The 144,179-nt window shown below is 40.2% G+C and overlaps 4 protein-coding genes across 4 annotated transcripts; 3 read left to right on the forward strand and 1 right to left on the reverse strand.

The window, feature by feature from the left end:
- The first annotated feature begins 20,279 nt into the window (after nt 1-20,279).
- SYTL2 (synaptotagmin like 2) lies at nt 20,280-75,441 on the forward strand. Its single transcript, XM_065882658.1, is given in 22 exon segments — nt 20,280-20,380; nt 30,678-30,829; nt 33,343-33,478; nt 40,600-40,681; nt 41,927-42,041; nt 43,156-43,959; nt 47,172-49,790; nt 49,793-49,894; nt 49,897-50,659; nt 50,661-51,058; nt 53,855-53,953; nt 55,918-55,971; nt 57,212-57,259; nt 60,704-60,798; nt 63,679-63,798; nt 65,102-65,271; nt 66,382-66,484; nt 68,491-68,661; nt 70,654-70,732; nt 72,465-72,564; nt 74,253-74,458; nt 75,296-75,441. Coding segments are annotated over 22 exon segments (6,663 nt in total).
- Nucleotides 75,442-82,789: 7,348 nt separating this feature from the next.
- CCDC89 (coiled-coil domain containing 89) lies at nt 82,790-84,184 on the forward strand. Its single transcript, XM_065882931.1, has one exon. The coding sequence runs from the start codon at nt 82,890-82,892 to the stop codon at nt 83,976-83,978; it is 1,089 nt and encodes a 362-aa protein (XP_065739003.1). The 5' UTR covers nt 82,790-82,889; the 3' UTR covers nt 83,979-84,184.
- Nucleotides 84,185-98,734: 14,550 nt separating this feature from the next.
- CREBZF (CREB/ATF bZIP transcription factor) lies at nt 98,735-100,226 on the forward strand. Its single transcript, XM_065882992.1, has one exon. The coding sequence runs from the start codon at nt 99,055-99,057 to the stop codon at nt 100,114-100,116; it is 1,062 nt and encodes a 353-aa protein (XP_065739064.1). The 5' UTR covers nt 98,735-99,054; the 3' UTR covers nt 100,117-100,226.
- An 8,298-nt stretch (nt 100,227-108,524) lies between these two features.
- TMEM126A (transmembrane protein 126A) lies at nt 108,525-114,300 on the reverse strand. The gene is made up of 4 exons (XM_065882765.1): nt 114,170-114,300; nt 110,657-110,850; nt 109,379-109,493; nt 108,525-108,757 (listed from the first exon to the last, which is right to left on the reverse strand). The coding sequence occupies exons 1-4, from the start codon at nt 114,256-114,258 to the stop codon at nt 108,565-108,567; spliced, it is 591 nt and encodes a 196-aa protein (XP_065738837.1). The 5' UTR covers nt 114,259-114,300; the 3' UTR covers nt 108,525-108,564.
- Nucleotides 114,301-144,179: the final 29,879 nt, after the last annotated feature.

Here is a 144,179-nt window from a genome sequence, read left to right on the forward strand (position 1 = left end):
TAATAAGAATTTATAAGTATTACCTGACCCATATGTTTGTAGGGTTTTTTTTTGTTTGTTTTTTTTTTTTTTTGCGGTACGCGGGCCTCTCACTGCCGTGGCCTCTCCCGTTGCGGAGCACAGGCTCCGGACGCGCAGGCTCAGCGGCCATGGCTCACGGGCCCAGCTGCTCCACGGCATGTGGGATCTTCCCGGACCGAGGCACGAACCCGCGTCCCCTGCATCGGCAGGTGGACTCTCAACCACTGCGCCACCAGGGAAGCCCCGTTTGTAGTTTTTGAAATGAAAACTTGAAATTCTATTATCAGTTTGTAGAAGGTAACTGTTATCTATAAAATACACACATATACCCATATCTGTGTGTGAATTAGTATTTAAGAAGACAGACGGGGATGAAGTTTCTCCACTCCTCTGAGCCCAGTTCCTTTTCTGTAAAATAGGAATGATAATGATACTTTCCTTACAGTGTATGTACGTCTTCTAACATGGTGGGTCTTCATAGTTACTTACAACAGCAGTAAGTAACTTCACATATAATCCTGCTAATCTCCCCGAAAACAAAACAAAAAAAACCCAACTACATCTGAACCAAAATAAACCTTGTTAGGACGTTGTTTTACTGGGGAGAGGTGCCTGATTTTACCCCCTACCTGGGCATCCTGGCTTTATAGTCACTTAGCAACAGTTTTCTTTATATAACAATAGGATGAGGAGTTCTCAGAATTTCATAAATTGGTTGCAAATGATTGAGAAGTAAATATATATATGTGTATATATATATTTATAGCATATATTCATGTATACAAATGCTGTTATATTCAAATGTGTATATATATTTGAAAATATCTGTATATATACACACTATATTTTAGATAGGTGGATAGGTAGGTAGATAGAGTATATGTGTGTCTATTCTTGTTCCTCCTCACTAAGCTTAGTCATTACTCGGCATTTGCTCAAGGACAGGTCTTCAAGACTCCACTGGTAGATGTCTGTGGAAGGCTCTGCTGCCTTCTGATGAGCTCCTCAAGATGCCAGAAAGGCTGAAAAGATGCTGGCACTGGTTCTGCTGTCCAGTTTGGAGCTCTGTTTGTCTTTGGTCATTGTATCCACTCTGCAAATAGTACGGGGTTCATGTGATGGAAGAAAAGGTTTAAATTCCCTCTGATTGGAGAAGAGTCACTTTCAGCTTCAAGTCAAAACTCCAAAACCGTTTCCTGGGTACCATCATCATATAGTCCCAGCCTCCATCCCATCCCCACTGCTTTCCAGTTGCTTAGGGCTGGAGATGAGGGGGGATTTGTTTAATATCCTCTATTGTGTGAATTACACCTGTGAATTCCATCTCAGAGCCCTTGATGAAATAGGTATTGTTTGAAATGTTACCTGATGAAATAAAATTGGAATCAGAATTCTGGAGGATTGACTAAAGTCTTACTAGTAAGAAATAAGATCTATAATTCTACAAAGAGTAAACTGTAGAATTCCTGTCCCCTAAATCCCTACCCCAAATAGGTCTGTGGTTTAACTTTAATCTCACTCTTCTTTGTGTCCAAAGTCTCCCTTCTCAAGGACCTTTATCCTGAATCCACAATCTCCCCAATTCCTGTTTTTTGACTTAAATCCCACTCTTTCTGATATACCGAGCCTGGGCCTGTGTTATTACACACTTAGGTAATTTTGAGGCTCTATCATCACCTTGAAATCTTTCTCAGACATTCTCCTCCTCTTGCTTCCCACTTCAGGACCAGGTCCAGGTTGCTCATTAATTACATTCTTGAGCCTAGGTAGCAATGAATGCAGTTTGGGAAGGTAGGCTGGTTGTACAAGCAAGCATGTGACTAGTCTCACTCACAGAGAAGAATACCTGACCGAGAAGGCCAGTTCGCTCAGGTAGTTATTGTAATGGTCAAGAGTGCCAAGTTCAAGGATTTTCACCCTAGCTCATTGGGTACAGATCCCATGCCCCTAACGCCACATGGCCCTTTCCCTGATGCCCACTGCGAGTGCCAAGGGAAAAGGCTCGGAGCCACCCATTTCTGCTCCTGAGAAAATACTCAGAGCACACACACGCTGATTACTGATGGTGGCTAAAGAATGTCCACTTCTTAAATGAAAGACAGTGTGCTTCTGTGTGTGTATAAATATAGACATCCTTTTGTTTTTCTGCACTCCACCCTCTCTAAAGTAGTGTTATGCTGTCTTCTGCATTGAATTCAGTGAGTGTAGGTTGTGAATTGTCTAAATCTTATCCCATAGTCAAGGCTCCACTCAAGTTTCACCACTTCCCAGTTCTTGCCCTCATCTCTTCACTTCCCCACTCGTCACACAGTTGTCACAAATATACCCCTTTGTCGGTAGCCCTTTTCCTCCTCTGCAGATGTGTTGTCTGCCCGGCTCTGTCACTTAGCAGCTGTGTGACCTTGGACAAGCCGCTTGACCTTGCTGAACCTCAGCTTTCACATCAATGAAAGAAGGATTATGATGATACTTGTTCCTACCTGCCCTCCTGCCCTCCCAAGGTTGTTGTGAAGAGTGCATATGCCAGAGTATAGTGTAAACCCCCAACCTTGTACAAAAGGGAGCTGTTATTATTGCTGGGAGCCAAATCTTCTTGACAACAGGAACCAGGTCTTACTACTTAATAGTTGTATCTGTAGTGCCTCACTCAGTCCCAAACAGGGGACACTCTGAATGAGAGAGGAAAGGAGGACGGAGGGGCAGAAAGAAGGGAAGGATGACTTTTGTCAGTTTTTATACCCTATTTTACTAGTTATCGTTCTCTCCTTCAATATAGCTATATCTTATGAAAGATTTTTTTTTTTCCTAAAAAGACATTTTGCACTGGGCAGAAGGATGACTTTTTTTTTTTCCTTCCAATATTCTTCCTCTACATCTCTTGCTCCCTCAGCTAGCTGGGTAGTGGTGTTGGAATTTACTCTGATCATTTGATTTTACGCTCATGAGAAAAAAACTTATACAATTGGAAGACATCTGAGAGATCAGAGATCAAATGCCTCATTTTATAGGTGAGATCACCCAGGGAGGTAAGTGAAACCACCAAAAGTTTCAGTCATTAGCAGCAGAGAAAGAACTGGTTTTTAGCTGTTCCTTCAGGCTGACTCTGAATAATGAAGTATCAGTGATCATTTTTGCCTGCCTTTGGAGGGTATCTTAAGTGTTGACTGACACTATAAAGCTCTTTCTCGGATCAGTGCAAGGATTTTTTTTTTTTTTTTTTTTTTTTTTTTTTTTTTTTGCAGTACGCGGGCCTCTCACTGTTGTGGCCTCTCCCGTTGCAGAGCACAGGCCCAGCGGCCATGGCTCACGGGCCCAGCCGCTCCGCGGTATGTGGGATCTTCCCGGACCAGGGCACGAACCCGTGTCCCCTGCATGGGCAGGCAGACTGTCAACCACTGCGCCACCAGGGAAGCCCAGTGCAAGAATTTTTGTTGTTCAGGAGGGCTTAGGGAAAAAAAAGATTTGCTAATGCTGGATCATCATACTCCCTGCCTGCTGTCCACACTTTAGGAGTTTATTTATATATGCTGATAAACTGGATCACATAAAGCATAAAAATCCCTTTGTAACTAGTTGCATTACGCATCAGGCTTAACAACATTCTGTACTGCAAAGCTCAGTGTCTTGGGTGTGTGGGCATTGAGGGAAACGCAGCTCCTCTTTGCATCTTTGAGTTCCTTCATAGGTACCTGTGTGCCTGGCCCTTCCTTCCACTTTTACCACTTTCTTCCTGGTGTGTCGGACAGCACTTTAGAGCCAGGCAGACCTGGGTTCATATTCCAACTCTGTAGCTTAGAGGCAAGATATGTTTAGGCAAGTCCCTTAACCGCCATGAACTTCAATTTCCTCATCTGTGAAACACAGACAATACTGCCTGCTTTGCTGGTTCGCCTTATGGTGTAGAGGTAATGTGTGTAAAGATGGAAGAAGGTATTGAAGGAAGATAAAATGTCTGTTTCTTCTCCAACTTTTCTGTCAAATCCAAGTTCTACCTATTAATTTCATTAACTTAGTTTTTATCTTTTATAACACACATACATACCTTTCAATATTATTAATAAGGCATTTTGCTTTTCTATACAAAACATCCTTTCATCTGATTTTTCCAGGGTCTGGCTGAGAATTTTCAGAAGGCTTAGTGTATAATTTATCTCTTTTGGAGATTTTCCTTCCTCTTGCTAAAAAAAAAATTTTTTTAAACCCCACCCCAAACCAAAACCCACCAAGTTGGACATCATTTCTAAATTTGAATCTCCTTTTAAAAAAACGGGTTCAGTTAGTTTAAAGAGAGGTTTCTCAGAAACACATGTAGTGTATATTTTTCATCTCCACGAAGATTATGTCACAATTCCAAACCGCTATATATATTTTTTCCTAATAAGGCAAAGGCTTGCAGGTAGTTTACTTTCTTGCTTTTTGAATAGAGAAAACATTCCTTTAAAAAAATCAATTTCTGGTCCTTTGTAACAACGCTTTAAAATGCATGTGGTACTTCAGTGGAATTTGGTCCAGTGTCAGCAAACACTATATGGCAGGCACAGGGTCAAGTAGTGGGAATACAGAGGAGATGGACACGATGTCTCTACCTTCAGGGAGCACCCAGGGTCCTTGTAAGGGAGACTGACAAGTCAGCAGGCCGTTGCTATATCGTACAGTCCTGTGAGACCACAGAGGAGAAGACTGTAGCCAACTTGTGAGGAAAGGGCTAGACTCACCTTCTTGGAGGAGGTGACAATTGGACTGTGACTTGAAAGATGAAGAGGAGTCTAAGAAGCTGGGAAAGGGCATTGCAGGCAGAGGGAGTTGTGTGTTCTAAAAGCACGGAAGTGTCAGAGGTAAATTTAAGGACCATCAGGGTATGATGTTGGGGAAAATGGAGGGGAAGGCAGGGGCCAGATCTGGAGGGGCCCATGTAACACTGAGGGGTTTGACTTTTATCCTGAAAGCAATGAGGAGCCTTTGAATGGACCTCCCAGGGAGTCTTACACCAGAAGGAGACCTTAGAGGTCAGAGTCTAGCATTTCATTTGACAGATTTGGAAACTGAGGCCGACGAATGGAAATTGACGTACTCGTGGCCACACAGCTAGTCAGTGGCTGATAACGTACATCTTTGTATAGACCCAGTGGTGCCTGGGGAGTAGGGTAGAGGGGAGCCTTCACGATGAAATTCCAGTGTTGACCTTGTGAAGGCAGATTCTCATAGGAACATTTATCCCAAGATTTATCATGGGGACTGCATGATTTGGGCTAATGACCCCAGCATGCCTTTTTTGCATATCATGTCCTTTAAAGGAAAGGCCGTCACGAGCTAGAAATGCTCTTTGACTATTTTTAGGCTGTGTGGTAGGGGGAATTAGTGGAATTCTTAAGGTCAGCTCCAGCTGTTTTTCTCCAAAAGACCAACTGAATTTTTCATGAGATTTGCTCATTAGGGCTTTTACCCTTCAGTGAGGCATTGTACTGAGTCTGAGTCAGCCTGTCCTGGGAAATAAGGGACGAGAGTATGGGGAAGGCTAGACTGGAGTTGGGATGGCTGCTGCCCTTTTTTAAAAATGTTAAGCACTAACTAATATTAAGTGCTAATTAATGTTAAGCGCTGTCTTAGATGTGGTTGGTTATTTCTCATACCTTCTCAATCACAGTGAAGGTCCTTCTGGATTACAGCAAATACCTCAAAGGATTGTGGGGTTTTGAAGATTCAGGGATGCCATATATGTAGAGTCTGACACGATGCCTGGGTAGAGTTCTGACTAATTGCATCCTAGTACACTGAGTAGCACCTTTCATTCAGGACTGTCACCTTGGAACACTCTACAGATATCAAGTCAGATATTCCTTAAGAATCCTGTGAGAGGAACTTGCCTGTGGTTATTTGGCATCTACAGTTACAATACTACCTCCCTATTGTGGGTCAGGGACTATATGAAGGCAGGTGAAGTGAAAGTATTCTTCATTTCTTCTGGAGTGCTCTGTGAACCCTTACTCCTATCTAATCATATGGGTGTCTATTTGGAGCTCATGCTGTGTTAGAAGGTAAATGGATAAATATAGCTGTAAAGCATTTTTGCAGTTCACAAACTGTCTTTCCATGTGTGGTCTCATTGGCCCCCTGTAGTAATTCAGCAAGGGAGGTGGGCAGTGGTTAGAATCCATTTTAGAAAGGAGGAAATGGAGACTCAAGTAAGTGCTATGTTCGTGGTCACCAAGCTAGTCAGTGGGTGACTCGTTTTCAAACCAGATCGTATGACTTTAAATCTCATGTTCTTTCCTCTTCATGATGCTGCCAACTAGATTGAGAAATAAAGGGCCAAGTTTCTCCTCTAGCATAAAAGTGGTTTAAAGAATGCCTTTAAAGGAAGGTAACTGTTGCATACCCAACTGAGGAATGAAGGATCATGTCCAGCATGGGATTTCTAGACATGATGGAGTAAAAGTGAACTTTGTCCCGCTGGCTCCGGAATAACAGCTATTTTCTGATCTAGAACTCAGTGACATTAAAATAACAATGTATAACTTATGCTAATGAAAACAGTACTCATTTAAAATCGTTGGTAGGGTTGAAGAGTAGTTGAGAGGCATTAACCAAAGAGAGTAGGTCTTACAAAATTTCTATCTTAAGAATTCTGCCTAACACAGATGATCCGAAAGAGAACCAGAATACTTCTCCCCTTCTCTCTTAAATGGAGAAAAATGAGGCCATCCTTACTATTCACAGAACAGGAAGCCTGAGGAGATACTCCCAACTTAACTTCAGTGAGTTAACTTCAGTGAGTTACTTAATATTTAAGAGTTTTTTGTTTTGTTTTGTTTTTTTACTATTACTATGTGCAAGGTACTGTGTGGCTACAAAAATGAAGTGGACATAAATCTTTCCCTTAAAGAGCCTAGAAGTGGGAATTTGATATGTTTCTGTAATGTTTATGTAATTGTTGAAAGCTTATTGTGTTGGGCGCTTAGATATGAGCTTAAATCTTCTCAACAACCCAGGAAGACAGGTATGATGCCCATTTTACAGATGAGAAGCCTGAGGCTCAGAGAAGCTAAGTAACTTGCACAAGAGGGTCAAACTGTACCCAGGTCTGACTCTGGAGCCTGTGCTCTTTCCTACTTCAGATGACAGATGTACAGATAAGAGCCTAGGAGGGCTCAGTGAAAGAAGTAATTATTGCTAGCTTGTGGAAGGGATATTTTTGAGGGGCAGGGGGCTGCAGGAGCAGCTTCATGGAGGAGCTGGGGCTTGAGTGATTGGTAAGGTTTGGATGTGTGCAGAAATAAGGGAAAGACATTCTAGGCGATGAGAACAGCAAGAACAGAGGTCTGGTGATGATAGTGTAGAGCTGATATTGAGGAGTGATTTGGCTGGAATTCACGGGGTGAGAAAGGGTCCATGGAAAATAAGATTAGATAGGGAGCTTGGGATGAGAAGTATGTCAGTACTAGGAATTTGGATTTACTCTGCCATCAGGGAAGAGCTAGGGAAGGTTTTTAAATTGAGTATGGCATGCTCGAAGTGGGGCTTTGGAGTATGAGTCTAGCTGGACTGTATACGGTAGCCAGAAGTGAGGGTGAACCAGGAAGTAAAGAAGCCATGTTCAGTTCATGTTCCCTTCTAAATGAGTGGTAGAAAAGGAGAGAAGGGGTTGAATTGGAGGGAGAGTGCAGAGGTTCAGTCAACTGAACCTGGAAACTGATTGGCTATATGGCAAGGAGAGGAAAGCATCCACTCTCAGTGTTGCTTTTAAAGATGTATTTAGTCAACAGAGTTCCAGGCAACAAACTGGGGGTTCAGAGATGAATAAGGCACATTATCTATCCTCAGGCTGTATTAGTTTCCTATTACTGCAGGGCAAGTTACCACAAACTTAGTGGCTTGAAACAACACAAATTTATTATCTTATAGTTCTGGAGGTCAGAAATCCGAAATGAGTCTTACAGGATAAAGTCAAGAAGTTGGCATAGCTGAGTTCCTGCTGGAGGCTCTGGTGGGAGAATGTTTCCTTTCCCCTTCCAGCTGTTAGAGGCTGTCTGCATTCCTTGGTTCATGGTCCCTTACTCCATCTTCAAAGCTCGTCACTCCAACCTGTCTTCATCCTCACATCTCCTCTCTCTCTTTTAGACCATCTTGCATCCTTATGAGGACCTTGTGATTCCATTGGGTCTGCTGAAATAATCCGGGATAATTTCCCCATCACGATAGCCTTAATCACATATGTAACGTCCCTCTTACCGTTTACCATATTCACAAGTTCCAGGAATTAGGATGTGGACATCTTTGGAGGACCCTTATTCTGTCTACCAGGGAGTTAACAAACACATCTATGGAAGATAACTTGACAAAGCTTTTTGTCCCTGTAATCTCTTTTTTCTTCCCTTTATTCAATCAATGAGGCACCTGTTGTAAGTCAGGCACCATACTAGGTGCTGAGGACAGGGGGATGCCGAGGCACCTCGCTGCCCACCTCTAGAGGAAGAAGAATTAGAGAAGGGCTGTTAATGTAGAACCAGAGACCAAAATGTCAGGCTCTTGGCTCTTGATTTTCTAAAGTGGAGGTCCAGGCCTAAAATGAGAAGGTTTAGAAGAATTTTGGTAAAATTTCAAAATGGGATCCTCCCACCCAACCTCTCTACTGCCAAACCCCAAACCCCAATTTAGATTTTTTTTTTATCTACTCAAAGGCCTCTGGGGATGGGGGTGTTTGCAGAAACCAGGAATTTGACTCCTTACAATAGGGTGGGAGGTTAGAAGAGGGAGACAAGTCTAATGAAGAAAATAGAAAAAGCAGCAGCAGTAACATTCCAACCTCAAGGTAGCATAGAAAGGTGATTGAGTTGGTGACATGTTGAAGATTTATTGTCAGCTGGTGTTTATGAAGCCTTTACTACGTCCCAGACCATTTAACCTACAGCCCAGTGTCATCCTCACGGTAACCCTGTAAGGTAGGCCTAACTGGCTATGTAGCACAGACCAAGAAACAAACCCAGAGCCCGTAGGGGAACTGCCAAAGAACTAATGAAAGATCAGTCTCTTTCCAAGCATCTTTTGACCCTAAAACCAGAGTGTCCTACGCCATCGCAGCAGCCTCTTATGTCAAGGGGTACAGTTAATGCATGTGGTCAGCATTATTCACCTGTATCCATTTCAAAACAAGTGTCTCGGGCTTCCCTGGTGGCACAGTGGTTGAGAGTCTGCCTGCCGATGCAGGGGACACGGGTTCGTGCCCCGGTCTGGGAAGATCCCACATGCCGCGGAGTGGCTGGGCCTGTGAGCCATGGCCACTGAGCCTGCACGTCCGGAGACTGTGCTCCGCAACGGGAGAGGCCACAACAGTGAAAGGCCCGCGTACCGCAAAAAAAGAAAAAAAAAAAACAAGTGTCTCTCGGAGAGGAGCAAGAAAGACCTTGCACACAGTTAAGAACATGATATAGCTTACACTAGGTTGGTATTTCATAGAGGAAAGACTATGTGAGGACATCGTGGGAAGGTGGCCATCTTCAAGACAAGGAAAAAGACTCAGAAGAAATGAAACCCTCTGACACCTTGATCTTGGACTTGTAGCCTCCAGAACTATGAGAAAATAAATTTCTACTGTTGAAGTCGCCCTTTTTTTGGGCATTTTGTTATAGCAGCACTTTCAAACTAATATAATGTATGCAGAGTATATAGACATTCTTTGTGCCATTCTTGCAGTTTTTTATGAGCTTAAAATTAATTTTTTCATTTCAAAATAAAAAAAGGAAAAATTAAAGAAAAATGGCACACATCTATCTATTCTAACATAGAAGCAAAAATATTGAAAGAGTATCATTAAATTTTTAAAACCCAAGTCACAGAAACAATATCCACTTTTTTGTTGAGATATGTGATATGAGTATCTGAATAGAAAATGCCTGAATTGGCATATAATACAGTGTAAAACAATGATTACTTCTCTGAAATGAAGTTGGTAAGTGTGAGAGAAAAAGAGGTCATTTACTTTATATCTTGTATGATTTTGTGATTTTCAAACATTTTTTTAACAAAGAAAATATATGTTACTTAATGATAATAATAATAGTATTAGTAATACATTCCATGAAAAAAAAAAAAAAAAGAACCTGATGTATCTTTGATGGGATAATTAATGGCCTGACCAGAGAGATTTGAGCAGGTCTGGGCCAAGGGTGAGGCACATAAGGCACCCAGGGCACAAATCTATGGAGAAAAGGTCACACAAGCACTGGCACTGCACTTGCCATACCCTGCGAGTGAGCGTCTGCTTACATCGTGTGCCTGGGTGCCTGACTGGTAAGGAGGCCTCACTCTCAGGGTGCGGCTGTGCTCACACAACCTTGCCTCCTTGAATTTTGGGCCCTGGGCATCTTGCTTGCCTCACCCTAGGTCTTAAATCTGAGCAGGGGCCAGAAAGAGGAGAGGACCAGTGAGTTCAGTGACCTCAGTGCTGGCTGCACATTCAAACCCCCTGAGTAGCTTAAAAAAAAAAATCTCGGGTAAGGTCTGACCCCAGACCAGTTAAATCAGAATCACCGGCACAGGGTGGAAGGAAGGCAAAGAGGCCTAGGCACGGATATATTTTTTTAAGGTTTTTCAGGTGATGCTAATATACAGCCAGGTTTGGGAACCCCTGAGTTTGTACATTTGGAGAGAGTCCCTCACTGCCAGGCTGAGTAGGAATGTACATGATTGTACCAAAAGTGAGGGTTTATGTAGTCCTTTTAAAGTCAGAGCTGAGGATTGCTACAGTTCAGTTAACTTTATGATCCTGGGTTTAATTCCAGCCTGGTTAATAAATCAGCTGGTTCTTCCACTCCCTTCCTCTGAATTTGAAACCTAGAAAATAATTAAATCTAGAATTCATCTGCAATGCCTGTTGTTATCATCAATGTGCTGGTTTCAGGGGTGCTGGGAAATGTATCTCAACCCATTTTGTTAGCCCGTTTGCAAATCCTTATGTGGGTTGAATCTGTATCTGTCCCGGAAGATAAAGGACCTCTGAGTGTCCCAGCTCTCACATTAGGTAGCTGTGTGACGTTAAGCAGTTGGTCTAACCCCTCTGTGTCTCAGCTTCCTCATCTGCACAAAGAACTGGTTATGACTCCATGATTCAGCCATTACTTCATTTTTGCGTTTGCTCTTGTTACAGCTGGAAAACAATTGATGTACAAATGAACATGCTTAATTTTGCTGTACTCTTTAACCAGTTGTCAGCCATTTTTCTGACCTACTGGGAATCCTTTATAGCTGTGATTGCCAAACCTGGCCAAACATCTGCATCCTGTGGGAACATTTTAGAAAATGCAGATTCCCGGGCCTTGTCCCTGAAGATCTTGATTCAGTGGGTCTTAAGCAATGTCTGGGAATCTGCTGCTCATCAGCCATATTTTGATACAAGCAATGATAAGTTTGATTAAAGTGGTAGAACTCCCAATTTAGATATCACTATAGAGTTGACCGTTGACAGAGATCATAGTTCTTCAAGAAGCCTTCCCTGGCCCCCCGAAACTACATTATAAGCCTCCTGGTTAAAAGTTTTAAGGCACCCTGCTCTTCTGTTTTGTAGGACTTCTCAGGCTTGTTCAGTATCTGTCTTCCTTTCTGGAATATAAGTTCTCTAAGGGCAGAGACGGTGTACACTATTCCAACGTTTGGGACATACGACCTAATCTCTTCCAGAGTTGAGATCTGTGGTGTGTGCTGCCATGGCAAAGGGAGAGGAAGTTTCCGTCTGGCATTTTGAACTGAGGCAGGGCTCCAGGTGCTTCCCAAGCTGTGTAACCAATAAGAGCCCATAACTGTGTTGGCTTTTACAGCAGCTCCGTGCGATGTCCGATGAACCTTGTCATACTGTCTTAAAGCTTCTGGATGTGTTGTAAGTCATCCCTTTCGTAGGTTGTCGTCCCTTTTTTTAGATTTGAGATGTCAGCCCAGGTGTGAAGATTAATATGAATTTTCAGCCACCCATTTCCCCAGCTCCTTTCTCTTTACTGTTTTTATCTTTTGAAATCCTGATATTCCAAGACAATACAGATTAAAAGGGTAGTCCAGGCACATTTATCGAGACTGAAAAATGTAAAAAATTCCAGTTCCATTTCCCTCTCTTGGCATTTCAGGCCCCTCAGGGTCTGACCCCAGACACTGTTTCCCCACTTGTACTCTACACTCCAGTTACCAGCCTTCTTTTTGAACACCCTACCTTCATGGTTTCATGGCCAGTGCACTTGCCCAGAATGCCCGCTCCCTTCTTCTCAGCCTCCAAGGCTCTCATCATTTGATCTCCTTCCTAAATCCCTGTGGCCCCTGACACTTGGTCTGTGCCTCCTTTATTAGTACTTGACATAGTACGTGTACGAAGGTAGGTTATGTGTGATACTGTCTTCTTCACGTGGCCCATTATCTTACCCTTGACTGGGACTTGATTAAACTCTTTGATTCCTATGGGTACCATAAGTCTAAACTTGCCTAGGAATGGCAGAAGGTGAGCTTTTCTAGAAATTCAGAGACATTATCATTAGGTTTGAAGAGGAGATTAAGGTGTAGGGAGCATTGTCACATATGAGTAGTCTTTCCTTCTCTGCACTTTCTTCATCCTTAGTTTGATATCACCAAGTCAGTCTATGGGAAATGTTACCTGTCAGTTGCATCAGCCCCGGGGCTGAAGGCGGTGACTGAAGTAGAAAAATTTCTTCCACTTTTGGAAAAATCCTCACAAAAGTGAAAGCTTTGTATCTTGCGGTGCCTGTCAGTTTTGACTGTCAGTTGTTCCCCTGTGAAAAAATAAAACAGAAACTTATTGGATAAATTATTTTTTCTTATTCCATCTATATTTTTTCATTTGTTCACTTCTTCCTAGATTCATTTCATTTATTCATTCAACTCAGGTTGTTTTTGAGAAGCTGCTTTGAACCAGTCACAAGACAATTGTTCTTTCCTCTCAAGAAGCCCAATTTAGGCAACTTAGAGTAAATAATTTACATGTTTTTTAGTAGACTGATGAAAGCAGAGACCATGCAGAAACAAAATATTCACATAGCCTTGTTTCCTGACAGTGCTGTGGACAAAGTTTGCTGTTCACATAAACACATTTCTATTAAAAACAACAACAACAACATTCTGATTGAGTTTAAACACATCTGAAGAAACCTTTTTTTTTTTTTTTTTTTTTTGTGGTACGTGGGCCTCTCGCTGCTGTGGCCTCTCCCGTTGCGGAGCACAGGCTCCGGACGTGCAGGCTCAGCGGCCACAGCTCACAGGACCAGCCACTGCGCGGCATGTGGGATCTTCCCGGACTGGGGCACGAACCCGTGTCCCCTGCATTGGCAGGCGGACTCTCAACCACTGCGCCACCAGGGAAGCCCTGAAGAAACTTCTTTTAGTGATAGTTTCTGGTTCCTGGGATTGCTACCATTCTCAGAGTCTAGTGAGCACATATAAACACCCGCATATTGACACAGGTGCCTTTTTTCCTCTATCCATGCTTGTCTTCTTTTCCATGTCTATCCGTAAAACAAACCCAAAGGGCCCAATCATTTTCCTGTTGCTGACAAGTTCTGCAGAGCAGGCCGTGCTTTGAGGGCCAGTGCAATTCACTCATAGGAAATGACAAAGGAGAAAGTAGGGCGTCCAGAAGGAGGGACAGCTGGGTGAAAACAGGACTGGGCTGGGCATCAGGACACCTGGGGGTCTAGTTTCATCTTCGTGCCTAACTAGCTGTGTGACTTCTCAGAGAATAAGGGGGGGAGGGGTGTCATGAAAGATTAAAAGCGGCAGCTTTAGAATCCTACAGCCCTGGGTCCAAATCACATTCTGATTGAACGACTGTGGACAAGTTACTTAACTCCTGAAGCCCCATGTTATCTGCACGATGTGGAGAAGACCTGCCGTACTGGGTGGGCAGAGTGATTAACTGACCTCCTGTGTATGAAGGGTCTTAACACCACTTGCTCACTTTTCAGCCCAGAGAAAAATGACCAAGAGAGTGAGAGGCTTAGAAAACATCATGTGAGGAACCCCTGAGGGAAGGAGGCAGTTCATCTTTCTCTCAACAAAGCAGACTCAGGGAGAACATGAACGCTGTCTTGCTTTCAGACTGTTGGGATGTCATGGGGCTGTCAGAACAATTTGCTTCTCTTCTGAAAACCTCATCATGTGAGAGTCACTAAAGTTTTCCTTCCCTTCCTTGAGGCCCGCAGGCTTTGGTAGAGCAGCAGCCATCTGGGAAAGGAGAAGGTGCGGAGAGAGTTGGGGGAACGAATGCTGCTGTTAACCAGACTTTAACCTGGGTTTGGTTGGCAGAACGTTGGAGATTAGGCCTGCAAGCCTAGCTCTTCTCTTTGCTGCCGTCAAAAGCAAACACCAACTGTTTGAGGCCTTTTGGACAGCTGACAAAGAGAAGAGTATAGGCTTTTACAGATGTGGCATAGCAGGGCTGACACATGCAAAATATTTTGTTTGTTTTCTTCCAGTTTCAGTGAAATACAATTGACATACAGTACTGTATAAGTTGAAGGTGTACAGCATAACGATGTGACTTAAATACACCATGAAGTGATTATCACAGTAAGTTTAGTGAACATCCATCACCTCATGTAGATACAAAATTAAAGAAATAGAAAAAGTGTTCTTCCTTGTGATGAGAACTCTTAGGATTCACTCTCTTAACAACTTGCATATTTAACACCCAGCAGTGTTAATTATAATTGTCAGGTTGTACATGACCTCCTTAGTATTTATTTATCTTGTAACTGGAAGTTTGTACCTTTTGGCTGCCTTCCTCCAATTGCCCCTCTCCCAATCCCCACCTCTGGTAACCATACATCTCTTTTTCTGTGAGTTTGTTTGTTTTTGAAGTATAATTGGCCTATAATACTATGATAGTTCCTGTTATACAACATAGTCATTCGGAATTTCTATGCATTTCAAAATGAGGCAAGGGAAATTTGAATTAAGCACACTTTGCATTTGGAGCCCTCACATTTCCCTTTTAGCCGCTGTTCCTATTGCTGCCCATTCCTTACTTGTCCTCGACACTTTCTTCCTTCTCGCCAGAGCCTCACAGTATTTCCATAAAGAAGGGAAGGTAGGAGTGAAGAGACCCATCATACAGGTGAGGAAACTGAGGTTTGGAGAAGTCAGGTAATTTATTTAAACCAGACAGTCATGGTGAAGGACCTGGAGCTGGAACCCAGTGAATAGCATGGACCTGCTTTTTCAATGATGGACCCTAGAGCCAGGTTCACGTTAAGGCGGAAGTGGAAGCTCAGTCCCCTTACACCCGTGTTCACGTATGAAATACCTGACTGCCTCGTACGTAGATGGGTGCCACAGTGGCAGGTGATGGGTGGGCATACAAAGCACTTAGAGCCCCTGGCCTTGCGCATAAACTAGTGGAGGACAGATGTGAGTAGATGGGATTCGAGATGGTGTGGCGAGTATCCTGAGTGAGGAAGTTAGGTGCCCATGGAGCACCCCAGAGGGGCACCTAACCTGGCCTTGGGAGGATGGGGAAGGCTTCTGTGCAGTAAGTGACATCTCACCTGAGACCCGAGAGGTATTTTCTCAGGAAAGGGTATTCTAGGAGCCAGGACAAGCATATGAAAAGGCCTGAAGGCAAAAGGAGCTGAAAAAGTTCAGTGGGGCAGGAAAAGAGCTTGGAGAAGAAAGCAGGTGTGAGTTCACGGAGGGCCCTACAGGCCACAGTAAGGACTTTGAGCCTTAGCCAGTGGACAGTGGGAAGTTAGTGAAGGGTTTTAAGCCTGGGAATATGGCTTTGTCATATTCATATTCAGTAGCATGAGGAGGATGGGAGGGAGGGCTGAACCTAAGGAGAACTGTTTGCTCATCCTGGGAGTTACTCCTTCTGTAAACACGTCAGGCATCCCTGTTACCAAGATTCATCCCTCCCGAATTTTTGCACTGAGGTTGCCTCCATGCTGACAGTCAGCTCTGGGCCAGTGATTCTTTTATGCTGAAGCAGAGAATGAGGGTCCACAGCCAGACAGAAGAGCGTTTTTCTGCTTCCCCAGTTTGAGGATCTGTGTGCAGGGGAGAATTAAATGAGATGTCAATATTGGAGTGACCTATTCTAACAAAGCCACTGGCAAATGCCAGCCCCGCCACACACAAGCTTGGTGGCAAACACCTCCCTGGGCCTCATGGTCCTCATTTAAAAAACAAAGGTAACAAAATACCTCCCTCAGATCTTTGTGAGAATCCAATGAGATGATATATGTAAAGTGCCAGGCGTTAGGAGGTGCCCAGTAAATATTTATTACCTCCTTTTTTTTTTTTTTTGCGGTACGCGGGCCTCTCACTGCTGTGGCCTCTCCCGTTGCGAAGCACAGGCTCCAGACACGCAGGCTCAGTGGCCATGGCTCACGGGCCCAGCCGCTCCGCGGCATGTGGGATCCTCCCGGACCGGGGCACGAACCCGCGTCCCCTGCATCGGCAGGCAGACTCTCAACCACTGCGCCACCAGGGAAGCCCTATTACCTTCTTTTTTTTCAGCCCTCCCTTATTGCTGCTGCAGAAATCTTACAGTCCTTGCAAAGCCCGATACAGTCTGACCTATTTCCTTTCTGGCCCACTCCATCCTTTTCTCCTCCTGGCACACTGGCCTTCCAGCACTGGCTCCCTTGAAGTTTGTTGAACATGTCAAATACACTCCCACCTCAGGACCCTCTGATACCTGCGTGGCTCATTCCCTCATCTCTGGCAAGTTTTTGCTCAAATATCATCTTCTCAATGAGACCTACCCTAGCCACTCTCTGTAAAACTCCAGTGCCCCTCACCTTATTATTCCCTTCCCAGCTTTGTTTTCCTCCAGAGCTCTTATCACCTTCCCAAAAGTTACATAATTGTTTTTATTTTTTATTTATGTTTTTATTATTTAGTTTGATCATTATCCCCTCCAACTGACATATACACTCTACAAGGACAGGAAGTTTTTAATGTCTTATTCATTAATGTATCTCCAGTGCTTAGAACAGTGTCAGGCACATAATAGACTCTCTATAAATGTTTGTTGAATGAATGAGTGAAATTGACTAGCTCTCATGATAGATATCATCCAGAATATTGGGAGTTGGGGGTCACCTGGTACTGAAGAGGCTTGATTGCCATCTGAGGGCTTTCCCACGATCTGGCTGGGTAGTAACTCCCCACTACCCAATTAGGAGTCAAGGGTTCGAGCCCTTCACTTCTTTGTAAAATAAGGACATTGCCCTTTGCCTCACCAAATAGGCTATTTTTAGGAAAAACTTAACCCTAGAAGCTTTTACACAGAAGCACTGGTTAGCTTATAGTTCTATTTGAAGGTATGGAAACCAGCATTTCTCCCTTCCCGCCCCCCCCCGCCAATTACCACTGCTGGAAAATTTAAGTTGTTTTTCTCCTTTGTTCTCTTCCTGTCCTCGACTCACTGAACTTAAAAACAATCTCCCATTGAACCTGGGAGGCAGTGTGATGCCTCATGAAGGACATGGTTCCAAGAATGTGGCCTGAATCTATTTCCTTGCCAGCCTTTGAGATCTAAGGAAGTTACTGCACATGAAAGAAAGCTACTGTGCATGAAAGAATTGAGATAGCCATCCCGTGGTGAAGTTGTCTATTTGGATTAGCTTCACTAATTCATTTACTCATTCACTTATTTCTTTTCTTTTTTTTAATTAATTAATTAATATATTTATTTTTGGCTGCGTTGGGTCTTCATTGCTGAGCATGGGCTCTCTCTAGTTGCGGTGAGCAGGGACTACTCCGTTGCGGTCACAGGTTTCTCATTATAGTGGCTTCTCTTGTTGCGGAGCATGGGCTCTAGGCGCGCAGCCTTCAGTAGTTACGGCATCCGGGCTCAGTACTTGTGGCTTGTGAGCTCTAGAGTGCAGGCTCAGTAGTGTGGTGCACAGGCTTAGTGGCTCCATGGCATGTGGGATCTTTCCAGACCAGGGCTCGAACCCATGTACCCTGCATTGGCAGGCGGATTCTTAACCACTGCGCCACCAGGGAAGTCCCAACTCATCCACTTATTTCTTCACATTGAGAGACTCACAGTCAGATGGGAGAGATGGAGAGCTGACAGATAATTATAACAGTGGAGATACGTAGGTGGAGGAGAAAATTTTTGTGTTAGTCAAGTTCCTGCTACAAAAGTGTTTGTTGTATAACAACCCCAAACCTCAGTGGCTTCCAACAAAAAATATTTACTTCTTGCTTCAATACCTACAGACCAGCTAAGGTGGCCCTGCTTCAGGTGGATGAGGTTCTGGTCTGTTCTTGTATCTCTTTTTCTGAGACCCTGACTGAGGAGGCAGTGGCTACCTGGGGCAAGCTCTTCTTGTGATCTATGGCCAGAGTACAAGAAGCCAAGCCAAACCACACAGGCATATCCACAGACTATGCTTGCATCACATTTATAACGTTCCATTGACCAAAGTAAGTCACAGGCCAATCCCACCTCCAGAAAGATAGGGATGAATACTCTGCTTACTGTAGTGGCAGCATGATTGTATAGTTCTGTTTCAGGGAGGAAGTGAAGAGTTAGGAATAATTGAATCTACTACAGCATTTAACTCTGGCTATGGGAGTGAGGGAAGGCTTCCTGGAGGTGGTGACTTTCATCTTGAAGGATGAGTTATTTTTCAAGACAAACAGGCAGTAACATATGCAAGTGCGTGCAAATTAAAAAAAATAAGTGTGAAGTGTTGTCTTAATATTTATTTGAGTCGTCACTGTGGGCAATATGCAAAGAGCTACAGGAAGATAAAATAAAGGTCACCTGAGTACCTGCCTATGAAGTCCAAGCTTCATGGGGGAGATCAGAAAGATGCAAAAGAGAAAAGGAAATTATGTAACCAGTACACTCTGATTCAGCTGGATGGGACAAAAGTGTGAACTCAGAAAGGAAGCTAGAATATATTTTTAGCTATTTTTGGTACACGATGCAAGCTATGCGCTCTTTTATATTCATTATTTCATTTAATCCTGACAACCTGTGAAGGATGTCCTAATGAGAAACTGAGCCTCAGAGTGGTTAGGTAACTTGCCTAACGGTTTGTAGTTAGCAAGTAGTGGTGCGAGTACTTCTTAGTAATTCTGTTTTGCCAAAGAGCAAAGAATTTATTCATAAAAATTACTAGTGTACACACTGTATTTTCTTAAGTAGGGCTGCTTTAAAATTTACTAAACCCATGTTTTTTAGTGTCTACTGTATATGCAGTACTGTGCTTGTTAAAGGGCCCTGATCCTGGAGTATCTCTGAAGTTCCACCTGGCTGTGGCATTCTGTAGGTCTCATCTTCTCACTGCTCATGGATTTAAAATGCCTCAAAGAAAATAGGATTCTTGCCCATGGTTCTACGCAAAAATGCTCACTTTGAATGTTGAGGAGTTTTGAAATTCTGCCTCTTCCATTCCCCCAGATTATATACACAACACCAGTAAGCGTTCTTTCTCCTTGGAAATGAAGGGAGACAAGCTAGGTGAGTTGAGCAAAAGTTAGAGGTGTGCAGATTACCGCTCCCCAATACTAATTCTCTTGTCATTATGGAGCACAGATATACTCTAGTGGAATGTCCCTATGCAAGAAGTGAGCAGTTTTGCAACCATCTCTTCCCTCTGTGGATGGTTAAACACTGACAGGCGTTTTTGTGCACTCTCCATCTTGGCGGTCCGGAATTGAGTTGAAGCATGTTTCATGACCCATTTTCTATTTGCTCAAGAAGCTGGCAGAACTGGTTTCCCTGATCTCAGACACCATCTCACATGGTCAGTTTTCTATCCCCAGACATGTTTTAAATCTTAAAATAATGAGCAATGCTTATAGGAACTGCCTCTCACTGTGTGGTGTTTACTGTCTCACGATTCTGCAGGTAGGTGATGCTCAGATGCTGTTGCCTCTCATCAAGTTGACGTTGGACGGAAGGAGAATAAACTGTGCTCAGACTGGTCCAGGAGAGGGCGCGTGAGCAGGAATGCCGCTGTAGGTACAAGTGACCTGTCTGGCAAGGAATGCAGCATCCCGAGAGCCTCTTCTTGACATCATCCCACAGACCACTGCTTCCTTGAGGGAAAGGGCGCTGAGGATTTTGCTATCAGCCACCTAAAACTTTTGCCCAGCCAATAGAAGACTTTTGCTGAAGAACTGAACAAGATATCGTTTCATTTCATTTTTGCATCTTCTGATCATCTGGGCTACAGTAACTGTTGTTTAGCTTTGAGAATTTTAAGCCATATTTGTTTCTGTCATTTTTGTGTACACGTTTCAAAATGATCGACTTAAGCTTCCTGACAGAGGAAGAGCAAGAGGCCATCATGAAGGTTCTGCAGCGGGATGCTGCCCTGAAGAGGGCTGAAGAGGAGAGAGTCAGGTAAGAGGCCGGACAGGTCCTCGGGCATGGGAGGATGGGCAGTCTGTAAGAAGATGGGACACTTTTCTTTCCTCAACCTTAAGTGGTAGTTCTGACTTGGAGCCTGACTTAACGGATTCCAATTTTAAGTTTATTTCCTGGACAGAACTTTCTCCTCCGTATCTCTTTTTTTTTTTTTTTTTTTCCTCGGTACACGGGCCTCTCACTGTTGTGGCCTCTCCTGTTGTGGAGCACAGGCTCTGGACGCGCAGGCTCAGCGGCCATGGCTCACGGGCCCAGCTGCTCCGCGGCATGTGGGATCTTACCAGACCGAGGCTCGAACCCGCGTCCCCTGCATCGGCAGGCGGACTCTCAACCACTGCGCCACCAGGGAAGCCCCGTATCTCTTAATTTATCCCATAGGACTCCTGCCAGAAATAGTTTTGATTAAAAACCTAACTAAACTCCTTTAAATTGTTAAACACTGGATTAAAAATGAAATAATGTATACAAACACATACATACATCTACCTCTCTCTCTCTCTCTCTATATATATATATATATATATATATATAAACACACACATATATATCAACTTTTTAAACTGAATCTACTTAAAAAATGGATCATGTATGAAATTAGAAAATATTTTTAATTTCTAAAGTTTTCAGAAGAAAATAAATTGAGAAGTAGCTCACATTTTTGCACATCTTCAGAAATGTTTGAATTGGTTTCAACAGCAATTGAAATTAGTTCTGACTGAGCTAATTTTTCATTTGTGTTCCATAAGAAGGAGTGGCAACTTTGACACACTATTCACTTTGGGAGGAACCCAAATGTTCCACATCAGCATTTCCACCACTTTCACTCACTTGCGGGGCTGGAGGAGCGTGAGGTCAGAATGCTGAAGAAGTGGGCTTGAGTCCAAGCCCTGCCATTTATTGCCTTTGTAATCTGGGGCCTTGAAGGCAGCGAAAGGTTTCCTGAATGTGAGTCATATTAACTGCATGATCCCCAACCTAGGAGTTATCCAAAAGGAACATAAGCCCTGTTCTTACTTCTTAGGATAGCAGGATCATGAATAATGGAGTTATTTGTGCCCATATTTCGTTATCCATATTTTGACCCTAATTTGAACATGGGTGCTTTATGAAGGAACATGCTGAAATTCACTTCAAGCACTCCAGAGTGTCTAACTGTGGCTACTAACAATTCATATATCGACAGTGCTTAACAGATTGCAAGGAGCTTACATGACTTTTATTTCTTCTGAGCTCACAACACTCGTGCAGTTGGGGGTGCAGGGTGGGATGTAATTACACCCACTTGATGTGTGAGGAAATTGACCTTGAGACAGGTCAGGTGACTCACCCAAGCTCATGTAGTCCGTAGGTGTCAGAAGTGAGAACTAAATCCTGGCCCTCAGGTACTCATTCACTAACTCCACCTCCCCTCCCTAAGAAAACTATAGCAGACAGGACATCCTGGGAAGACCGTTAGACCCATTTTAGAAAGAAGGGGAGGGGGCAACACAGAGAAAATATTAGTTGATTTTCAAGCGTACTGGGAAATGGGAATTCCTTTAGTCTCTCGGAAGATAAGATGGAGAGGATGGGAAAGAAAGCAGTGGAGCTGGGATCGCACCGGGTCCTGTCCCTCTTCCTGCCTCAGGATGTGGGGACTCTGAATCCTGGCGAGCTGCGATCTTTGATTCCTCCCACTTACAAGACCTTACGTGTGGTCTGTAATTCTGTTTCCTCTATCTAGCCAGGTTATGAAGAGAGATTCATTCTCCCTCCCTTCTGTATTTACTTGACCCCAGAGATTCCAGGCTGCTGGGTCTTCCCTGTAGTTCTCTGATTTTGTATGAGATGAGTGGAGGTGTTTCTCAGGCATCTACAGTAATTGCTGAAAATATACTTAAAAATTCAAAGTTCTGGGCTTCCCTGGTGGCGCAGTGGTTGAGAGTCTGCCTGCCGATGCAGAGGACACGGGTTCGTGCCCCGGTCCGGGAAGATCCCACATGCTGCGGAGCGGCTGGGCCCGTGAGCCATGGCCGCTGAGCCTGCGCGTCCGGAGCCTGTGCTCCGCAACGCGAGAGGCCACGGCAGTGAGAGGCCCGCGTACCGCAAAAAAAAAAATCAAAGTTCTGCCTGGAACTGGGCCTTGTAAGGGGTGTGTATGTAGCCACTAGCACCAGCCAGTCTACAGCCACAGCAGGAATGCTGTGAGTCCGTTTGTAGCAGGGACTTTGCAGATTCTCCTTCCATGCACTGTTTCTGAGGATGCCTCGGAAGCTGCTGCTGGTGCTGCCCTTGTTTCTTGCTTTTGTAAACTGATAGGAAGAAGGCTTGGGGTGGTGAAAATCTGGTGTGAGTCAAGTCCTGTTTACTGCTACCATTCTGGGGGCCTTCCTAATTAGGCACCAAGCAGCTCATGTGGACTTGGCCACAGGCAGGTCCAGGACTGAGTGACTGTGTGCGGGGGGGCACAAGATGGGCATGAGGCCCATAGCCTATGGACACTGACAGAGGCCCAATCTGTAACCTGCTCCACACAAAAGGAATGGGGCTCTGGCACCCTTGGTTTTAGGACTGATGGAACCTGGGTTGGTTCTGAGGCTGTCTGCTCCTGGGCTGGTAGAACCATGACTAGGTTTCTGGTCTCTGAAAATGCTATTCTATGGGCTTTTGCTTTTCAGCCCCGTCACCATCCCGCAGCTGTTTGTCTCTAGCTCTTCCATCAGAGTGATAGCCTGACAGCTCTGGAAAGATTTTTGGGGTCCATATCAGTCACTTTACAGATAATGAAGGAAAAGCCCAGAGAGGGGAAGTGACTTTCCCAGGGTCACACAGCTAGTCAGTGCCAAATCCATGATAAGAAAAGCTCTTGGTCTACTGCTTTTCCTTCTTCCCCATGTTGCACACTGGTATTGCTTTTTCAGAAGAACAGTAAGGGCCCTAGTGTAGACCTTGAGTCAAAACTTAGTGAGTTTGAATCCTGTCCTCACCATTGATCAACTATGGTTCATTCAGCAAGTTACTTGACCTCTCTGAGCCTCAACTCAGAGACTGGGAATGACCCTAGTACCAAACTCAAAGAATTACAGTCAGGATTAAGTAAGATAATTCTTAATCTTCTTAGCACATAGTAGGTGATTGATACATTTTAATTCCCTTACTCACCACTCCACCTATGCCTCTAAAAAAGGACAGAGTTCTCTGGTCAGTGGTCTGATTCCTTAGAAGGAAATTACTCCTAAAACTCTCAACTATTTAATACAGTGAAATTTAATTGAGTACTCATTAAGTCTAGGGAACTTCTCTGAACAAATGGAAGGAATTTTAGGGTAATTGAAACATGGTCCCAGTGCTCAAGGAATTTACCATTTAACCATTTAATGGATTATCAATCGCAAATTTAAAATCTCAACCTTGTTTCCCTAACGTGATTTTACAATGCCCCAGTCCTCCTCCAAGTTAGTATATGGCTTTAGAAACATAAATTAGATAATTCTAATATTAGCCTAAGGAAAACATCATTAGAAAGGCAAATCTGCCACTAAAATTCAGACTGCTATTTCAAATGCTAATTCATTACGGGCTTTGGAGTATAACCCTCCTGTAGCCGTGAGGACATTACTAATGGATTATAGCACTGCTGCCCACTAAGACCAGACACTGCCTCAGAGTCCTTTACAATATGGCTGTTGGTGAGAGTTGGATTTAAACTGAAATCTGTTTGCCATTCCTGATTTATCCAGTGCTTTGACTTGTTCACATCCAAGCTCACTCAGGGCACTTTGGAGATGATTTATCCTTTATGCTACCTCCCAACCTGATTTCATGGATGAGAAAATGAGTGTCAAACAGGGGAAGCGTCCAGTTCCCAAATCACTCAACCTGTTAATAGTAGAATGTGGATTTGAACCCAAAGGAATATCTACTGTGGTATCTCGGGGGTTCTGTTAGAAGAAAGCAATTCCAGGTCACTGTCTTTCATGCTGCCTCCCTACCTGTACCACAGTGCTAGGCCCAGTTATTACCATGCCTCACTACCCAGCTTGCTTTCCTAACTACCAGCTGGAGACATTTCACAAACCAGCAGTGAAGCAGACATCAGGATGGATTCTTTTTCTTGCTCCCCGCTGCCTCCTCCCTCTCTGTCCCCCTTTTTTAAAGAAACACCACCATACATACATAGATGTAACTTTAGTCTCTTAGGGTTTGAAAGTGACACACTCTAGAGGTGGTATTTCCTGTGCTTTGTATCACACTGCCAGCAGGAAATCATTGCCGCTGTGTGTCTGTACACCGCCAGCACCACGTCCCCCATCCCATAAACACACAACCACATCTAGGGTGATGGGCGTTCTTGCAGTAGACACCATCTCAACCACGACTGCATTTTTTTTTTTTTTTTTTTTTTTTTTTTGCTGTACGCGGGCCTCTCACTGTTGTGGCCTCTCCCGTCGCGGAGCACAGGCTCCGGACGCGCAGGCTCAGCGGCCATGGCTCACGGGCCCAGCCGCTCCGTGGCATGTGGGATCTTCCCGGACTGGGCCACGAACCCGCGTCTCCTGCATCGGCAGGCGGACTCCCAACCACTGCGCCACCAGGGAAGCCCATGACCACATCTTATGATCCTCAGCTGCTGCCTTAAGACCTACTTTCTTTTAAACAAAGGCAGTTGTCATTGAAGAACTGCTTTCTAGGACCTCTGATGGCATTTTCGTGAAAGCAAAGGGGAAAGGAACCAACATTTGTCTAGGATTGACACTGTACACAGAGCTTCACGTTTTCCCCTTTCATCCGCACAGCAGTGTAGCTGAACCCACTCAACAAGGGGGAGGAAATAGAGTGGAGGAGGTTAAGTGCCCTGTAAGATTGAAACCTTGCTTATGCGACTGCAAAGCCTGTGCTTCCCACGCACTGTGCTGCCTCGCAGCAGACTGTGGGGATCTGTGGTGTGTCCACAGCACAAGTGATGCGTGTTTCTTCTTGTTTTCCGCTGTAAAGAACTTTTGCAATTTATTTCATTTTCACGTGTTTGTTTTCAGATTCTCTATCAAAGGTTGAATGCCTTTGTAGAAAGAGTGAAGTGTGATGGCCATCTTAGAAATCAAAATCATGTTTGGCTCTCTCAGGCAGGATGATGGGGCAGTGGAAAGAACGTCGGCTAGGAGTCAGGCTGGCTTCCGGTCCCCGCTCTGTGTGACCTTGGGCAAACCTCTTAAACTCTCTGGGCCTCATTTCATCTATAAAGTGAGGCCATTTGTAACTATCTAAGGTCCATTCAAAACAAACATTCTCTCATTCAAAACAGACATCTAAGAGTACTTTCAAATCTCGTAGTCTAACCATCTTGCCCAGAATATACTGAGAGGTTAAAAAAAAAAATCTGGGAATGGATCAATCAACCTCTCTGGCCAGTCTGCTGATTCTTATTATGCATAGCTGAGCAGATAATATCGACCAGGTCCTGTCTATGATGTTAGGCCTTTGCCTCATCATGATGAATAGCTAGAAGCTGGGGTGTGCTACGTGAGTACAAGCAGGAAAAATGTTGAACGCAGGATGAAGGGCACCACTGCTCTTTTGGCTTTCCTCTGAAAGTGTTCACACTCTCTCTGCACCGCAGGAGTTGATGTTAGCAGTTAGGGCTGTGGACTAACTTTTTTATGTACAATTCCAAGCATATGCCTGGTGTATGATAGGGAATTAATGAACTGTTGAACGAAAAAATGAACAGATATGGCCTTTACCATACAGAGAAAGCAAGATGGCCATCTTTTGCAGTTGACTGAATTCTTTGTACATCATGGTGAAATTGTAAGGATTAAATGAGATGATGCATGTTAAGTGCCACGCGTGAGGCCCAGTACCGAACACATGCTTTGTATGTATTAGCTGAAAGAATGGGGTGTGACCAGCATGTTCTGCCTGGAGGACCAACTGGACAGTGTCTTCTCTGGGTTGAGTGTTCTTCTGCCTTCACTTCTGCCCAGTGGCAGCCCATGGGTGTTTATTGAGCATCTTCTCTATCCTTAGCTCTCTACTAAGTACAACATGCACGTGTGGAGAGGATGGTAAGGTATAAAAAGTGTGAGTGTCAAGAAACTTACCTTTTTCCCACTTCAACTAAATGGTACAACAACGAGAGAATCAAGTGCTAATTTGGTTGGTACAATTAGAGTTCAAGAAAATTGAGAGATCAATATGGGCTGGTAGAGAAGATTTTATTTTATTTTAATTTTTTTATCAAAGTATAGTTGATTTACAATATTATGTTTCATATTATATTAGTACTGGATTGTGATTCAGTATTTTTATAGATTATACTCCATTCAAAGTTATTACAAGATAATGGCTATAATTCCCTTGCTGTACAATATATCCTTGTTGCTTATCTATTTTATACATAGTACTTTATATTTCTTAGTCCCGTACCCCTAATTTGCCCCTCCCCCATTCCCTCTCTCCTTTAGTAACCTCCGGTTGGTTTTCTATGCCTGTGAGTCTATTTGTGTTTTGCATGTACATTCATTTGTATTATTTTTTTAGATTCCACATGTAAGTGATATCATACAGAATTTATCTTTCTCTGTCTGACTTATTTCACTAAGCATAATATTCTCTAGGTACAGAGAAGATTTTTTTTTTTTTTTTTTTGCGGTACATGGGCCTCTCACCGTTGTGGCCTCTCCCGTTGGGGAGCACAGGCTCTGGACACGCAGGCTCAGCGGCCATGGCTCATGGGCCCAGCCACTCCGCGGCACGTGGGATCTTTCCGGACCGGGGCACGAACCCGCGTCCCCTGCATCGGCAGGCAGACCCTCAACCACTGTGCCACCAGGGAAGCCCCAGAGAAGATTTTGACAGCACCACCTACATGGTCGGATTTCTTTTTTTAATCTACACCTTTATAAAACTTGGGCTTTGATGTCATACATATGGGTTCATCTGTAAAATATTCCAAATGACTAAGCTAGAAAAAGAGATTGATTTACCCTAGTAGTGATTATCATGATAGGAGATCTATAAATAGCACTTACTGCATTTGAAAGAATTTCCTATTCTTTTGCCACTTTAAAAGAAATGAGCCAGAAACCCAACCTCAATTCTTTACTGTAACGGCTTTACTAGGAAGGGCCATGTGCTTCAATGAGCCCGACTCACATGGTGCGGGCTTACTGTGCACTGAGGGCTTAATGGGATCAGAGGCTTGCAGACAGTCAGTTAGGCAGAAGCAGATCAAGAGTTGCATAAGGACCCTTCCAAAGCGCCTTTCCGTTGAACAACAAAGATCAGTGAATAAATAATCTCATGGAGAGAAGTTGGGAGTTGTTATGCTATGAGGGTTTGTGGTCTTCTTCAACACGATGGTGGCTGATGCCGTATTTCATCATGCTTTTCCCTAATCCACCAAGAGATGAGGTGGCCTGCCTCATTAGGAGGAGGCACTGCCGTTGTGATGGAGCGTGGTTCACTTAACCCCAGCAGCGACAGGTTCTCTCTTATCTCTTGTCTTTACTCAGACTAGGTTGGCTGCTGAGCATTTATTTGTTAACTGATTTATTCACTCAACAGTTTCTGGGTATCAGCTCTGTGCCAGGCTCCGTGCTGGATGCTGCTGTTACAAAGGTGTTTATGAGGTAGGAGTTTGCAGAGTTCACAGATTAGTGTGTAAGACAGATATGCAAATAGATCATTGGAACGCAGTGTGGTGAGTGCTGTCGTGGAGGAGCTGTGGGAGCACAGAGAAGGGCAAGCCACATGGTGCCCTCAAGGATCAGGGAAGGCTTCCCTGGGGAGGTGCTACCTAGATCTGAGGGATGAGGGGCCACGTGCTGGACAGAGAAGTGAGGGAAGGACATCTGGAAAGAATTCACATTTATTGGTCTCTTACCAGGATCTGGGCACCGTTAGGTACTTTCAGGTAAATACCGCATTTAATCATCCCAGAAGTCCTGCAGAGTAGGTCTTATTTTCGCCTATCTTTATAAACAGGGAGACTGAAGCTTAGAGGGGTTCAGTAACCTGCCAAAGATCACATTTAGGAAAGGTCACAACGGGGAGTTGGACCTAATCTGGGGAGACATCAAAGCCCATAGTCTTTCTGCCACACCTTCCTGCCCTTAATGTCTACAGAGGTCATGTAAGAGCAGTGTGGAGATCAGTAAGAGGTCTAGTGTGCTGGCACTTGGGGGAGCATGGGAGCAAGTGCTGGGAAATGAATCTGAACAGGTATCCTGGAGCCAGGTGGTCAGGGACCTCATATGATATCCCTTCACTCCAAAAGCGCTGAATAAACACCCACTGTTTTCCAGACACCAAGAAAAGCTATATTGAGTACAGGCCCTGCCCCTAGGGGCTCACTGTCTAGTCAAGGAGAGCTGGAAGGACTTCTCTTTTCTGGAATTGAACTTGAATGTGGTCCTTTTGGGAAGAGAAGGCAAAAAGCTCCACCAGCAGCTCAGGGTGGATTTTTTGCTGTGCTGAAAAGCTAGGCAGTGGTTCCACATAGAAGCGATATCATATGATATTTGTTTATCTCTGTCTGACTTACTTCACTCAGTATGACAATCTCTAGGTCCATCCATGTTGCTGCAAATGACACTATTTCGTTCTTTTTATGGCTGAGTAATATTCCATTGCATGTATGTACCACATCTTCTTTATCCATTCCTCTGCTGATGGATATTTAGGTTGCTTCCATGTCCTGGCTATTGTAAATATACACACTACTGTATATAAAAGAGATAACTAACAAGGACCTACTGTATGGCACAGGGAACTCTACTCAATACTCTGTATAACCTATGTGGGATATATGTGTATCTATAACTGAATCACTTTGCTGTATAGTAGAAACTAACACAACATTTTAAATCAACTATACTACAGTAAAAATAAAAAAAAAATTTAGGCAATGGGAAACCATTAGAAACATTTTATAAGAACCATGACCTCTCTGGTGATTCAGAACCATGACGTGAAGACACTGTCCCTGTCTGGATTTGATGATGGGCTGTCACAACAAGGTGTGTCCAAGGGTTGTGATTGGACATGTTTGGCGTAGGGTCACTTCTTTCTAGGTAACTGGGGGAGGAGAGGAGTTTCCAGCAGAGAGTGGGACTCTGGCTGGAAAGATCTCTCCAGGCACACTTGGGAGAGAGAAAACGTACTTGCCAGAACCCAGGTAACTGCCCCTCCTGCCTTCCCCGTTCCCAGGTAGGCCTGCGTGCAACCCTCACACACAGCCCCGCCACCACCTTGGGTGTGGCTGCCATACACGTTCTCTGGCTAAAACACTTAGATTGGCTACTTTAGGAAGCATGCATATTGGCTCGAATGGCAATCATAAAACCCTCTTGGATTTTTGTGACACATTACCCTCCAAGAGTTCAAAGTCCCCTTAAGGCTTTTATTCCACTTTATTGTAAGTACAGCTCTATCAAAAAGAAAAGATAGGTTTTTTGATTCTCATTTTATTGACGTGGATAGAGAGATGCAGAGATTATAAGACTTGTCATGTAGAACAGTGTTTTCCCCTCACTGTGAATGAGGGAGATTTTAGGAGGGTGGTACTTGGTTTGTTCTTTAGGTTTTAACTTTTCAATGAGCATGAATGACATGGAACACTTAGATGCAGTATCTGCACAAATGGAATTTATGTCTGCCTCCACTCCCCACCCCATATAAATATTATCTTTCCTGATCCCAGCCAGTCTCATTCATAACATTAAGAACCAGGGACCTCATGCACTGTCCCCTACAAGCTTCCAGGAAAGTCTCTGATAAGCTCATTTCAGTGAAATGGCAAGAACTGATGAGCCAGTTATTCACTGAGTGTTTATTAGGTGCCAGGCATGTGCAGAGGTGGTCTGCATGCATTAGCTAATTTAATCCTCATAGCGACCCCGTCTGGTGGGTTACTATTATTAACCCCTTTTTAAAGATGAAGAAACCAAAGCTTAGGGAAGCTTAATATGTCATCTTTCTCTGGGGTATTTACATTTGAACAGTGAACAACAAGCCCGCAGCCAAAGAGTGAATTTGCTCTTGAGAAATTTCAGGCATCATCTGGGGATCATGGCTTAAATCTTTGAATTTTTAAAAAGTGTTGGCCTTGGCTTCTCTGACCTTTCAGTCAAAGCATACATTTGTTAGTCATCTGGGAGGTTTGTGGGATCTTGTAAGATATTGAGAACTTCATTCTGGCTGTATGTTTACAGATTTCTTTATGCAGTGTCATAATAAACTCATTGATTTACTGTGGGTTCTTAGCAAAGTAAAGCTTTTTTTTCTTTTGTAGACATTTGCCTGAAAAAATTAAGGATGACCAGCAGCTGAAGAATATGAGTGGCCAATGGTTTTATGAAGCCAAGGCAAAAAGGCACAGAGAGAAAATCCACGGAGCAGATATCATCAGAGCATCCATGAGAAAGAAGAGGCACCAGGGAGCGGGTGAGTTGATTGGGCTAGTACTTTTAGAGCCAGCATTTGTCCTTGGGAGAAGGTGTCCTTGGGAGAGAGGAAGGGTGTCAGTCATTTAGGGATGTGCTTTGCACCATGCATAGTCCTCTAGGTCGTAATCTCCTTGCCCTGGGTTTGGATGGATGAGGGCAGGGCTAAGTGACTTATTGTGGTGAAGAAGGATGAGGGAAGCCCCTTAGATGCCATGTTGAATTGGAGTAGCCTAGACAATTGGGGGTTATAAGGGATCTACCACCTCCTCTTTCTTTGGCTTTTAATTCTGAAAATTCAGAACCTTTTCTCCTGAGCAGGGTGACAGGAAGAGATTAGCCTCCCTGTTCAATGACCTTGACACCTGGTACTTCTTTAAAAACCAAGTACATCATTTAAGGGACTGTAAAGACAGCATTTTGAGGGCTTCTTTAGAATTCTGTTGAGTTCATCAAATATTAACCGAGTGTCTTCTCTCTAATTAACTCTGCACTAGCCAGTATAAACCTTTATCCCTAAGAACAGCCATTGTCTAGTTCTAGCCTGTACTCAGTAAGGAAAATAGCTGTCACCTCTTCAGTAGCTAATATATGATAGGCGTTTAGTCCCTATTATTTCTAATTGTAGTAGCAATCTTGTAAGGTAGGTCTCGTTATCCCCATTCTATATGTGGGGTATGTGAAGTTCAGAGAAGGGAAGTAACTTGCCCAAGGTCATATAGCTGGCAAATGACAGCTCCGGGATTTCAGTCTTTCGGACTCAGAGCGATGCTCCTTACAGATGAGGGCTGACCTCTTATGATGTGCTATGTATTGCTCACAGCCCTCTTGATTTCCAAAACCACCCAGACCTTCAGAAATCTTGAAAGGTGCAAGTTAGTACTGTGGACTCCGTTTTGCAGCTGAAGAAAATTGACTTATGTGTAAAGAGACCTGTGGATGTGAGTATTTGGAAATTGGGAGCCCTTACGTCGCTTCATCTTCTTAACACTGATGAAAGTATTCCTGGCACTTACTGGCTATGTGGCCTTAGGCAAGTTTCTTGAACCCTTTGATCCTCAATTTCCAAATCTGTAAACTTGGAAAATAGTTACTTCCTCATAGGATAATGCATGCAAAGGACTCAGCACTATGCCTGGCACTCAGTCATCACTCAGTTGATGCTAATTATCTAAGAGGTTCAGGTAAAGAGTTCTGGGTGTTCAGAGGCAAAAGAGGTTATTTTCTGAAGAGGGATCACAGAGGTTTTAAGGGGGCCCTGGCATCTGAGCTGGCTATTAAGGAAGATATAGAATTGGGATGTGTAGAGGTTGGGGGAGGAGGAGGCAGTGGAGAGGGACATTCCAGAATAGAAGCATTTGTTCCCCTTTGTGTCCCAGAACCCAGCCTCAAGTTGGGCCCATTGTAGCTGTTCAGTAAATACTTGGTAATGATGGTGTGTCTGTCCCAGTGAGGACTCCCTGCCCTGAGCGTCCCCTGGCCGTACACATTTGGTCCCAACCCCAGTTCAGATCAGAATCACCCAGGGCAGTCGGAATTTTGCTTTAGTCATCTCTGCACATTTAAAGGTGCACCCATGCTCTCTGGAGACGGTACTTGTAGGGAGGTAACAACATGGGAATCTACTGACTTCTCTCACAGATATAATTTTTTTTTAATTACGTGATTTCTTTAATTTTAATTTTATTTATTTATGGCTGCGTTGGGTCTTCGTTGCTGAGCGCGGGCTTTCTCTAGTTGCGGCGAGCGGGGGCTCCTCTTCATTGTGGAGCATGGGCTCTAGGCGCGTGGGCTTCAGTAGTTGTGGCACATGGGCTCAGTAGTGTGGCACGCGGCCTCAGTAGTTGTGGTGCACAGGCTTAGTTGCTCCGCGGCACGTGGGATCTTCCTGGACCAGGGCTTGAACCCGTGTCCCCTGCATTGGCAGGTGGATTCTTAACCACTGCGCCACCAGGGAAGTCCTGCGTGATTTCTTTTAATTTTCACAAGTGTCTTCTTTTTAAGAAGAGGAATATTAGGCTCATAGAACTCAAAAAACATTCCCTCTGCCTCAGAGCCACTTAGTAATATAACTAGGTCTTGTATACAGGTCTTTGTGTTTTTTTGTTTGTTTGTTTGTTTTTTTGTGGTACGAGGACATCTCACTGTTGTGGCCTCTCCCGTTGTGGAGCACAGGCTCCAGACGCACAGGCTCAGCAGCCATGGCTCACGGGGCGCAGCCGCACCGCGGCATGTGGGATATTCCCGGACCGGGGCACAAACCTGTGTCCCCTGCATCGGCAGGCAGACTCTCAACCACTGCGCCACCAGGGAAGCCCAGGTCTTTGTGTTTTGACTCCTCTTGCAGATGTAATTCTGATCCCAAGTGCTCAGATTCATTAGTGACTGCCTGGGCACTCAGAGGAGGCCTGACGTTCAGGTTCCAGCCTTCAGTGATAAGAGCTGATATGAGAGTTGTAGGTCGTGGAGGTAAGAGATAGATAACCTTCTTGTCTTTATCGTTTCCTGTTTCAGCTGAGCAGAGTAAGGACAGAGCAAACAGGGCAAAGGAAAGCTGGGTGAATAATGTCAACAAAGATGCTCTCCTCCCCCCAGAGCTAACCGGTGTTGTAGAAGAGCCAGAAGAAGATGTAGCACCTGCAAACCCAAGGTAAGACTGAGCTCATGGGGAGCGCTGCTGCACGTGGGATTCGTGGCTTGGTCCTGCTGTGTGAGTGCAAATGCTAGACAGGTCTCACGGGCATGGGAAGGGGGCATGTACGAGAGAATTCTGGGCCCTGATGTGGACAAAGCGTGCGCAGTACTCTTTCTCAGCTTCCAGAATTTCTAACAGCTCTGCATAGTAAATAAAACTAAAATGTTAAGTGGTGATTTCTTCCAGCACCAACAAGAGCTGTTTTTTATTTGTGCTAAGGATATCTCCATACAGTCAGTGAAGAGATACTCCAAAATGAATGTAGAGGAATAAGTCATTTCAGGAAAGAGATGAATGATGATCAAATTGTAACAGCTTGGTGCAGTAGAAGAAGCTCAAGCACAGGAACCAGGCAGACATGAATTCACATCCTGACTATGCCACTTATTAGCCATTTGACCATGGGCAAGTCATTTAGTCTCTCTGAATCTCTTTTCCTAACTATAGATAGGAATCATACTATATAGGAAAGGTTATGGTGAGAATTAGTGGTAACGTATGTAGAATACCTGGCACATGGTAGGCACTCAGTAGATGTCTCTTAAGGATGCAGATTGTCCTCAATATTTTTTGTGCTTTCCATACATTTTTATCATCTGGCCAATCAAAACGTACATTTGTACAGTACATGGTTCCTGTGATATAGCTGATTATGGGGTTTCGTTGCCACAGACCTTTTGGAACCATGATGATTTGCTTTTAGGTATTTAAGGATCTTCCCATTGGTGTCTGTCCCTTGGCGGTATAGTTGTTACCCTTTGGTGGGAGAGCAGTTGCATTTTATCTCTACTTCCTCAGTGAAGACAACTCAATTCAGAGTCTCCAACTGGAATGAAGTCAATGAATTTGCTGGTGGGACAGTCAGTGATCCAGGATCCAAGGCTGAGGTACCTGGGGAATAGGGACGTTTCCAACATAATTTACAGGTGAGGGAGAGGGTCTATACTGTAGGCACCAACAGGCATTTCAGAGTCAAATATAAGTAGTTATGTCACATGGATGATGGAGTACTGATTCTATTGTGCCCCATTATTTATCCATTTCCCTTTTGGAGAGGACTTGCTTTGTTTTCCTGGGTGGTAGGTGGCACTATTTCCCCTCTAGGATGATTTGTAATGTTCTGTTATGTCTGTAGAGGCCATGTCGGCTAGAGGTTGAAACACCTTAACAGTAGCTGTGAATTGACTCTGTGACCTTGCACTAGAAGTGACTTAACTTCCTGGGCCGTTGTTTCCTTGGCTGTAAAATGGGAATGAAATAGTTTGCTAGCAGGATTGTTGAGACTCTAATTAGCTAGTACATGTAGAATTCCTAACACATAGTTCATAGCGCATAGTAGTTGCTCAGTGAATGGAAGTGTGGGCTCTCACATACATACAGGTATTTCAGGGAGCTCAGGAAAGGATGTGAGAACACGTTACCTCTTTCTCCTTGTGCCTCCCCATGTTCCAGCTGCCTGCAACTTCCCTAATGGGATGAAGGCCTGCCTTCCTTCCATACAGCAAGAGGACACCTTAAATATTAGAAACTCTGGGAGTGAGAACACAGGCATTTAGATTCCCCTTCAAGGAACTGAGAGCAGCTCCTAAGAGCTGGGTTTGATGGGGACACCAGAGCACTGACTGACTGAGGGAGGAGGTGGACAAGAGAAGATTTGAGGGTGTCAGACACAAACTTAGCTCATTGTACTCTTTTATCTGGGTCAGACTTCCTGTCCTTCTCCCAGGACCTCATTTCATCTCAAAGGACCTAAGGGACCGAGGTGTCACTGCCCTTAGAGCATATAGTGTCCACATTTGCATCTCCATTGTTTGCTACATTTCTCGCGTGACCTCAGAAGAGTCTTTCGGGTTTCATCTGTATGTACATCAGAACTAAGCTGCCTCACCAGGATGTTATGAGACTGAATGAAATGAGGTATGGGAACCACTTGGCATTTCTCAGGGAGAAAGAAAATTGGCAATTTGCAGGTGGCCTTATAATTATGTTATTATAACATAGAGGAGGTAGGTTGAGAAGGCAGGAATAAAAATGTTAGATGTATCCAGCACGCCTTGCTCATTACGTGGCACGGGTGGTAATCACCCAGAACTGTAGAAGGAGCTGTTGTTTAATTCCTCCTTTCCGTGTCAGAAACTACTGCTTTACTCAGTATCAGGTTCCAGCATGTTTTTCACCTATACTTCAACATTTGGGAACTGGGCGTGTTAGGTATATTTTGGGGTCTGTACTTTGAGACTAAGTGAACTTCAATAGAATGACTCAATACCTGTCAATATTTTGTTAGCCAGGAGTCAGGAGTTGGGGAGTGTAAGCCAGCAGTGACTGGATATTGGAGCTTCTGAAGGAGTTTTTTTCTAATAAAGTCTGGGGCAAGAGTCCTTCTTCCGTTGTGGGTACAATTCTGTGGACTTCTGCCTGTGAATAGTTAAAACACTGTGGGTATTCAGTGTGTATTCAAGCATGGGAAGCTTCCTGCGTTATTTTGGAACTCATCTTTGTTTGCATCTGTAGCACGGGGAAGCAGAGAGAGGTTTGATGAACAGAGCAGCAGAGAATGAGGTTCCCTTTCGAGTGGCAAAGAAAAGTACAAGTGATCCCAGCTCTAGTTCTGGTCACTGATTTTCAGCATGGTGGTATTGGCACACACAGTGGTAAAGGACCAGTGTTTGGGGTCTTAACAAAAGGCATAGCATATTTTTGAATTTGCTTCACTCAATCCCTGAGCCATTTCTTCATGTGTTTGTTGATGTGTTGAAGCCTCACTGAGTGTAATACGTGTTAGCACAGCGCTGGGTACTGGGCATGGGCACAGCATTAGCTGCCAAGGAGAAAGGGAGAAATCAACAATCCAAAGGGAGAAACCAACCACAAAAAACACGGGGGAAAAAAAAAAGCACTTGCAAAATTTGCTTCTGATTCCAGACACAGTTAATATTTAAGCTGAAAATTACCTCAGAAGAGGGTACGTCTGGTGTTATTTTTAACTGCTTTATTTTTAATTTTTTGGTCGTGCCACAAGGCTTGTGAGATCTTAGTTCCCCGACCAGGGGTCACACCTGTGACCCCTGCAGTGGAAGCTCGGAGTCCTAACCACTGGACCTCCAGGGAATTCATTTTTAACTGCTTTAGAGGGAAAGGCTAGTTAAGGTTCAAAAGCTTTAAAAGTTGCTGCATGTGCTTGGAAACATTTTATGGCTAGGCATAGAAGCAGATGGACTGTCCCACTGCCCACGTGGCGTAGTTCTAAGACTGCTATAAAGCCCTCCCTCTTCCCCAGATGTCCCTACCACGGTACCTAACGTTATTCTTCTTTTTAGTTAAGTCTTCAAAGACTTGTATTAAAATGCAAACACTATAAGGAGGGGAACCCTAACAGTAGTTTCGTAGTCTAATATTTTAATAATCTTCTTACGGAAGTAAACCCATTTTGGCTAAGTGCCACATCTAGTATTGCAGGTAGTTTTTGAAGGGTACCTGAGGGAAGAGATCACAGAGCTCAAGGTGTGAACCTTGGCTTGCTGTACAGTTTTAAGAACTCATCACATGGAATGTATTGAATATCTTATATATGCAGGACACACCCTGCGAATAGAAATCTGATCCCTCTGAGAGGGATTCTAAGAAACAAAAGACACAGTATCTGGCTATAAAGAGACTATATTCTCTTAGGAAAAATAATGCTTCCATATATGAATATCTGATCACGTGATAACAAATAGTACCAGGCAGGGAGCAAATCCCAATCCCAAGGTACCAATAAAATGTGCAGTAAGACTTGAGACAAGGAGACCCACTTCCAGCTGAGCTGATAGGTGACCAGCATCACAAGGGAGGTGAGATTTGGACTGGGCTTGGAGGTGATAGTGAGGATTTGGGTCAAGAGAGTAGAGCAAACACTTGAGGGAAGGGCTGGGGATAGGTTGGGGGAGACAGCAAAGAGGGACAGTGAGTCATTTTTGGCATGAGGGTCAACAGGAAGGCGGAGTGGGAGGGTACAGTGGGGCAGATGGTGGAGCGTCTCCAATTCCTTCCTGAGGAGTTCAGACTTCAGCTTCATTCCACAGGCCTTGAGGATCCAGGAAAGGTAACGAGCAGAAGAGGGACATGATCAAAGTTCTGTTTTAGACCATCCCATTTTAGAGGTGGAATGCTGAATGGATTAGAGAAGTGGAACTTTGGTGTCAGGAGGTCGGATGTGAGGCTAGTACAGATGACAGAAATAAAGGAGGAATCAGTAGGGGTGGAAAGGAAGTGACAAATGTGAGAGTAACTGGGAAGGAAGAAATCGCCCAGACTTCACTCCAGTCCTCTTGCCATAAACCACTGCTTTACTCGTGTGAGAAATCAGAGGCAGTAGAGCCCAGCCATTACAATGATTGTCTTTGGAGTCAGGGTCAGACACACCTGGTGCAAATCCCCAGCTCTTTCACTAACTTAAGCTCTCCAAGCCTCAGTTTTCTCGCTAGTAAAATGGGGAGAAGGATACATACCTCACAGGGATGTTGCAAAGATCAACTGAGAATAAGATGGTTGCTGTATTGATGGTTGTGAGATAAAAGACAGGCAAACAAAACATTGATGCATTCCTCAAGAGAAGCAAAGCCGGAGCTTAATTGAGGAAGTAACTGTATTTTCAGAGACAGTGTGAGGCATAAGACTCTTGTTTTATTTTTTTCTAGTAAGCAGACTTGTGAACTGTACTTAACCAAGTATCTCACCCTCATCCCATTTCCCGCCAATCCCAACCACAAGGTAACCCAGTGAATACTGTATGTTTCTGGTGTTTGATCGCGTGCTCTGAATACCTCATTTCTTCTTCTCTTGATTTCTGAATAGCAGGAACAAAGACATTTTGTTTAAAACCTAAATAATGTGCCTCATTGTAATTTGGCAAACAACATAGATATTTTTAAAAACCATGGCACCTGTGTGCTGCTGCCTTCCCTGGCACTGGCTCAGCTGGCCTTCAGTTATTCAGTCGTTCACCAGTTGTGTACCAGGCACTGTACAAGGCATCATGGGGAATAGAAAAAAGGTCAAGATACTCTTTAAGGATCTCCCAGTTTACTATGAGAGATAAGATATGTATGCACAGAATGAGGTTGCATAGCAGACATGAAATCCATAGCTGCATGGATTTAGTTTAGTAGAGTTTAGTAGAGAGAGACTGGTTTCATCTCTGGGCAGGAGGGGACAACATGATATGCAGTGTGGACAGTTGTGGGCCTGGTGGCTAAAGGCGCAGGAACTGGATTTCCAGGGAGCAGAGGGAGGAGAATGTAGAGACTCTGCTTGTCCTTTGTTCTTGGTGAGTGGGAAGGAGAAAGGAGGAGGATGACAGGAGAAGGATGACAGGGTCTCCATGGAGACCCCAACCATCAGCATTTGGCCCAGGTCCTCTCATTGTGTGACTGATTTATTTACTAAAGGAGATGATACAAAACACTGTGAGAAAACTGAACACGGCATTCGCTATAAGCTTCCTCGTATCACTCACTGGCTTCTTAAAGTGACACTCAAGAGACATTGCTTTCTAGTCCTGAGCTATTGGCTGTTTTTACTGTGAGTTCTATTAGTGACCAGGATTCTTTTCTCACATTGGCCGCTAGATAACTTGATTCAAGTTTGTGCTCACCTGTTTCAAGAACAGAGGCCTCCTGCCATGTGTTTTTCTATTAGCCTTAATTCTGGCTCCATTATAAGTTCCTCCTCTTGTTCCCTGCCCTTCCCCTCCCCATCCCTTTCCTCCCCCCTTTCTCACAACCCTGCGGTCAGGCTGTATTCGATATACAGCTGCCTCATCTGCTGTAATTCCTTTCTGGAACAGTGAGGAAGGCAACAAAAGGGAGCATGGCTTCCTCAAGTGTTCAGCCTGTTCCTGGGACTACAAAAGTAGCAATCAACATGCAGAGAGAAGGAAAGGAAATGAATTTGCAAGAACATCTAGTCCATAATTTTAGTGACAACTATCTTGGGCAAGGCTCTGTGGCCTTGGGGCAAAATGCTCCCCTCCCCCGCTCCAGTTCTTTAGCTTCGTGGTAAAAAGCCAGCACCTTCCGAGGTGCTTCTTCCAAGTCCTTGACTCTGTGATGCTACTAGGAGAACTGGTGGAGTTTAACCAGGCACGGTGCTTTCAGCCAATAGTGACTTCCCCTCTTATGCCTGAGGCAGGGCCACTGGAGCAGGAAGTCTGAGTGGGTCGTTTTCCTCCCTCTCAGGGGCCACTATGACCCTCTTTGCCCTTCTTACTCAACAGCCAAGGGAGTAGTTGTTCAGGAGGGAGCTGGCTCAACTCACTTTTCTCCATTCACCCTCCCTGCACTCTCACCCTAGGGCTGCCCTGTCCCTCCGGTAGGGAATCATGGTCTAGAGAATTCTCCTCTCCCTTCTAAGCCAGCTCCAGGCTTCTGACCTCCCACCATCTTCTGGATGCTCTGCTTGTCTTTACTCCTTTTGTATTCGAACGAGAACTCACCTGGCCAGCCTGAAGACTTGGGTTGAAAGTTCCCAGTAAGTTGCCCCAATCCACCATCCTCCTGGCACAGCATCTCTTAGATCCGCTGTTTCTTCTGTTCTACTGCCCAATCACTTGTCTCACCTGTGTCTTTTCTTTAGCTATTTTCTACCCGAGTTAGAGTAAGCAGTGCCATTCTGGTCCTGGCCTACGGAATCTCTAAAATGCTCTGGGGCCTTATTTCAGCAGGGATGTTCCCTTCTTGAGAACAACTGCTCACTGTTCTAGTCTGCATCTGATGTTAGGTCCTGACTTTGAGGTGAGTTTATTTGTACAGATTTAAACTGTGAACCTCCTGTGTGCCTGGTACCGTGATAAAAACTTCAAGGCTTCTGATGGATGGTTTTTGTCTTGTCTCATGCCTGTTTTCATTTCTGTTCTACCATTGCCTTTGCTTCGCTGCTTAATCATCTCTAGGCTCCAACTCCCTCTACCTTCCTGGCAGTTTGATTTTACAAACTTCCTCTCCTATCCTGCCTTAATAGCTTCTGGCTTCAGAGACGTGATTTAAGCTTCCTCAAAGGGTAAGTTTTTATTCGCTGAATTGTTTCTTTTGCAGTTCCAGCGTGGTAAATCCAGCTTCCACCATGATTGATACATCCCAGGAAAGCACAAGGAAGTCAGCTGTATCTCCAGCCAAGGTAGACTGAGCTCAGACTTTGAAAATCTCATTTGGGGAAGGAGTGCCATTTTTCTCATTTTATCAAAGCACCGTGAAATAAAGAGAATTTCGTAGTACTTTTTTCCTACCAAACATAGATAATTTTTACTGTTTAATATAAAAAATCACTCTTGTGGTGGAAAATTTTATGAATATCATGTTACTGCATTGCTGAAGACCTAGATTTTTTGTCCTAAAGAATGAAAAGTCTAATGCTGTTGGGGGCTGCTGCTTTGAAGCATAAGAATGTGGCTTGTTGGTTCCATGTCAGTCCTTATTCCTATTCATGGCTTCCTGAATCTCTGTTAGAGGTCTGCTTAGGGGAGGGAATTGTCAATTTATGAAACAACAGATAGCAAATATTGATATTCAGTCTTACATTAATAAAAAAATGCTGGGGGGGAGGGATAAATTAGGAGTTAGGGGTTAACATATTCACACTAGTATATATAAAATAGATAACCAACAAGGACCTACTGTATAGCACAAGGAACTATACTCAATATTTTGTAATAAACTAAAGGAGAAAAGAATCTGAGTAAAAAAATATATATATATATATGTATATGTATGTATGTATAACTGAATCACTCTGCTCTACACCTGAAACTAACACAACATTGTAAATCAACTATACTTCAATTGAAAAAAATTCTATTTACTGATATGCTTTTCTGTCATTAGAATTGATGATCATGATAGTGACTATGAACCACTTCAAGATACCTTGTCTTTTAAATCCTTATAGGAAAGGTCAGTTACAATTATATTTAGTACAGCTTTAATCTATCACAGTGAGTCTCATACAGTAGGAAGAGCACGGGTGGGAATCTGCCCTAATTAGAGTCTCAGGTTTACCCCGACCTTGACCACCTCTTTGATATGTTCAGGCCCATGTTGTCTCACATCTGTAAAAATTTCACTTCTGTGAGATTTAGATTTGAATGCCTCGTTCTGGTTTAACTTTGGAGGACTCTGGAATTGAGTATACTTTATACAATTTTGTCCTGTGTTTTTTTTTTGGTTGGTTTTTTTTATTTTTTTGGTATGGCATATATATGGTAATTCTTTGCTAACCAGATTAATTAAGACCATCATTTTTCAAACATGCCAGATAGAATTTACTGGATAAAACTACCAACTATTGGCGATAATAAGCATTTGCTGACACTGAGTTGCTGCTGTGACATTTAAAATGAGTTTAATAAACAATATTTTTCCCCAGCAAAGGAAGAATCCATTTAATAGCTCCATGCTGCCAGAAGATCACTTATCTCAACAAATCAAAAATGAGCAGTCAAAAAATGGAAGGGCTGGTTTCTTTCAGACTTCAGAAGAGGGTAAATATTATTTTTATGGGCTAGATATTTTTATCTTTGTTATCTATGGACTAAGGGAAATTCTCAGAGTTCCTTTAACCAAAATAGCTTTCAAGAGAAAGTGAAAAGTCCTGATGGTTTTCTTCTACTTTGCCCACTGGTTTCCTGCCTGAGGGAAGGAAGCAGAAATTTTAGAAACCAGAAGTTCATGCATTCCAGTCTCGGAGCTGACACTTGTGTGACCTCCATGTCTTGGGTCCCCCCACAGTGACCTGGGAAATTTTTTGACCAGAGGCATTCAGTCATTCATTTAACAGTCTTTATTGGATGTCTACCAGGTACAGACACAGTTCTCTGTTTAAAATGGAGAGTTTGCCTCAAGATAAAAGACCACTTGACAATGTTACAATCCTCGAATCTGTAGTTATCAGCCCAGTCTTCCAGGAGCATTTGATCAGATTTGTTGCTTAACTGATTGAAGTCTGCCTCTTATGGAATTTTACCATTCTCACCATTAAGAAGAAACATTAGACAATTTAATCTCTTCAAAAGCAACTGTAAGAAGATTCCACAAGCATCAAAGATTGGACAAGGGGTAGAAAATTAATAAACAGTAGAGTTAGGAGTTTCAATTAGCCTGTTTTAATATTAGTGTAGTTTTCCTCTCCATTGGATACACTTTAGATAGCATAAAATACTTTACAGATAAGAAGTCACTGGAACATTACCTGTTTTTTTCAACTTTTTAACAAAATTAATTTTTGTTTTAGGTATTGAGATTTTAAAAAATTGAGCTCCCTTTTCTGGTTTCCATACATGAATTTTTTAAAGTGACTTCTGTGTTTTTTCTTTACCCTCCTTGAGGAATTTTTAAAGTTTCTTTTTTAAAAAAAATTTTTATTGAGTATAAAATACCACAAACTATGCATCATGTAAAGCACAGCAATCTTAAATTTAATGAAGTTCATGCATGAATTTTTTAAGGCTTTTTAATTAGGTCTATATTTATGCTTCATGCTTCATTGTCTTTAATACTTAGTGTTTTTGCTAAATGTAGATTAAGTTTATGATAGGTGTTTTAAATTACAGAGTTATTCTGCATTTGGTATATCATCTAATATGTTTTACTTTTCAGATGAATTGTCAGAGTCCAAAGAAGAGTCATCTATCCTGGATATTTCAAGCCAAAAGTTAGAGAAAACAAAGCAGACTTTTCCAGGCCCTGAGAATGGGTCCCAAATCAAGGCTCCAATCCCCAATGCCAGGAAAATGATCTATAAATCGCATGACTTAAAGCAAGATGATAACCAGTCTTTTCCTAGACAAAGGACAGACTCCCTGAACACAAGAGGGGCTCCAAGAGGGATCCTGAAACGCAATTCCAGTTCCAGTAGCACAGACTCAGAAACTGTTCGTTTTCCTCAGAACGTTGAACCCAAAAGCAAAATTGTGTCACCTGGCCTAACCATCCATGAGAGGATTTCTGAGAAGGAGCATTCGTTAGAAGATGACTCCTCCTCAAACTCACTGGAGCCATTAAAGCACGTGAGATTCTCTGCAGTGAAGGATGAACTCCCACAGAGTCTGGGGCTAGTCCATGGCCGGGAAGTAGGAGAATTTAGTGTTTTAGAATCTGACAGGTTGAAGAATGGAACAGAAGATGCAGGGGACATAGATGAGTTTTGCAATGATCCTAAGCCTTCCCGATACAAAAAGGCTTCGCTTTTTCAGCCATCAGCCTCAAGCCCAAGTACATCAAAAAATGAAACACATCAGCCAATGACTTCTGGTTCCTTTCCAATTAATGAGCACCATCCTCCCAAAGAAGTTTTAACTACAAGAGCACAGTCCACTGAGAATTCACACACCATCAATGAACACAAAGCTAACTCATCAGAATTGTCAAGGCTTGAATCAAAATTGTCCAGAAGCCCTGCTGGTAAGAGATTCGTCACTACCAGGCTCTAAAAACTGAGCCAGTGGGCTTGGAATGGCCAGGCCAGCCAGGTAGAAACCCATTTTGCTTTCTAGGTATTCCCGCTAAAATTCAAGCAGGTGCCACCGGGGAATGTTTATGCCTCTTAATGGGTTTGCATGTTTTCCTCAATCGCCAATAACTAAAAGAACCAGGATAGCACACTTTCCAGCACATTATGCTTAATCCAAAAAAAAAAAAAATCATATCAATAATTTAACTAAACAAATTATAGCACTTTGAGGTAAATCAAGGTGTATATACAGAGTGAGAAATAAACATATGCTAATACTTTTGTACAGAGTAAATATATTATTACTCACCTAATGCAAATTTATCAATTACCATTTAACTAAACTTCGGTTTCTCTTTTAATTTCAGGAGAACCGTCACTTTCTTAGCCTCAAAGGATGGGAAACTAGACTTTAAATTCTGACTATGAAAAAGCCTCATACTTTGGCCTGCCCAGGGCCTCCATCCATTTGTTCTTAGACTTTAAGTGCTCTGGAGGAACTTTCTCCTTCAGCTGGTGTGAGCTGAGAGGCAATGAGAGTACTGCTTTTTCCTGCTAACTAGCTGACTAGTCCTCTCTTGAAGATCTTAGAACTCTCAGGGGATGCCTCAAACTGCTTTCCTATGCCTATATGATTACTTCACAATTCTTATGTTTTAAAACAGAAGCAATGGGAAAAATCATTTTGTGTACTCTCTCCCATCTTCACTAAGTCCTAATCTAACTCTATGATAATTTTTATAGTCAGGAAAATTTACAGTAGCGACAGGCAAGTTTCTAACTCATTTACTCTCCTCCTCCCTTATTAGTCGATATTAAGTTGACCCTGAGTCACTTTTGCTCAGCCGTACACTTTCATACTTATTCAAATCAATCCACTTCTTAAAGGACAAAGCATTTCCATCACCCCTCTCCCTGGGTATTTTAAATCATTTGAACAGAAGAGAATATTTTTTTAAAAAAAATTAAAAATTAGCTTCTTCAAGATATAAAGGAACTCATTTTAAGGAAACTACTAAAGTTTGAATAAACACTAGCAAATAATTGGGTGATGCTTACTTAAATGTTTATCCAAAAGATGAAAAAAATTTCTTTGGTAATATTTTCCTTTGTTATAATCCATAGAAAAAAAATGGTAAACCTTTCCTGATTTTCAAAGTGCACCTGCTTTCCCACAGACTACCTTTCTAATTTTGTATTAACTATTTATTTTTGCTTTCTGATTTTTAAATCTCAATCTCAGCTCACCGTGAAGTCTGGGGAGAAGCCGTCATCAGCTAAACCCATTTTGGTTGACAGACAGGACTTCTGGTCTCAGAGCTTATATACAAAGTCCTGCTTACTCATTAATGCCCTGCTTTCCCCCCTGCTTACCACAGAAATATATACAAGTAAATAATGGAGCATAAGAAGAAAATCAGGACCAAAAAAGAATGGTAAACTCTAATTGTGTGAATTATAAGGGTTTGACTTTAACTCTGAGCTTTAGGAGAGTCATTATCACACTCATTATATTATACTGGAAGAAAACAAAGGAATTCCTCAAAGGAAACAAAACATTATCTGGCATCAAATTTTTAAACTCTTATTTTTAAGGAATATACTTTCATTTGAAAAGTGTAAAAACATTTGAAAAGAAGAAATGCATACAGAATAAAACAATTATCATCTGTGATATCACCCAGCACTAACTATCACAAATGTTTAATTGTAGGGCCTTCCAATAATTTTCAGGCATGGATAGAATTTAAATTATGTTCATACTGTCCAGACTGCTTTTTTTTTTTCACTAACTGTAGTACAAGCATTTTTTTCATTATTAGTCTTCTGTTAAACAGACTAACAAAGAATTCTTAAAGACTTCTCAAAGGAACTTTATCATTACTGACATATATTTAATGGTATAATGTGTAGTTATGAAAGGAAACCAATATCCACTATGTGCCAATTATTGTATAAGCCTTTGTTGTTTTAGCATTTAGCCAGAGTTGATGATTAAAATCAAAGAGGTAATTTTATTAACTGACATCTCTGGTACATTTCAGGTGTAGCTAATGTCATAAAAATTCAACTCACGTAATTTTCAAGAACATGTATTGTGTAGCTTAGCATTTATAAGGAAGAGCAAGAAATGCTGAAATGCTGAAACACCTTTAGTCTTAACTAAAGAGAAAGCATGCCTGAGTTCCCTCATCTACATGTGCCATGTGCCCTGTGAATAAAGCTCAGAAAGGTCTCTCCCTACTTTTTCTTTTTTCTTTTTTCTTTTTTAACATCTTTATTGGAGTATAATTTCTCTCTACTTTCTTGGTAGTCTAGAAAGAATTTAGGTGTCCTTCCCTAGCCTCCTAGCCATTGGTTGGCAAACATCAGGGAACAGGTAGAAATCCCATTCTCCATCAGTCCTCATTTTACTTTGTCTCCCAGAGACTACCTCCAGCTTACAGATTGTAGAAGGGAAATAGGGGATCGTGGAGGAGCCTCTTGAGACCATGGTCCTCAAACTGAAGTATGCAAAACAACCACTGGGATAGCTGGTAGGAAAGATTCCTGGGCCCCATCTTCAGAGATTCTGGTTCAGTATACCAGGAGTAAGGCCCTTGGATGCAAATATCCTTCTTGCGCCATTCTGATGTTTTGGAGGGAGCTCCTTGTTTAATCTTCCTTGAACGTTGTTTTTCTAACTTCTGAAATCTCCTAAGTCTGTGTTTCTCGAACTTGAGTGTAAGCCCTCTCTAGGGTTTATGAGTGGGCCAGTAGATAGGTGGCGTCATAAAATCAACATGATGTATCTTCCTGGAGTGTCTATTTTATGCAAAGCTTTGAGAAAAATTAATGTTTAAAATATAACATGGGTCAGAATACAAAATCTACTTGATTTTTTAGAATAAAACAGACACTTGAAAGAAATTCCCCAATTCGGCTTACATCCCATACTTCCAGGGGCCTATGTTTACCTTCCTTTACTGTTATAGGGCATCTTTGGTAGAATATCTTAATTAGGATGGTTTACATTATAACTCCAGATAAATGCTGATATAAACAGCTAATGGTGTAGAAAATGTAAATACAAAGTGCCTTTTTAAAAGATAATGTGAGTGATTGAATAATAATTCTTTAAGCATTCTCTTTTCTTATTTAGAAAAGCATTTCTGTGTTGCAGATGAACTGTCTCGCGTTGAGCCTGAGTCATCTCAGGTGCCACATCTCAGTTCTAGAGACCATCAGCAAGGTAAGCCCCGTCTTCTCAAGTCCCTAAAAGCTAAGACGTCCTCATGCTCTGGTCCACATGCCCCTGAGATAAGGAAGACAACCGATGATTCCATATCTAAAGTCCTAGACTGGTTTAACCGAAGTTCTCATTCAGATGACAAGAAATCATCTCTCGAATATTCCCAAGAAATAAAGCCCAAAGAAAAAACAGACTCAGAGTCACGGATTGCTGTTGCCTTGGTGACAGGTGATACCGGTCAAAAAGAAAATGGCTCAAAGGCTCTGTTATCCACGAAAGTTGAATTGACACCTGTGGGATCTGATTCAACATTCCAGGTAGAGGAAAATATGCCTTTTGGAAATGGCAAAAATGTGAATATCAAACCCAGATCTATTAATTTGTCCCCACAAGGCAAGGAAAGTCCAGGCATACTGCAACCATTTGAAATCTCTAGTCCAAATCAAGAGAGTAAAACTGTGGACTATAGCCAAGGTTCAAAAAACGTAGGAGAAGGAATTGGGGTACTTCCTCCAACCAATAACTACTCCTACAGTGTTTGCAAAGGATCTCATGCAGAAGATCAAGTTCCACGCAACACTAAGGATGTTGACAGTTTAGGTGAAGAAGAGCCCAAGCGTTGTGTTTATGAAAAAAACAGAAGAAAGTCAGAAGTGAATTTTGACTCTTCAACAGTTATCGAACAATGGAGTTTGAAAGACAACGTGAAGGCAGAGAGAGAGAGCAAAGGAAGAGATAGTTACATCCTAAAAGCTTCTTCAGAATCAGAGACTATTGAGTCACCCCCTGAGGCTACCAACAATAAATCTCCTTGGAAGGAGCCTAAGGTCCAACTACAAGAAGCAGGTGAGGTTCCCCAAAACCAAGTGCAAAGAGAGAAATACAAAAGAGTGAGTGACAGAATATCCTTTTGGGAAGGTGAGAAAGCTACTGCTAACTTAACTCATAAAGAACCGACATCTTCATTTTGTCAGGAACGACTTTCTGCTAAAGCATATCAGCCTGTGAGGTCCATGGACAGTTTATCTACAGGCTGTAGTAAATATAATAATCAAGTCACTGCCAAACAAGTGGTCCTAGATAAGGATGGTCAAGCAGCCCATCTCTGCCATTTTTATTCCTCCAATAAAACTAAAGAGACCAGGCCCCAAATATCAGGTCCATCCCAAAATGATCCTTCAGCTGGCCAACCAGGTAAAGTGTCTCTGTTTCAGAGTAAGACAACTGAGCCTATGAGAAGATTACCAGTGACAGACAGTTTGCATTATGAAAAGGACATTACTTTTCCACCACTGCAACTTCCTTCAAATGTTGGGAGTGAAATACATACCTCTTTGGAGAAAGACAGATCTCTAATTGGTGAATGGAATCCCAACTTTAAAGTTATATCCCTAAAAGAAAGAATGGATGAACCCAATACAGAACAGGTCTATAATCACTCTCAATTTGAGAATTTGAGAAAGTTTTGGGACTTAGGAGCCAATCCAAACAGTCAAGATAATATTGAGAAGAATACTACCACAAGCCAAAAAAATTCTGTGCCTTTTAATAGCCAGAAACACAAAGAATTCAGTGACATTAAATCATCAGGAAAAAATACCCATGAAAGAGAGACGCTTCTAAGCCAGAAAAAAGTTCCGGGAAGAGAGGAAATAGAGAAATTAAATTCAAAGAGCACACTCCAGGTGTTACCAAATGAAACCACATTTCCATTGAGACCACCCAGAAAGTCCACTCATCAGTTGCCAGGATATGAGTCATCAAAGGAAAACATGGGAAAAAATACAGAAGGGTTTGTTACTCCAGTGTTCAAGGAAGAAAAGGATTACTCTGACCGAGAGATTCAAGAATCCCTTGTGAAAACAAGTGTTTTCTCTAAAGACTACAGAGACGCGTTTAATGACAGCTTACAGAAGCTGCTTTCAGAAGCCTCATCACCAGTCATCCAGCCCTCTGGTGGAAAAGTTCATAAAAAACAAGCGCTTGAACCAGGTATTTCTGAAAATAGGACATGGCCTCGAAAGACAGATTTTGCTGATACCGAGGAAGAAGCCAAAAGACCTGAGGAGATCATTAATGAGCATATAGACAAACCAGTAGCTCCTCCAAAGGTCAATTCGAACACTTTGACTTCTAGTCTAGACAAACTCCTGAAGGAAGCAACTGGACCTCCACCCTCTCCCTCGCAAACCAAATGTGAACCGGCAACCAGTAGGATCGACTCTGAGTCTGAAGAGAGTAGAGTTTATGAAAAAGGGATAGAATGGAGTCAGAACACATCAGCCTATCAGAGAGAGATACTAGCTTCTTTTCCAGAGGCAGAAACTTTGGGAAATTCAGCTCTCTCCCAGAAAGCTCAAAGCGGTGAGTGCCAGCTAAACACGGAGAACTTGTTTCAGATGGCTGCGGAAGGTTCTAACCCATTGGATCAACCTTCCTATCACCACAGAAAGGGTTCTTTTGGGGATGTGGCCAACACTCCCCAAGGTATGCCTTCTTCTAAGGATGCTCATCTTGTTCCTCAGAATAAGGCACTACCTTCTCAAAGGGAATTTCTGAGACTGTAGAAAAAGTTCTTCTTCTATCCAAACCTGCACTGAATGATGTAAAGGCTGTATTACAAAAGCTACTTAGAGAAGCTTTGTTGACTTATCCAGGGAAGTAGTTTCTGGAGAAGTAAAAGCAGAATTTCCTGAAGGCGTGCAGGTAGAAGGTAGCCCCTCAAATTCTCTGGGAGTTATCCCATCACAGACTACAATGGACAGCATAGTTCCAGACAGAAAGGATTTGTATTCCTTCAGTGTAGTTCCTGATAAAACTCATAAAGTTGGATCTTATTTAGCTGCCCAAATGCCTCCATCAGAACAAACCCTTAGCTCATCTGCTTCTACTGTTGCTCAGGATGGCAAAGAGTTATCTCAGGAAGTGACAGAAACTGTGAGGGAAACAATTATTCAACCTAAATCAGAGCTCCTTGAATTCAGTGCTGTCTTAGAAAAACTACTGAAGGAAACAATTGAAAGCCCCTGCTCAAAATATGACAGTGATACAGGGACTCTTTATTCATCAAAGTTAATAGGTAGTACTGAGGTGCCCAGGCAGGCTGCTTCTGAATTCCATCCTAAGGAAATGAAAGAAACAGCAGAAAAGTCTGAGGCTGCATCAATTACTGGGAGTGCTTTTGAGATTGGCTTTGAGAAACTCCTTAAAGAATCATCTAATGGTCCTTCTTATCAGCTCCAGGTGTCAGTGAAGGAAGAAACTCCTGAGAAGGAGCCTTCACAGTCAAAGCAGGCCAGGTTCTTGGGGAAAGTGCCCTCTTTTTACTGGACAGCCTCAAAGGCCTCGGAAACGAAACTTAAGAGTAATGTTTTCAAACCTCAAGTCAGGCAACGTGATAAAGTGTTGGGAAGAGACAAAGCTGACTGATTTACCAATAGATCTCTGTGGTTTTGAAAGTGGGGTTGAGATCCCTGGAACCTCACAACTTTCTGTGGACCATGAAATAGGGACCACTGAAACTATAAAACCCCCAGAGGACAGAAATTATGAAAGTGAGGTTGCAGTAGTTTGAGAAGGGGCTTTTCAGGAGCTTGGTTTCAAAGAGGCTCCTGAAGCAATGAACGTGCCCAGAAATAGGCAACCCATTCCTCTCCTGACAGACAAAGAAAACTCTACAAAAATAAGTAAAGTTGAATTGATTCTGGCATCACCATATAAGAGACAAGGGAAAAAGGAAGAAAAAGAAGGTTTCTCTGACTCTGATATTTCAGATGGAAACATCAGTTCTAAGGCAGAAAGCTGCAGAAATACCTCCAGTGAGCATTTTGAGGTTTTTAACTGATTGGTTAATGAGTTGATTTATGTAATGCTGACATAAAGGATGGTGTAGTTTTTAGAATTGGGATTAATTTGACAATCCCAAACAGTACTAAATTCTTCCTTGTACTTCAGTTCTCCCTAGATTTTCTTAATAAAAAACTACATTTCCTTTTATCTTCTTTAATCAGATGAGTTACATAGAGATAGCTTTACCCATCAGGCAGTGTTTCAGAATCTGACTTTATTCTCACTGATCAGTGATAGAATTTTTAGGTTTCAAAAATATTTTTTAAAGAACTTTTGGGGTTTAGAGAGTACCTCTAAAACATCCAAGTGTGCTTTTCTCTTGGAGCTAATTAGAATTTCCTAATTGGCAGTCTATACAGGAGTCTCTAGTAAGATTTGTGGCAAGAAACTCCCATACTGGTCACACATTTCCCTTTTAAGAACAGTAGTTTACCACATTAGTGGCTAAGTACCAGGAACAAAGTGCAAGGCTGGAAGTTTCCCTTGAGATACCTTGGGCTGTGGTGTTTCTGTTGCCACTCTCTCCCTCTTGTTTGCAATTATCTGCAGGATCCTCCCCTTCTAGGGTATGCCTCAGTCTGATGACCTCACCTGATTCCACCTATAAGGGCATTGCCTGGCCTGCTGCATTTCTTTGGCTCCAGCCTTAGCTAAGTGGATGGAGATCTTAATCAATTACCATATTCACCTAAGTGGACTTGGGCTTCTGGTTTCAGCCAGGCTATAAAAGATAGGGCTTGTCTCGGTTTGCTATTCTGAGCAACCTGGCTATTTTGGGAGAGAAACCCAGGAACAAATAGGGATTAGAAGTTAGCTGATTAGAATGATGAAATGATAAAGGATGCTCTCTGGCTGGAACATTTTAACCAAAATTGCACAACGACTAATGTTGATCACCTTCCTTAGTAGAAAATTAATAGAATTTGTCATTTTCTGGCTCCCTTCAGTCTCAATGAGAACAAATGAGCTTTACTGAGTGGCTGATTTGTGAGGTTTGGGCTCCTTGGCAAGTAGCTGTGGGGCCTATTATTGAAAACTGACCAAAGAATCCACCTTTAATCCTAAGTAATCAAGCTGAAGCCCCTTTAACATTTATAACTGGTGAGAAAAGGAAAATGAAATACCAGTCTCTCAAACCAGACATATGCAAGAGCGTTAAGGCAACATCTTAAACTTGTTGAAGTAGACTTTTACTAAGCTACCCCATGAGTTACTAGGCCAAATTGACCTATAGGAGGTGAAGGGCTTGTAAATTTGCACTTACTTTACAGACTGTTGCTTAATGTATATGGCTGTGTTAAAGTATACCAGTATAACTGATTGAACAGCAAAAAAGCCTATCTAAAAAAGAAATAATCAATATAAATAACCACCCAGACAGACAGAGCCCAGAGAAGATATTTTAAACTTATAAGCCAAGTAGGAGGTATAAAATAGTACATAGTTTTGTATCTTCTAACCTAAATTACTATTTTTTAAATAAATGGGTGGGGGTGGAGTGAGAGTAGGGAAGAACCTGACAACAAGGCACCATAATTTTGATGAGCAGCCTAACATGTTTGACTTGTGGCTGAGCTCTTAACCAACCAATACCTCAGTATGTTCCCTTAAAAAGGGGGAGGGAATGCTGGGAGATCATGCACATGATTAGTACACTAAAGCATATTAAAGTCACTAAGAAGGTCTGCAGTAAGAAACCATTTAAGTTTGAACATAGAGCGTCCCAAATCTAATTCATCTTAGGATCCATTTACTGGAGAATGCCTATTAACATTGGGCAGAACTGGGATGCATTTCAGGAAAGTATTGTCTAGAGAAGTAGTTCCCAAATTCATCGACTCATTAATGGAATCATTCGTTGATTTAGCAAACATTTTCGAAGTGCCTGTTGCCAGCCACTGTTCTAGTCACTGAGACTACAACAGTGATGAATGAGAGTACTCAGACCAGGGCTTATCCATGATGGAGTTTCCACTGTCAAAATGGAACAATTAAGGACTATCTAGAGAAAAACTTTTATAAGATTAGATGTATTTAAAGAACTGTTCTTATTCTGCGGTTATGCGCTTTTTCTTCCTTTTTTTTTCCCCTTGTGGTCCTAAAATGCCTTTCCTTTTATAAAATAAAGGCATTAGTAGATAATAGAGACCTCCCCCCCCCCCACACACACACAAATGCCTTAGTAAAATAAAAAGTTGACTACCTCATGTCATTACCCAACATTTTGTTGGAAATTTCACCAGTTCATGAAACCCAAAAAGCCTACATTTGTTAATCTGGAGAATTCACCCATCTGTGTACCCAATTATACACAGATGTTAAAACATCTGAATCCTGCCTTCTATGGTTTTCAGCTAATTATTTTAATGCTCGTAAAACCATTTTGTGGCTGTCTTCAAAAGCTAGAAGTGAAGGGGAAAGATTCAAGTCTGGCACAGAACAAATGATGTGCCTAAAATAGAGGTGTAAAAGACTAAGAGAGCACATTTCTGTTAATGTGGGAATCTTGTTAATCTTGTTTCTGTATCGTTTATGCTTACAAATATTTCTTGACCAGGAAAGTTAGTTAAAGAATATACTAATATTCTTTAGTGGAGAAATTTTATTTTCTTCTGTTGGAGTGCTTCATAGCGTGAATAAAAGTATCGAGGCTTACGGCATAATGCCTCCTTTCAACCTACCATTTCAGTGTCCGTTGATTATTAAGAGTTTGGTTGTTTTCTTTTTTCTTTTGTGCAGTATTCATCGGTTTTGTCTTGCAACAGGTTCAGAAGAACCCAGTCCTGTTTTGAAAACTTTGGAAAGGAGTGCTGCTAGGAAAATGCCTTCCAAAAGTCTAGAAGATGTTGCATCAGATTCATCAAGTGAGAATAAAGTTTGCCCCACTGTTCATGCCCCCATCTCAGCTTAAGAATGCGTATGTGCTCTTCTGTGGCCTCACTGCATGCTGTTGTGCACTGAAAACCCTAAAGGGGGGTTAACAGATGAGAATAACTTTTCCCAAGTGAGCTGAACAGGCTCAGCCTAAAGTGGCTGGAACTTTGCTTTTAAAATAACGCGTGAGGTTTGGTTACTAGAATACTAGGTTTCCTTGAAGAATCCCAGTTTGAGTGTTTATTCAAGTACAGTGAGTTTTAAAAGACTGGTAGCTAGTGGTTCTAGTGGTAATAGCTAACATTGATTGAACACTGTGTGCCAGGACTTGGCTAAGTGTTTTACATGCACTTTCCCGTTTAACTGGCATAGGCAACCCTGTGAGGGACAAATTGTTACTCCCATTTTACAGATGAGGAAAGTGAAGTTCACAGAGGTAAAGTAGTTTGCTTCCTATCATACAGCAGAGCTGGGACTCAAAATCAACAGGCTATTAACAAGAGCATTTATGAAGAGACCGTGTTATATATGACAGTGTTGGATGTCTGATGAATTTTTGCATGATATAGAGATGAATTAGTCCCTGGCTTCAAGGACTTCGCTTTCTCTTTTATCCCTTTTCATGCATTTCTTTTGGATAGTGGAATTATAAGCCCAAAGGCTGTCTGACATGCAACACTTCAGGCACACTATTCCCCACTGGCTGCTAATTTAACTGGTGAAGGATTTCTAGAGTACTAACATACAGCATAATGTATATAGGGCCTTAGAGATTGTGACTTCTTGGGGTTTTGTTCTTAATATTTTTAAGCTAAAATGCACCCCTGGGATTACAGATGGTCATGCGAAAACTTACTGAGTGCAAGTTAACCACTGCCAAACTCATATGATTAAAATTGACCATTGTCATGTTTAGAATATTTTTACACATCTGCGATTGAGACTGAAAACTCAGATTTTAAAAAAGAAAAAACTACGCCACTAAACAATTCTTAAAATTCAGAGATTTTCAGGGCTCTGGGGGCAGTAGAGTCCCAGTTTGGAATGCAGTCCTCACCCTACCAAAGATCTTGGAATCTCAGGGTTGGAAGGGACCTTGAAGGTCACCCATTCCAAACTCCCCCCAGTGCAGGAATTCCCTCTAAAGCCCCCTTAACAGGTGGCCAACCCCCCACATCCGCCTGAATGCTTCCAGAGAAGGCGAGTCCAGTCCTTTGTTGGACAGCCCTGATTGTTCTTCCTGATGTTAGTGATGGGCCCTGAGGGAAAAAAAAAAAAACCCCAAAACTCAGCAACAATTGTCCAATTTGGCAGACCTCTTGCCTGAGAAGCACGTGGCTATTTCCATGGTGCAGCTTTAAAGTACTCAGGAATGCGTAGAGTTAAAATAAAAAACACCATCAGCTGACGGGTATTCCTGCATGCTCCTTTCCAAATACCGATACCCACTCTCACACGAGCCTGCCAAGATTCCACTTAGCAGCTGGTCCCCAGTTACATCTCTTCAGTTGACTTCCCAAGCAAGGCTCCCAGAGGCATACACAAATGATGATGCACGCACAGAAATATTTGTTAATGACCGTGGGTTTGAGAAGGTGTTAGTCATGGCTAGCATCTTACCCTTTCCAGAAGAATAAAGAGGCTGTTGCAGCCCTGTGCTTTCTCCTGCTGCCAGCCGATTGCTTGCTCTGAGCTAACCCTCTAACCCTTGGGAGTCCGTGTGCAGCAGTGTGCTGATGTAAGCTGCATCGGGGCTGAAATGGGAGCTCCCGCTATGGCACTGGCTCAACTAGCTAATCTAAAGGGAAAGTATTTGGGGGAAGACATCTTGGTTGCACCCCTCACCGCATCTTGACTAATTGCTTCCAACTCCGGGGGCTTCCAGGGACAATCTCACTGTTCTTTCTCGGCAAGGGTCAGTCGTGTTAACCATTTGTTCATTTCTCCTGCACAGATCAAGCAAAAGTAGATAATCTGCCAGAAGAATTAGTGCGTAGTGCTGAAGATGGTAAATATCTTTATGTATTTGCATGTCTGTCTGTGTATTAGGTTCTGGGATGGTTTGGGCAGTCACCGGGATGCAGCTGTTAGAGAAATAGAAGAACGTCATTTGCTGCTATGTGATGAATTGTGCCTAAGTTATTATAAAATGGTTCTGACTTGGTGCATTTAATACTGCTTGTATTCTTAAGGTTTCTGCTGGTGATACTGTTGTGAGGATCTCATCAGAGACCCTTGGGAAGCGAGGGTTTTTAAAAATAGGAAATTGTATTTCTATGGGTATGAACAGATTTTTGCTACTCTGACTTGCAAAACTCCTTGTGAAGGCAGGGAGAGTGGAGTGGGTTCCTGGGTTAAGTTATTCCTATATTTGATTCTCAAGTCTCAGCATTTAGATCTCTCTAGGTATAACTGGTAAAGATTTAAGGTCAAAGGAAAGGGTCCCAGAACAAGAGTGGAGATCCTGCCTCTGCTTAACTAAGTATAGACCAAGGGTGAAATTAACTGATTCTGAATTTTTAGGAGCCAGAAGGTCTTGCAGCTTGTCAATGGATCAGGTGTTACTTGGTTCAGTTATAAAATGAATAGGGTAATAGTGGTGGGAGGGATGGAAATGAGTCTGATTTTTATGGTTCAGCATTTATGCAAACATAAATATAATTTATACTTGTATGCTAGAATTTTGTTTTCTAAGTTGCCTGCACTATAATGATAAAAATGTATATTAACTGAGCTTTCTCATGTAAAATGCAGCAACAGAGCTCTTCAAAGGTCATTCCTTACTTTTATGTAATCGTTTTGTCTTTCTCATTTTATGTTTACAACCTCCTCACTGAAGGAGGTGGGGCAGTGATTTTTATCTTCATCTTACAGATGAGAAAAGCTCGGAGAAATTAGGTGATCTGTCTGAGCTCTTGTAGCTCGTCAGTCAGTGGGAGGGTGGGGACGGGCATCTCAGCTTCACCACTCCTAGCACAGTGCTCGTTCCATTTTCCATGCTGTGGCTTATTGAGTGAGAGGAAAGACACTGCACGTCTCCTGTGGTGGATGTTGGCTATTTACTTGAACAGGAGACCTCAAAGAGGCTAATGAAGAATTGCACTGGGGAATGGAGGAAAGCAAGCTGAAAAACTGTCAGATGTATTCTGCAGTCTTAGCAGTGAAACTGACATTTGAGCTTTATTTTCGTGTCTCTTTCATCTTTCTGTTAAAATGGTATTTATTCTCAATGTTGCTCTTCTGAGTAGATCAAAAAGCAGATCAGGAACCAGATACAAATGAATGCATTCCAGGAAGTGAGTAGCAGGATCTTTCTCACAAATGACTGAATGTTGCTGCTCTACATGGTGTTAAATGTGCTGAAATAACTAACCCCATTAATGTAGCATTTATTATTATACTAAACTCTTGCAGCTTACAAAACTATTTCATTCTGACAAGGGTTTTATTAAAAATATTTTACTACTATCTGTGTTGAAAGATTAATTCATGATTCCACTGAGGGATAGTTATATATATTTAGAATTTTTACGTATACATATGTATATGTATTATACATACACACGTTATTGCTCAGTACTGTTATACTTTTGCCAGTCTCTCTGCTTTTTGAATCTTTACTTAAAATGAAGTTGGCACCTTCTAATATCACTTGGCTTTTATGTTGCAGTATGGTCTGGAGTACTGGATCTCTTATGGCCTTTACGCAAGGCTATAGACATGAAGCAATTTATAATGTACCTGGACCTAAGAAAGAACTGTACTTTGACGACTAGTATGTAGTATGGTCATATATGCCTCTCTACGTTATCTATAGGAGCAAATTTTATAATGCACAGGGTTTAAGCTCTGAGGTTCATAACTAAACTCTAGTATAGTTCATTATAAAGCAAGTGAACATCTGAATCTCAAGTCGTAAATGTATGTGACAACATAGTTGGATCTAGGGGGTATTATGCTAAGTGAAATAAGTCAGAGAAAGACAAATACCGTACGATCTCACTTATATGTGGAATCTAAAAATACAAAACAAAACGCAAACTCAAAGATATAGAGAACAAACGGATGGTTGCTGGGGGGCATGGTGGGTGGGAAAAGGTTAAGTTTATTTTATAACTTAACCTTAAAAGGTTAAGTTATAAAATAAAAAAGCTGTGGGGATGTAATATACAGCATAAGGAATATGGCCAATAATATTGTGATAACTTTGTATAGGGACAGATGGTTGCTAGACTTATGGTGATCATTTTATACGCAAATGTAAAGTTATTAGTACACAACATAATATTGTATGTCAACTATATTTCAATTTTAAAAAAAGAAAGAAATGTATGTACACTTGTGGTAGCTAATATGCATCAAGTAATTAATATCCACCATGAAGAAAAGATAATGATTATTTACCATTTTCTGTTCAATCTTAAGACTGCTGTTCTTAACTGTGACTATTGTCTTGAGTACAAATGGTGCATTAAAAAGGTGTTTGTGGAGGCTAGCAAAGCATGCAGATACGCATGTGTGTCTTCTTGACGTCCCTGTTTGAGGTGGTTTCACAATCCTAGGCACTGGAGGGTTGAAGATAATGATACACACACCTGCCCTCAGGAGTCCACATAATTTTTAATAACAGTTTCCCAACAGTCTTTGGATGTGCTGATGGTTCTTAAAGAGAAGAGCAGCCAAAGGAAGGAGCCATTAGGTAGAGAAGTGCTGGTGCTTGAAAGCTGTGACATCTCATCTGAAATCTGAAACTTTGCTCATGAGGTTCTCCTGCCAGAGATGAAGGAGCTGAGCTTTGGCACATGACCTGACAAATTCTTAAGAACCACCTAGGAAAGAAGGCAATCCAGGCTTCAGCCCTTGGTGTGTGTTCTCTGTCCGGCTGCTGCAGAGGAAACAAGACTTCTGTCCCTCAGGGGTGTTGGGTAAAGAGGCTTTTCCAGTTGCTTTTGAACTGGCAACTGAATACTTAAGTTTGGGCATGCTAGTTTATCTTTCTGTGTTTTGTTCAACATTTAACTTGAGGAGTGAAAACAAAACATAGGCATAGACAGTGTATGCCTATATGTCTGTGTCTTCATATGTGACCTCCTAATTAGCTTAGTTATTGGTCAAGGGAAATAGGCTAATCGTGTGCTAAATTCTGGGTAAATTAATTTCTCTTTTTTGTGATCTTTTCCCAGATGACTCTTAATGTCTGGGCTGGGGTTATTCCTTTTCTCTAGTAAAGAGTGTATTCTTACCACAAGACAAAATGAAAAGCATGATCAAAACACAAATAACTAAAGCCCAATAAGTGTAAAACTGACTACATTTGAGTAACAGATACATACTTTTGAAAATAATAGGGAGTAGTGTTATGATAAAAAAAGTTTTACATATTCATTGGGCTACATTGTGCCCTTGCGGGATCTACTTTTATACTGCTTCAGTATAAGTCACCTGAATACACACACACATGTGTTATTGTTTAATGGGAAGTAATTAAAGTAGGTCTCATCTTGTGAGACACCATAAATGTATTTTGATGCATTTGTGAGCCTAAAGCTAGGTGAGAACTATTATGTGAATGAGCAAATATTTAATATGTGTAGTTCAAGTTTCTGTCTTCCTTCATTAGATTTCTTTTAACTAAAGATGAATTTAGCTAATGCTCAGGACTAAATTTGGGCCTTTTGAGTTATATGTAGAAATACAATTTGATTTTTATTTATCTGTTTTCCTGGTATCTCTTTCAATGAGAAAGTCAAGTCAGTATATTTATATCACACTGAAAAGATAATTTAAAGATTTCCTATCAGATAATGTTTATTTGTTTAGCAAATATTTACATAAGGCCTAATATGTGCCAGACACTGTTCTAAGTGCCTTGAAAAATATTAAGCCATTCAATATAGAAGCTCTGATTCACCATAAGAAAAGCTTAGACATTGTCATTCTTAGGCAAAGAAGAAGAAAGTTTTCTAACTAGAGTTACACAAACGAGGAAGCGAATTCATCATCTTATTGTGACTTCCACACACATACTTACTGTATCAGAAAGAAACCATATGCTACATTTTCATAGTAAATTCTTAGAGTATCTTAAATTGAACCATTCAGACTTGCCTTGGGATATGTCTATTGAAAACTCTCTGAATTGAAGGGTATCTAAATAATTTCCATTTTCAAAAAATAATTCGTTTTGAAATTGTAGTCTTTCACGACTTTCTGAGGGCGAAACACTCTTACAGGTAATCCCAGCAATCACTAAAGAAACCAACCTCCTTTTAGACACTCAATAGCCAGAAAACTTCTATGATTGAGTTGTGTACAAAGATCCTTGCTATCTGATGAAATAGTTTTTCAGCCTGCAGCATGTTAAAAATGTAATATATCTCAAGGAGATGAACCAATAAAGTACAGATCTTGTGGTTCAAAGCTCTAATGTGAAAAAATAACAGTTAAAACCAATTCACATTGGTTGTAGGTTTCAGTATAATTCAAATCCGGTCCTGCAGTCCAGTAAACCTAGTGGTTTTTAAATTTTTGTTTTCTATTTGGTTCAACTCCTTGCTAGTTCTCTCTCTATAACTGCATGTTGCTTACCTTATGGTCCTGTGCATGTGAACTACTATTCCTTTAACCAATTTACAAAAACATCTCTGTTCATAGACAAAAGAAAAGTGTGTTTTCAATTTATGCCTTATGTTTGTCTGACAACTGTGAGGATAATTTTGAATGGAAATGCTACTGTTTAGTTTCCACAGTGCCTTCACAACCTGATAATCAGTTTTCCCACCCTGACAAACTCAAAAGGATGAGCAAGTCTGTTCCAGCATTTCTCCAAGATGAGGCAAGTTTGTCTTTTGTACCTTCCGAAAAATGGAACCAAATAGGTGGATTTACTATGCCAAGGTTGGTGTGTCTGTATTCAGCCATAGCAGAGACCGAAGAGGTCAGCAGGACTGACCTTTGCCTCTCATGTCAATAGAGGTAGTGTTGTTAGTCCTGGAACAAGGCAAGGCACATCTCATTTGACTCATACAGTAACTCTTATTGGTGGTGAAGTCAAAGTGCATAGATTTGGGAATGTGACTTTTGTTTCAAAGTGGGTACAAAATAAGAAATCCAGCAGAAAAATGTTGGCATGAGCTCCTCTGTAGTTTAGAGTACAGTTGATTTGTGAAAGCTAAGTCTAGGTAGCATGACTAGCTTGAAAGCATATGTTAAAATAGTAAAGTAACAATGACATAGCAAACTTTAAGGATATCAACTGGGGGTAAGCACTTTACGTACATTATCTCATTTAATCCTCCATTAACCCTGGGAGGTGGGCACCATCATTATCCCCAGATATTACAGATGAGAAAACTGAGAGTAAGAGAGGTAAGGTAACCTCACTCGGCTAGAAAGGGGTTAAACCAGCACTGGAGCCCAGATCTGACCCCCGTGCTATTAACTACTATACCTACTGTCTCAAGTAAGAACATGACTATTACCTATTATTCATTTGGTAACTAGTAAGTACCAGGCACTTGATATTCGCTCTGATGTCTAACTCTCACAAACAGAGTGTGGTAGGTACAAATTTCTCCATTTTATAAAAGAAGAAAGAGCCTCACAGAGGTTAAATAACTTTCCCCAAATCCAACAGCTACTAAAAAGTAGATCTAGGATTTGAACTCAGGTCCTGTGACTTAACTAAGATTCCATGTTCTTGCCACCAGCTAGTTAGGAGCCTGAGCTTTGAGGTTAGGCACTCCCAGTTCTGGCCATGCTACTAATTTGTTACGTGATTATGGACAATTTCCTTAGCTTCCCTGAGTGCTTTCCTAGTACCTACCTCATTAGATTATGAGGGGTCAGTGAGATAGTGCAGGGAAAACACATAGCACAGTGCTGTCACAGAGTACCTTAATGTTAGCTGTTCCCGTTTGCAGTTTTGGTCTGATTTTTAATGGCGAAATAAAAGCTTCATCCTTAAGTGTTCTCTTAGTAGATGGAGTGTAAGGAAAGCTCTGGACAATATATAAATTACATCCCTCCTCCCCCACCGCCTGGGCACCGTTCTATCTACTCTTGAGCCTTAGATGAACTATATCTGCAAGTATTCAGCCCTTGCATTTGCTTAAGAGCCCACATTACAGTTCCTTTGGAAAGAATCACTCATTCTTTGAAACTAACTCATTAGCTGGAAGCCAGCATAGGCACCTCATGGAGTTCCTATGGTTTTATACCTTTGTAGATATGCTTTGGTATTTGTTGGTCATATGAATGAACCATCTAATAATTTGAGAGGCCAATGATACCTGATTGGCCTGATTTTTTATTTTTCTCCTCCCTTCAGTTTTAACCTGCTGCCTCACTTGCTCCACACAAAAGACAGTCCAAATTGTTTGAGTTTGTACATCAGAGATACCAAATTAAGCTGCATCATTTTACCTTTCAAAGTACCTGGGGTTGGACTGAATGTTAAAGGAAGTGGGATGAAATCAGACATTGCTTCTTTGTCTACTGTCCCTTTGAGGCTTAGTGTCAGTCACATTTGTTGAGTACCAGCTTTATGAAAATCAGTGTTCCAGGTCATCAAGACAAGGTCCTATCCTTCCAGTAATCACTAATGCTCTGATGTACCAGGTAGAATGTATTACGGCTATGATAGGGGGAAATGGTCTGTAAGCATGTGGGAAGGGAGTATGATAATAGAGACATGAAAAATGTATGGATTTTTTTTCACCCTTGAGGAAGGATTCTTTTCTCATCCATATAAATCATAATTTTTTAACCCTTTTCTTAATCTGCGTTAGGATTGGCATCTGTTACATTGACATGTAATTGCATGGGCCCTGGAATATGTTGGCATGAACTAATCACTCCTCCATAAAGGTGTTTCCCTAACCCCAGGAGCCACTGAACTGCTCCATAAACTCTCTAACCCCAAAAGGAACTCATTCTGAAGCATAAATTCTTAAAGCTACCATCTAATAAACTATAGATCTAAATATAATAAAATTTATTATTGTCACTTTTCTTTCTTGACCCAGGTAAATATTTCCTGGGACATATTTAAAATAAGTATGTTGTTGCTATTTTTTTTTTAATTTGTTAAAATCTAATGTGGGCAGAATGTACAAATCAGTATACTTCCCTATAGCAACACAAAAGATAAGCACAATAGCACTATAGAAATACCTAAGAGGTGGTTTAAAATTATATATACACACATATATACATATGTATAAAAAACTTGAAACACAGATCAGATTAGCATTTGTTTCCCCTAGTTTAATAGTGTCTCAAGTAAAACGAGACACTATTGATTTTTAGGGAAGTTAAGCCTATGTTAACGAGAGGAATGAGGCATGACCTTTTATGATTTGATAGTAAATGTTAGACCATTTATTGTCTAGGTAAAGTTAATTTCTCATATGTATCAACAAAGTTTTCCAAGCAATACGAATGTATAATATTAAGAGAATGCACCTTGGGGCCACCTTGTAGGTGAAACAAATCGCTTTGTTATTTCAGTACCTAACCACTGCTCGCCTCCTACGATGAGGTCCAAGGCAGACCACCCACCCCGTCTTGAATACCATTCCTTGGCAGTTAGCACTTTGACCTTGGAAAATGTCATAGATCAGTGGGATACCAAGATATTATCTTTATCTAAACAGATTTTGATCTTGACTCATTCTGAATTTAAATTTTGTATATATTGTATGATGTTTTGTAGAGTGATGACAGAGAAACAGATACAACATCAGAAGGCAGTTACCAGCTCAGCAGACACAAGAAGAGCCCGAGCTCTTTAACCAATCTTAGCAGCTCCTCTGGCATGACGTCCTTGTCTTCTGTATGTAAACAAAGGCTTCATGTTAATATCCCTCTGCTTCTGCGAACCTTGCTCCACCATGCTCCTGCTACTGTAAAAGGACCTTTTGTTGTATTTCTCAGGTTCCAGGGGCATGAGAGCTTTTTCTCTAACCCACAGTTGGCTTCTGGCTAGCCAAATCTTCCTTTTTCTCTGTTTTAATCACAAGAGAATTCATATCCAAAATAAATAAATATGGTTTTTTGGATGTAAGTACTTAAAAAATAAACCTAAATTACCAACAAAATGAACCACTAAATTTTTCTGTGCAACAAATGGGGTAACTACCACAAAGTATGCTTATATCTGATATGCTTTTATATACTGTGTGCAGGTATAGAATTGTACCTGTCTTTTAGCAAGACTTTTATTCTGATGAATGAAAGTACTGATTCACATAAAAGAATAGGAGAGGCGATTCTTTGCCCCATAGAGGGATTCAGAATGGAGTTTTCAAAGGAAAGCTCCCTAAGTGTAGTTGCTCAGATTTGATTTAGAGAATTTGACTTTACCCAGAACTTTCATAAAGTGAGGTAGTTTTGTGTGTGCATGTAAGATGTGTGTAGAAATATATACGTAAATATGTCCGCAGACACTTATCCAAATATCTCTGATATATATATACACGTGCACATATCTCACCAGGTATGCTAAACAAATGATAGATCTGTGCTTAAATTCTTACTAGCCTTGCATTTTTCAAACTCTTTGTAAAAAAATCTATTTAAATTGAATTTCTGCTGATGACAATCAAATATATGGCCTTGGGAAGGCTTTAAACTTCCTTCATCAATCATCCATTTTCTGCCCTTCCTGACCTCTAAAAGTGTATGGCTCAGTAAGCATTTTCTTAGGTTCAGCGGATGGGTAACATAGTAAAATTCCTTTTTAGTGCCTTGGAAATTTGATAGAGCAATGTGTCACTGTGATTTGTGTGCCTGAGGTTTCTCACATCCTCTTTCTTTAACACTTTAAACTCTAAGCATGCCTAAAAATGGAACTCTGAATGCCCCCTACCATAAAATCACCCTGCTTTGAAATGAGTCAGCATCTAAAAAACTTTGCATTTCACTTTTCATCTATGTCTCTTAGAGGCAATTTTTGTTAAACACTAGTCATCATGTCAGGTTGCCTGTGTTGGTATGCTTTTTTGATGCCATATTAAATTAACTGCTTTTATGTGCAAACTAGAGAAATAATGGCAAGCAAAGATTACATCCATGATCCTTGTGTTGGGTTCAAGAATGAGATAGAGACAAACACTGCGTGTTTCCGACGCTTTCAGGTGAGCGGCAGTGTGATGAGTGTTTATAGTGGAGACTTTGGCAATCTGGAAGTGAAGGGAAATATTCAGTTTGCAATCGACTATGTGGACTCACTGGAGGAGTTGCATGTGTTTGTGGCCCAGTGTAAAGACTTAGCAGCAGCAGATATTAAAAAACAGCGTTCGGACCCGTAAGTACATTTTGGAGTCACTATTTTCTCTTAGTTGCTCTTAATCTTATAGAAATTGGGAAGGAAAGAAAGTAATTGAAGGGAGGGTATGTGTGTGACTGTATTAAAAGGAACGTTTGGGAAAAAAAGTTGGGGGGAAATGCTGTTTACTTTATAGATTCATATGCCAAACCTACTAAATTATAAAAATATCAGAGAAGCACAAAACGTTTCAAGTTGGAAGGGACCTTTGAGGTCTTTTTGTCCTGATTCCTTCTTTTTACAGATAAGGAAACAAGGGACAGAGAAGATAAGAGACTGTTTACATAAATTCAGCAGCAAAATGAGGAATGATGGGTTGAGCCCCAGTCTCTCTCCACACACTTTCAAACTTTCTCTAGGATTAGGGACACGTGGGACATACTTTATAATGCTCTGCAGTGCAGAAATAGTTAAGATTCTAGAATAAGGTAGTTTCCGTATTTAAATTATATTCTATAGAACTTTAGGGGGAATTACCAACTCATCTTTGAAATCACAGGTTTAATTGCATTTCAGTTTAGTTACAAAGTTGAATGGTATTCCCTACTTATCCCTATGCAGAAGTCTGATTCTTAATTATTTTGCTAGCATAAGCCCAATCCTAAAAGGCACTGGGCTTAATAGCCTTTTTGTTGTTTTTTCTTTTTCTTCTTTTTTTTTTTTTTAACATTCATATGGCTTGATTAGGTATGTACCAGATTATTTTTTTCAAAAGACAGTCACAAAAACTTTTTTAATTCTGCAAGCATCAAAGCCTTTTCTTAATAGGAAACTAGCCAGTAGAATTAAGCATCTCGTTAGAGGTCTGTCGTCTTCCCCCTGCCCCACATTAGTTAAGGTCAAAGGAAGAAAGGAATTCAGGAAATATCCCTTAAAAATCTTCAAAACAATATAAAATTATCAATTCCACTGAAATCACTTTAAAAGCTTAAGCGTAAAGGTGTTGGTGAGAGCATTTACTACATACTGCTTTTCCTAGTGTCATGAAATAATTATTTCTATCAATTTCCAGTGCATTTTTTAAAATGGAGTTTAGACACATCACTTTTATTTTCGCTGACCTTCTTGTCTGTTCAATTCTCTTTTTAGATATGTAAAGACTTATCTGTTACCAGACAAGGGCAAAATGGGCAAGAAGAAAACGCTTGTAGTGAAGAAAACGTTGAATCCTGTGTATAATGAGATACTGCGGGTATCTATGACCTCTCTATCTAGGAAAATCCTAAATGGTGACCTATGCATTTAAAAGGCCATGTCATCTTGGGTAGTGTCTCTACAGAGGAAGTCAGTCACCAAGAGAGAAGGAAATGAATAACCATTTTCTGAGAATCTGCTTTGTATGAGATGATACACCATGACTGTTGTATGCATTATCTCATGCATGTCCTCCATACCCTGCCAGGGGGATAGTATTATCTGCGTCTCACAGATGAGGCAAATGAAGCTTAGAGAAATAAAGGAACTTGCTCAAGGATACACAGCTGATAAAGTTGAGCATTGCTGCCAAAACAATCTTATGAAAGCCTAATTCTGATCATGTTATTTCTTTGCTTAAAATATTTGAGGATTCCCATTATTCTTAGGGTCAAGTACACCCATCTTAACACGCATACCACTCCCTTGATAACCTGAGCTCCAGCTTCATCATTCCACTTTCATAGTCTTTCTTCAGGTCAGCCTGATTCCTTTCTGTTCTTTGGAGGAACTACATTTTCTCACACTGCTGGGACTTTCTGTTCCTTCAGACTGGGATATTCTTCCCCACATTCTGTCCATAACTACTTCCCACAGCCTGAAATGCCTCTTCCTATGAGAAGCTGTCCTTAACCCCTAAGTTTCCCTGCTGTCTGCTGCCTCAGTCTCCTTGTTTAACAATAGGCTGTGTTAACATTCAGCACTTTAACTACTGGTTTAATTGTAAGTTCCATGAGGGCAGGGACCAACTCTGTGTTGCTTGTAAACTGCATACCCTTACACAAATGATTTAACCCATCTACACTTCAGATCTGCAAAAGCGAGATAAGAATAGTACCTACCTACCAATATGTATGAAGTAATTAGTATGCATTAAACACTTAGTGAATGCTGGCTCTTAGCACAGTGTCTGGTATAGGTACTTAAAAAATGTTTGTAGATGGAAGGATAGATGGATGGATAGACTAATGAAGAATATACCTGGCTCAAATGCCCATATTCCTTTTTCCTTCAAACTTTATTATGCTGCCTTAGTCATGAGTAACAGATTATTTAAAACTACAAATATGAGAAGGATTATTCATTCCCTCTTTCTGAAAATTCTGTCCAAGTATTTGGTTATCCTCTGAGAAAAGGAGCAACATTAAATTAACCCTCAGTCATCCATGGGTGAATTGTCTGTAGCAAGTTTTTAATTATGACTTGACTATGGTATACTTCAGAACCCTAGCTATTTCTAGGTCTGCTACTTCAACCCTATACTCAGGAAAAGCCAGCTAGTTTAAATGGTAAACTCAGAGAAAGGCAAGTCTGCTACAACCAAAATGGACAGTCAAGTAGTATATCATAAAGCCAAATAGAGATTATTTTTAGATTAGAAAGACTATTATCCCTTCCATGATTATATATAATCAAGGATTGACTACATTTTAGATTAAAACTATTAGCATGCCAAAAAAAACAGGTTGAAAAATATCTTGTCCTTGCAGGATAATGGTGGGAGAGGTTGTTTGTATATGGGACAGGTGATATATGGGAAATCTTCTGTACTTTCAATTTTGTGTGAATCTAGAACTGCTCTAAAAAATAAAGTCTATTAAAAAAAATACTTTGTCCTTAGGTAGAAAACAGACCATTGGATTAAACTTCATTTGTATTTTTAGACTGAATTTGATTTATGTTATATCTAGTTAGAACTAAAAACATCCAGTAAAAATTGAATAATTGGCTTTTGTTTTTAGAGAGCTATTACCGGCTATGATATTTGAGCCATCATTTGCTTTTCCAGAGGGGGAAAGAAAAATGAGCTTTTGTGAAAGATGAATTTGAGCTCTTTGAAACAAGACACTTAGAATAAGATGACTTTGCAATATTCTTGAGACTTGAAACCTAACAGATGAGAAAATCTGATCTACACAGATGAATTTTTTCTTCATCTCTATGTCATAACTTTGGCATAAAATAATATTATTTACCGCTTTAATTTCCTTCTTTGAACTGCAGTATAAAATCGACAGGCAAATCTTAAAGACACAGAAACTGAACCTGTCTGTTTGGCATCGAGATACATTTAAGCGCAATAGTTTTCTAGGGGAAGTGGAACTTGATTTGGAAACTTGGGACTGGGATAACAAACAGAATAAACAATTGAAGTGGTACCCTCTAAAGCGGAAGGTAAGTGCAGAGTTTTTTGTTTGGTTTGTTGGTTGGTTGGTTTGGGGCCTAGGATACAGGAGAGAGCTGCTGTATAATTGCGTTTTCATTCAGAATGCTTACCCATAGTTTGGGATCATTATGTCTTTTCACTCTGTCCCATATGTTTCTTATGCTCTTTTCTATATTTTCTATTCTTTTTTTTTCTCCTCTCTATTCTTTGGGCTGGCTATTTTTGGCTAACCTATCTTTTAGTTCAATAATTTTCTTATCTGCTGTGTCTAATCTGCTGTTACACCCAGCTACAGGTCCTCAATTATACTTTTCAGATTTACATTTTCACTTCATTCTTTTTTATAGATTCCATTTCTCTGCTAAAATTCTCCATCTTCACATTATCTTTATGAATTTATTAATCAAAGTTATTTAAAGTGTGTATCTGAAAACTCCAATATCTTAAACGTTTGTGAGTCCCTCTTACCTAATTTTTTATCTTAGTTTGGTCATTTGGTCCTTTGTTCTGATATGCCTGTTCATTTTTTATTGTGTGCTGGACATTGCATATAAAAAATTCTAGGGATAATTTGAGAGGGTTTACTTTTGCATCTGACACACAGAATAGGGACACACCGCCTTAATCTAGTCTGGTAATGAACTGACTAGAAGCTGGGGTTCAGCTTCCACATGGTCTGATCTAGTTTTTCTTTGCCCATATTCCTAGACTGTGGTCTTTCATGGGTTGCAACTGAAAGCCTAGGTAGTACTCAAATTTTAGCATGTATCCAATTCACCTGAAGGACTTATTAAAACATAGATTTCTGGCCCTGTTCCGAGGATTTCTGTTTTGGTAAGATCTGGCCCAAGAATAGGCATTTCTAACAAATTCCCAGGCATTGCTGATGCTGCTGGCCTGGAGACCATACTTTGAGAACTACTGGTCTAGAGTATTTTCTGAGACCATCTCTCCTTAGCTGGCCAGTTTTTCCCTCCCCAGCACTGTGAGAAGCCCTGCTCAGCTTCTGAGTCTCTTTCTGCTAGGCTTGTTGTGCTCTCAGTTGGCACTACTCGAAAATCAGCTAATGCCTCAAAGTGGAAAGCAGAGAATGTCAGGCTCCAACATCTTGTCCATTTGAGTCCTGTCTAACGAAATAATTCTTCATCACCTTCAGATAGATTCTTTTAATCCAGTTTTTCTTTTTTTTTTTTATCCTCATCGGGAGGATTGGTGTGATCCCAGCTAGTCCATCATAGCTGCAAGTGATGCATACAATTAATACAAACTATTATTGAGTATCTACACAATAAAACAGTTCCACTTAAGAAACGGTTCCAAAATATCACATCAGAATCACCTGAAGCACTTATTTCTAGGTCTACCCATGACTTGCTGGATGAGAATTCCTCAGAAGTTGTCAAAAGCATCTCATTTTTAACTAACTTCCCTTATGTTTCTGACATGTAGCCATGTTTTGGAAATAAGGCTCTGAAAGACCAGAATTTGAAAGTAGAACTCTCTCTCTCTTATAATAGATATGTTTTAAAATTATTGTTCAGTCTTTGTTATTATTACAGGCATCTCCTCATTTGGTCTAAAATAATTAGGTTAATGCAGCTTTGAAAATGTAATATTTGTTCCCCCACCCCCCCACGACTCTTCTTACTCCTTCAAAGAAAGAGAATACAAATAAGTTGTTTTATGTGCTGGCTGAATGACTGAAAAAATGTATGTGTTTCTATAAAAACCAAAGAATCCCAGAACACCTCTCCTGCCTCCAAGAAAGCCATTCTGATTTCTCTGAACTAAAGGCCTTGAAATGTTTTCTGGGTACCCCACAAAGATACACAATATAAAAGCAACAGTCTAGCTCTGATGAGGAGGGAAATTTTAATCCAGGGCACTCATGAGTGATACCTAATCCGAGAAATGAGGCAGATATGGTCCCATAACAGAGCACCAACAAACAGGGTAAATGGTTTGTGTTTCATACCTGCTGACATTCCTTCATTTTCCAGACAGCACCAGTTGCCTTTGAAGCAGAAAACAGAGGTGAAATGAAGTTAGCTCTCCAGTATGTCCCAGAGCCAATGCCTGGTATGTAGTGATTTTCTGTCCAGATTTATGTCCTTAACCTTATGTCTCCCCTCTTCAAGGATTTCTTTGAGTTCTATGATTTTTTCAAAGGTGAAGCCCTAAATAAACTTACTAATTTAGTAATCGTATAGACCGAATGAGTCAATCCACAGTTGTAAACTACAAAATTTTCTTTTTTTTTATTGTGGTAAAAACACATAATATAAAATTTTTCTTAACCGTTTTTAAGTGTGCCATTAGTAGTGTTGAGTATATTTACAATGTTGAGAAGCAGATCTCTGGACTTTTTCATCTTGTATATCTGAAACTCTATACCCATTAAACCACAATTCCCTTCTTCCCCTTCCCTCCAGGTTCCCCTTCCTGGTAACCACCATTCTATTTTCTGTTTCTATGAGAAAAATTCTCATTTTTTTTTTCAGTCCAGCTTACAGCCCTTGTTTCAACTTTTACCTCACTCTCCCAAAAGTTTGTATCTCCACAGCGTGAATGGCCTTTCCCGTATAGTGCTGTGATACAAATGGAACTGGTGTGTTTTTTTCCCCCATAGGTGGGAATTGGGAGAATTCATATGAAGCCCCTAAGAAATTAGAGCTCATTTGTCCTCTACTCTCAAGGTCTCATTAGGGGAGAAAGCTTTTTCTTCAAAATTTTTAATTGCATCCTTGATGTTAAGGCCTCAGTTCTCCAGCACAGTTAAGGAGCAAGAGACTGTCAGGAAATGTGTGCTAACCCCCCTCTCATTTCCCACACATTTCCCCAAGTTGTCCTCCTTAAGCATCTATATGAATGTTAGGACTGAAATCAGGGGTTGCAAACTCAGATGCTTTCAGTAGCCTATCCAAGTCTTAGATGAAGTCCCATCTCCTCCCTAAAGCTTTTCCTGAATGTTTTTACTCTCACTGATCACATCATCTTCTAGAACATTACAGTAATAACTTTGCATTTCATTCTTATATAACATTTTTATAGTTTTTATTGATTTTCTCTCTCTAGCTTAACTGTAAGCATCTCCCAAGGACATAGATTTCCTGTATTCCTTGTATGTCCAGTGACATTCCTAGCATAGGGCTGAGCACATAATAGATGCTCATTAAATACTGGTTGGTTGACTGATTGGGCCCACCCATCCAGAAATATACGGTAGTATTCCTCCACCCATGTGCACCCAACCTAGACAACAACTTCAGACTAAGCCAACTTCTCAGTAATTCCCTGTCCATGATACTGGCTGTTATGTGTGTCTATACAATAGTCCTATAAAATTTGTAACTACTTTTAACAAGAAGAGTGACTATACCTTAACCAGTACCTGTTTCGTTTACTCTATACTCAAATATGTTTAAAATGCCTCCTATCAGCACCGATTGATATTGGTATTAATATTTGAAAGGTATACGCATTTCACTGAGTAGTTTTGAATATAACTGTAAATGGATGATTCACATACCTAATATCTATAATTGATCTCATTGAGCTAAGCAAAACCCAAAAAGAATGATGTAATACTCTGTACTTAGAATCAATTATTTTCATAGAGCTATCTGAGCTCAGTACAGCCAGACTATGAAAGATATAGTTAAGAACAGATATAATCAATTAGGATCATATGATCAAACACTAGCTAGCATCGCTATGTCAGACCATTTTTAGGTTGGCATCTTTGGATGCAGTACTGCCAAGAGAGGAATGGCAGTGGAATTTCATTTTCTCTCTCTTTTTTCTGTTACAGGTAAAAAGCTTCCTACAACTGGAGAAGTGCACATCTGGGTGAAGGAATGCCTTGATCTACCACTGCTAAGGGGCAGCCATCTAAATTCTTTTGTTAAATGGTAACAGCATTGATAACTCCACCCTCAGTTCTACAATAGCCTGGCCTTTGCTGCTTGGTTTTACTTTTCTGTATCTGTGATGCTGAAAGTCATCATTCGTAGTATAAATAAAATAACTTGAGACAGTGGCGACTTGAGCTAGAGGGATCTTTGACATGAACCCTCTCCAAGGCTTCATTTAGTTTTTTGCTTTTTGGGTTTTTAAAATAAATTTATTTATTTTTGGCTGCATTGGGTCTTCGCTGCTACGTGCGGGCTTTCTCTAGTTGCCGTGAGTGGGGACTACTCTTCTTTGTGGTGCGCGGGCTTCTCATTGCCGTGGCTTCTCTTGTTGCGGAGCACGGACTCCAGGCGCGTGGGCCTCAGTAGTTGCGGCACACAGGCTCAGTAGTTGTGGCTTGCGGGCTCTAGAGCACAGGCTCAGTAGTTGTGGTGCACGGGCTTAGTTGTTCCGCAGCATGTGGGATCTTTCCGGACCAGGCATTGAACCTGTGTCCTGTGTCCCCTGCATTGGCAGGCGATTCTTAACCACTGCACCACCAGGGAAGTACTTCATTTAGTTTTAAAATCATAAAGATAAGAGGGAATATATACAATCGAAACCAGAGATCACATACTCAGATACGTAATGTCTTCTAGGAGATACATCTGCTGATGAGGACAATATTCAATACTAAAGAGTTTATGAAATGGCTAATGGTGATGCCACAACTCTTGGATCCTTTATGGAGCATCTGTTTTGTGGCCCATTTGCAAAAGGCCTTTTGCATCAGTCTGTAGATATCTGGGAAGTTATTTGCTAAATAGACCCATACTAATAATTAGCTCATAAGAGTTTAAGACAATTTGGGTTTTTAAGTTGCAACCTTTTTCTCTGTTGTAATATAAATGCTTGGCGTCTTAACTAAACAGATATTATTGTGCTGTCCTTACTCTCTCTGACTAATTTTATCTATATAGATTCTACCAGAAGACCAATTGTAGCTATTTAAGTTTATATGACCTTATTTATGATTTTCCCTATACATGTTCTTCATAGATGTCAACTGATAAGTTTTTCAGCTCAGGTCAGTCTCCCATTCCAAGACTAGTCCCGGCCCTTCTTGTCTGCACAAGAGACATGGTAGCTTAAATTAATTTCACTTATTACCATAAAGTAAATATAAATAATTGCAAATATGTAATATAATTCATTCCCAAAGTCAAATCTAGCAAATTGGAGAGGTTTCTCTTCTTTTGCAGTTCTGTACAAGACTGATTTCTTAGGCTATCACAGATAATCAGGAATAGATTTTAGAGGAATCCTCAAACAATTGCTACATAGTAAACACTAAGTGCAGGTACTGAACTAAGTTGTTTGCTTAATATGTAATTCTAATATTAACCTTTTGAGGTAGGCATCACCATTCCCATTTTATAGATGAGGAAGCAAGTGTCTAAGAGGTTAAGTCAGTTTCCTATACTACACAGCCACTAAGTGGCAGAGTCAGGATTCCAAGCAAGTGTGGTCCACTCTGGTGCAGAGAGTCTTTCTGCAGGATGTCCCACCATCGCCATCACCATCACCATCTCTCTACACTCTTTTTTTCTTCCATTTCCTCTCGCCAATCCCCAGTAGCTGAAGCACACTGAAAGCATGAGTTTACTGTCTTATTAAAATGCTCTCACAATAATGTTTCCTTTCGTAGTACCATCCTTCCAGATACAAGTAGGAAAAGTCGCCAGAAGACAAGAGCTGTGGGGAAAACCACCAACCCTGTCTTCAACCACACCATGGTGTATGATGGGTTCAGGCCCGAGGACCTGACGGAAGCCTGTGTCGAGCTTACTGTCTGGGACCATTACAAATTAAGCAACCAGTTTTTGGGAGGTCTTCGGATTGGCTTTGGAACAGGTAACATTTGTTACATTTTTAATTCTCCATGAGTCAAATGCTTCTGGAGACACTAGAGATTGGTTGGTTTGTTGTTTTGCTTCTTCCTAATGAAAACAGATATTGTTTCTGTTAAGTATAATGAAATGAATGAGTGAAGGAATGTCAGGCTGTGTGCCAAGGACTCTGGATACAAAGATTAACGGGATGCAATGTCTGTCCACACAGAGCTTAAGTTATTGTGGGGGAAACCAGAAAAGCCTTCATCACTACTCTTTCCTGAAAAAACATTTATGGCCCTTCATGGCTAAAAGTGTGCTTTGCATAATAATAGTAACTAATATTTATGGAGCACTGATCACTGTACTAAGTGCTTTATTTGCATTATTTCATTTAATCCTCACAGCAGTTCTATGAGTTGTTTCTAATGTTAGCCCCAGAGAAACTGATGTTCCAAGAAATTAAGAAACAGAGCTAATAAGTGGCAGAGCCAGGATTCAAAATCGAGTCTGTTAGACACTAAAGCTGTAACCACACTTCCCTAGAGATCACCTACTGTCACTTCCAACCCAATGCTGGAATCCTCCCTACTATCCCCTTATGCACCTGACAGATTCTCATCTAACTTTTATATGGATGTGAAGAGAAATCATTACTCTGAGAGTAATGAGAATAATCCCAGTTGTGGTGGGTCCCATTATTGGATATCTCAGATGGTTAAACAGTTCTTTCTCTGCCCTCCTGGTGATGTTAAAACTCTTCCTAGCTGTTTCCATTGGTGATTATAATTAGGGAATGACTCAGTTTTTTCCCAATGAGCTATTCCTTTCTAAATGCAAAGCTTCCCTTTTTTTCCAGGGAAAAGCTATGGTACTGAAGTGGATTGGATGGACTCTACTTCAGAGGAAGTTGCTCTCTGGGAAAAGATGGTAAATTCCCCCAACACTTGGATTGAAGCAACCCTGCCTCTTAGAATGCTGTTGATTGCCAAGATTTCCAAGTGAACCCAAAGTCCACTGGCTCCTCCACTGAAAACGACTAAATACGTGGAATCTGATCTTAAAAATGTTACTATGTAGACAGAGATCCTCACCTTCTATCTATTGCCATAACAAATGCTACACAGCATGTTAAAGTCAACCTGCATGTACTTCTTTGGTTACAAGGCCCAAGAGACTTAAATGATAACAAAACATGTAATGTGTTTGTGACTCCAACATTAAAGAAGATGTTTGAGAAAGTTAAGAAAATCAAACCATTGCTGCTGCTTCAAAGAAAAAGCTGCCAAAAATAATTAAATGTGGGGTGTTGTTAATGAAAAGAGTTTTCCAATTTGCCATCATGTGTTTCTTTCTTTTTTTTTTTTTTTCATTTTTTGGCTGTGCCACAAGGCTTGTCGGATCTTAATTCCCCGACCAGGGATCGAACCCACGCCCCCTGTACTGGAAGCGTGGAGTCTTACCCACTGGACCACCAGGGAAGTCCCACCACCACGTGTTTCAAACCACAGTTTTGTGCTACAGTTAGAAGGGCCTGCTACTTGGTCATTGAAAACCCTTGGATGAACTGAAGAAATGTTGGTTTGTAGAAGAGTGACTGAAAGATACTCCTGCGAGGGGGAAAAAAAGGCAGAATATCAGTGATGATGAAGAATTTGTTCATAAGAAAACTATTTACTCTGTAATCTCTATTGAAAATGGAATTCCATGTTAGGGCAATGAGACTATATTTACTGCGTATATTTTTTGCCTTGAGAGACTTTCCCTTTTCCCAGTGTTAAAGTCCCAAATGTGCTTTGGTGCCACCCACTGGCCATAGGTGGAATTTAGTTTTGGGCTTAATTTTCTCCTAAGGTAAGTCTCAAGCCTGTATTTTGTAATAGAGCGCCGTATATAAAACAAAAACCTTGCATATATGAGATTCTGTTTTTCTTATAACTCTACTATATGAAAAGAGCATGAGAGTGGTCTCAGACATGCCTTGCAACAAAGTTTTAATTAGAATGTAAATTGTTAAATTATACTGTACTTCCTGTGTCTGTATAATTTTCATAAAGTATTTTGTAAAAACCCTTAGAATAAATTATTATATGATTTAATTGTCAAATTAATCTTACTTCTTGTTTTAAATGAAATACTTTATGTTGAGAACCCTAAAATCTAAATTCCCTAGCAAGGCTAAAGAACTTTTGGGCTAATATTTCTCCAGAGTCTTTACTGCAACTCTGGGCATCATTTTCCTCTAAATGGGAAGCTTCAGCTGTGTTATTAAGAGTAGAACTTTTATTTTTAAAAAGTAGTTGAGGGACTTCCCTGGTGGCGCAGTGGTTAAGAATCCACCTGCCAATGCAGGAGACTCGGGTTCGAGCCCTGGTCCGGGAAGATCCCACATGCCGTGGAGCAACTAAGCCCATGCACCACAACTGCTGAGCCTGTGCTCTACAGCCCGTGAGCCACAACTACTGAGCCCGCGAGCTACAACTACTGAGCCCATGTGCCACAACTACTGAAGCCCGCTTGCCTAGAGCCTGTGCTCCACAACAAGAGAAGGCACCGCAATGAGAAGCTCACGCACCGCAATGAAGAGTAGCCCCTGCTCACCGCAACTAGAGAAAAGCCTGCACACAGCAATGAAGACCCAACGCAGCCAAAAATTAAAAAAAAAAAAAAAAGTAGTTGAAAAGCTTTGAAGATACATTAACATTTATTCTTAAAGTTTTCCACAAAGACATTTTTGGGTCATTTGATACATAAAGCATTACTCCCCCTTAGAACCCCACTAGCTCACCATCTCAAAACAAGCCCTGATTTAATATAGGTTGGGGGAAGCCTGGGTGGTGAGGGGAGGGTGAGATCTTACAACAGGTATCTAACGAATGTCATCGAAGACATCTGGAGTGCTTGCCTCCTTTCCCCGAAACAGATGCTAGAACCTTCGACCCACTGGCCAGTAAGAGCAACTAACCTAAAACAACGCCCTTCCCTCATTGTCTCTCAAGGTCTTTTAGGAGGGTGGTTAATCTAGCTGTATTTCCTCTTCCTGTTCTGGCTGCAGGGAGGGACAAGATGAGGTGAAAGGAGGCACATCTCCAAGATCGGCTGGAGCCATAGCAGAAGTGCAAATCCTGTTCCAGCTCCTGCCACTTCATAGTACAAGCTACTTTCTCAGCCCTTTTTTCAGTTACCTGCTCAGCCATCTGCCAGCATCCAGCCAGCTATGAAGCATGAATGAGATGAGTTCTGGTATCTCCCCATCTAGGACTAGGAATGCCCGCCTCCTCCATCCCCAGATCCCCAAAACACCAGAGGGGACAATAGAACCATCCTTGCATCTGCCCACAGAACTTCCAACTGCCTCGGGTCATCCAAGGGGATGTCGTGTCACATTGTTTTTCCGAAAAAATCTATAAAAGCTTTAATCTCACCTGGCTACAAGAGGAAGGCTAAATGGGATTTTCATGCATTATAAAGTGTAGGCAACCTGAATTCTTTGGTGAACTCAAGTTGACAGACTTTTCATCCAGTGGGATTTTTAGGCGAAGTCCCTGCTGAAATTTTTTATTTTCTTAAACTGGAGGCATTTCCTTGAATTGCATGTTTTAGGGCTCTTTTTCTTTTTCCAGAAACCAAACCAGAAATAAGCCCAAAAGGGGGATTTATTGGAAATAAACTGTTAGCCCAGAGAATTAAGGAAGTACTACAGGAACTAGATTACTTTGGGGACTCGTGGGCTGGAACCAGGAACTCAGATACTGTCTCTCCTCTTCCTCAGGGACAGGCAGCTCCAGCATCACAAGCTCTCAGCTAAAGCACTTCTCTTTCCTGGATTCAGCTTGAGAGAGCTCTGGGAGAAACTGGCCAGGCTTGGGTCATGTCCCCACCTATTGGACCACTCACGGTAGCCAGGAATGGATAGGGTAAGATCTTATGCTTGGCCCTGCGTGGATTATGTGTCCGTCCTGTGGCCAGGGAGAGGTGATCCATTTTCAGAAGAATAGGGTATCATACACATGGGCACTGGAGAAATGAAGAGCTAGGTAGCCATGTAATTTGTTTCCCCCTTTGGTGAAAATGCTTCAAAATCCCATTATTTAAAAAATGAAATAATATTCCAAAGAGTCACTGCTGACTGTTTCCAGGGAGGCTGAAATTTCCCCAACCATCATGACTGCTGCAGCTTTTAAGTAGATGGTGAGGATCCTGGGAACTGCATAACCTGTTCACATGGCCTAGGAGCCCACCAAAGCATGATTACTGTTAGCCTAGGCTTACGTCCAGGGAACTTGCTTGGACTTCTTTGTACATCTCTCATCCATACTCACCATTTAAGTAAAAAGTCCCCGAACATCTGCCTTCTCTTGTACTCTTAGGCATTTGTACGTCTTCTCTCATTTAATTCTGACAATATTCTTGAAACATAAGCATTATTATCCACATTTTATAGTTGGCAGGGAACAAAGAAACTAAAGCACAGAGAGGTTAAGTTGTCCCAAGAAGAATTCTTGTCCCAAGAAGAATCCCCATTCTCCTTTGGGATTGCTCTCCTATTTCCTCTCCTGTCTCCACTCCCCCGCAGGCTCATTCACTAATTTCACTAGTTTGTTTTACAAAACAAATGCTCCCACACATTTGATCCAATCACAAAACATTCCTTCCACTTCTTTGGCTGACTTGTTCCTAAAGAACTGGTTCTTCTTCAGCCTTACAAAAAGAAGACTCTCACTCTTCACACTCAACACCTCAGTCAGGATGTGGGATCAGATTTCACATCGTTGTGCCCCTATTTTTATTCTTTGAGAAGAGTGATGTGTCCAATTGATCCATGATTATGTTAGCAGTTATCATACTGAATTGCTGTTTTTCTATTATTTGTCTCCATCATTAGATGGTAATTATCTTAAGAACTGGGACTGCAAACCTTGGACATAACAGTTTCTCAATATGTGAATTGAACGAATGAATGATTAAGCAAATGAATGAATGATGAACTAAAGACCATGGGGTTCGGTATCAAAAAATCTGGGTTTGAATTCTGTCTCTATCACTTACTCTCTGAGTGACTTGGGACAACTTAACCTCTCTGTGCATTAGTTTCTTTGTTCCCTGCCAACTATAAAATGTGGATAATAATGCCTATGTTTCAAGAATATTGTCAGAATTAAATGAGAGAAGATGTACAAATGCCTAGTACTATGTAGGGCATATAGAAGAACTCTGTAAATAGCAGCTTTAAAAAGGAGATGTTAAAAGACTTAACAAAGACAAGTGGAGGGAACTCGTTGGTCACCACTAGGGAGAACATTGGCCAAGGCTCATGACTTGGACCTCTGGAATATACTGGATACCTTCAGGCTCAAAGGTAGGTGGGAAAATGGCATAACAAAGAAAACCATGCCAGAAAGGAGCCAAAAGTCATTATTACTAAACTGAAAGTTCTCTGAGAAGAGTGATATACCTAATTTATTAATGTATACTTAGCATCTAGCACCACACCATACGTTACAAATGTTTGTTGAATAAATCAGTGAATGAATACTGATTAGGATCTTTTGAGATTCTTAACCTTGACAAGTGATCTATGAATTTAATATTTAAAATAATTTTAATGTAGAAGAGATATATAAAATATTCCTAATGTAGAAAATGTATTTAATCAACAGATTTCATTGAGCATCCATTATGTGCAAGGGACTTAGGTACAAAGAGAGGGGAAAGCATCCATAAGCTCATCCTCAAGAAACAACTGCTATTAACATCTTGAGTATTTTTCCTCTTTTCTTTTCTTAGGGAACATATTCTGTGAATTCACTTTACTACATCAGACAACCATATATGATAATCAGCAAAAAAATTTTCAATGTATGTCTGACCCTTTTATTTAAATGAGGACTATTCTAATTTTCTAGTCACTTGCCTCAATTTTTCAAGTTCCATTTCAGTATATGAAGCTTGAAATTTAAGGAAAAGTGAAGAAGAGATGTGAGGGGGAAATTAAAAGTAAGTTTCACTCACATTTTTTAATTCACTTTCATAAACCCTAAATAACCTATAATTTAAGTTATTAAAATTTTAGTTCAGGAAATTTTCCCAGCCTTTTGCTGGTGAAAGCTTTCCCTGATAGACAGATTCAGGATTTGGGAGAGGAGATCCTGATCTTTGAGACCAAAGCAAAAATCTCAAACTCTTCTTTCAGATCTGTTTTGCTCCAAGTGAAACCTGAAGCATTTAAAAATCCATCCATGTATAATAACACCGCAGGCTTTTCCCTTATCATCATGACTTGAGAAATTAAGTCTGACCACAGACTTAACAGTGATTGCAGGAATAGCTAACTCTTTGCTCTGTGTTTAAGTTTTCACATCATTAAGATCATTCTAAATTTTAACTTTTTTATCTCGCTTTTTTCAATTATCTTTCAAACACAAGTATTTCCATGCCATTAAATTACCTATAAACATGATAATGTTTAATGTCTACATAATATTCTATTATATGAAAATATCATAATTTTCTTTAAATTTTCTCTTTTTTGACATTTTGGTTTCCAACTTTTAGCCGTTATAAACCACACTTGGAGCAAAACTTTTTCTTTCAGAGAAAGGCCTTTCTTTCAGCAAAGATCTCTCCCAGATGGACAATCATTAGTTCAAAAGGCATAAAGGTGTTTTAAGTTCTCAATACATCAATTGACTTTTACCATGGTATAAGAGAGCACCTATTTCACTATACCCTTACCAGGTATCTTAAATAATAATACCAGGTATCTTAAATACCAGGTATCTGGGTCATCTTAAAAGAAGGGGAAATTTTTTGACTAATTTGATAGATGAAATGATATCTAATGTTAACTTATATTTATTGGATCCCTGATAGGGTTCAATTCTTGGCCATTTCTGTCCCCTCATCTGTGAATTCAATTGTTTATTTCTCTTTTAAGATGTTAATGCTTTATTGATTTGTACAGGCTCTTTGTAAAAATATAAATCTGTTGTCTGTCATATTTATGGTGGATAGTTTTCTCTATTCGATTTTTGCCTTCAACATCCATTCAACACATATTTATCTGAGTCTCCCCAAGGCATTGGTCTAGTCATCAAGGATGAAACAGACACAGTTCCTGCCCCTAAGGATCTCAGAGTTTAACAGGGGAAGGCAGGGGAGTAAATGATGAGTGCAGTAAGGCTTTCAAATGCTCTGTTGGAAGTACAAATAGACTAGAGTGGCCGCACTAAAAGAGGTGAGTGGTCACGTCTACACTTACGGGCTAGGAGAGGCTTCACAGAGGAGGTGATTCTTATCTAAGTATAAAATGCTGAGTAAATTACTAGAGTGACAAGGGACAAAGTGGGAAAAAGCATTCCAGGCAGAGGGAACACCTACAGACAGGGCTAGGGAAGCGTCAATAGCTGGTGTTAGGCTAGGGAATAAAACTAAAACATCAGGCAGGTCCTGAGGAAGAAGGGGCTCCAGACCTCAGAGTCACATAGTTTTTTAAATTATATATAACTTTAGATGTTTAAGTCAAATTGAGTGTTACCTTATTCATCTCTTACATAATATTTAAGCTAAGAAAGTCCTTCCTGACCCAGAACTTTAATGCTTACCTTTGTTTTCCTCTAGTTTCTATTTTTAATACTTTGTTTTCATTTTAGTCTTTACATTTAACTGTTTAATCCATCTGGAATTGACTTTGGTGTGTATAAGGTAAGCCTCATTTGAATCTTTTTTCTGTTTTAATGTTTATCACATCTATATCGTCCATTAAGCTTTTCTCTGTAACCCTGTTGTGCCAGTGGGTAAAACAGGGAGTGCTGAATAGCTAATAAAATGTATTCCCGGTTGGGGACAATGCTTCGGGAAACAAAAGAAATTTCTCTGGGGTTTGCTCTTTCTCTGAGGTGTGTTAAACACTGCAGGTACAAACTCACAGCCATTCAGGATCACTGCTCTCAGAGTACTACTGCTACTTTGTATTTATAGATTGCAAATTTTTTAAGGAGCCAACACTTTCCACAGAGAGGACTTTATTCTCATGACCACTGAAGCCGGGAGAGGGAAGAGGAATATGTCACCACTGCTTGATTTGTTTACTCCCCCAAGAAATTATGTGGAGTCAGGCTTCTTCCCCTGATGCTGGCTGGAAATCAGGTGGGCTTGGCATCTCTGTACAGTACAGGCCAGACACAGGGCTGAGAGCTGTGACTGGTTAGATAGGCAAGTATAACCTGACCAGATTGGTTCTGGACTCACCGGAGTCCCCCTGTGGTTACTTCACAGCATTCTGAAGACCTGTCCACCAATCACAGGGCTCCTTACTGGGTGAAAAAACGACTGCTAGACATTGCCAGGAGTCCTTAGCAACACCGCGGCTTTTGAAATCTGGAGGGGGAGGCCGTGCAGTCAGCTGATAGTAGAGGAGAGTGCTGGCGCCTCAGGAAGAGACGGCTCTCAGGATGGACACCCCACCCTCTGAAGAACCCTTAGATAAGCAAAACAAAAATCTGGAAAACCAGGAAGAGGAGACGGAGTGTAAGGAACTGGATGGTCTGAGGGAAGCCTTGGCAAACCTCCGGGGACTGTCCGAAGAGGAGAAGAGTGAGAAGGCGAAGCTGTACTCCCGCATCCAGGAGCAGTCCCAGCTCATCTGCATCCTGAAGCGGAGGTCAGACGAGGCCCTGGAGCGCTGCCAGATCCTGGAGCTGCTCAACACAGAGCTGGAGGAGAAGAGGATGCAGGATGCTGAGAAGCTGAAGGCCAAGAGCGAGCAGGCCCAGAGGCTGGAGGAACGCTTTATGACCCTGGCAGCCAACCATGAGTTGATGATCCGCTTCAAGGACGAACACAAAAGTCAGAACATCAAGCTGAGAGAGGAGAATGAGAAGCTGAGGATGGAGAATGACCACCTCTTCAGCCAGGCGCTGAAGGACCAGGAGGCCAAAGTATTGCAGCTCACTGCCCGGAGTGAGGCCCTCACCAAGGAGCTGGAGTCTCTGAAACAGAGGAGCGCTCAGGAGGCCTGCCAGGCCCAGGCCCGAGAGAAGGAACTGCTGGAGCTGTTCCAGAGCCAGCAGGCCTGCGCCCACACCAAGGACACAGAGCAGCTGTGCAGCCAGCTGCAGAGCCTCAAGCAGCAGCACCAACAGGCCATGGAGCAGATGGCCAAGGCCGAGCAGGCACACAGCCAGCTGAACCGGGAGCTGCAGGCGAGGCTGCAGACCGTCACTTGTGAGAAAGACGAGCTGTTGCAGCTGTCCATGGAGAGGGGCAAGGTGCTTCAGAACAAGCAAGCACAGATCCGCCAGCTTGAGGAGAAGTTGGAGATGGCCGATGTGGCCAGGAGGCGTGCGCTAGAGCGGTTCGAACAAGAGGCAGTGGCCGTGGACAGTAACTTGAGAGTCCGGGAACTCCAGCGCAGGGTAGATGGGATCCAGAAGGCCTACGATGAACTCAGGCTGCAGTCAGAAGCCTTCAAAAAGCACAGCCTGGATCTTTTAAGCAAGGAGAGAGAACTCAATGCCAAACTCCGCCATCTCTTTCCATAAGGAAGCTTCTGGTTCCTCCGGCCTCCAATTTAGAAATCAAGTATTTGTGCCTTGTGGCGAGAGTAAAGATGGGATTCCATTTATTCTACCTTTAAGTACAAGAGACCACTCAAAGAAAAACTACTTTACTATGACATTGTTGTTGCCATTGTCAGGATAACACTAATTTTCAGTCCTACCACCTAGAATACACGAGATTAACCAAATTTCTTTCTGTGCCTTTGAAATCTCCCTAAGTTTGCTATCAGTATCTCCACCTCCCCCATAACTCATTCATTCTCAACCTCAGGTATCTTCATGTGTCCTAAGTTTTAAAATTAGCAGCCATTATGGACTTGAGTGAATCTTTTTTTTTTTTAATTTATTTATTTTTGGCTGTGTTGGGTCTTCATTGCTGCATACGGGCTTTCTCTAGCTGTGGTGAGCGGGGGCTACTCTTTGTTGCGGTGTGTGGGCTTCTCATTGCGATGGCTTCTCTTGTTGAAGAGCACGGGCTCTAGGCACGCAGGCTCGGTAGTTGTGGCACACGGGCTTAGTTGCTCCGCGGCATGTGGGATCTTCCCGGACCAGGGATCGAACCCATGTCTCCTGCATTGGCAGGCGGATTCTTAATCACTGCGCCGCCAGAGAAGTCCCTTTGAGTGAATCTTAAAAGTGCCATGGGATGTGTTACTGTGAAAAGAAAAAACTAGCATAATTAGCCCTTGTAGATAGGTAGGCTTGTAATCTCCCGTAGTTGAGACTGTAAGCTATAACAGTTAATAGCATATTAATAGCATGGATAACTTGCAAAAAAGTATCTGATTTTGCAACGGACCAAACAGTTGCTTGCTTCACCTGCTTTATGGCAGTATCCTTTCTATTTTATTTTAGTCGCACTAGCTCGGAGAACAAAAATTGAGCTCATTAAATTCTTTTCCAAAGTAGGCAAACTTTATTATAGTCAGTTAAATTCTTTTCCAAAGTAGGCAAACTTTATTATAGTCAGTCTATATGAGCAATAAGATTCAAGTAAGTAAAATCAACCCATTTTAATTTTTCCTGCAAGCTTAGATCACATTCCATTTTCTTGGTTTTTCTCCTTAATAAAAACAGGATTTAGAGGTACAAAAAAGCAAATATCAGTAGTTTCATTTAATATTGCACAATATGCTAATAGACAAAAGTCCCCAGTTTGGGGTAATAGATCATAGCACACTGGATATGATACCTATAGCAACACATAGTGATTGTTGTGTTTCTATTAACATACTTTCTTGCAACTCTTTTATAAAAAAAACCCATCTAAATGGAATGTATATATGTATACTTACATCATTTTTGTAGGAATACTTAAATGTGTAATGATAAAAACAGATAATAGTTATTATATTTATGCAAAGTTCTTAAAGAGGTAGATGTAAAACTACACTTTATGCTTCCTTATTTCCCTGTATTTAGTTGACATAGAAGCATTATTATGAATACTTCTCAAAACAGATTGCAGTGTAGTATTTTTCTCACCCATTTAGTGCCAAGAGTGCCAAGAGTTACCTAATGATTTGAATTTATTAAAAAATATTACTTGGTACCTTTTAAATAAACAATTTTAAGCATCACTTGCCTTACCTAAAGCAATTTTTAAAACCTATTTTCTCACAGTTCTATTAAGATTGTGGTATTAAATACAAATTCCAAGGATCCACCTTGCTGGCATGAAAGGACTATTTACTTCCTCTTACACATTACCAAGAATCAGAATATATAGGAGCTGATTAAGGTTACCCTTTACTGAGTCCATACTATTTATCATTGTCCTAAGCACTTTCAATGTATTGTCTTATTTAATCCTTAGCACCACTGAAGAAGCTAATAGTGTTCATTTCTGTTTCAAAGAAGAGGACACTGAGATTCAGTAATTTGCTCAAGGCCAGTTGGTCCCTGGGGAACTGGGATTTTGATGACAACATCACACTGAAAGATTTATTGACTGTCTACTGAGTACCAAGCTCTGGGGGTGGGCACTGAGAATAAGCATGAAGAAGCATGTTTTCTGCCCTGGAAGAGCTCCCACACAGTCTAGCCCAGGGGCAAAAGAGCAGTAGAGAGGATTGCCCAGGATGACTAACACAGAAGTTGATATATAAGCTGGTTCTTAAATAACTAGTAGAATTTTATCAGGTGTTCAAAAGGGAGAAAGATTTCAGACAGCATCGTGTAGAAAGTCACAGAGGTTTTAAAGAATGTCCAGAATACTTGGAAATCATAAGTAGCTGGGAGGAGGTGCAGAGAAGCATCTCTGCAGATAGAAAGAAGCGAAGAGAGGCGGGAGGAGACTGGCACGTGTACAAACAGGAGCCACAGACGAGCCCTCTACCTCCTCCCATGCAGGTTCTGGTGGATTAGCGAAGAGACTGGTGCTCATGCGTGCCAGCATCTCTTCCCACCCCCTCCTCCACCCACGCTGGCCCGTGCAAGCTCCGCCCAAACAGCTGTCGGGTGCGGTGGTGATCTCTCCCATTCAACTTTTGTGCCCAGCCTGCGAGGAGGAGGAAGGGGCTCCTGGGCAAAGACCAAGCGGGTCCTGAGGGCCATTTGAGCGGGGAATTCTAGGATCCTTGTACAGGAGTGTGGGCTAGTAGAGGACTTGCCACCTGGGCTCTTCATTAGGAGGGAAGGGTGCGTCTGGAAGAGCATGGGGGATGGGTAAGGTGCATGCTCCCTAAAACGTGGGCACAAAGAAAAGGTCTCAGTTGCCCGGGTCTAAGGACAATACTGTTCAGTCATGCTAAGGAGTTTGTGTTAGGTTGAACCATATAAAATTGCCACTTTGTAGGTTACAAATGATTAGATGTGGGCCATTTCATAATGCTCACTCTAATACCCTTTTGAAAGATATTGAAAAGAAAGTGGGTAATGAAAATAGAAGGTTAAAGATGGATGCCTAGAGAACAGCTGAGGAAAGGAGCCCACAACACAAAGGAAGAAAGTAAGAGTAATGTGAACCTATCATGTGTCAAGTGCTTTTCATGTCACCCTCATACCAACTCTTCAAGGGAGGTTCAGTTATCACTATTTTATAGATAAAAAATGAGACTCAGAGAGAGAGAGGGTGACTCGCCCAAAGCCAGCAAGTTTTGGGGTGGCAGGGGTGAGATTTGAACCCAAGCCCCTCTGGGAGGACCAGCTGCATGGACGTGCCACCTGCACGGGGACCCTGCACTTGGTTCTACTGCTGCTGCCTTGAGGTTCTTAATAATTGTGTGGCAAGGGGCTCCACATTTTCATTTTATGCTGGGCACAGCAAATTATGTAGCTGGACCTGCTTTCTGGCTCTAAAACCCATGCTTTTTCCCAGTATACAAACCACCTTCTAACCAGCCACAAAAGGGCAACGTTTTTTGTTTGTTTGTTTGTTTGGTTGGGTTTTTTTCCCCCCTCTGTGCTCCACAGCACTTTGTAATTCCACTCTCAGTGCTTATCTTGTATTTAATCTGTGACCCAGACCAGATTAGGGCATGGGCAACTAGATTAGTTATTGTGGTATGCTCATCTGTAAAGCCATGCTTATCATTGGAACAAACTGCCAAAATGTAAATCAGCCACCTCCAAATTACTGCCCTTGAGGAGAAATTTAAAAACAAAACAACAAAACTTTCTAAAGCAGACCTAGATCCCCAGTGAATTTGTCTGTGGCATCCACAAGCAGTAACCCTAAAATGAAAATCCATAGAACAGAGATTCTAAAACCAAATAACATGTGACTAGTGCTGTGTAGCTAAGTGTGATCTTTTGTGTTACCTACACTGTAAGCCCTTCAGTGTGCCTCTAAGGAACTTGTCTGGTTCAAAAAAAAATCAAAGAGAGCTAGAAAAGGAAGGAGAACTACAGGAAAAGTGAACTGACTGGCTGATGTTTTCACAACACTGTCTCCGTTTCACTTAGTGAAAATTAACTGAAGTTAATTTGTTTCTAATGAACAAAGTATTGATAGAAAATCTATTTCTCCCCAACTCCACTACACTGAAGTTAAACCTTTAAAGAACATTGTTTGAAGGAATACCTGCGCGGGTGCTTGCTGTTCTATCCAGCCCTCATTGACTCAGATACCTGTGGAGTAGTGGTGGCTGGGTCGAGCCAGGAATGATTCTCTGTTCCCCACTATGACAAGATGAAGAGAACTGGGCAGACATTTGAGATACTACCTCTTGGCACATGAATAAAGGAAAAAGGGCCACGACCCTAACTACTCTCCCCAAAGCTGACCAGATGACTTGTCTTCATTATCATTGGCCAAAATTGGGCCATATGCAAATACCCCAACCAAACATCTTCATGGGCAATGTTGCCACCATGACTGACTTGCACCAATCAGGATCTGCCTGGATCCTGGATAGGATAGGAATGAAGCCAATCTCTGTGGCATATAGTACATGGGGCTACCTGACAAAAGCAGGGCTTTGCCAGCGAGGATGAAGGGAGATGGATGTTGGGTGGGCCACCAACAGTGTCTGCTGTACCACATCTACTTAGATTGACAGGGCTTTATCAGGCAGGGAGTCTTTTTTTCTTTCAATCTCAGCCTCTTAAAAAAGTTGTTGGAATTTTGGGAGGTGGCCAAGAATGGACTTTTCTAATCATTTGTCCATCTCCTTAAGGACAAACTGGATATTATTTTCCAAACATTAAGAACATCTTATTAAATGTAAGGGCCTAGGGCTACTTGAAGTTGTTCTTTTCAAACCTTCTGTTTATCCCATTTGGCAAAAACTAATCCAAGAAAAAAATCTCCCCTTGGACAGAACTCCCTGGTCATTCATTACACATTCAACTAACTACAATGCCCCTTCTCCAACCCCCTCACTCCTCAGTTCAACAAAGGGACTTATCCTAGCTATTTGTCAGACTCTCTCTATTTAATGCTTCTAATCCACTCTTATTTGCACTAGTGTAAAATAATCTTCCCTTTCATGTTTAAGATGATTCATTATGGAATTGTTTGGAATAGCAAAAGATTGGAAATACCCTACATACCATCAATATGGAAACAATTAAATAAACTGTGGGCCCTCCATACCTTGGAATACATTGCAAATGCAAAAAAAAAAAAAAAAGAAAAGAAAAAGGAAGCTCTCTGTACACTGATAATAGAAATATCTCCAGGATATATGTAGGGGAAAAAAACAGGGTGCAGGGACTTCCCTGGTGGTGCAGTGGTTAAGAATCCGCCTGCCAATGCAGGGGACACAGGTTCGAGCCCTGGTCCGGGAAGATCCCACATGCTGCAGAGCAACTAAGCCTGTGTGCCACAACTACTGAGCCTGCGCTCTAGAGCCCAAGAGCCTAGAGCCCGTGCTCCACAACAAGAGAAGCCACCGCAATGAGTAGCCCCTGCTTGCCACAACTAGAGAAAGCCTGCTCACAGCTCAAAGACCCAACGCAGTCAAAAATAAATAAATTAAATAAATAAATTTATTAAAAAAACAAACAGGGTGCAGAATATCTATCATATATTACTTTGTGTAAGGGGGAGAGAATGGCGGGGATAAGAATGTAAACATATGTACTCCCATCTGTATAAATAAATATTGGAAAAAAGAAATGCTAAAAAGAAAGTGTTTATTAGTGGTGTGGATGAGTGTGGGGACAGGGCTGGTAAAGGATGGGAGTGTGAAGGAAACTTCTCAACTTATCCTATTTTGTATCATTTGACTCTTGAACCATGTGAATATATCACCCCTTTAAAAATATAGTAAAATTGGGAATTCCCTGGCAGTCCAGTGGTTACAACCCTGTGCTTTCACTGCCGAGGGCCTGGGTTCAATCCCTGGTTGGGGAACTAAGATCCCACAAGGTGCACGGCACAGCCGCCCGCCCCCCAAATATATATATATATATATATATATATATATATATATATATATATATATATGCACATGTATATTAAAATTAAAAACAAAAAATATCTTCTGCATAATTGCTTCCCAATAAGCTGTATTTCTGTGCAGATGACTCAAAAAGCCTACAGATTTTTCTTTCCCCAAGAACTGAGTAGACAAGACATATTTTCTATAGAGCCAAATATGGCCTGACAGATCTGGGTCAGGCCATTCAGCAGGAAGCTGCTGATTTCATTAATGTTCAGCCACATACGGCTAATGACAGTATCTTTTTCTACCCTAAGGAGTGCCTCCTATGATTCCTATTTCTCTCCTAAGTATAAAGATTTAAATGTATTAACTTTTCTCATGGATTTTCACATGTCTGTGTGAGACCTAAATTTTAGATTTTGGAAAGCCTATTTTCTCATCTATTCAAGGTTTTAGGCTTTGGGTGTTGGTTTTTGGTTTTGCCCTAACAGACAAAAAAAGATGTAGAGGTAGGGCAGGCCAAGCCATTCTGATATTCAATTTTAATTAATAACTAATCTATTTACTATATCTCATTAATGTAACAAATATTTATTGAGAGCCTATTATTGTCTAGGCACTATGTTAAATGCCGGGCACAACGTGAGCAACGCAGAGCCCTTATCCTCGCTGAATCTGCATCCTAGTGGGTAAGAAGAAAATGCTAAAGGATAGGATGACATGGGAGTGCATAGCAGGGTTTCTTAACGTAAGGTAGAAGAGGTTAGGGAAAGCTTTTCCTAGAAGTGGCATTTAAGTTAAAGCCTATATAATGTATAAGAATTGTCCAAGAGCAGAGAGGAGGAAAACATTAAAAAGAAGCTCAGAAGGCTTCATAGCACTTCCTGTTCTTGGTAAGAAAACTGCTTTCACAATAGCCACACCATCTAGGGCTGCGGAATAAGCACTCATGGTAGACTCTAACAAGAGACTCTGGCTAGATTAATCCAATTATGCTCACATCCATATTTATCTCCATCCCTGTCAGAAATCTTAGCTCAATCCTCCCCATGCCCTATCCCCACTCAAATCCTTTCACTACGCCCTTTAGAAACCCAAATCTGTGATCAACAAACTAGTCAAGGTATTAGTGCAGTGAGTGAAGGGGAGCATTGGCATCAGACTGCCTTGTTTCAAATCATGTCACTTACTGGGTATCCTTAAATAAGATCTTACTGGGTGAAGAGGAAATCAGAGAGCTAAAGCTTTCAGTGAGTGAGCACTTATCCTACTTTTCCTATCCCCTGTATTTCACAGGGGAAATGGCCCATACGTGGTGAGATAAAGTTGCTTTTCACTGAAAAATCCCAGATAATAAAAGAATCCCAGGTAATAAAAGTAGTGAAATAATTTATTCAGGCACTGGTCATCATTAGATGAAACCATTAGGAGAAAAGTTAATGGAGAATTTTACTGTCACCATTTGAAAACATTGATCAATCTTAGCATCACTAAAAACAGGAAAGCTAGATGTTATATGCCTCCTGAGGTGACTCGCCATGAAGAGCAGCGCCTCCTTGGAAGTATTCCGGCAAAAAAGGTTGAACCTTAAGCTAACTAAGCCCTGAGAACTAACTTCCTGCTTACAGGAAATATGGGGATGAGGGGAAAGTAAAACAGTACAAGAAAGCAAACAGACAAATATAGAATAATGGGACATTGAACAGGACAACTGACCTGGCTTCTTCAGAAAATCAAATGGCATTGGTGAAAAGGGGTGGAGGAATGCTGTCTTAGATTAAAGAGGTTTGAGAGATATAAGGAATGTATTAGAATTCTTTGGGTCCTTATTCAATCAAGCCATCTGTAGCTGGAAATTTTTGACACGATTGAATATTGACTGGGGTTAGATGATACCAAGAAATTCATAATAATTTGACTAGTTGCAATCATGACATTGTGGTTACAGAAATAATGACCTTATTGTGAAAAATGTATAGTGATGTGTGTAGGGATAAAATGGCATATGTCAAGGATTTTTATCTTACAATATTTCAGGGGGAAAAAAAGGCAGGGGGATGAAGCAAGTGTGGCAAAATTTTAATAATTCTTAAATTTGGAGGAGCATACGAGGGATTCAGCATACTTTTTTCTCTAACTCTGTATGATTGCAGATTTTCAATATCTAAAAAATTAAAGTTAATAAAGAGCTCAGGTTTGTGAAGGAGAGAGGAAGAGAAATTATTTGAAACTGGCAATGGGAAGCAAGAGCAGCTCAGCCAAGGTCTGGCTCTGGGGTGCCTGGGGTGAGAGATAAGACAATTTCCCACCTGAGAAGTGGAGTCCTTCCCAACAGAACACGAAAAGCTCTGCTCCTACCCTTCCAAATCTCTAATGCCCAAACTTCCTCTACACCTGCTCTCCCTTTCCCCACCAGAGCAGCAAATCTCAACTTCAGGGGCTGCAACTGTGGGGCTTGATTAGTTGGGAGGCATACCAGTAATTTGTTACTATTTTAGTTGGTTACAAATGTTGGTCATTTTAAAATAAAATAAATCCGATTCCAGATTAGTCCACAATACTATAATTCTCATTCATTTACATTCAGAAATGATTTTTTGAGAGGAAAGGAATGGAAATACAGCTAGCACACTGAGAATTGAACATAATCCATGCAAATATGTAGCACTTGTAAACATAATCCTATAGTACCCTAGACAATGTCAATCTTTTGAGTCTTTAATGTTCATCCAATCATAAAAATCCTCTCATGGTCTTAGTTCCTACCTTTTACAGATTATACTTCATGAGTGCATAGGCAAACTATATTAAAATGAGCACTCCGGCCTCTGTAGCACTCTTATCCTTCTGCTGTATCTATTCAGCAAAATCCCAACCCTGATTTAGCTGCATTCCCTACCATCTCTACACCAACTCTCTGTTATAGGAAAGCCAATAAATGTATGTATTGGTGATGAAGTACCATAAAGTCATGGTCTTTGTGGAGGATTTGATAGATTGGTACTCATAATGTATTTCAGTCCCTCTTTTAATGTGGGTGGTTTTTTTTTTTAATTTTTGAATCTTATTTTATTTATTTTTTTATACAGCAGGTTCTTATTAGTTATCCATTTTTAAAATACATATTAGTGTATATATGTCAATCCCAATCTCCCAATTCATCATTTTTATTTATTTACTTATTTTTATAAATTTATTTATTTATTTTTGTCTGTGTTGGGTCTTCGTTTCTGTGCAAGGGCTTTCTCTAGTTACGGCGAGCGGGGGCCACTCTTCATCGCGGTGCGCGGGCCTCTCACTGTCGCAGCCTCTCTTGTTGTGGAGCACAGGCTCCAGACGCGCAGGCTCAGTAGTTGTGGCTCACGGGCCCAGTCGCTCCGCGAGCATGTGGGATCTTCCCAGACCAGGGCTCGAACCCGTGTCCCCTGCATTAGCAGGCAGATTCTCAAATACTGCGCCACCAGAGAAGCCTCCCAGTTCATCATTTTTAATGTGCTTTCCTGTATGGCACAAATGGAAAACCTAAAACAAAAGAAACACAAAAACAAATTATATTTGCCAGACACCTCTGCAGTTATATTTGGAAGATGCAAATGAGGCAGGGATCCTTTCCCTCTGCTTTGGCTGTTTTTGCTGCCAAGCACATTCTTGAAGACATTGGGTTTTCATCCTAGTATTCATTCACTAGTTCTATCTATCTATCTATCTATCAATCATCTATCAATTATAGGTGATTTACAATATTATATTAGTTTCAGATGTACAGCATAGTGATTCAATATTTTTACAGATTTTACTCCATTTAAAGTTATTACAAAATAATGGCTGTAATTCCCTGTGCTGTACAATATATCCTTGCTGCTTATCTATTTAATACATAGTAGTTTGTATCTCTTAATCCCATACCTCTATCTTGCCCCTTGCCCCTTCCCTCTCCCTACTGGTAACAACTAGTTTGTTTTCTGTATCTGTAAGTCTGTTTCTGTTATGTTATATACATTAGTTTGGTTTACTTTTTTAGATTCCACATATAATTGATAACATACAGTATTTTTCTTTCTCTGACTTATTTCACTAAGCATAATACTCTCTAGGTCCATCCACATTATTGCAAATGGCAGAATTTCATTCTTTTTATACCAGCCATAAATATGTATATATTATATATCCATTCGTATATATATGTATATAGCCATTCATCTGTTGATGGACACTTAGGTTGCTACCATATCTTGCCTGTCATAAATAATGCTGCTATGAACAATGGGGTGCATGTATCTTTTCGAATTAGTCCTTCCTTTCTTTTTTTTTTTTTTTTTTTGCGGTACGTGGGCCTCTCACTGTTGTGGCCTCTCCCGTTGCGGAGCACAGGCTCCGAACGCGCAGGCCCAGCGGCCATGGCTCACAGGCCCAGCCGCTCCGCGGCACGTGGGATCCTTCCGGACCGGGGCACGAACCCGCGTCCCCTGCATCGGCAGGCAGACTCTCAACCACTGCGCCACCAGGGAAGCCCCCTTTCTTTCTTTTGATGCTTCCCCCAGGAGCAACCTGTCAGCCACCTTGGAAGTGGATTCTCTAGTTTTAGCCAAGCCTTCAGATGACTCCAGCCCAGGCCAAAATCTGGCTGAATTCCATGAGAATTCCAGAGCTAAGCTGTATAGCCAAGGCACTTACAGATTTCTGACTGATAGAAACCGCCAGAGATAACAAATGTTTATTGTTATTTTAAGCTGCAACAATAAGCACATGTTTATTGTTGTTTTATTGATGTTTTTAGGTTTGGGGTAACTTTTTAGGCAGCAATAGATAATTAATACAACAGGTTGAGAGTTTTGGCAGCAGCAGTGCTCTTGAAGCTAACATTCCAGCTTTCTATTTACAACTTTCCCAACTGGGGCAGAGATAGCAGTGACCTATCAGGCCTGTTTGGCCACATTGTACTGAGAGGCATTCTTGATCACCCAGCCTAATGCCCACTCCTCCAGTCCTTCCAATTACTTTGTAAACACCTTCTCTGTATTACATCTTTTTCTGCTTAAAATAGCTGAATTGGTTTCTGTTACCTGCAACTGAGCTTAACCAAATAAAAATACCCATCTCAAAACAACAACTAAACACTAGAGGCATTCCTGCTAAAGTCAGGGATAAGACAAGTAAGTTGGTTATTAACAGCATTATTTGATATCGATCTGGAAATGCTGTTTCATTATAAGTCAAGATAACGAAATAAGTATTGCAAAGAAGGAGCCAAAATTGTCATTATATATAATAAGGTGATATAATTGTCTACCAGGGAAATTTGAATGAATAAGCTAAAAATAAAAACTATTAAGAAAGTTGAGTGGGTAAGTCAGTTAAAAATTTAACAAAAAAACAATAGCTTTCCTATGTAGCAACAATAACCATTTAGAAAATATAAAAGAAGACATAATTTAGTCCAGTAGGAAAAAAATGCATAAAGTCACTGGGAAAAATAAATTTATAAATTTAATGCAATTTTCATGAAAATTCCAGCTTTTTTTTGAACTTGGAAAATTTTATAAAGTTATCTGGAAGAATAAATATTCAAATAGAGATTAAAAATTCTGAGAAAGTAAGACTAACCAAAAAGGACTTGTCCTATGACATATTAAAATATATTATAAAATTGCATGAAAGTGTAGTGATTTTGCTTCCAGAATGGTTAGACTGATCAATGAAATAGAAGAAAAAGACCAGAAATAGATTCAACTTTATGTAAGAATTTAATATCTGGTATACATGTTGGGAAATCAGTGTGGCAAGTATGAATTGTTCAATAAATTATATTGTGGCAAATAACTTTTTGAAAAAATTATATTCCTATGTCACATTTTATACTAGAATAAATTCCATTTGGAGCTAAATGAAATAATCACTTGTTAAAAACTCTTAGTAAATTATAAATAGAAGTAATTAAAGAAGTTCTAAAACATATAGGTAAATATCAGTATTATTTAGGCTAATAAAGCCTTTTTAGGCTTAACATCAAAGCCAGAAACCAGGAAGAAAATTTTGATAGATTGACCATTTAAAAATTATAGCAAAACAAGAAGTTTTTACCCCTTTCCTCCCCCAGTAAATGATCAACTGGGGGAAAAATTGTAAAATATATAAGAGACAAAGGTATGTTTTCCTTATAATGCAAAGAGTTCATATAAATCAAGAAGGAAAAAGACAGATATTTTCCCTGAAAAACAATTTTCTCCTACCTCAGAGAAAAATGGGCTAAGGAGGTAAAAAGGCTATTCACATTAGAAATCAATTGGTCATGTGAAAAACATTCAACCTTCTAATAATCAAAGAAATGCACATTCACAAAAAAGGATATCACTTTTAATTTTTGGATAGGCACATTCTAAAAAGAACAAATCCACTCTCATGAGTGCATAGGAACTACATACCGTGACCACCACTGGGGAGAGATACCTTCCCATATGTAATAAGGGCCTATATATAAAAACTTAGCCAGGGGCTTCCCTGGTGGCGCAGTGGTTGAGGGTCCGCCTGCTGATGAAAGGGACACGGGTTTGTGCCCCGGTCCGGGAAGATCCCACATGCCGCGGAGCGGCTGGGCCCGTGAGCCATGGCCGCTGAGCCTGCGCGTCTGGAGCCTGTGCTCCACAACGGGAAAGGCCACAACAGTGAGAGGCCCGCGTACCGCAAAAAAAATAAAAATAAAAATAAGCATGTGGACCTATATTTAGTTGTATGAAAGATGTCCACAAAGTATTCATACCAAAAGAGTAGAGTTCAAAGAAGTAAAATAAACAATGTGTTGTTCTATGTCTGTACATAGAAAAACTCTATTATACACCAAAATTTTAATAACAGCTATTTTGAGGTAGATTATGGGTAATATACTTCTACTTATTTGTACAGTTCTGCACTATCTGAATCTTTTGCAATGATCTTTATAACCAGAAAAAAGAAAAACCAACTCTGAAGAAGGAGAGAATGAGAAGAATGAGGAGAAGAAAAGGGAGGAACGGTGAAAGGGAGGGAAAGGCATTTTCTGGGAGTTTTACCCTTGCTTCAGTTGCTTTTTTTGTCTTCTGAGGCTACGTTGTAAAAACTTCCTTCTCTTTCAGTTTCCTACTTTCCTCTTAATCCAATTGGAGAGGCTCTTAAACAATGTATATTCAATCGAAAATCTTGTAATTTAGGGAAAAAATGATAAATCAATCCATGATCTTGATTTTGCCCAAGGAGAAAATGCAGTTCGATGGGATTACCAGCCACACAAAACACCTTTAGATCAAAATATGCCAGAATATTTATTATCTCAAACTGTTTGCTGTTCTACTTTAGCAAAACCTTTCCTAATGGGAAGGTTAAGAAGGACATGGAGGCCACTTATTTCTTCTTCTAGATACCATATGTAATGCTTATTTGTGCCCCTTGAAGAATTGTTTTCATTTAGTTGAGCTTTGTGTAATGCCTTCAGCTAAAAGTTGGAGACCTTCTTCATTCATTCATTCAACAAATATTTATCGAAGCCTCTCCTGTGCCAGGTGCTGTTCTGGAAAATTGGAACCTATCAGTGTCTAGCTTTCCTGGAACTTGCTTTCTATCGTTCTAAGAAACAGCCATATAAAGGTAGCTATTGGTGAGGCTATCTGTTACTTTATTCAGTATCCCATAGAGAAGTTTCTTTAAGACATGAGAACTGGAAAAGTAGTTGAGGAATTCATGTATACTTTACTCATAAGCAAATAAAGGAAAGTTTATTTGTTTGGGTTACCAGGAAGCTTAGTCTATTGTTAGCTCAACTTGAGGAATTGTGTAAGATTTTATGTCCATCCTATTATAATACAAACTTTTCCTCCTTTCAGAACTCCTTATCTTCCTATTTCATCTGTATTTTCACTGGCCTTGCTCTGTAAAAATTTGAGTTGTTTCACTATATTCTAATGTATTTGTGAACTGCTTCAAATTTGAAATACCTTGTGGGACTAGAGGAACAAAATAACACCATGAGGAAACAGACAAATCCAGAATGTGGTGCATTTTTCAAGACAACTGACCTTGTCTCTTCAGAAAGCCAATATTAAGAAAAACTAAAACGTGGAAGGGACTATTCTAGTTTGACAAATGCGGGAAAAAACAATCGAATGCAATAAGTGAGCCATGATTGGATCCTGGTTCAAAAGAACATATCTGCTATAAAAGATGATTTTTGAGGAAAGCTGACCAAATTTGAATATGGTATGGGTAATAGATATTAGCAAGATTGTTAATTTTCTCAAGACCTGATAATAGTATTATGACTATGAAATAGAATGTTCTTATTTTTAGAGGTGCATACTGCAGCATGTTTGGGTGGTGTGTCTTGTCTGCAACTTTGGGATGATTCTGCAAAAAAAAAAAATGTTTTACAAACACTTATATACAGATAAAGCATATATGGCAAAATGTTAATTGTTGAATTGTTGAGTCTGGGTATTGGGTACTATTGTTGAATTAGAGTGGATACTGTAATATTCTTTTACATATTCTGTATATTTGGAAATTTTTGTAATAAAAACTTGGAAAAATTAAATTACATATGAATGACTTATTCACCTCTTTTTTCTTCTAGTACTCTATAAGTGTTTGAGTGAAAAGATCTTGTGATATAGCGAATGGGGAAAGGAGCAATTCCAAGAAGAATCTGATCAGCAGTCTTAAGTTCCAGGATAACGAAGATTATTCAAAAATTAGGTATCTAAAAGATCAATTCTGAGCGATACTGGCTTCACTGGAGGTGGAAGCTAGAATACAGAGTATTGAGAAGTGAGGGCCGACCACTTTTTCAATAATTCCCAGGTTTGTTGTTATTTTTGCCGCTGTTACTATGACATCACTGGAGATCTGGAGCTACTCCAGCTCCAGACCTCATTCGAACTCTCGCGATACTAGAGCCCGGTGGAGCGCGAAATGCGGTGGGAGGGGCTGGAACGAGATCGACTGACTTCCGGCCAGGCCGTTGTCTGGGTGGCGCGGTCGAGTCATCGTTGGGCCTCGCCGCTTCCATCTCTCTTCCCTCCGCCGCCCCCCCGACCCCGCCCCGGCGCGGGGGGTCGACCAGCCAAGTGGGGCGGGAGGCGACTCGGACCTTCCTCTTCATTTCGTTCTGGCCTGCTGCCCGGCTACCCGCTCTGGGTCCTTGGGACCAGCGAGGCCCGGTCTGAGGGGCCGGGGCCTACGTGGGCCCGCCGTCGGGCCCCATGAGGCATAGCCTGACCAAACTGCTGGCGGCCTCGGGCAGCGACTCCCCAACCCGCAGCGAGAGCCCGGCGCCGGTCGCGACCTGCTCGCTGCCCCCGGACTTGTCCCGGGCGGCAGCGGAGGACGAGGGGACGGCGGCGGCCGGGTCTCCCGGCCGCAAACAGCCGCGCGGCGACGAGGGCGAGTCGGACGCCGGGAGGGGGGGCCGCGGCATCGTGGCCGCGCGCGCGCCCTCGCCCGAGGAGATGGAGGAGGAGGCTATCGCCAGCGTCCCCGGGGAGGAGACGGAGGACATGGACTTTCTGTCCGGCCTGGAACTGGCGGATCTGCTGGACCCCCGGCAACCAGACTGGCATCTGGAGCCCGGGCTCAACTCGCCCGGGCCTCTCTCCTCGTCCGGCGGAGGCTCGGATAGCGGCGGCCTGTGGAGAGGGGACGACGACGACGAGGCCGCGGCTGCCGAGATGCAGCGCTTTTCTGACCTGCTGCAGAGGCTGTTAAACGGCATCGGAGGCTGCAGCAGCGGCAGTGACAGTGGCGGCGGCGAAAAGAGGCGGAGAAAGTCCCCGGGAGGAGGCGGCGGCAGCAGCGGCAACGACAACAACCAGGCGGCGACAAAGAGTCCCCGGAAGGCGGCGGCGGCTGCTGCCCGTCTCAATCGGCTGAAGAAGAAGGAGTACGTGATGGGGCTGGAGAGTCGAGTACGGGGTCTGGCAGCCGAGAACCAGGAGCTGCGGGCCGAGAATCGGGAGCTGGGAAAGCGCGTACAAGCACTGCAGGAGGAGAGTCGCTACCTACGGGCCGTCTTAGCCAACGAGACCGGACTGGCTCGCTTGCTGAGCCGGCTGAGCGGCGTGGGACTGCGGCTGACCACCTCGCTCTTCAGAGACTCGCCCGCCGGTGACCATGACTACGCTCTGCCCGTGGGAAAGCAGCAGCAGGACCTGCTGGAAGAGGACGACTCAGCCGGAGGAGTGTGTCTTCATGTGGACAAGGATAAGGTGTCGGTGGAGTTCTGCTCGGCGTGCGCCCGGAAGGCGTCGTCTTCTCTTAAAATGTAGGGTCAAGTAATCTGCTCTTTATCCGCGTTTACCCCTTTCAACTCCCTTACACCATGTAAAACACCTTAGTGGGACATCTTCACTGGACACATTTCAGAGGAGGAAAAAAAGTAATATTGAATCTTTAAGTGTTTAGCTAAAAGCATGAATGTGACACTGTAACCAACTCCTAATGATAACATGTCACTATTAAATCTCTCTGACAGTTTCTTTTTTAGGTGATTTCCTTCCTGCCAGGCTCCGTTGTAGGGGTTACAGAACAGTCGTTCCCGCCTCACAACCTGGTAAGGATCCATCTCTTCACGTAACGCTCATGCTCTGCTGCTTAGTCTACTTTAATGGGCAACATCTCAATTTGTGTGTGTGTGTGTGATTTTTTTTTTCTTTTGTTTTTTGGAAGGTGGGAGGGGAATCTAATTTGGGCCCTGTCCACCCTGGAAACAGACTTGTGCTGGTCAATATTGTATTCAAGTTGCTTCTTCTGGTTGAAATAGCTGTTAATGTGTCCCCTTGTTCAGACTTGCGTGTACCTAGCTCTTCTGTCCCCAGTGTGGACATGGCCTTGGATGACATCGGTTCCAACTGTACACTGAAAGCTGCTAATAGAGATACAGTTTGGAGAAAGTGACACAGGTGAAGTTGAATGGAAGTTCCGAGTTGTACAAGGTGCAAATTGGAATTCCAGTTTTAGAGCAACTTTTCAGAGGTTGACAATAAGTACTTGGGGCATACACAAATGTGATAGTTATTTTGTGGAGATGACAGAAATCTCTTAAATATCACGAATGCCTTTTAGTTTTCATAGATCTAGATATACAATCTATTCAGATTAATAGATTTTTATATCTCACCGTTAGAGAAGTTGGAAATTAACATGCATATCAGACTCCTGTGTTAGTTACTTAAAGGAAGAATAAGAATGGTTAATGAAATGTTTCTTTGAGGACCAGCACAGTGATTTACCCTATCACTGAGTATGAATAAATTGTTGAACACCTTTATTTTTGTTGTATTAAAATTTTAGGTTAAATTTATGTATGATTAGATATTGAAGGTTATGAAATGTGAATGAAAACGTGTAAAGTGAGGCTTCACAAAGAATCTTATTCTCCATATTTCAAGGGTATTTGTCCTATTTAAAAGTAAGTTTTAAAATTGAGTGACTTAATGACACGATTGACACTTTTTCCAAAGTTGGGACATAGTCTTCCTTTGAAGTACTCTATTATCTATTGTCCAGTTGTATAGATTGAGTCACAGTGTCTTTCAGTGTAAGAGACATTAAGAAATTCTTTGTGAAACATCACTGTTTGATAAAGTATATACGTATTTAGCATCCTTGTTTTTCTTTGTGCTAAAGTGGATACAGCTGTTGGGGCAGAAGAGACGGGACCAGCTGCTGGCCACATTTCCTGCTTTATTTTAAAAGGTAGTATAAGAAATGAGGAAAAAGAGGTAATATCAGGGCTTCTGCTTTTATTTTAAAATGTTCATAATTAAAAAGTATTTTCCAGCAGTCCAAAGATGTAAGTTAACTTACATATAAAATGTTTTATTTTGTTGTTATTTGGTTATGAAAATGGAAACTTGTTCTTGCAGAACTGTAAATGTTTTGTTGCTAGATAATACACTTTTGAGACCTAACTTGGTCTCTGGTTTCCAGTGCATTACAGCATATTTTGTAAAATCATCTACTGCACTTGAGCATGAATGGATAGTAGCCAAACTCACAACCTGGAGTGATGAACCTGCTTATACCTAAGTGCAGGAGCAAGCCCCTCACAATGCAGCTGCATGGATTTTTAGTGCCTACTGAATTATATATATAAATATATATAAAAACCAAAAGTAGTTGGAAAAGTTATTTGAAATGACTAATTTGTGCTATCTTTATGGAATATGTTAATGTAGCTTTTTGAAACAGAAGCCTTGAATTGAAAGTTAATTAATACTTGAACATTTTGTATATATTTCTTTGTATATAATTTTGTGCAGTACCAATGACAAAAATATGGTGTCATAATAAAACCAGGTTTGTTGATCTTTCAGTCATGGGCTCAAATAATTTATTCATCTCTAACATGACATTAGAAAATAACGGATGAAAATAGGAAAAATGATTGTTGTTAATGCTGTGGGTCTTAAAAGGTTCTGGAAGCAGTAAGTGCGTTTTTCTAAAAATTATACCATTCCCTTGGAATATTTTCTTCCTAACGTCAGTGATTTTCCTGCATTATTTGAAGTTTGGGGCTGGGGAGAAACAGTAGTCAAAGCTTTCTGAATTGGGATGATTTGACATTCCAAGTATAGATTTTTAGAATGTCATTTTATAAATGGCAGTTTTTGGAAATACTTGATTAAGAACTTTTGAAAATGGAGATTAGTATCGACTATTTTAAAAGCTGCTTTGTTAGGTTGCTTCTGTTTTAACTGTCTTTTCTTAGTTTCCATCTCATTCTCTTTTTTTTTCTAATTTTGGTAAATTAGTGATTTTGTCATTTTTTGCATCAACGTCATGGTCTTGTTTTTACATGGTATTGCATGTATTTAGGACCTATCTAACAGGGGCTTTAAATAAATTTGGTCATATTTATGTGTAAACATATTTTACTGTAAATGTTTGGGTTTCTGAATTTACAACAGATATGTTTATTTCAGTATGTAGTAAACAATATCTTAAAGTGTCCTATTCACTACTTGTTAATTAAAAAAGTTATTAATATGAAACTGTTGTCTTACTATTTTTAGAAAATTGTGTTCTGAATGATTAGTAGTTGGATAAAGGAGATTTCTGGAATATAATATGGATTTAGAAATTTTCAGGTTTGGCTCTATTTACTGTAATGGATGAAAGCAATTTAGTGTTTGGGGAATCTTTTTTTTTTTAAATTTTTTTTCCTAATTGTGCCTCTGTGGCAAAATGATACAGCAAGTACTAAAGATGTAGCTTTTAATGTTTGTCTTCCGATGGTGACAGGAATTTATACATTAATTGAACTAACACATCATATTGACTTAATGTTTCTGCACTTCCTTGACCAAACCTAACTAAAAAGTCCACGTTTGTTAAAATGTAGTCACACCTCTGATATAATCCGACAAAAAGTGTTCGAAATATTTTAAATATTTGTGCATTTGATAATCACTAAATTAATCTCTCTCTCTTCTCTTTAAACAGCTTAGCAGTGTCTGCAAAAACGAATCTTTTCCTACAACCTGTTAACTGACTGGACTGATGGTAACAAAGTAATTGTGGGAGCCATGTCGGTCAGAAATTTGGCATCTGCTGAAAAAAATGAATGCCATTTTCAAGTTCCCAAATTACTTCTATACTGATTTCACTTTCCAGAAATGGAGATATGAAAAGATTCTCTGGAATCCTTGAAAGACTTAATAGAAATACATGAGACAAAGTTAATTTTGGAACAAAATTATACTTATTTTTGTCTTTCATGGGAGTGATACTCAGTTCTTTGCATACCTTTTAAAAATTGCAACCATTGGAGAAGAGAATGATAGTATTTCATCAAGGAATATTAGATTCTTTACATAATCAAGCGCACATTCTGTGGAATTAGATTTAGTGGAGTAGAATTACATAAACAGGCCATCAGTGATCACAGGCATATAATGAGTTTGTATTTATTTCCTGGAACATGAGAACTAATCTGAAGTACAGACAGACGTTGCTGAGTAGAATATAAAAGTTAATGTAAAGTCTTTAAAGAGTAGTCTTTTTAAATAGATGCATTGATTTGTCTGTATATCTTTGAAAAATTGATTATGATTAAATGTGTGGGTAGTTAATTGCGATTCAGGGTAATGCCAAGATGTGTGGATTCTGAGGTTTTTGGCTTCTTGAGCTTTCTCCGAGGACTTACTAAAAATATTTTGAGGTTTCTAATGAATGGTATACTAGTTTCTACTGTTTTATATTAAAATTTCTCTAGTATGTAAGGGCTTTAGTATTCTGGATGATGGGAGTGGCTTTTTTCATGGAATATGGTTGTTTTACTTAATTGAAACATTTTTCCAGTTCATTACAAGTGTGAAAAAACACTCAAAACTCTGGTTGTTTTATTTCATTTTTGTTGGATTATGTTAATACATTCTTTCACCTGGTCTAGACTGAGTCATTTTATCTTACTGACTCATTTGGGAAGTGTGCAGATGATAGAAGTGGGAGGGGGTAGGAGATAGGCTCTTAATCTTCTTTCCAGAATGATTCATCACAATAACTATACAGTTTGGTTATTGTATGGTGATACAAAAAATTTATTAAATCCATTCAGTTTCTTGTAAGTGTATTCAGTGTCTCTGATGCCAGGCAGCAAAGCGCATTCCCAGTGGCTTATGCTTATGTGATTGATGGATGCTCCTACAGTATGAACAGTACAGCTGGTTGTATTGTAACCAAAATCAGGTAGGCATCAACACTATTTGGTGACTATAACTACTGCTTTGATAGAATGGAGTGGATAATTCACTGATAATGAGTCATTACCTTTTAAAGTATGTGATTACCTAGTTCAGTATTTTGGAGGTATGCCTTTAAGCTAAACAATCTTACGACTATTTAAGGTTGAATAGGTAGTAAAATATTTTCAAGTGTTTAGTTTTTTTCCCCAGGCTATCAATACAAAGTTTTGAGACCTTCCCAAATGGTTATATTTTTATATTTTACTGTACTGGTTTTTGTTGAGAAACCAGGTAGTTACCATTTAAGCCAGGGATCACAAAGGGGAGGTCCTCCATTAGAAACTTGTAAAGTGTTTGTTTGGCCAGCACAGTACTTTTTACATGTTTGAACTTGAATACCTTAATACTCTCTGCCAGTCACTCCCTATTGTCTTATAATACCAGACTGAGCTCAGAGCTCTGACCTAGACTGCAAGTGGTCATTTACATGCAGTTTTAAAGTACAGGAAAATTAAACTGGAGATAATTTAAATTTTATTCAGAAAGTAAATTACTTTATCGTTAGCAATAAATCCTGTAATATTAGAGGAAAAGTATTTTTTAAAGATAAAGGTTAAAAGAAAGTTGCCCTGTTCGTTGCTTTGGTTACTCATAGCGTTTTTATTCCTAGTTTTTTTTACCTTTCCCCAATTTGTACATTCAGGATTTCTTAGTTAGCCGTTTTCCCCACTTTTTAAAAAGAAACCGGGTCACAGTGGGCTTTCATAATTTTTTGTAGTTTTTGTTTGGCCATGCCACGTGGCTTGTGGGATCTTACTTCCTGAACCAGGGAATGAACCCGGGCCCTTTGCAGTGGAAGTGTGGAGTCCTAACCACTGGACCGCCAGGGAATTCCCAATTTTTTGTAGTTTTCTTGACCCCAAATTTGCTGAAATTCATCTTTTGCTCAATTTTCAGTTAATCTAATTTAAAAATCTAGTCACTTGGTGTTTTGAACATTCGTGTAGCTGTTAACATGTACAGATTTGAATTTTATTGGTGGCCCAACTTCCTTTAAAATGTGCCATCAAATTCTGTTTCCTGGGCTTCCCTGGTGGCACAGTGGTTGACAGTCCGCCTGCAGATGCAGGGGACACGGGTTTGTGCCCCGGTCCGGGAGGATACCACATGCTGCCGAGCGGCTGGGCCCGTGAGCCATGGCCGCTGAGCCTGCGCGTCCGGAGCCTGTGCTCCGCAACGGGAGAGGCCGCAACAGTGAGCCCAAAAAAAAAAAAAAATTGTTTCCTTTTTACCCACTGAGGTCAAACCCCTCTGGCTTCTAGTGTACCATAGTCTGGGGTTTACAAATTAATATCTTAATTTAAGTATAGTATAACATGAACCTTCTTTTTTAAAGCCAAGTAACTGCACAGAATAAATTTTGAAAGACAGGTATAAATAGTTTGTTTACTGTGACAGAATTGAAATAAACTATTTTCCTGACTGAGGCAGTGTTCTTCAGGTCTTAGCTAAAAATGACTGTTTCCTTAAATTGTAATGCAGATCACAGCAGGCTCGCACAAATTTGCCCCCTGACGAAAAGTTTTGGTAAAGTACATTTGTAGCAACAGGTTTAAAGTAACATGTTCTTTGGCTTATGTTGCCCATTTCTACTAACTGGGAAGATGATTTAAGAAAAATATGGTAGAAGACAGATGTTAGAAATCGTTTTTGGTTGCAGAAACCATTGTAAATTTTTGTATGTTTATAGATGGTATGCTAGGGAGTAAGTACGGTGGGAGTGTTTAAGTAAGGAAACAATTTGCGCTAAATTATCCATTTAGTAATATCAGTGGGTTTTGAATTATCTAAGTTCATCACACCATTCTCTCTTTTTTTTTTTTTTTGCGATACACGGGGCCTCTCACTGTTGTGGCCTCTCCCATTGCAGAGCACAGGCTCCGGACACGCAGGCCCAGCAGCCATGGCTCACGGGCCCAGCCGCTCCGCGGCACGTGGGATCCTCCCAGACCGGGGCACGAACCCGCATCCCCCGCATCGGCAGGCGGACCCTCAACCACTGCGCCACCAGGGAAGCCCCACCATTCTCTCTTTTTAAAGGAGTCTAATTCAGTAATTTGGGTTTCTTATTTTTGAAGTTAGGAATTTTAATTCTTTTTTTTTTTTACTGTGATAAGTAGAACTCTGCTTTAAATAAAAATGACAGCACACACATAAAATGTATAATTTTGGGTCAGACAGCTTTATCATGGTATTTTAGCTTGTAAAATAAAGTTTTTTGGGTTTTTTTTTGCCTTTTATATATGTTTTTCCTAGTTGTAAAGGTAAAGCATATTCATTTCAGAAAGCTGGGATTATCCAGAAAGGAATCAGAATGAAAAGAAAAATCAGCCTTAATTTTATAACCCAGAGAATATCCACAGTAAAATACAGATTCTTTTGTCTGATAATTGGGATCATTTTTTTAATCAAACATAGTTTGATAGGGAATTTTGTTTTATAATGTTTCAATTTGTTTTTTTTTTTTTGACCTCGCCACGTGGCTTGCGTGATTCTACTTCCCCGACCAGGGATTGAACCTGCGCCCTCAGCAGTGAAAGTGTGGGGTCCTAACCACTGGACTGCCAGGGAATTCCCTTGTATTTTATTAATTGAATTTTACATCTTTGGCTGCACTGCTTTCTTTAAGGGCCACTGAAAGCCTGCCCCACTCTCAGAGCTGCCTTTTTTAGGTGACAGGCTAAATCCTTTCATATAATTTTAAGTAGCATAAGATTATTTAACAGATACATCACTATATTTGAAAAGAATAGTTAAGATGCTTGTGAATGTGGTCTTGGATGACACAAATATTGTTTGGTATGACTGGCTTGTTTCATAAGAAAGTGTTGGTCTAGCTCTGCATTGTGTAATACTGAGGCTATTATCCACTTGTGGCTAAACTATTTAAATTAATTAAAATAAAAGATTCAGTTATTCAGGTGCACTAGTCAAATTTTGGGTGCTCAGTAGCCACATATGGCTAGTGCTAACATATCAGTCATATATAAAATATTTCCTCATCATTACAGAAAGTTTTGTTGGCCAATGCTGATTTAGATGCTGTTACATGAGAAAATGGTTTCAAGAACTGAGATGAAAACTCTTAGGAAGGGAAACACAATAGATCATTTCAAAAATTTAAATGATCTATCTTAGGAATTGAGGAATAGACCTAGGATATTTCAAAAAACAAAACCAGAAACAATAGGAAGACTATGGCTACCTCAAATTTGAGTGCCTGATGACAGGTGCTATGTTAAGTCAACTTACATATATGATACCAATCTTGAGTGAGGTTACTGATGAGGAAACTGAGGGCCAGAGAGATCAGTTAACTTGCTTAGCATCATACAGCCAAAAAAAATGGCTCAGGTCTATGTGCTTCTAAAGAACTATACCACACTAGATGAAAGCTTCAAAGATAGAATTTACCTTAATCTTATGAGTATAGCTTTCCAATGATATAAATAAGATGACTTTTGAAGTAGGTAACTATCATTAGGACAGCTCAAGCTGAGCCTGAATAATCATCTGTGAAGAATACTGGGAATTGATCCCTCTGTAAGGAATGTTTTTAAATATGTTCTAAGATTCTATGAAAGAACAATACCTATGGAAACAGTGAATTGAGAAAACGAAGTGTAACGTTTCTGTAGTGTATTGATACTCCCCACCCTGGCCCCTGCCATTTTCATTCCTGTTTGGATTCTTTGAGGTTTTCAGTGAAAACTGCTGTGTGGTTTTTTCCCTGTTACAGACCAAACTGCCTAATGTAAAGGAGTAGAGCAAGCAATGTGGGAGAGACGGTATTGGGAACACTAGAGAAGTAGGCTCTTGGCTAAGTGGGTAGTGTTGAATAATTCATTCAGCCTTTTGTTGTAGATCCCAGAATTGTACCTCATGTGATAAATTACAAGTCTTATTTATTCATACTTAGATGTAGGTTATTTTTACAGTTTTATTTTTGTGTACAGATTTGCTTAACCATCACTGAATTTCTAGGTCAGGTTCAGGTAACTGAAGAGCCTTTATAAGTAGTTTATATTGTCTAGACCCAAGGTATGCTGCAAACCCAGTCTGGAGCAAAATGGGAAATAACATCTTTCTAAAGACAGGCTTAGAAATCCTAATCCAGTAATTTAAGATGTTTCCTTTCTCGGGTAGCAGGGCTGAGTTATACCTGTAAGAAAACATTGAGACAGTTCACTAGAAAAGACAGTTGTATCAAGTGGCCAATCTGTGTACAATACATATTAATTCCAGAAGTCTTAAAACTAGCTTAGGTAAAGACTGAGGTAATGCTATTCTCTTCAATGTCTATTAGTCATAAAAACTGTCCTTTTCTCCGTTTCACCTCTGGAAGCTCATATAGTATAGATTGCTTGGTACAAGAGTTCATCAGAGAATAACTGAATTATTTTGGCTTACAGGGAGACATTTTCTGATGGAATTTTCTTTTAGAGGAAGTACTCAAACCCTAAGAACATTATGCATATAATGTAGTTTTCATGCTAGTCACAGTACTTTTTGTAGCTTTGTAGCTAGTATTCAATATATAAAGCTAAGAACCTGAACTACACACCCAAGAGGTAGTGTGATAAATTTCTAGAAGTGTTTTCAAATTCTTGAGAAGTATTCTTTGATTACCTAGAAAAAACAAGTCTTGTTAACTCTTTCAAGTCAAACAGGTAACATTGCCTTAAAAATAGAAAATGTACTTGCTGTTTTAAAGTTTGCATTTTCTAGGCAATCATTATATATATTACTAAAGTTTTTCGATAATTATGGAAAGCAATCCTACCTGGCTGCTAGGCCACCATTCACAGGGATAGCCAAGAAAACAGGGTACAGGCCACCAAAAACAAGACCAACCAGTCCACCTCGTGTTATGGTACAGGTTTCACAATGTAAATCACCTAGGAAATAAATTAGTTCTGCAAATGAATAGTCAAGCAAACATTTAAAGAATGCAAGGTCCTCTTTTATGTATCACAGATACTCAATTTTCAGGCAGTAATACAGCAAATGCATTTCTACAAGGCATGTTAAAAGGTATAATTACACATATGGATAATCTAAAACAGCCAGGAATAACTGATAAAACCATCTTAGGAAAAATTCCCTAATTTGTTTTGAACTTGAATATAATACTCAGTTTGCACTGCTTCTAGCTTTTTGCGCATGTATTAACAAACCTGAGCTAATATTTTTGTCTTTAAGAAACTTTTTAAACCCATGGGAAATTTAACAATTTGATTTATCTTACATTTTTACATTATGCAGTGTGATTTCATTTTTATAAAATTGTTTATTCATTTCCAGATTAGTACAAGGTATTAAAAATAGAAAGCTACGCTAACCTATGTTTTCACTCATTCTGTTCAGTTTATTGTGCAATAGGTTTCCCTGCACATAAAAATTCTTTCCACACTGATCTTGGGGATTCAAGCAAGTACTCACCTAATTTAAACAAATCTGAAGTAGCACTTAAGAGAATTTAAATGGACTGCCTCCCTACTACCACCTATGGTAATAATTTTTTTTAAATTATTAATCAGAAATTCTTTCATGATTTACCTATGCTTGGAGTACTGAGCAAATATGGTGAACTGTCCAAAGGAAATCAAGTCTCCATGTATTTGATAACTATTGCACATATACACATTTAGTGCTTTTAGAGATTTAGTGATTTTTATGGGAACAAGATAAAGAGTCTTGTTCCCATAAAAATTTTCTCCCCCTTAAGAAAATTCTATAATTTTTTAAAAATTAAGGCAGTCAGCATTTAAAAAAAAATAAAGTTTCCAAATATTTCTTACTAAACACTGTAGGAGAGAGAAGTTAGATAAAGGAAAGTATTTAGAATTACTGTGTATATATTTTACTTGTTTGGTAGACCATGCTAATCTGAATTAATTGCTGCTTTACATAGAGAGGCTAGCAAGGTTCAGTCTTATCCAAGCAGTGACTGTATTACAGCATATAGCCAATTGCTACAATTATTTAAGGATTAATGTAAGGTGCAAATAATGTACATATACCAAAGCAAACTTGTTGGTGACAGTGAAACAGAATTTACCTGTATTCAAAGGTAAACTTACAAAACCTTTGTAAGATACGTGTGCCATCAAAAATGGGATCACTGCCATTGGTAAGCCAGCAGCTACAGGAGCCTGTGTCACATGTAGGATGCGTCGAAAGAGACTATTTGCTATTAGGCCACAGAGGGCAGCATTAAGTCCAATATATGTTGATCCATTTTCAAGCAGATTCCTGAGTCGGTGAGAAAAAACAGTAACTGTTTTTGGCTGTATTGCGTGTGTTAGCTCTCCAACAATTCTGGCATGTGTTACAGAACTTATCAGGACTTTAGGATTAACAGGATCCAACATTTATATCTTATAGCTCCATAAAACAAAAACCTTTTAAAATCATTGTTTTTCATACAGAGTTTTATTCTAAAAGGCTTTGAATCTGGTCAACACTTCAAGGATACAGTGATACATTTAGTTTTGCTAAATGTATTGTGGGAATTTGCAAAGAATATTGGTATGGAAATTCCACCATCCCCCCACCAAGTATATAGCAGGGAAGAGCTTCTGAAGAGTCTGACTTGGATGCCTCTCTAGGCTCCCACAATACCCAATACTTATTTCTGTAGCAAAACACATTATAAGGTGGTATTAGCTTATCACAGATTTACCTGTCAGGCTTCCTAACTAGCCTGTAAACAACTTGAAGACAGTGGATACAAAGATATAAATATCTTGGTTTCAACAGCACCTGGCACACAGAAGGCATTCAATAAGGTGAAATTGATGTTTCCTTTTACTCTTCCTTGAAGCATTAGAGTTAGGATTAGGGGGTGGAGGATGCGTACTAACATTTAAGGGATCCTCTATGCTAGGTACTTTTTATAAGAGCTCATTGAAATAAGAAAAAATTGATGTTTTGGGATAGTAAGTGGTAGAACTGGCTTTTAAGGAAGGCATGTATGAGATTTAAAATGCATGTTCTATGCATTCTTTAGTTTTGGGGAAAAAAACTAAAACTGCTGAATATTGAAAGTATCCAATTCAAAGCCTTCAGCCTATCACTTCTTTACCATCTGCTTTGCTTCCTATAACACAGGCGTCAACCTCTTAATTTTCTCATTACTCTTAATTAGCCAAACTAGCCACACACAATATCCCCTCTAACTTCTATGGTTAACACTCAAGACAGGTTTTCTAGGAATTCCTAATTGAGCTTTCTACATTGTATAAGGTACTACTTTTCTTACCTGTCACTTTGCAATCACAATGGTACTTGTCATTCAATCATTGAGCACTTATTGCATGCCGTAGACTTGGTGATGAAGGCACAAAAAATTATCTTCGGTGTTTTCATAGTTTATTATTGGAGAATGAAAGATACGTAAACTTGATATATTGGATTGGCCAAAAAGTTCGTTCGGATTTTTCCATGAAAAATGCGAACATTTTGATCAACCCAGTATAACAAAAGTATTAAAATGGTAATGTTAGTACAAGGGAGGCAGTTTAGAAACTTAGGGTACATAAGACAATTTTTAAATTGTGATGAGGGCCTAGAGAGCTACCAAACAACAAAACACATGAATGTGAAAAGACCTGTGTATTCTTGTGGGAGCCAAGGGAATGGGAAACTCGAGCACTTCCTCTAAAATATTTTTATTTTATCTTCATAACAATACTGTGAAATATGTATTATCTTCATTTTTAGTCATAGGAACAAATGCCCATATATATTACATATTATATACATTGTAATATTATTATATATATAATTATATACATTGTAATATGTTGATATATTAATGTTAAATATTATTAAAAATTACATAAATAAGTACCTAAATATAACGAGTGTAACTGGAATCTGAATAGCAACGTTTGCTGTCTCCCAACCAGATTTTAATTTCCTGTGGCTTAAAGTCACATTGTTCAGTTAATAATTCAATACAAAATTGTTATTGTCTAGCAGCCCCATTGCCAGTCAGTGTTCCCAAAAAGTGCCTATACAATTAGAAACGTGAACTCAAGATTTTTTGGCAAGATAATACCCATAAAGTAACTAGATACATGAACTAACAAATGAAATATAAGACCAGAAATAACAAGTGGCAATGAAATAGATGGCACATGAAATTATTTTGTAGATTAAAAAGTGAAGTGTTTGATACTAAAGTTTCATACATTTAAGAACTTTTCAAATAACTATTAAACATATCTAAATTGGTAATGCAAGAAATGAGGATTCAAACTTAGGAGAACTAGGATGGATAAAATAGAAGCAGAGGAAAAATAGCGAACAAAGATGAGATGCTGTCATCTGCCCTGTTTAGGTGCCACTGTTCAAAAGCAGTTTATTCCAAATTAAAGCTTACTTTGCAGTTCCAGATTACTTCCCCATTGATTACTATTTCTAATTTGGGAAAGTCCCAGTAACACAGCCTGCTTGCTTCTCTTCAAGGCTGTCACATCTCTATTCTTCCTGGCTTTCCCTACCTTACTGGCCTGGAAACATGGGCACATGTCTTTTATTTGCTTAAAAAGTTTCTGTTTACCTCTGGGAAACAATAGCAAAAACGATGTACACTGTGTGTTTGTGGTGGGGGGAAAGGGAGGCTGGATATACATCTTATTACTGCCCTTGGTTTATGGGTTCTTCCTTGTTGAGCTGGTGTCAGCAAGATTGGAATTTGTGCAAGATAGTAAGATTATACTTCCAAAATGTATTTCAAATCCATCCTTTTTTCATTTCAGCTGCCACCACCACTCACCAGGATTACTATGCCAGTTTTCCTACTGGTCTTCTTCCTTTTCTCGCCTACCTTAAATCTGCTTTCCAAAAAGCAACTGTAATGTTCTTTGGAAATGTTAGCTGGATCATTCCCTGCTTAAAACTCCTCCTGTTCCTTCAACCTTATGCCCACTTCCCTTGTACTTTAGTAACACTGGTTCCTCAAATATGACAAACTCGTTGCTCTCTGTGGCCTAGGCATATGCCATTCCTTCCTCCTCCCCAGGCTGACTCTTCTTCATCCTTTTTGGTCTCAGATTTTCAGTTTAAATGGAATGTTAGAGAGGCTGCCTGAAGAACATTTTGTGGGAGAGTACTGGAGTTCACTCAGCGTTGTCTTCAAAGATCAGTATGTTTCCTATATAAATTTAATAATATCTTAAAGATCTTTTAGCCATGATCCCATTTCTCTGACATTCCTTGTCTAGTTATGTGTGTTACATGGCACTCTCTTAGACTGGTAAGTGTAATGATAGAAATGAATTGAGAAAGAAGACAGTTTAAAGGTTTGTTATTTAAATTATTCCATAAATATATACATCTGCCTATACTGTAAGCCAGATGGAAAAACTGGGAGAAATGAATTTTAGCCTTGACTTAAAGGAAAATGGCTAATCTCTCTGAGCCTTGGTGTTCTCATCAACGTAATAAAAAAAACTCAATTTCCTTCTGACATTCTATGTTTATATTCAAACCAAATAAATTTGAGATGAATCAATGATGAAAGTCCACCTGATAAAAGAATTTTTTAATTAAGAAGGGATCTTACCTTTCTGCTTCTGGAAGTTGGTTAATTTTTCTGGTTATGATTTCAAATAAGTTCTTCTTGACAGTACCATCTGGTTTATGATTTTCCATCTTGAGCCTTAAATTAAAATGTCATTTTTCAATAATGTGTATCTATAGAGCTTATAAAAAGCCTTTGGAAGACCATAAATATTTAATTTTAAAAGAAGCAGCCATAGCTTTATTTCATAATCTGAAAAATTAATGCATTAGACACCCCCCAAAAAACCCCCACAATTCTATGAAATAGAAACCAGAACATGGAAGACAACACATAAAGCTTATAGGAAATACAGAATATCTTTGTAACCCTTAAAAATATTGTAAATTTGCAAACAGCACTAACCATAAAACACATAAAGCTAATATTAAACTAATATTAACCAATTAAAATGACCTTGTGTTCATTTACAGATACCATAAAGATAAGCCAGTTGGGGAGAAAATGTTTGCAATGTAACTGACAAAGGAGTAGTTGGTACCCAGAATATGTAAAGTATTGAATAGTACAAATCAATAAGAAAAAGGCAACCAACCCAATAGAAAAACTGACAAAAGGTTTGAACAGGCACTTCACAAAGAGAATAGTCAAACAGACAATAAATATGAAAATATGCTTAACCACTATAATCAGGAAAATAGAAATTAAATTTCAATTACTGGCAAGAATGTGGGGTAACTGAAACTCATGTGCTGCTGGTGGAAGCATAGGTACAACCACTTTGGAAAAGGATTTGGTACTTAATAAGTAGAAGACACACACTCAGCAATTTCACATCTAGGTACACCCTAGAGCAGAGGTCAGCAAACTTCTCTAAAAGGGCCAGATGGTAAACATCTTAGGCTTTGCGGGTCACATAATGGTCTTTTGTCGAATACTTAAAAAAAAAAAAATATATATATATATATATATATATATATATATATATATATATATAAAACATTTTGGCTGGCCGTAAAGAAACAAGCGATAGGCTTCGTCTGGCCCACAGGCAGGTAGTTTGTTGATCTCTGCGCTAGTTCAGGTGAATAAAAGATTAAGGGAATGGGTGAATGATTAATCTTAGCCTGAAGATTTAGCTCATTAAATAAGATTTCAGGGTAGCAGAGTTACGAAAATCAAAAAGTTCAGAAAGAACAGACAACATGACTCAAATTTAATTTTCTTGGTTCACTATTCATTTGCTACAAGATTAATTTATAACACTAATTTAACAAATATTTACTGGGTAGCCATTAGATGGCTTGGAAAATATTCAGTACATTGAATTTCATATCCCTAAACTTAAAGTTAACATAAGTAGTACAATGCAGGCTTAGAAATTTACGTCTGGGTTTCCCGGACTCAAACTTTTTGAGGGCCTTGGTTACAATAACGTTAAGATCTCTGCCTTACAGGAACTTTGAATAATTTTATGTTGGGGGGTTGGGGGTGTGGTGGAGAGAGAGATAAAAACAAGTAATCAAATTCAGTATATATAAAGTGTATAGTGTATATGTCTGAAATACCGTTACATCAGAAAGTCCAGCCTAATGCTATCACTAGTTTTCTGTTCTGTGCTCTGCATATTGGTGAGGTTCCTGGTTCTGTGAACTAGCCATTTTTAAGGTGTCGCTATTAAAAGTCACCCTTAATTCGGTAAAAGTTCTGATCTGGCAGCCCGCAGTAGGCCATTGTATCCCGGTTAATAGTAAATCCTTATCAAAGACAATGCCACGTTTAAATATTACAAACATTTCAAAAGGCTTTTGCACTAGCTATCTTCAAGATAGCTCCCGAGATAGACAAATGAGGAAAGTGGGGCCTCTGAAAATTAAATTAGGCCAAGGTCACCCTGTAAATTGGCAGTAAACCCGGCATTAAATTCAAGCACAGGCTTTTTTTTGCCCCCTGTAGGCTTAATTTAAATACAAGATCTTTTTTCCTAGGGTGGAAAGTGTAGGGACCGATTCGGTGCGGTAGAACCGATTCCCCTCCTCCACTTGCGACTCAGTCCCGGGATCTCATTCCCACGCTGCGGTTGAACAGCATGTCACCACGCTGTGCTTCTCTTGATACTCGCCTTTTACTGCACCCTTTTACCCGGAATGCCGGTACCTTACGCTCTCCTCCCAGCAGTCACTGCCTCCATCAGCCACGCGAGTGCTCACTCCAACCTTCGCTCAAGTCGCCCGGGCGCAGCCATTTTGGCTGCCACGTGACACGGCCCAAGGCGGGCACTGGGTCGCTGCCGGGCCGCTGATTGGGATTCCAGGACCGAGGTTGCGCTCAAGGGCCTTCTAGCAGTGGGAGGTGCTGTGCCGCGCAGCAATGAGGTTTGGAGACCGAGGAGGGTACTGGTTACAGCCTATCCACGCCTCAGGATAGAGACTGCAGAATATTGTGGAATTTCCGGATGAAAATTGAGTGATCTTAAACCTGCCCCATTCGTTGAAAATCTACCTTAGGTATGTTACTTAAAACTTCCTGGCCAGTACATTATACTTCGTGTATTGACTTGGGATATATAAAAGCTGCACAACCCTTGGCGTACGAGATAGGTACTCAGTTAAAAAGAAGTCTAAAAGTACCTGAGATTTCTTTGCTTCATCGATAGTATATTCTCCCTTGGACCTTGAGCTCCTTGTGCCATGTTACGATTTGGTTGATTGTGCCACCATAATCTGAGCACCTCAAGAGCAAGCAGGAGCTTGTTTTTTTCTGAGGATCTGTGGGCCCCTGTAGAGTATTGCTTATAAAAGGATGATTAGGTGAATGAGACGAAAGAAAAACTGTTTAGAGAGCAAAGGAGTCTTGCGGCTCCATCAGTCAGGACAATTGAGAATCAAAGTCTTGGACCAAACCTCTGGAGACCTCTGTTTCAGGTCTCCCCTTCGCAGCCTCTTTCCTCACTTATAAAGCAGGAGGGGAAACAGTCTCACTAATTATTCTGTAAAGTTGTGAGGATCCTACCAAGGCTGCTTGGAAAATCGTTGAGCTTTATCTAGGGAGAAAGTGGTATTCAAGATAAAGGGCGGGGGGGCTTCCCTGGTGGCGCAGTGGTTGGGAGTCCGCCTGCCGATGTAGGGGACACGTGTTCGTGCCCCGGTCCGGGAGGATCCCACATCCAGCAGGGCGGCTAGGCCCATGAGCCATGGCCGCTGAGCCTGCGCGTCCGGAGCCTGTGCTCCGCAACGGGAGAGGCCACAACAGTGAGAGGCCCGTGTACCGCAAAAAAAAAAAAAAAAAGATAAACGGGGAAAACTTCATAGAAGAGGTGATCAGGAGAAGACTCCGCTACCCCCACTCCTTCGCTGAGAGAGATTTATCTGATGTCAAAATCGTGGCTTGTCAACGAACCAGAAAATAAAAACAGGTCCTCATATTCTGAGGTGGAAAGTCAGCGTACATCCCAATCGGAAAGTTTCCGAGGTAAATGAGGAGAAAGTTTGGGAAAACCAGCTTTTTAGATTCTAACGTGTGTGTGTGTATGTGTGAGAATATCTTTTCCCCCCTAACACTCCATTTTATACTCTTATTCCAATTTAATTTTAAATGGTTTGAAGCTAATTTTGAAGTTAATAAATGTGCATAGTGTACAGTGTCTGTAGCATGCCATTCTGGAGTAATAAAGACAATTTTGTACGTTGAGATTTTATAAAAAATCAGTTCTTTTGAAATGTCAAGATGAAATGTCAAATTTCATCTCAAATTTATTGGCTTAAATTGCTCATAACTTTCCTTTATTATTCTTTAAAGTCTGCAAAATTTGTATTGAGACCACATCTCTCTTTTTTGTTATTGGTCATCTGTGTCTTCTCTTTTTTATGTCTGATCAATCTGGCTAATGGTTTATAATTTTTTTTGATCTTCTCAACTAGTTTCATATTTAATTGATTTTTTTTGTTTTGCTTTTTTCTGTGTTCAGTTTGATTGTATTCTGTTCTGATCTGTATTTTTTCCTTTCTTATTCCTACCTGAGATTTAAGTTGTTCCTCTTTGTAATTTCTTAAGGAGGAAGCTGAGGTCATTGGTGTAAGATCTTTTTCTCCTCCATATATGAATTTAGCGCTATGAATTTCCTGCCAAGTACTGCTTTAACTATATCCCACAGATTTTGAAACATTGTTCATTATTTTAGTTCAGTTCAAAATACTTTAAAATTCTCTCTGCTTTTTTCTTTGACCTGTGGGTTATTTAAAAGTGTGTCACTTTCCTAGGCTTCCCTGGTGGCACAGTGGTTAAGAATCTGCCTGCCAATGCAGGGAACATGGGTTTGAGCCCTGGTCGGGAAGATCCCACATGCCGAGGAGCAGCTAAGCCTGTGCGCCACAACTACAGAGCCTGCGCTCTAGAGCCCACGAGCCACAACTACTGAGCCCACGTGCCAGAACTACTGAAGCCCACATGCCTAGAGCCCGTGCTCTGCAACAAGAGAAGCCATCGCAATGAGAAGCACATGCACCACAACGAAGAGTAGCCCCCGCTCGCCGCAACTACAGAAAGCCCATGCATATCAATGAAGACCCAGCACAGCCATAAATAAATAAATAAAAAAGTAAGTAAGTAAATCTATTAAAAAAAAAGAAGTGCGTTACATTGCTAATAGTTTAAATATCTTTCTGTTATTGATTTCTAATTATATTCCATTGTGGTCAGAGAATATACTTTGTATGATTTGAATCCTTTTAAATTTATTGATATTTATAGCCCAGACTCTTGTCCATCTGGGTAAATGTTTCACGTGTGATTGAAAATAATGTATACGCTGCTGTTATGCCAAGTGTTCGAAAACCAATTAGCATAAGTTGGTTGATAGCATTTTTTAAGACTTCTTTATTCTTTCTGAATTTCTACCAACTTGTTCTATCAATTATTGAGAAAAGCTTATTGAACTCTCTTTTATGGGAATTGTTCTATTTCTCCTTTCAGTTCTATCAGCTTTTGCTTCTTGTATTTTGAAGCTTCGTTATTATATGAATAAACATTTAAGGTGAATTGATCCCAGTATCATTATGAAATAAGCTTCTTAATAGGTGATATGTTTTGCTTTGCAATTTACTTTGTTTAATATTTTTTAAATTAACTTTTATTGGACTAAAGTTGCTTTATATAATATTAATATAGCCACTCCAATAACATTTTTTTTTCTTTTTTCTTTTTTGGCTGCACCATGCGGCATGTGGGATCTTAGTTCCTTGACCAGGGACTGGACCTGTGCCCCCTGCAGTGGAAGCGCAGTCTTAACCACTGGACTGCCAGGGAAGTCCCTCCAATAACTTTCTTTTGATTAGTGTTAACATGACAATGCTTTTCCCATTCTTTCACTTTTAACCTATTTGTGTCTTTATATTTAAATACAGTATATAATTGGATTTTTAAAAATCTAAATTGACAGTTTCTGACTTTTAATGAAGGAGGTGTCTAAGCCATTTATATTTAATATGATTTTTATATTCTAGGGTTTAAAATCTATCATCTTGCTATTTGATTTCTATGTGTTCCACCTGTTCTACATTCCCCTTTCCCTTTCTTCTGCCTTTATTTTTTGAACGAACTGAATATTTTTTATTCTGTTTTATTCCTTTGTTGGCCAATTAGCTATAATTCTTTTTAAAAATTGTAATGATTGCTTTAGCATATACAGTATACCTCTCTATTAGTTTCCTCAGACTACTCTAAGAAAGTACCACAAACTGTGTGGCTTAAAATAACAAATATATTCTCTCACTATTTTGGCGGCTAGAAGTCTTAAATCAATGTATTGGCAGAGTTGGTTCCTACTGGAAGTGCTGAAGGACAATCTGTTCCATGCTTCTCTCCTAGCTTCTGGTGGTTGCTGGCAATCCTTAGTGTCTCTTCACCTGTAGAAGCATCACTCCAATCTCTGCTTATATTTTCGTATGACGTTTCTTCCCGTGTCTTTGTGAGTTCACATGGCCATTTCCCCACTGTGTGTGTTTGTGTACCCAAATTTCTCTTATCTTATAAGGACACCATTGGTTAAGGGCTCACCCTAACCCAATATACCTCGTTTTAACTTACATCTGCAAAGACACTATTTCCAATAAGGCTACATTCACAGGTACTGGGGATTAGAACTTGAAAATATATTTTGGAGGGGCACAATTCAACTCATGACAACGTCTTTAACTTGTCACAATCTATCTTCAAGTAATATACCACTTTACATATAGTATGAGAGTGTTACAACAGTGTACTTTCATTTCTTCTCAATCTTTATGCTATTGTTGTCATACATTTACTTCTACATATTTTATAAACCCCATATCACATAGTTATCATTTTTTGATATCAGTAGTCATTTGTCTGTGAAGTAACTTTTAAAAATAAGAAAATTTATATTTATCCACATATTTTCCATCTCTGGTGTGTTTTGTTCTTTTTATAGATTCATTTACATCTGGTATAATTCTACCTAAAGTATTCTCTTAGAAAGCACATCTTCTGGTGATGAAATCTTTCACATTTTGGAAATGTAAAAGGTATTTTGTCCTAGTTTTAAAAATTGTGGTAAAAAACACACAACATTAAATTTGCCATGTTAACCATCTTTAAGTGTATAGTTTAGTAGTGTTAAGTATAGTCACATTGTTAAGCAATAGGTCTCTAGAAACTTTTCATCTTGCAACACTGAAACTCTATACCCACTGAACACTAATTACTCCTCTTCACTCCCCTCAGCCCTTGGTAACCACCTTTCTACTTTCTATGAGTTTGATTACTTTATATACTTTATGTGAGTGGAATCATACATTATTTGTTCTTTTGTGACTGGCTTATTTTATTTAGGTTTATCCATTTTATAGGATGTGACAGGATTCCCTTTTTTTTTTTTTTTTTTTTTTTTTTTTGCGGTACGCGGGCCTCTCACTGTTGTGGCCTCTCCCTTTGCGGAGCACAGACTCCGGACGCGCAGGCTCAGTGGCCATGGCTCATGGGCCTAGCCGCTCCACGGCATGTGGGATATTCCCGGACCAGAGCACGAACCTGTGTCCCCTGCATCAGCAGGCGGACTCTCAACCACTGTGCCACCAGGGAAGCCCTATCCATTCTTCTTTTTTTTTTTTTTTTTTTTTTTTGCGGTACGCGGGGCTTTCACTGCTGTGGTCCCTCCCGCTGTGGAGCACGGGCCCAGCCGCTCCTGCGGCATGTGGGATCTTCCCGCACCGGGGCACGAACCCGGGTCCCCTGCATCAGCAGGCGGACTCTCAACCACTGCGCCACCAGGGAAGCCCCCATTCTTCTTTTGATGGATGTTTGGGTTGCTTCTGCCACTTGGTTATTGTGAATAATGCTGTAATGGATATTCATGTGTAAATATATCTTCAAGACCTTACTTTGAAGTCTGTTGAGCTATATACTATATACCTAGAAGTGAGGTTGCTGGATCATGGTATTTCTATTTTTATTTTTTTGAGGAACCTCCATAATGTTTTCCACAATGGATACATCGTTTTACATTCCAACCAACAGTGCATAAGAGTTCCAAGTTCTCCACATCCTTGCCAGCACTTGTTATTTTCTGTTCTTTTGATAGTGACCACCTGATGGGTATGAGGGAATGTTTCAAAGTGGTTTTGATTTGCATGTCCCTAATGATTAGTGATGTTGAGCATCCTTTTACGTGCTTATTGGCCATTTGCGTATAATATTTAGAGAAATGTCTGTTCAATTCATTTTCCCGTATTTTAAATGGATTTTGTTGTTGTTGAGTTGTAGAAGTTTCTTTTCTTTCTTTTTTTTTTTTTTTTTTTTGCAGTACGCAGCCCTCTTACTGTTGTGGCCTCTCCTGTTGAGGAGCACAGGCTCTGGATGTGCAGGCTCAGCGGCCATGGCTCATGGGCCTAGCCGCTCCGTGGCATGTGGGATCTTCCCGGACCGGGGCATGAACCTGTGTCCCCTGCATCAGCAGGTGGACTCTTAACCACTGCGCCACCAGGGAAGCCCTGTAGAAGTAACCCCATGTCAGATATATGACTTGCAATTACTTTCTCCCATTTCATAGGCTATTTTTTCATTTTGTTGATTGTTTCCTTTGATGTACAGAAGTCTTTAAGTTTCATGTACTCCCATATGTCTGTTTTTTATTTTGTTGCCTGGGCTTTTGGTGTCATAGTCAAGAAATCATTTTCTAGTGTCCTCAAGTTTCTCTGCCATGTCTTCTTTTAAGAGGTTTTGGATATGGAGTATGGAAAAGGCCCAATTTTATTCTTTTGCATGTGGAAATATATCTATTTTTCCAAACACCATATGTTGAAGAGACTGTCCTTTTCCCATTGTGTAGTTTTGGCACCCTTGTCAAAAATCACTTGGCCTATTTTTCAAGGATGTATTTCTTGACTATCTATTGTGTTCCACTGGTTAATATATCTATCTTTATGCCAGTATCACATTGTATTAATTACCGTTCCTTTGTAGTATGTTTTGAAATCAAAAAGTACGAGGCCTCCAGCTTTGTTCTTTTTCAGGAATGTTTTGGCAAGTCAGGTCCCACATGAATTTAGGATTTTTTTCTATTTCTGCAAAAATTGCCGTTGGGATTTTGATAGGGATTGCATTGAATCTGTAGATTGCTTTGGGTCATATGAACATTTTAACAATATTGAATCTTTCAATCCACAGGCATGGGCTGTCTTTCCATTTATTTGTATCTTCTTTGATATTTTTAGTAGTGTTTTGTAGTTTTGAGTGTATGAGTCTTTTACCTCCTTTGTTAAGTTTATTCCTAAGTATTTTATCTTTTTTTTTTTTTGATGCTTTAGTAAATGGGATTATTTTCTTAATTTCCTTTTTGGATTGGTCATTGTTAGTGAAGAGAAACACGACTAATTTTTGTGTGTTGATTTTGTATGCAGAAACTTTGCTGAAATTGTTTTTAGTTGTAACATTATTTTTTCTGGGATTCTTAGTTTTTTCTGCATATCAGATCATGTCATCTGTGAACAGAGATAATTTTACTTCTTCTTTTCCAGTTTCTTTTTTTATGTCTAAATTACTTTGGCTAGAACTTCCACACTCTGTTGAATAGTATTGGCAGGATTGTGTATTCTTGCCTTCTTCTTCATCTTAGAGGACAAGCTTTCAGCCCTCTACCATTGAATATGTTATTAGCTATGGGCTTTTAATATGTGGCTTTTGTTATGTTGAGGTAGTTTCTTTCTATTTCTAGTTTGTTGAGTAACTTTTGTCATAAAATGATGTTGAATTTTTCTGCATTGATTGAGATGATCGTGTGGTTTTGTCCTTGATTTTGTTAATGTGGTGTATTACATTGATTGATTTTTGTATATTGAACCATCCTTGCATTCCAAGTATAAGTCCCACTTGGTCATAGTGTATGATTCTTTTAATGTACTGTTGAATTCAGTTTGCTAGTATTTTGTTTAGGATTTTTGCATCATTATTAGTCAGGAATATTGGTCTTTAGCTTTATTTTCTTGTGTTTTTGTTTGGTTTGGGTATCAGGGTAATGCTGGCCTCATAGAATGAGTTTGGGAGTGTTCCCTATTTTCAGTTCTTAAGAAGAGTTTGAAGAGGATTGGTGCTAATCCTTCTTTCAATGTTTGGTACAATTCTCTGGTGAAGGCATCTGGTCCTGGGCTTTTCTTTGTTGGGAGCTTTTTCATTAGTGCTTCTATCTTCTTGCTAGTTATAGGTATATTCATACTTTTTATTTCTTCATGTTTCAGTTTTGGAAGATTGTATGTTTTTAGGGATTTATCCATTTCTTCTAAGCTATCCAATTTGTTGGCGTATAATAATTCACAGTAATCTCTTATAATCCTTTTTATTTCTGTTACATCAGTTGTAAAGTCCCTATTTTCATTTCTAATTTTAGCTATTTGAGTCTTCTTATTTTTTTTTTAGTCTAGCTAAGAGTTTGTCAATTTTGTAAATCTTAAAAAAAACCTACTGATTTCATTGATTTTTTTTTCCTATTGTCTTTCTATTCTCTTTTTCATTTATTTACTCTCTAATCTTTATTATTTCCTTCCTTCTACTAACTTTGGGTTTAGTTTGTTCTTCTTTTTCTAGTTCTTTGAGGTGTAAGTTTAGTTTATTGATTTGAGACCCTTCTCTTTTAATGTAAGTGTTTACTGCTATAAACTTTCCTCTTGGTTCTACTTTCACTGCACCCATAAGTTTTGATATGTTGTGGGTTTTCAGATCCAGAAAAGATCTAGGTATTTGTAAATAAATAAATAAATTCCTTATTTCTTTTATAAAATAAGAATTTTCTAAATTATAATGCTCTCTTTTTGACCCATTTGTTGTCTAATAGTACATTCTTTCCTTGACATTGGTCTTAGTGATGATTTTTTATATTTGACACTGAAAGCAAGTGCAAGAAAATCAAAAATAAACAAGTGGGAGTACATCAAAACAAAAAGCTTCTGTACAGCAAAGGAAACCATCAACAAAATGAAAAGTCAACCTACCAAATGGGAGAAAATATTTGCAGATCATGTGTTTGATAAGTGGTCAACATCCAAAATATATAAAGATAAAAAACTCATACAACTCAATAGCAAGAAAACCCCCAAAATCTCATTAAAAAATGGGAAGAGGATCTGAATAGACACTTTTTCAAGGAGGGTATATAAATGGTCAACAGGTATATGAAAAGGTGCTGAGAATCATTAATCATCAGGGAAATGTAAGTCAAAACCACAATGAGTTATCACCTCACACCTGTTAGAATGGCTATTATCAAAAAGACAAGAAATAACAAATGTTGGCAAGGATGTGGAAAAAAGGAATCCCTTGTGCACTGTTGGTCAGAATGTAAATTGGTGCAACTACTATGCAAAACAGGATGGAAGTCCTCAAAAAATTAAAAAATAAAGCTACTGTATGATTCAGCAATTCCACTTCTGGGTGTTTATCTGAAGGAAGTGAAAACACTAACTTCAAAAGAAATATGCACCCCATGTTCACTGCAGCATTTTATAATAGCCAAGAGATGGGCTCAACTTAAGTGTCCATTAAGGGATGAATGGGATACTACTATTCAGCCATAAAAAGAAGGAGATCTTGCCATCTGTGACAACAGGGACAGATCTTGAGGGGATTATGCTAAGTGAAATAAGCCAGAGAGAGAAAGACAAATACCACATACCTCATTTATATGTGGAATCTAAAACCACCACCACTTGGGACTTCCCTGGTGGTCCAGTGGTTAACACTTTGCCTTCCAATGCAGCAGGTGCAGGTTTGATCCCTGGCTGGGGAGCTGAGATCCCACATGCCTCATGGCCAAAAAACCAAGCATGAAACAGAAGCAATATTGTAACAAATTCAATAAAGATTTTAAAAATGGTCCACATCCAAAAAAATAAATTAAAAAAATAAAAACCACCAACACCACCACCAACAAACCAAACTCATAGATACAGAGAACAAGATTGGTATTGCCAGAGATGAGGGTTTGGGGTGGGCAAAATGGTGAAGGGAGTTATAAAATAAATAAGTGCTGGGGATGTAATTTGTATCATGGTGAATATAGTTAATTATACTGTATTGTATGTTTGAAAGTTGCTAAGAGAGTAAATCTTGAAAGTTCTCATCCCAAGAAAAAAAATTATACTTATACGTGGTGATGGTTGTTAACTAGACTTATTGTGGTAATCATCTTGAAATGTATACATAATTAAATCATTATGTTGTGTGCCTGAAATTACTATGTTATATGTCAATTATGTCTTTTTTAAAAAAATTAATTGATTAATTAATTTATTTTTGGCTGTGTTGGGTCTTTGTTTCTGTGAGAGGGCTTTCTCTAGTTGTGGCAAGCGGGGGCCACTCTTCATCATGGTGTGCGGGCCTCTCACTATTGCGGCCTCTCTTGTTGTGGGGCACAGGCTCCAGATGCGCAGGCTCAGTAGTTGTGCCTCATGGGCCCAGTTGCTCCGTGGCATGTGGGATCTTCCCAGACCAGGGCTCGAACCCGTGTCCCCTGCATTGACAGGCAGGTTCTCAACCACTGTGCCACCAGGGAAGCCCCAATTATGTCTTTTTTTTTTAAGTTTTTTTTTTTAAAGATTTCTTTGATTTGGACCATTTTTAAAAGTCTTTACTGAATTTGTTACAACATTGCTTCTGTTTTATGTTTTGGTTCTTTGGCCGCGAGGCATGTGGGATCCTAGCTCCCCAACTAGGGATCGAACCCGCACCCTCTGCAATGGAAGGTGAAGTCTTAACCACTGGACTGCCAGGGAAGTCCCTAAAAGTTTTTTTTTTTTTTTTTTTTAAAGTTTATTTTTATTGAAGTATAGTTGATTTACAATGTTTCAGGTGTACAGCAAAGTGATTCAGTTATATGTATATAATAAATATATATATGTTCCTTTTCAGATTCTTTTCCATTATAAGTTATTACAAGATATTGAACATGGTTCCCTGTGCTCTACAATAGCTCTTTGTTGTTTATCTATTATATATATAGTAGTGTGTGTCTGTTAATCCCAAATTCCTAATTTATCCTTTCCCTCCTTTTGCCTTTGGTAACCATAAGTTTGTTTTCTATGTCTGAGTCTATTTCTGTTTTGCAAATAAGTTCATTTGTATCATTTTTTCAGATTCCACATCTAAGTGATATCATATGATATTTGTCTTTCTCTTTCTGACTTACTTTACTTAGTATGATAATCTGATGATAATGGTAATATCAATTATATCTTTTTTTTAGAGATTTCTAGATATCTTTTTTTTGAAATTTTATTTTATTTTATTTATTTATTTTTGGTTGCATTGAGTCTTCCTTGCTGCACGTGGACTTTCTGTGGTTGCGTTGAGTGGGGGCTCCTCTTTGTCATGGTGTGCAGGCTTCTCATTGTGGTGGCTTCTCTTGTTGCGGAGCATGGGCTCTAGGTGCGCAGGCTTCAGTAGTTGTGGCATACGGGCTTAGTTGCTCCGTGGCATGTGGTATCTTCCCGGACCAGGGTTCGAACCCGTGTCCCCTGCATTGGCAGGTGGATTCTTAACCACTGTGCCACCAGGGAAATCCTCAATTATGTCTTAATGAAAGAAAGAAACCAAAATATAAATACTTTCAAAATGATTAAAACCTTGTGTTTTAACATTAAAAATTTAAATAAATAGGATTTTTTGTGTGCAAAGAAGAAAAAAGTGAAGAATGTTTTATTATTGTTATAGGCATCTGTGGTGAAGTTTAGTTATTAATTGCCTATGTGACTAGCCATAGAAAGGGTGCAGCGTCAGAAGAGAGGTAAGGCTTGCAGTTTGATGCACTCAGCAAGGACATGCAGGAGGGCCCATGGTGGGCTGCCTCTCCCGACACTGATGTGAATTGGTTCAAACACAATAAGATGGATTTGGTTTATACAAACAAAGTAAATATATTTGGACTGAAATTTGAGGGATTTTAGTTGTACCTATTGAAGAAACAGATTTAAATTAAAGTTAATATAATATATAGAGCAGAATACATTTGAGTAATATATATATATATATTTGAATAATAAACATGAAAAAAGAGTACATTGTTTAATTTCCACATATTTGGGGATTTTTCTATTTTTCTTCTACTGTTTATTTCTAGTTTCATTTCACTGTAGCCAGAGAAGATACTTTGTATGATTGCAGTCTTCTTAAATGTGAAAAGACTTGTTTTGTGGTCTAACATGTTACCTATCTTGAGAATGTTCCATACCTTGATTCTCTTTTCATTTCCCTTTGTGTAAATTATATAGGTATTTTCTTTGTGATTACCATTGCAATAACATGAAACATCTTAAAGGTATAGCAGTCTATTTTAAACTGATAATAACTTCAATTGCCTATAAAATCTCTACTCCTTTAAATCCCTGCCTTTCTTATTACAGGCATACCTTGGAGACTGTGGCTTCAGTCCAGACCACTGTAATAAAGCAAATATCACAATAAAGCAAATCACATGAATATTTTGGTTTCCCAGTGCATATAAAAGTTACATTTACACTATACTGTAGTCTATTAAGTGTGCAATAGTATTATGTCTTTAAAAACAATGTACATGCCTTAATTTTAAAATACATTATTGCTAAAAAAATGCTAACCATCATCTGAGTCTTCAGTGAGTTGTAATCTTTATCAGGTGCAGGGTTTGAAATATTGCAAGAATTACCAAAATGTGACACAGAGACGTGAAGAGAGCAAATACTGTTGGGAAAATGGTGCCTGATGCTGGGTTGCTACAAACCTTCAATTTGTGAAAATGCAGTATCTGCAAAGCACAATAAAGCAAAGCTCAGTAAAATGAGGTATGCCTATATATGTTATTGATGATACAATTACCTCTTTTATATTGTGTATCCATTAACATAAATTTGTAACAATTTTTATGTTTTTGTTTCTTAAATTCTATATTAGATTGTAAAGTGATTTACACACATACATTATCACACTACAGAATTCTATATTTGTCTAAATATTTACTTATACCAGGGAGTTTATATTTTTGTATGGTTCTGTGTTTATAATCCTTTTGCTTCAACTTGAAGGAGTCCCTTCAGCATTTTGTAGGGCAGGTCTAGTGGTAAGGAACTCCCTTAACTTTTGTTTTTGTAGGAAACTCTTTAATTTCTCCTTTGTTTTTGAAGAAAAGTTTTCCAAGATATAGTATTCTTGGCTGGCATTTTTTTTGTTTCAGTACTTTAAATATATTATCCTACTCCCTTCCAGGGAAGGTTTCTACTGAGAAATCTGCTGACAATCTACTAGTAGCTCCTTTGTACATAAAATTTGCATTTTCCTAGTTGCTTTCAAGATTCTTTGCCTGTGACTTTTGACAATTTGATTATAACGTCTGTTGGCTTACAAACTGGCCCCTCTATAAGGAGGGTAAGGAGAGACTGAAGAATGAAGCAGACCACTTCATTTTGGTAGGTGGCAATTTTAATAAACAAGGGAATTTACATACAAGGCTTGTCTTGGGTGGCCGCAAGATGAGTAATCTCCACATCACCTACCTGCCAGAATCTTAAAAGTTTATAGAGAGGCCTTAACTAGGTTCAGTCATGTATACTGTCTTGATGGTCTCAACAACACTGTTCTCTCAAGGCTGGTTCCCACTGTGGGAATGATGGGCAGAACATACATTCTAAGGACAGGGAAGGGGGTGAGAAGCCTCTGTTTGCCCTGGTCCAGCTTTTAGGTCAACCAGTGGTCATGTCTTCTAATAGATTACCTCTTCAAACAATATCTCTTGTTGTAGATCCCTTTAGATTTTTCCTAACTGGAGTTTCTTGAATTTCTTGAATTTGTATGTCCATTTCTCTCCTCAGATTTGGGAAGATTTCAGCCATTATTTCTTCAAATAGAATCTCTGTTCCTTTCTTCCTTTCTTCTCCTGCTGGGGTTCACATGGTGCATATATGGTTCCATTTGATGATGACCCAAAAATGCCTTAGGCTCCCATTCATCTTTCATTCTTTTTTTCTTTTTGCTCCTCTGCAACAGTACTTTTGAAAGTCTTGCTGTCAAGTTCATGGATTCATTCTTCTGACTGCTCAGGTCTGCTGTGGAGTCCCTTTAGTGAATTTTTCAATCCAGATATTGTGTTCTTAAGTTCCACAATTTCTGTTTGGTTCTTCTTCATGGTTTCCCTCTCTTTGTTGATATTCTCATTTGGTTCATGCATAATTTTCCTGATTTCATTTTAGTTGTCTATGTTCTCTTTTAATTCATTGAGCACCCTTATAACAATAATCTTGATTTTTTTTTGGTAATTAATATATTTCTGTTTCATTAGGGTTAGTTTCTGGAGATTTAATTTTTTCCTTTAAATGTGTCATTTTTCTTGTTTCTTTGTATGGCTTATTATTTTTTTCTTGGGATTTTAGCATTTGAAGAATCAGCCATCACCCCCAGACTTTTTAATCTGCAATTGTGTAGGGAGAACTTTCTCCACTGAGCCTGGCTAGGGATTCTGGAGACCACTCAAATCTTTTCTAGGGATGCATCCTCTCTGGGCTTTAGGAGGTTTGCCAGTTCTTCTTCTTCTTTTTTTTAAGAATAAATTTATTTATTTATTTATTTTTGGCTGCATTGGGTCTTTGTTGCTGCACATGGGCTTTCTCTAGTTGTGGTGAGTGGGGGCTACTCTTTGTTGTGGTGCACGGGCTTCTCATTGTGGTGACTTCTTTTGTTGTGGAGCACAGGCTCTAGGTACGTGGGCTTCAGTAGTTGTGGCACGCAGGCTCAGTAGTTGTGGCTCGTGGGCTCTAGAGCACAGGCTTAGTAGTTGTGGCACATGGGCTTAGTTGCTCTGCGGCATGTGGGATCTTCCTGGACCAGGGCTGTAATCCGTGTCCACTGCATTGACAGGTGGATTCTTAACCACTGCACCACCAGAGAAGTCTACCAGTTCTTCCTGAGAGCTCCCACTGGAGTGTCTCTTTGATACTGTGGCCTCTTTGGTACTGTAATAAGCTGCAGTATTGGAACTCTACCTAGTGTCTCTGGTAATGAAAACTCTGGTGAATGTTGATGGTTTTGTTCTCAGATACCCCTAATCTGGCTTCTGTATTCCTGTCAGTACTTGGATTCAAGTAAGACAGAAAATGGTCCCTCAGGCAGCCCCCCCTAAAAGTCAGAATAATGGACAGACATTCTACTTGTTTCTCTCACCAGGGAGAATATGTGAATTGAGGTTTTCCTCCTAATGGTGCCACACTGTGTGGGCAGTAGGGGTTCTGGCAAGAGAAAGTGCCGTGAATTTTCCTGCTGACTTTGAGGCAGTTGGCTTAGTGCTCACCTGGGGTGCAGGATCCGTTTTTTTTTTTTTAACTTATTTTATTCAAGTATAGTTGATTTATAATGTGTTCATTTCTGCTGTATAGCAAAATGATTCACTTATACATATGTATGTGTGTGTATGTATATATATATGTATATATATATATACATACACACACATACACACACACATATATGTATACACACACACACATTCTTTTTCTTTTCCATTATGGTTTATCACAGAATACTGAATATAGTTCCCTGTGCTATACAGTAGGACATTGTTCTTTATCCATTCTATATATAATAGTTTGTATATGCTAATCCCAAACTCTCATTCCATCCATCCCTACCCCACACACACATTGGCAACCACCAGTCTGTTCTCTATGTCTGTGTGTCTGTTTTGTAGATAAGTTCATTTGTGTCATATTTTAGATTCCACATATAAGTGATATCTTTGATATTTGTCTTTCTCTGACTAACTTCACTTAGTATGATAATCTCTAGGTCCAGCCATGTTGCTGCAAATGGCATTATTTCATTCTGTTTTTATGCCTAAGTAGTAGTCCACTGTATATATGACCACATCTTCTTTACCCATTCATCTATCAATGGACATTTAGGTTGTTTCCATGTCTTGGCTATTGTGAATAGTGCTGCTATGAACATAGGGGTGCATATATCTTTTTGAATTATAGTTTTGTCTGGATATATGTCCAGGAGTCAGATTGCTGGATCATATGGAAACTCCATTTTTAGTTTTTTGAGGAACCTTCATACTGTTTTCCACAGTGGCTACACCAATTCACATTCCCGCAAACAATGTAGGAGGGTTCCCTTTTCTCCACACCTTCTCCAGCATTTCTTGTTTGTAGACTTTTTAATGATAGCCATTCTGACCAGTGTGAGGTGGTACCTCATTGTAGTTTTGATTTGCATTTCTCTAATAATCAGCCATGTTGAGCATCTTTTCATATGCCTGTTGCCCATCTGTATGTCTTCTTTGGAGAAATGTCTTTTTAGGTCTTCTGCCCATTTTTCAGTTGGGTTGTTTTGTTATTGAATTGTATGAGCTGTTTGTATATTTTGGAAATGAAGTCCTGTTGGTCACATCATTTGCAAATATTTTCTCCCATTCTGTAGATTGTCTTTTCATTTTTTTTTGTTTATGGTTTCCTTTGCTGTACAAAAGCTTGTAAGTTTAATTAGGTCCCATTTTTTTATTTTTGCTTTTATTTCTATTGCCTTGGGAGACTGACCTAAGAAGACATTGGTACGATTTATGTCAGACACTGTTTTGCCTATGTTCTCTTCTAGGAGTTTTATGGTGTCATGTCTTATATTTATCTTTAAGCCATTTTGAGCTTATTTTTGTATGTGGTGTGAGGGTGTGTTCTAACTTCATTGATTTAAATGTGGCTGTCCAGGGAGCTCCCTAGTGGTTAGGATTCGGCACTTTCACTGCTAGGACCTGGGTTCAATCCCTGCTTAGGGAACTGAGATCCTGCAAGCCGCGTGGCATGGCCAAAAAAAAAAAAAAAAAATATGCAGCTGTCCAACCTTTCCAACACCACTTGCTGAAGAGTGTCTTTTCTCCATTTTATAGTCTTGTCTCCTTTGTTGAAGATTAATTGACCATAAGTGGGTGGGTTTATTTTTAGGCTGTCTATTCTGTTCCATTGATCCATATGTCTGTTTTTGTGCCAATACCCATGCTGTTTTTTTTTTTTTTTTTCTTCTTCGGTATGCGGGCCTCTCACTGCTGTGGCCTCTCCCATTGCGGAGCACAGGCTCCGGATGCGCAGGCTCAGGGGCCATGGCTCAGGGGCCTAGCCGCTCCGCGGCATGTGGGATCTTCCCGGACCGGGGAACAAACCCCTGTCCCCCGCATCGGCAGGTGGACTCTCAACCACTGCGCCACCAGGGAAGCCCCCCATGATGTTTTGATTACTGTAGCTTTGTAGTATTGTCTGAAGTCTGGGAGGGTTATGCCTTGCAGGATTCTTTTAACTGGTTTCTGGATTTCTCACAAAGGCACGTGGTTTGTGTAGTATTGTTAAATTCCTGTGTCTATGGGAGAAGGAGGGTCTATGGCTTCCTATTCTGCCATCTTGCTGATGTCATCCTCCCTTTTCAGCCCTAGTTTTTGAAAAATCTTTCTGCTAGGTATATAATTCTAGGTAGACTTTTTTCAAATGTTAGTATTTTAAAGATTTTGCTGTGCTGTTTTCTGGCTAGCATTATTACCAGTGAGAAGTCTGCTATCATTCTTATTATTTCTCTAGGTATTTCTCTGGCTCCTATTAAGATTTTCTCTTCATTACTGCTTTTAGGCAATTTGATTGTGATGTGGTGTGGGAGTAGTTTTTCTCATATTTATTTTGCTTGGAGTTCATTGAGCTTCTTGAATCTGGGGTTTTAAAAAATTTCACGTATTTTGAGGTATAATTAATGTATACAATTGTAAGATATTTAAAATGTACATCACAGTGATTTAATATACGTACATATACATCTATTTTATTAACACATCTGTCACTTCACATTTATCTTTTTGTGTTTGAGAACATTTAAGTTTTAGTCTCCTAGCAAGTTTCAATTATACAATACAGTGTTATCAACTAGAGTCACTATGGTTTTCATGAGATCCTCACACCTATTCATCTTATAGCTGAAATTTTGTACCCTTTTACAAACCTCTCTCTATTTCTTCACTCCTGGTCCCAGTGGCAGATCAGAGTTTTTGTCTGTTCTCTCCGCACTGGGTTGGGATGTAGAGCCAACGTGGGTGGAGTGTTTTTGAGCTCATTAAGAACTTGTTATTAGTTTAGTGCAATCCTGTGACACTCCTGAATGCAAGCCCCATTGGCTTTCAGAGCCAGGCAATCTGGGTGCAGATTGCCTGGCTCTCTCTCAGGTGGCAGCTGCTAAAGCTGGTGTGTCAGATGTGTGTACAAGGTCCTTCCAGAGAGATAACTGTGACTCAGAGCAGACCAAAAGGAGAGGGTATGGGAGGTGTCCACAGTCTTCCCTAGTGTTTGGAGAGGATTGCAGTTAGCCTCTAGATGCATGCTAAATTAGAAGCCTGACCTCAGGCAGCATCTTTTAAAGTATGCAAAGAGACCCCTTTTAGGGAAAGACTGGGAGATGGGGGTTTGTGCGTGCTTACTCTGTGCTGAGCCCTGGGGGTATAGCCAGTTTAAGAATTGCTTTTTTATTTGCTACTGTCTGTGGGACTAGTGAATGGGAGCCTATTGGTTATCAGAGCCAGGAGATCTGGGCACCCACCACTTGTGAAGCAGCTGCAAAAGCTGAGGTACAGATGAGTATATTAGCTCCTTCCAGGGAGATACTGGTGACTTGGGGCAGCCTGAAGAGAGGTGGAAAGGTGAGTTCTGGCTTCCCTGGTCTCTGGGGAGGATTGCAGTTAGCCCCTAGATGCAAGTTAAATTAGAATTCTGACCTTCAGGCAGCATTTCTTAAAGTGTGCAAAAATAGACCCCATTCAGGGAAGACTGGAAGACTGAGTGGCATTTTTTGCCTGCTCCCTCTGCACTGAGCCCTGAGGATAGCTACAGCCAGTGCTCCTACAAATGGGTCTCATGGAGTTGCTGCAAGCCTACTGGCTTTCAGAGCTAGGTGTTTTGAGGGGCCACTCCTCAGACAGAAGTCAAATGTTACGGCATTAGTTGTTGGGTCCAAACCCTTCCCTTCCCTCGTCAGGGAGAAACTGGGATTTTCTTTCTTTTTTCTAATATCTTTATATTTTATATATTTATATATAATTATATGGAGTATAATTGCTCTACAATGGTGCATTAGCTTCTTCTGTATAACAAAGTGAATCAGTCATACGTATACACATATCCCCATATCCCCTCTCTCTTGTGTCTCCCTCTCACCCTCCCTTTCCCACCCCTCTAGGTGGTCACAAGGCACCGAGCTGATCTCCCTGTGTTATGCAGCTGCTTCCCACCAGCCATCCATTCTACATTTGGTAGTGTATATATGTCCATGCCACTCTTTCACCTGGTCCCAGCCCACCCCTCCCCCTCCCCGTGTCCTCAAGTCCACTCTCCACATCTGCACCTTTATTCCTGTCCTGCCCCTAGGTTCTTCAGAACCATTTTACTTTATTTTATTTTTTTTAGATTCCATATATATGTGTTAGTGTACAGTATTTGTTTTTCTCCTTCCAACTTACTTCACTCTGTATGACAGACTCTAGGTCCATCCATCTCACTGCAAATAACTCAATTTCGTCTCTTTTTATGGCTGAGTAATATTCCATTGTATATATGTGCCACATCTTCTTTATCCGTTCATCTGTCAATGGACACTTAGGTTGCTACCATGTCCTGGCTATTGTAAATACAGCTGCAATGAACATTTCGGTACATGACTGTTTTTGAATTATGGTTTTCTCAGAGTATATGACCAATAGTGGGATTGCTGGGTCATATAGTAGCTCTATTTTTAGTTTTTTAAGGAACCTCCATACTGTTCTCCACAGTGGCTCTATCAATTTACATTCCCACCAACAGTGAAGGAGGGTTCCCTTTTCTCCACACCCTCTCCAGCATTTATTGTTTGTAGACTTTCTGGCCATTCTGACCTGTGTGAGGTGATACCTCATTGTAGCTTTGATTTGTATTTCTCTAATGATTAGTGATGTTGAGCATCCTTTCATGTGTTTGTTGGTAATCTGTATATCTTCTTTGGAGAAATGTCTATGTAGGTCTCTGGCTCATTTTTTGATTGGGTTGTTTTTTTTGATATTGAGTTCCATGAGCTGCTTGTATATTTTGAAGATTAGTGCTTTGTCAGTTGCTTTGTTTGCAAATATTTTCTCCCATTCTGAGGGTTGTCTTTTTTTTTTTTTTTTAACATCTTTATTGGGGTATAATTGCTTTACAATGGTGTGTTAGTTTCTGCTTTATAACAAAGTGAATCAGTTATACATACACATATGTTCCCATATCTCTTCCCTCTTGCATCTCCCTCCCTCCCTCCCACCCTCCCTATCCCACCCCTCCAGGCGGTCACAAAGCACCGAGCTGATATCCCTGTGCCATGCGGCTGCTTCCCACTAGCTATCTACCTTACGTTTGTTAGTGTGTATATGTCCATGACTCTCTCTCGCCCTGTCACAGCTCATCCTTCCTCCTCCCCATATCCTCAAGTCTGTTCTCCAGTAGGTCTGTGTCTTTATTCCTGTCTTACCCCTAGGTTCTTCATGACATTCTTTTTTCTTCTTAAATTCCATATATATGTGTTAGCATACGGTATTTGTCTTTTTCTTTCTGACTTACTTCACTCTGTATGACAGACTCTAGGTCTATCCACCTCATTACAAATAGCTCAATTTCGTTTCTTTTTATGGCTGAGTAATATTCCATTGTATATATGTGCCACATATTCTTTATCCATTCATCCGATGATGGGCACTTAGGTTGTTTCCATGTCCTGGCTATTGTAAATAGAGCTGCAATGAACATTTTGGTACATGACTCTTTTTGAATTTTGGTTTTCTCAGGGTATATGCCCAGTAGTGGGATTGCTGGGTCATATGGTAGTTTTATTTGTAGTTTTTTAAGGAACCTCCATACTGTTCTCCATAGTGGCTGAACCAATTCACATTCCCACCAGCAGTGCAAGAGGGTTCCCTTTTCTCCACACCCTCTCCAGCATTTATTGTTTCTAGATTTTTTGATGATGGCCATTCTGACTGGTGTGAGATGATATCTCATTGTAGTTTTGATTTGCATTTCTCCAATGATTAATGATGTTGAGCATTCTTTCATGTGTTTGTTGGCAGTCTGTATATCTTCTTTGGAGAAATGTCTATTTAGGTCTTCTGCCCATTTTTGGATTAGGTTGTTTGTTTTTTTGTTATTGAGCTGCATGAGCTGCTTGTAAATTTTGGAGATTAATCCTTTGTCAGTTGCTTCATTTGCAAATATTTTCTCCCATTCTGAGGGTTGTCTTTTGGTCTTGTTTATGGTTTCCTTTGCTGTGCAAAAGCTTTTAAGTTTCATTAGGTCCCATTTGTTTATTTTTATTTCCATTTCTCTAGGAGGTGGGTCAAAAAGGAGCTTGCTGTGATTTATGTCGAAGAGTGTTCTGCCCATGTTTTCCTTGAAGAGTTTTATAGTGTCTGGCCTTACATTTAGGTCTTAATCCATTTTGAGGGTTTTTTTGTGTATGGTGTTAGGAAGTGTTCTAATTTCATTCTTTTACATGTAGCTGTCCAGTTTTCCCAGCACCACTTATTGAAGAGGCTGTCTTTTCTCCATTATATATCCTTGCCTCCTGTATCAAAGATAAGGTGACCATATGTGCGTGGGTTTATCTCTGGGCTTCCTATCCTGTTCCAATGATCTATATTTCTGTTTTTGTGCCAGTAACATACTGTCTTGATTACTGTAGCTTTGTGGTATAGTCTGAAGTCAGGGAGCCTGATTCCTCCAGCTCTGTTTTGCTTTCTCAAGATTGCTTTGGCTATTTGGGGTCTTTTGTATTTCCATACAAATTGTGAAAGTTTTGGTTCTAGTTCTGTGAAAAATGCCATTGGTAGTTTGATAGGGATTGCCCTGAATCTGTAAATTGCTTTGGGTAGTATAGTCATTTTCACATTGTTGATTCTTCCATTCCAAGAACATGATATATCTCTCCATCTGTTTGTATCATCTTTAATTTCTTTCATCAGTGTCTTATAGTTTTCTGCATACAGGTCTTTTGTCTCCCTTGGTAGGTTTATTCCTAGGTATTTTATATTTTTTGTTGCAGTGGTAAACGGGAGTGTTTCCTTAATTTCTCTTTCAGATTTTTCATCGTTAGTGTATAAGACTGCAAGAGATTTCTGTGCATTAACTTTGTATCCCGCTACTTTACCAAATTCATTGATTAGCTCTAGTAGTTTTCTGGTAGCATCTTTAGGATTCTCTATGTATAGTATCATGTCATCTGCAAACAGGGACAGCTTTGCTTCTTCTTTTCTGATTTGGATTCCTTTTATTTGTTTTTCTTCTCTGATTGCTGTGGCTAAAACTTCCAAAAGTATGTTGAATAATAGTGGTGAGAGTGGGCAGCCTTGTCTTGTTTCTGATCTTAGTGGAAATGGTATCAGTTTTTCACCATTGAGAATGATGTTGGCTGTGAGTTTGTCATATATGGCCTTTATTATGTTGAGGTAAGTTCCCTCTACTTTCTGGAGGGTTTTTTTCATAAAGCAGTGTTAAATTTTGTCAAAAACATTTTCTGCATCTTTTGAGATGATCATATCGTTTTTCCCTTTCAATTTGTTATTATGGTTTAACACACTGATTGATTTGCATATATTGAAGAATCCTTTCATTCCTCCGATAAACCCCACATGATCAGGGCGTATGATCCTTTTAATGTGTTGTTGGATTCTGTTTGCTGGTATTTTGTTGAGGATTTTTGCATCTATGTTCATCAGTGATATTGGTCTGTAGTTTTCTTTTTTGTGACATCATTGTCTGGTTTTGGTATCAGGGTGATGGTGGCATCGTAGAATGAGTTTGGGTGTGTTCCTCCCTCTGCTGTATTTTGTAAGAGTTTGAGAAGGATAGGTGTTAGCTCTTCTCTAAATGTTTGATAGAATTCGACTGTGAAGCCATCTGGTCCTGGGCTTTTGTTTGTTGGAAGATGTTTAATCACAGTTTCAATTTCAGTGCTTCTGATTGGTCTGTTTATATTTTCTATTTTTTCCTGCTTCAGTGTTGGAAGGTTGTGCTTTTCTAACAATGTGTCCAGTTCTTCCAGGTTGTCCATTTTATTGGCATATAGTTGCTTGTTAGTAACCTCTCATGACCTTTTCTTTGCATTTCTGCAGTGTCAGTTGTTATTTCTCCTTTTTCATTTCTAATTCTATTGATTTGAGTCCTCTCCCTTTTTTTCTTAATGAGTCTGGCTAATGGTTTATCAATTTTGTTTATCTTCTCAAAGAACCAGCTGTTAGTTTTATTGATCTTTGGTATCATTTCCTTCATTTCTTTTTCATTTATTTCTGGTCTGATCTTTATGATTTCTTTCCTTCTGCTAACTTTGGGTTTTTTTTGTTCTTCTTTCTCTAATTGCTTTAGGTGAAAGGTTAGGTTGTTTATTTGAGATATTTCTTGTTTCTTGAGGTAGGATTTATTGCTATAAACTTCCCTCTTAGACTGGTTTTGCTGCATCCCATATGTTTTGGGTCATCGTGTTTTCATTGTTATTTTTTTCTAGGTATTTTTTGATTTCATCTTTGATTTCTTCAGTGAACGCTTGGTTATTTAGTACTGTATTGTTTAGCCTCCATGTGTTTGTATTTTTTACAGCTTTTTTAAAAAAAATTAATTAATTTATTTATTTTTGACTGCACGGAGTCTTTGTTGCTGCTCGCAGGCTTTCTCTAGTTGCGGTGAGTGGGGGCTACTCTTCGTGCCGGTGTGCAGGCTTCTCATTGTGGTGGCTTCTCTCATTGCGGAGCACAGGCTCTATGCACGCAGGCTATAGTAGTGGTGGCTCATGGGCTCTAGAATGCAGGCTCAGTAGTTATCCTGCATGGGCTTGGTTGCTCCTCGGCATGTGGGATCTTCCTGGACCAGGGCTCAAACCCGTGTCCCTTGCATTGGCAGGCGGATTCTTAACCACTGCACAACCAGGGAAGCCTCCTACATCTTTTTTGCTTTAATTGATATCTAGTCTCATAGAGTTGTGGTTGGAAAAGATACTTGATATGATTTCAATTTTCTTAAATTTACCAAGGCTTGATTTGTGACCCAAGATATGACCTATCCTGGAGAATGTTCCATGAGCACTTGAGAAGAAAGTGTATTCTGTTGTTTTTAGATGGAGTGTCCTATAAATATCAATTTAGTCCATCGTGTCTAATGTGTCATTTAAAGCTTGTGTTTCCTTATTTATTTTCATTTTGGATGATCTGTCCATTGGTGAAAGTGGGATGTTAAAGTCCCCTACTATTATTGTGTTACTGTCGATTTCCCCTTTTATGGTTGTTAGCATTTGCCTTATGTATTTTGGTGCTCCTATGTTGGGTGTGTAAATATTTACAATTGTTATATCTTTTTCTTGGATTGATCCCTTGATCATTAGTTAGTGTCCTTCTTTGTCTCTTGTAATAGTCTTTCTTTTAACGTCTATTTTGTCTGATATGAGAATTGCTACTCCAGCTTTCTTTTGATTTCCATTTGCATGGAGTGTTTTTTTCCATCCCATCACTTTCAGTCTGTATGTGTCCCTAGGTCTGAAGTGGGTCTCTTGTAGATAGCATATATATGGGTCTTGTTTTTGTATTGATATAGTCAGTGTATATCTTTTGGTTGGAGCATTTAATCCATTACATTTAAGGTAATTATTGATATGTACGTTCCTATTACCATTTTCTTAATTGTTTTCGGTTTGTTATTGTAGGTCTTTTCCTTCTCTTGTGTTTCCTGCCTAGAGAAGTTCCTTTAGCATTTGTTGTAAAGTTGGTTTGGTGGTGCTGAATTCTCTTGGCTTTTACTTGTCTGTAAATGTTGTAATTTCTCTGTTCAATCTGAATGAGATCCTTGCTGGGTAGAGTAATCTTGGTTGTAGGTTTTTCCCTTTTATCACTTTAAATATGTCCTGCCACACCCTTCTGGCTTGCAGAATTTCTGCTGAGAGATCAGCTCTTAACCTTATGGGGATTCCCTTGCATGTTATTTGTTGCTTTTCCCTTGCTGCTTTTAATATTTTTCCTTTGTATCTAATTTTTGATAGTTTGATTAATATGTGTCTTGGCGTGTTTCTTCCTGGATCTATCCTGTATGGGACTCTCCGTGCTTCCTGGACTTGACTATTTCATTTCCCATATTTGGGAAGTTTTCAACTATAATCTCTTCAAATATTTTCTCCGTCCCTTTTCTCTTCTTCTTCTGGGACCCCTATAATTCAAATGTGGTGTGTTTACTGTTGTCCCAGAGGTCTGTAAGACTGTCCTCAATTCTTTTTTCTTTATTCTGCTCTGCAGTAGTTATTTCCACTATTTTTTCTTCCAGGTCACTTATCTGTTCTTCTGCTTCAGTTATTCTGATATTGATTCCTTCTAGAGAATTTTTAATTTCATTTATTGGGTTGTTCATCATTGTTTGTCTGCTCTTTAGTTCTTCTAGGTGCTTGTTAAATGTTTCTTGTATTTTCTCCATTCTATTTTCAAGATTTTGGATCATCTTTACTATCATTACTCTGAAATCTTTTTCAGGTAGACTGCCTATTTCTTCTTCATTTGTTTGTTCTGTAATTATATGCTGTGTGTTTCTCTGTCTTCTCATTTTGCTTAACTTAATGTGTTTGGGGTCTCCTTTTCCCAGGCTGCAGGTTCGTAGTTCCCGTTTTTTTTGGTGTCTTCCCCCAGTGGGTAAGGTTGGTTCAGTGGGTTTTGTAGGCTTCCTGGTAGAGGGGACTGGTTCCTGTGTTCTGGTGGATGAGGCTGGATATTGTCTTTCTGGTGGGCAAGACCACATCTGGTGGTGTGTTTTGGAGTGTCTGTGATCTTATTATGATTTTAGGCAGCCTCTCTGCTAAGGGGTGGGGTTGTGTTCCTGTCTTGCTAGTTGTTTGGCATGGGGTGTCCAGCACTGGAGCTTGGTGGTCGTTGAGTGGAGCTGGGTCTTAGCATTGAGACGGAGATCTCTGCGAGAGCTCTCGCCAATTGATATTACATGGGGCCAGGAGGTCTCTGGTGGTCCAATGTCCTGAATTCGGCTCTCCCACATGAGGGGCTCAGTCCTGACAGCCGGCCAGAGCACCAAGACCCTGTCAGCCACATGGCTGGAAAAGATGTGCTTTGAGTTGTGTGTCAGCCACTGCCCTGTTGTAGCTCTGTCTCAGCTGTCTGTAAAGGTCACCTAGGTACATTGGGTTATTCCACCATTCCTCAGAACTTTCACATGCCAGTCTGGGACTTGTAGATGTCCTCCTGATACTCTTCATTGAAATACCTTGCATTCATGGTGGTGAGAGATATGCTAATAGTGTTGGTTCTCTTCAGTTCAGAGACCGGGATAGTCTGAGCCTTCATGTGGCTAAGTCAGGAGCAGCTGGCCAGTGGTCCGAAAGTAATAACATGTCAGATTCCAAGAAGGCTTTCTGCAGCACCTGAGCAGTAGTCCCAGGCAGCCGCTCTGCTCAGCTGTAGCACTTTGACTGGGGACCTCAGTGGGACCCTCAAATGAGGATTTCTGCCAGCCCTAGAGCCTGACTTGCCCACCCAGGCAAGGCGCTGAGGAGAGCATCTCCCGGCCCCGTGTCACTAGAGGAGCAGGTACCTGGAAGGTGTGTGGCCAACAGTGTGGGAGAAACTGGGATTTTCAAGTTTCCTTGTGAGAGTATGTTGCCGAGCTGGCAGGGGGGCTTATGGCAAGAGTGTTTCTCAGCCTTTCCTACCTATTTTGGTCTGGATATTTCCTTGTTTGCCTGATGTGTAGGAGTTGCTCAGCTAGTTTCTGGATTTGCTCTGTGTGTAGCTGTAGATTCGGTGTGTTTGTGGGAGGAGATGAGTTTAGGGGTCTCCTGTATTACCACCTTGGACTGGAAATCTGTGTCTTTTTTTTTTATACATTTCATCAAATCTGGAAAATTTTCAGCCATTAGTATTTCAAAAAAATTTTTTCTGCTCATCCCTTCCTTAATTGACTTAAATTACAGGTATATAAGGCTACTCAGTAATACTATGTTAGGTTTTTTTTTCAGTTTTACTTTGAAGTTGATATTGTGTCTTTAAGTTTACTACTCTTCTGCTATGTCTAATCTTGGGGAGGCTTTTGGGGGTCATTACTTTAGTGAAGCTGGTGGGACTCAGGGATACCAAGATTCAATTATTCTTTTTATTAATGTTAGCGTGACTGTCTTTGTGGGTATAAGATGATGAAGATAGGGGAATATGGGTTATGTATCTTTGGAAGAATCTTTTTTTTTAATGAGGCTTAGGAATGTAAGTGAACAAGTTCTATGAAATCAGCCACATCTGTAGAATACCATTTCTTCATTATTAGATTATTGCTTAAAGTTGGAAATTCAAATACTGAATAGTTTACACAAGACAATGTAATTGTACAAAGGCAGGAAGAAAATCAATATGATACAGTACATAGCAGGTAATGCAATATGATGCAGTAAATACAAAAGCAGGGGGATAATCACATGGCTAAGGCAGTTGGAGAAAATGCAGGGGAAAAGCCAAGAGAGAAGGTAAGTTCCCATAGTTGGGACCATATCTTAGTCATTACATATAACTCAGGGAGAACATCGGGGAAAACAGGCAATGTAAACACATTTATTGAGCACCTCTTATAGGCCAGGTATGGTATGGTTCAATTTCTATAACCTCACTGCAAAGCAGTTATTACTATGTTTTAAGAGGAAACATGGTCAGAAAGGTTAGGTAGATTGCCCAATGTGTGTTATACAATGTCTTTCATATGCTGTATCTTGAATCAGTATTAGTTGAATAAATGAGTATGTATTTAATCAAGTGAAAGATATCTTGTGAATTTTCTTTGCTGTGCTTCTTTCTAATCTTTCCTAGAAAAATGCTAAACAGATAACTACAGGCTAGGGAAAGGACTGTGCTAGCTGGCATGCAGTAAGAGCAACACGAACAACAGTAATGGCAGTAACATATACAGACTCCCTGTGAGTTGGCCACTGTTTTGATTTACATGTTATTAACTCATTTAGTGCTGACAACACTTTAAGGTAAGTACAATCTTTATCTCTCAGTTTACAGATGAGGAAAGTGAGGTGCAGAGAGGTGAAATAGCTTGTTCACAGTTATCCGTTGGTAAGTAGTAAGGCCAGGATTTGAACTCTGATAGTGGAGCTCCAGGCTGTACTTCACACCTCTGAACTATCTTGCCTCTAGTGACTTGCTGCCTTTCTTCACTCTGGTTCACCTAGCTTCACCTTTGGGCTCAGGCCCAGATCAAGTTTTCCCTAATTTCTCCTTTCAGGCCTCTTACAGCCACTTTGGCAAGTACTGCTTCCAAAGCCAGTGGAAAACATTGATAGACTTCCCTGCTTTTTCTATTGTAAAAAGGGCAAATTGAAGTCATGGAGTAAGATACAGATCTCTCCTGCTTTCAGGTGGCAAGGGAGGTGAACCTAAATCAACCTTGCTGTATTTCTCAGATTACTATCTCAGCATATGAAGAAACAAAATACCCAGAATTTATAGAGAGTTTATTTGATCTACAAATCA

This window comes from Phocoena phocoena, chromosome 8, assembly GCF_963924675.1.
Source record: "Phocoena phocoena chromosome 8, mPhoPho1.1, whole genome shotgun sequence".
Lineage (NCBI taxonomy): Eukaryota > Metazoa > Chordata > Mammalia > Artiodactyla > Phocoenidae > Phocoena > Phocoena phocoena.

Excerpts from the sequence above, each read along its gene's own strand:
- TMEM126A (XM_065882765.1), bottom strand. The coding sequence starts at position 114,258 with ATGGAAAATCATAAACCAGATGGTACTGTCAAGAAGAACTTATTTGAA. Across the intron at positions 110,851-114,169 it reads CAACTTCCAGAAGCAGAAAG|GAATCTGCTTGAAAATGGAT; the intron begins GTAAGATCCCTT and ends TCACCGACTCAG. Across the intron at positions 108,758-109,378 it reads AATGGTGGCCTAGCAGCCAG|GTATAACTCAGCCCTGCTAC; the intron begins GTAGGATTGCTT and ends GTTTTCTTACAG.
- CREBZF (XM_065882992.1), top strand. The coding sequence starts at position 99,055 with ATGAGGCATAGCCTGACCAAACTGCTGGCGGCCTCGGGCAGCGACTCC.
- CCDC89 (XM_065882931.1), top strand. The coding sequence starts at position 82,890 with ATGGACACCCCACCCTCTGAAGAACCCTTAGATAAGCAAAACAAAAAT.